This window comes from Schistocerca cancellata, chromosome 10 (assembly GCF_023864275.1).
Source record: "Schistocerca cancellata isolate TAMUIC-IGC-003103 chromosome 10, iqSchCanc2.1, whole genome shotgun sequence".
NCBI lineage: Eukaryota > Metazoa > Arthropoda > Insecta > Orthoptera > Acrididae > Schistocerca > Schistocerca cancellata.
Genome location: NC_064635.1, coordinates 155,644,664 through 155,788,842, shown reverse-complemented (window position 1 = coordinate 155,788,842; position 144,179 = coordinate 155,644,664).

Sequence of the window (144,179 nt, the reverse complement as noted above, 5' to 3'; positions counted from 1 at the left end):
AGAGTAACTTTTCGGGGAGTGTGTTTTTTGGTTCTTCCCAGGGGGCTCAGTGTGAGACTCCGATGCTCCACAGCAGGTTTACTGTTACCCTTCGACCATCACATTGATGATGAAACATAGAAATTGCATCCGGTTTCAATACAAAATTCGCAATGCAGATTTATATTGACGAGAGTAACGTTTTCAGGGAGGCTGTTTTTTGGCTCTTACCTGGGGCCTCAGTGTGAGACTCCGATGCACCACAGCAGGTTTACTGTTTCCCTTTGACCATGACATTGACGACGAAACACAGATATTGCATCCGGATCAATACAAAATTCACATTGCCGATTTCTGTCCACAGGAGTACCATTTCGAAGAGTAAGCAGTTTGGCTCGTCCCTGGGGGCCCAGTGTTAGACTCTGATGCACCACAGAAGATTTACTGTTACCCATCGACCATCACTTTGACGATGAAACACAGAAATTGCATCCGGTTTCAATACAAAATTCGCAATGCTCATTTATATTGAAGAAAGTAACGTACGGGTAATCTGTTTTTTGGCTCTTCCCTGGGGGCTCAGTGTGAGAATCCGATGAACCACAGCAGGTTTACTGTTACCATTCGACCATCACATTGACGATGAAACACAGAAATTGCATCCGGTTTCAATACCAAATTCGCAATGCAGATTTATATTGACGAGAGTAACGTTTCAGGGACGCTGTTTTTTGGCTCTTACCTGGGGGCTCAGTGTGAGATCCGATGCACCACAGCAGGTTTTGCTGTTACCCTTCGACCATGACATTGACGATGAAACACAGAAATTTCATCCGGATCAATACAAAATTCACAATGCCGATTTCTGTCCACAGGAGTACCGTTTCGAAGAGTATGTAGTTTGTCTCTTCCCTGGGGGCCCAGTGTTAGACTCCGATACACCACAGCAGGTGTACTGTTACCCTCCGACCATCACATTGACGATGAAACACAGATATTGCATCCGGTTTCAATACAAAATTCGCAATGCCGATTTTTGTCCACAGGAGTACCGTTTCGAAGAGTATGTAGTTTAGCTCTTCCCTGGGGGCCCAGCGTTACACTCCGACGCACCACAGCAGGTTTACTGTTACCCTTCGACCATCACATTCTCGCTGAAACACGGGAATTGCATCCAGTTTCAATACAAAATTCGCAATGCCGATTTATATTGACTAGAGTAACATTTCGCGGAGTCTCTTTTTTGGCTCTTCCCTGGGGGCTCAGTGTGAGACTCCGATGCACCACAGCAGGTTTACTATTACCCTTCTACCATCACATTGATGATAAAACACAGAAATTGCATCCGATTTCAATACGAAATCCGGAATGCCGATTTATATTGACGAGAGTAACGTTTAAGGGTGCCTGTTTTTTGGCTCGTCCCTGGGGGCTCAGTGTGAGACTCCGATGCACCACAGCAGACTTACTGTTACCCTTCGGCCATCACATTGACGATGAAACACAGAAATAGCATCCGGTTCCATTACAAAATTCGCAATGCCGATATATATTGACAAGAGTAACGTTTCGGTGATACTGTTCTTTGGCTCTTCCCTAGGGGCTCAGTGTGAGACTCCGATGCACCACAGCAGGTTTACTGTTACCCTTCGACCATCACATTGACGATGAAACATAGAAATTGCATCCGGATTCAATACTAAATTCGCAATGCCGATTTATATTGGCGAGAGTAACACTTTGGGGAGTCTGGTATTTGGCTCTTCCCTGGGGGCTCAGTGTGAGACTCCGATGCACCACAGCAGGTTTAATGTTACCCTTCTACCATCACATTGACGATGAAACACAGAAATTGCATCTGGATCAATACAAAATTCACAATGCCGATTTCTGTAGACAGGAGTACCGTTTCGAAGAGTAAGTAGTTTGGCTCTTCCCTGGGGGCCCAGTGTTAGACTCCGATGCACCACAGCTGGTTTACTGTTACCCATCGACCATGACATTGACGATGAAACACAGAAATAGCATCCGGTTTCGATACAAAATTCGCAATGCCTATTTTTATTGACGAGAGTAACGTTTCGGGGAGACTGTTTTTTGGCTCCTTCCTGGGGGCTCAGTGTGAGACTCCGATGCACCACAGCAGGTATACTGTTACCCTTTGACAATCACATTGACGATGAAAAACAGAAACTGCATCCGGTTTCAATACAAAATTCGCAATGCAGATTTATATTGACGAGAGTAACGTTTCAGGGAGGCTGTTTTTTGGGTCTTCCCAGGGGGCTCAGTGTGAGACTCCGATGCACCACAGCAGTTTTACTGTTACCCTTCGACCATCACATTGACGATGAAACACAGAAATTGCATCCGGATCAATACAACATTCACAATGCCGATTTCTGTCCACAGGAGTACCGTTTCGAAGAGTAAGTAGTTTGGCTCTTCCCTGGGGGCCCAGTGTTAGACTCCGATGCACCACAGAAGGTTTACTGTTACCCTACGACCATCACATTGACGATGAAACACAGAAATTGCATCCGGATCAATACAAAATTCACAATGCCGATTTCTGTCCACAGGAGTACCGTTTCGAAGAGTAAGTAGTTTGGCTCTTCCCTGGGGACCCAGTGTTAGACTCCGATGCACCACAGCAGGTTTACTGTTACCCTTCGACCATCACATTGACGATGAAACACAGAAACTGAATCCGGTTTCAATACAAAATTCGCAATGCCGATTTATATTGACGAGAGTAACACTTTGGGGAGTCTGTTGTTTGGCTCTTCCCTGGGGGCTCAGTGTGAGACTCCGATGCACCACAGCAGGTTTAATGTTACCCTTCTACCATCACATTGACGATGAAACACAGATATTGCATCCGGATCAATACAAAATTCACAATGCCGATTTCTGTAGACAGGAGTACCGTTTCGAAGAGTAAGTAGTTTGGCTTTTCCCTGGGGGCCCAGTGTTAGACTCCGATGCACCACAGCTGGTTTACTGTTTCCCATCGACCATGACATTGACGATGAAACACCGAAATTGCATCCGGTTTCAATACAAAATTCGCAATGCCTATTTATATTGACGAGAGTAACGTTTCGGGGAGACTGTTTTTTGGCTCCTTCCTGGGGGCTCAGTGTGAGACTCCGATGCACCACAGCAGGTATACTGTTACCCTTCGACCATCACATTGACGATGAAACATAGAAATGGCATCCGGTTTCAATACTAAATTCGCAATGCCGATTTATATTGACGAGAGTAACTCTTCGGGGAGTCTATAGTTTTGCTCTTCCCTGGGGTCTCAGTGTGAGACTCCGATGCACCACAGCAGGTTTAATGTTACCCTTCTACCATCACATTGACGATGAAACACAGAAATTGCATCCGGATCACTACAAAATTCACAATGCCGATTTCTGTCCACAGGAGTACCGTTTCGAAGAGTAAGTAGTTTGGCTCTTCCTCGGGGCCCAGTGTTAGACTCCGATGCACCACAGCTGGTTTACTGTTACCCTTCGACTATGACATTGACGATGAAACACAGAAATTGCATCCGGATCAACACAAAATTCACAATGCCGATTTCAGTCCACAGGAGTACCGTTTCGAAGAGTAAGTAGTTTGGCTCATCGCTGGGGGCCCAGTGTTACTCTGATGCACCACAGCATGTTTACTGTTACCCTTCGACCATCACATTGACGATGAAACACAGAAATTGCATCCGGTTTCAATACCAAATTCGCAATGCAGATTTATATTGACGAGAGTAACGTTTCAGGGAGGCTGTTTTTAGGCTCTTACCTGGGGGCTCAGTGTGAGATCCGATGCACCACAGCAGGTTTACTGTTACCCTTCGTCCATGACATTGACGATGAAACACAGAAATATCATCCGGATCAATACAAAATTCACAATGTCGATTTCTGTCCACAGGAGTACCGTTTCGAAGAGTATGTAGTTTGTCTCTTCCCTGGGGGCCCAGTGTTAGACTCCGATACACCACAGCAGGTGTACTGTTACCCTCCGACCATCACATTGACGATGAAACACAGATATTGCATCCGGTTCCAATACAAAATTCGCAATGCCGATTTCTGTCCACAGGGGTACCGTTTCGAAGAGTATGTAGATTAGCTATTCCCTGGGGGCCCAGCGTTAGACTCCGATGCACCACAGCAGGTTTACTGTTACCCTTCTACCATCACATTGACGCTGAAACACGGGAATTGCATCCGGTTTCAATACAAAATTCGCAATGCCGATTTTTATTGACGAGAGTAACATTTCGCGGAGTTTCTTTTTTGGCTCTTCCCTGGGGGCTCAGTGTGAGACTCGGATGCACCACAGCAGGTTTACTATTACCCTTCTACCATCACATTGACGATGAAACACAGAAATTGCATCCGATTTCAATACGAAATCCGCAAAACCGATTTATATTGACGAGAGTATCGTTTCGTGGTACCTGTTCTTTGGCTGTTCCCTGGGGGCTCAGTGTGAGACTCTGATGCACCACAGCAGACTTACTGTTACCCTTCGGCCATCACATTGACGATGAAACACAGAAGTTGCATCCGGTTCCATTACAAAATTCGCAATGCCGATATATATTGACATGAGTAACGTTTCGATGATACTGTTTTTTGGCTCTTCCCTAGGGGCTCAGTGTGAGACTCCGATGCACCACAGCAGGTTTACTGTTACCCTTCGACCATCACATTGACGATGAAACATAGAAATTGCATCCGGTATCAGTACTAAATTCGCAATGCCGATTTATATTGACGAGAGTAACTCTTCGGGGAGTCTGTTGTTTGGCTCTTCCCTGGGGGCTCAGTGTGAGACTCCGATGCACCACAGCAGGTTTAATGTTACCCTTCTACCATCACATTGACGATGAAACACAGAAATTGCATCCGGATCAATACAAAATTCACAATGCCGATTTCTGTAGACAGGAGTACCGTTTCGAACAGTAAGTAGTTTGGCTCTTCCCTGGGGGCCCAGCGTTAGACTCCGATGCACCACAGTAGGTATACTTTACCCATCGACCATCACATTGACGATGAAACACAGAAATTGCATCAGGTTTCTATACAAAATTCGCAATGCCTATTTATATTGACGAGAGTAACGTTTCGGGGAGTCCGTTTTTTGGCTCTTTCCTGGGGGCCCAGTGTTAGACTCCGATGCACCATAGCAGGTTTACTGTTACCCTTCGACCATCAAATTGACGGTGAAAAGCAGAAACTGAATCCGGTTTCAATACAAAATTCGCAATGCCGATTTATATTGACGAGAGTAACACTTTGGGGAGTCTGTTGTTTGGCTCTTCCCTGGGGGCTCAGTGTGAGACTCCGATGCACCACAGCAGGTTTAATGTTACCCTTCTACCATCACATTGACGATGAAACACAGAAATTGCATCCGGATCAATACAAAATTCACGATGCCGATTTCTGTAGACAGGAGTACCGTTTCGAAGAGTAAGTGGTTTGGCTCTTCCCTGGGGGCCCAGTGTTAGACTCCGATGCACCACAGCTGGTTTACTGTTACCCATCGACCATGACATTGACGATGAAACACCGAAATTGCATCCGGTTTCAATACAAAATTCGCAATGCCTATTTATATTGACGAGAGTAACGTTTCGGGGAGACTGTTTTTTGGCTCCTTCCTGGGGGCTCAGTGTGAGACTCCGATGCACCACAGCAGGTATACTGTTACCCTTCGACCATCACATTGACGATGAAACATAGAAATGGCATCCGGTTTCAATACTAAATTCGCAATGCCGATTTATATTGACGAGAGTAACTCTTCGGGGAGTCTATAGTTTTGCTCTTCCCTGGGGTCTCAGTGTGAGACTCCGATGCACCACAGCAGGTTTAATGTTACCCTTCTACCATCACATTGACGAAGAAAAAACACAGAAATTGCATCCGGATCACTACAAAATTCACAATGCCGATTTCTGTCCACAGGAGTACCGTTTCGAAGAGTAAGTAGTTTGGCTCTTCCTCGGGGCCCAGTGTTAGACTCCGATGCACCACAGCTGGTTTACTGTTACCCTTCGACTATGACATTGACGATGAAACACAGAAATTGCATCCGGATCAACACAAAATTCACAATGCCGATTTCAGTCCACAGGAGTACCGTTTCGACGAGTAAGTAGTTTGGCTCATCGCTGGGGGCCCAGTGTTACTCTGATGCACCACAGCATGTTTACTGTTACCCTTCGACCATCACATTGACGATGAAACACAGAAATTGCATCCGGTTTCAATACCAAATTCGCAATGCAGATTTATATTGACGAGAGTAACGTTTCAGGGAGGCTGTTTTTAGGCTCTTACCTGGGGGCTCAGTGTGAGATCCGATGCACCACAGCAGGTTTACTGTTACCCTTCGTCCATGACATTGACGATGAAACACAGAAATATCATCCGGATCAATACAAAATTCACAATGTCGATTTCTGTCCACAGGAGTACCGTTTCGAAGAGTATGTAGTTTGTCTCTTCCCTGGGGGCCCAGTGTTAGACTCCGATACACCACAGCAGGTGTACTGTTACCCTCCGACCATCACATTGACGATGAAACACAGATATTGCATCCGGTTCCAATACAAAATTCGCAATGCCGATTTCTGTCCACAGGGGTACCGTTTCGAAGAGTATGTAGATTAGCTATTCCCTGGGGGCCCAGCGTTAGACTCCGATGCACCACAGCAGGTTTACTGTTACCCTTCTACCATCACATTGACGCTGAAACACGGGAATTGCATCCGGTTTCAATACAAAATTCGCAATGCCGATTTTTATTGACGAGAGTAACATTTCGCGGAGTTTCTTTTTTGGCTCTTCCCTGGGGGCTCAGTGTGAGACTCGGATGCACCACAGCAGGTTTACTATTACCCTTCTACCATCACATTGACGATGAAACACAGAAATTGCATCCGATTTCAATACGAAATCCGCAAAACCGATTTATATTGACGAGAGTATCGTTTCGTGGTACCTGTTCTTTGGCTCTTCCCTGGGGGCTCAGTGTGAGACTCTGATGCACCACAGCAGACTTACTGTTACCCTTCGGCCATCACATTGACGATGAAACACAGAAGTTGCATCCGGTTCCATTACAAAATTCGCAATGCCGATATATATTGACATGAGTAACGTTTCGATGATACTGTTTTTTGGCTCTTCCCTAGGGGCTCAGTGTGAGACTCCGATGCACCACAGCAGGTTTACTGTTACCCTTCGACCATCACATTGACGATGAAACATAGAAATTGCATCCGGTATCAGTACTAAATTCGCAATGCCGATTTATATTGACGAGAGTAACTCTTCGGGGAGTCTGTTGTTTGGCTCTTCCCTGGGGGCTCAGTGTGAGACTCCGATGCACCACAGCAGGTTTAATGTTACCCTTCTACCATCACATTGACGATGAAACACAGAAATTGCATCCGGATCAATACAAAATTCACAATGCCGATTTCTGTAGACAGGAGTACCGTTTCGAACAGTAAGTAGTTTGGCTCTTCCCTGGGGGCCCAGCGTTAGACTCCGATGCACCACAGTAGGTATACTTTACCCATCGACCATCACATTGACGATGAAACACAGAAATTGCATCAGGTTTCTATACAAAATTCGCAATGCCTATTTATATTGACGAGAGTAACGTTTCGGGGAGTCCGTTTTTTGGCTCTTTCCTGGGGGCCCAGTGTTAGACTCCGATGCACCATAGCAGGTTTACTGTTACCCTTCGACCATCAAATTGACGGTGAAAAGCAGAAACTGAATCCGGTTTCAATACAAAATTCGCAATGCCGATTTATATTGACGAGAGTAACACTTTGGGGAGTCTGTTGTTTGGCTCTTCCCTGGGGGCTCAGTGTGAGACTCCGATGCACCACAGCAGGTTTAATGTTACCCTTCTACCATCACATTGACGATGAAACACAGAAATTGCATCCGGATCAATACAAAATTCACGATGCCGATTTCTGTAGACAGGAGTACCGTTTCGAAGAGTAAGTGGTTTGGCTCTTCCCTGGGGGCCCAGTGTTAGACTCCGATGCACCACAGCTGGTTTACTGTTACCCATCGACCATGACATTGACGATGAAACACAGAAATTGCATCCGGTTTCAATACAAAATTCGCAATGCCTATTTATATTGACGAGAGTAACGTTTCGGGGAGACTGTTTCTAGGCTCCTTCCTGGGGGCTCAGTGTGAGACTCCGATGCACCACAGCAGGTATACTGTTACCCTTCGACCATCACATTGACGATGAAACATAGAAATGGCATCCGGTTTCAGTACTAAATTCGCAATGCCGATTTATATTGACGAGAGTAACTCTTCGGGGAGTCTGTTGTTTGGCTCTTCCCTGGGGGCTCAGTGTGAGACTCCGATGCACCACAGCTGGTTTACTTTTACCCATCGACCATGACATTGACGATGAAACACAGAAATTGCATCCGGTTTCAATACAAAATTCGCAATGCCTAATTATATTGACGAGAGTAACGTTTCGGGGAGCCTGCTTTTGGCTCTTCCCTGGGGGCTCAGTGTGAGACTCCGATGCACCACAGCAGGTTTACTGTTACCCTTCGACCATCACATTGACGATGAAAAACAGAGACTGCGTCCGGTTTCAATACAAAATTCGCAATGCAAATTTATATTGACGAGAGTAAAGCTTCGGGGAGCCTGCTTTTGGCTCTTCCCTGGGGGCTCAGTGTGAGACTCCGATGCACCACAGCAGGTTTACTGTTACCCTTCGACCATCGCATTGACGATGAAACACAGAAATTGCATCCGGATGGATACAAAATTCACAATGCCGATTTCTGTCCACAGGAGTACCGTTTCGAAGAGTAAGTAGTTTGGCTCTTCCTCGGGGCCCAGTGTTAGACTCCGATGCACCACAGCTGGTTTACTGTTACCCTTCGACCATGACGTTGACGATGAAACACAGAAATTGCATCCGGATCAACACAAAATTCACAATGCCGATTTCAGTCCACAGGAGTACCGTTTCGAAGAGTAAGTAGTTTGGCTCATCGCTGGGGGCCCAGTGTTACTCTGATGCACCACAGCAGGTTTACTGTTACCCTTCGACCATCACATTGACGATGAAACACAGAAATTGCATTCGGTTTCAATACCAAATTCGCAATGCAGATTTATATTGACGAGAGTAACGTTTCAGGGAGGCTGTTTTTTGGCTCTTACCTGGGGGCTCAGTGTGAGATCCGATGCACCACAGCAGGTTTACTGTTACCCTTCGACCATGACATTGACGATGAAACACAGAAATTTCATCCGGATCAATACAAAATTCGCAATGCCGTTTTATATTGACGAGAGTAACGTTTCGGGGAGCCTGCTTTTGGCTCTTCCCTGGGGGCTCAGTGTGAGACTCCGATGCACCACAGCGGGTTTACTGTTACCCTTCGACCATCACATTGACGATGAAAAACAGAGACTGCGTCCGGTTTCAATACAAAATTCGCAATGCAGATTTATATTGACGAGAGTAAAGTTTCGGGGAGCCTGCTTTTGGCTCTTCCCTGGGGGCTCAGTGTGAGACTCCGATGCACCACAGCAGGTTTACTGTTACCCTTCGACCATCACATTGACGATGAAAGACAGAAATTGCATCCGGATGGATACAAAATTCACAATGCCGATTTCTGTCCACAGGAGTACCGTTTCGAAGAGTAACTAGTTTGGCTCTTCCCTGGGGGCCCAGTGTTAGTTCCGATACACAACAGCAGGTGTCCTGTTACCCTCCGACCATCACATTGACGATGAAACACAGAAATTGCATGCGGTATCAATACAAAATTCGCAATGCCGATTTCTGTCCACAAAAGTACCGTTTCGAAGAGTATGTAGTTTAGCTCTTCCCTGGGGGCCCAGCGTTAGACTCCGATGCACCACAGCAGGTTTACTGTTACCCTTCGACCATCACATTGACGATGAAACACAGGAATTTCATCCGGTTTCAAAACAAATTTCGCAATGCCGATTTATGTTGACGAGAGTAACATTTCGGGGAGTCTCTTATTTGGCTCTTCCCTGGGGGCTCAGTGTGAGACTCCGATGCACCACAGCAGGTTTACTATTACCGTCCAACCGTCACATTGACGATGAAACACAGAAATTGCATCCGATTACAATACGAAATCCGCAATGCCGATTTATATTGACGAGAATATGGTTCTGGGGAGCCTGTTCTTCGGCTCTTCCCTGGGGGCTCAGTGTGAGACTCCGATGCACCAAAGCAGGTTTACTGTTACCCTTCGCCCATCACATTGACGATGAAACACAGAAATTGCATCCGGTTCCATTACAAAATTCGCAATGCCGATATATATTGACGAGAGTAACGTTTCGGTGATACTGTTATTTTGCTCTTCCCTAGGGGCTCAGTGTGATACTCGGAAGCACCACAGAAGCTTTACTGTTACCCTTCTACCATCACATTGACGATGAAACACAGAAATTGCATCCGGATCAATACAAAATTCGCAATGCAGATTTATATTGACGAGAGTAACGTTTCAGGGAGGCTGTTTTTTGGGTCTTCCCAGGGGGCTCAGTGTGAGACTCCGATGCACCACACCAGGTTTACTGTTACCCTTCGACCATCACATTGACGATGAAACACAGAAATTGCATCCGGATCAATACAAAATTCACAATGCCGATTTATGTCCACAGGAGTACCGTTTCGAAGAGTAAGTAGTTTGGCTCTTCCCTGGGGGCCCAGTGTTAGACTCTGATGCACCACAGCAGGTTAACTGTTACCCTTCGACCATCACATTGACAATGAAAAACAGAAACTGCGTCCGGTTTCAATACAAAATTCGCAATGCAGATTTATATTGACGAGAGTAACGTTTCGGGGAGCCTGCTTTTGGCTCTTCCCTGGGGGCTCAGTGTGAGACTCCGATGCACCACCGCAGGTTTACTGTTACACTTTGACCATCACATTGACGATGAAACACAGAAATTTCATTCGGATCAATACAAAATTCGCAATGCCGTCTTATATTGACGAGAGTAACGTTTCGGGGAGCCTGCTTTTGGCTCTTCCCTGGGGGCTCAGTGTGAGACTCCGATGCACCACAGCAGGTTTACTGTTACCCTTCGACCATCACATTGACGATGAAAAACAGAGACTGCGTCCGGTTTCAATACAAAACTCGCAATGCAGATTTATATTGACGAGAGTAAAGTTTCGGGGAGCCTGCTTTTGGCTCTTCCCTGGGGGCTCAGTGTGAGACTCCGATTCACCACAGCAGGTTTACTGTTACCCTTCGACCATCACATTGACGATGAAACACAGAAATTGCATCCGGATGGATACAAAATTCACAATGCCGATTTCTGTCCACAGGAGTACCGTTTCGAAGAGTAACTAGTTTGGCTCTTCCCTGGGGGCCCAGTGTTAGTCTCCGATACACCACAGCAGGTGTCCTGTTACCCTCCGACCATCACATTGACGATGAAACACAGAAATTGCATGCGGTATCAATACAAAATTCGCAATGCCGATTTCTGTCCACAGGAGTACCGTTTCGAAGAGTATGTAGTTTAGCTCTTCCCTGGGGGCCCAGCGTTAGACTCCGATGCACCACAGCAGGTTTACTGTTACCCTTCGACCATCACATTGACGATGAAACACGGGCATTGCATCCGGTTTCAAAACAAAATTCGCAATGCCGATTTATGTTGACGAGAGTAACATTTCGGGGAGTCTCTTATTTGGCTCTTCCCTGGGGGCTCAGTGTGAGACTCCGATGCACCACAGCAGGTTTACTATTACCGTCCAACCGTCACATTGACGATGAAACACAGAAATTGCATCCGATTAAATTACGAAATCCGCAATGCTTATTTATATTGACGAGAATATAGTTCTGGGGAGCCTGTTTTTTGGCTCTTCCCTGGGGGCTCAGTGTGAGACTCCGATGCACCACAGCAGGTTTAATGTTACCCTTCGCCCATCACATTGACGATGAAACACAGAAATTGCATCCGGATGAAAACAAAATTCACAATGCCGATTTCTGTCCACAGGAGTACCGTTTCGAAGAGTAAGTAGTTTGGCTCTTCCCTGGGGCCCAGTGTTAGACTCCGATGCACCACAGCTGGTTTACTGTTATCCTTCGACCATGACATTGACGATGAAACACAGAAATTGCATCCGGAAAATACTAAATTCACAATTCCGATTTCTGTCCACAGTAGTACCGTTTCGAAGAGTAAATAGTTTGGCTCTTCCCTGGGGGCCCAGTGTAAGACTCCGATGCACCACAGCAGGTTTACTGTTACCCTTCGACCATCAAATTGACGATGAAACACAGAAATTGCAACCGGTTTCAATACAAAATTCGCAATGCTGATTTCTGTCCACAGTAGTACCGTTTCGAAGAGTATGTAGTTTGGCTCTTCCCTGGGGGCCCAGTGTTACTCTCCGATGCACCACAGAAGGTTTACTGTTACCCTTCGACCATCAAATTGACGATGAAACACAGCAATTGCATCCGGTTTCAATAAAAAATTCGCAATGCAGATTAACATTGACGAAAGTAACGTTCGAGGATTCTGTTTTTTGGCTCTTCCGTGGGGGCTCAGTGTGAGACTCCGATGCACCACAGCAGGTTTACTGTTACCCTTCGACCATCACATTGACGATGAAACACAGAAATTGCATCCGCTTTCAATACCAAATACGCAATGCCGATTTATATTGAAGAGAGTAACGTTTAGGGGAGTCTGTTTTTTGGCTCTTTCCTGGGGGCTCAGTGTGAGACTCCGTTGCACCACAGCAGGTTTACTGTTACCTTTCGACCTTCACATTGACGATGAAAAACAGAAACTGCGTCCGGTTTCAATACAAAATTCGCATTGCACATTTATATTGATGAGAGTAACGTTTCAGGGAGCCTGTTTTTTGGCTCTTCCCTGTGGGCTCAGTGTGAGACTCCGATGCACAACAGCAGGTTTACTGTTACCCTTCGACCATCACATTGACGATGCAACACAGAAATTGCATCCGGATCAATACAAAATTCACAATGCCGATTTCTGTCCACAGGAGTACCGTTTCGAAGAGTAAGTAGATTGGCTCTTCCCTCGGGGCCCAGAGTTAGACTACGATGCACCACAGCCGGTTTACTGTTACCCTTCGACCATCACATTGACGATGAAACACAGAAATTGCATCAGGTTTCAATACTAAATTCGCAATGCCGATTTATATTGACGAGAGTAACGTTTCGAGGAGTCTGTTTTTTGGCTCTTTCCTGGGGGCTCAGTGTGAGACTCCGATGCACCACAGCAGGTTTACTGTTACCCTTCGACCATCAAATTGACGATGAAACACAGAAACTGCATCCGGTTTCAATAAAAAAGTCGCAATGCAGATTTATATTGACGAGTGTAACGTTTCAACGAGTCTGCTTTTTGGCTCTTTAGTGGGGGCTCAGTGTGAGACTCCGATGCACCAAAGAAGGTTTACTGTTACCCTTCGTCCATGACATTGACGATGAAACACAGAAATTTCATCGGGATCAATACAAAACTCACAATGCCTATTTCCGTCCACAGGAGTACCGTTTCGAAGAGTAAGTAGTTTGGCTCTTCCCTGGGGGCCCAGTGTTAGACTCTGATGCACCACAGCAGGTTTACTGTTACCCTTCGACCATCACATTGACGATGAAACACAAAAATTCCGTCAGGTTTCAATACAAAATTCGCAATGCCGATTTATATTGACGAAGGTAACGTTTCGGGGCGTCTGTAATTTGGCTCTTCCCTGGGGGCTCAGTATGAGACTCCGATGCACCACGGCAGGTTTACTCGTACCCTTTGACCATGACATTGACGATGAAACACAGATATTTCATCCGGATCAATACAAAATTCGCAATGCCGTTTTATATTGACGAGAGTAACGTTTCGGGGAGCCTGCTTTTGGCTCTTCCCTGGGGGCTCAGTGTGAGACTCCGATGCACCACAGCAGGTTTACTGTTACCCTTCGACCATCACATTGACGATGAAACACAAAAATTGCATCCGGATTCAATACAAAATTCGCAATGCCGATTAATATTGACGAGAGTAACGTTTCGGGGAGTCTGTTTTTTGGGTCTTCCCAGGGGGCTCAGTGTGAGACTCCGATGCACCACAGCAGGTTCACTGTTACCCTTCGACCATCACATTGACGATGGAACACAGAAATTGCATCCGGTTTCAATACAAAATTCGCAATGCCGATTTATATTGACGAAGGTAACGTTTCGGGGAGTCTGTAATTTAGCTCTTCCCTGGGGGCTCAGTGTGAGACTCCGATGCACCACAGCAGGTCTACTGTTACCCTTCGACCTTGAAATTGACGATGAAATGCAGAAATTGCATCTGGTTTCAATACAAAATTCGCAATGTCGATTTCTGTCCACAGGAGTACCGTTTAGAAGAGTATGTAGTTTAGCTCTTCCCTGGGGGCCCAGCGTTAGACTCCGATGCACCACAGCAGGTTTACTGTCACCCTTCGACCATCACATTGACGATGAAACACGGGAATTGCATCCGGTTTCAATACAAAATTCCCAATCCCGATTTATATTGACGAGAGTAACATTTCGGGGAGTCTGTTTTTTGGCTCTTCCCTGGGGGCTCAGTGTGAGACTCCGATGCACCACAGCAGGTTTACTATTACCCTTCGACCATCACATTGACGATGAAACACAAAAATTGCATCCGGTTTCAATACAAAATTCGCAATGCCGATTTATATTGACGAGAGTAACGTTTCGGGGAGTCTGTTTTTTGGCTCTTCCCTGGGGGCTCAGTGTGAGACTCCGATGCACCACAGCAGGTTTACTGTTACCCTTCGACCATCAAATTGACGATGAAACACAGAAATTGCATCCGGTTTCAATACAAAATTCGCAATGCCGATTTCTGTCCACAGGAGTACCGTTTCGAAGAGTAAGTAGTTTGGCTCTTCCCTGGGAGCCCAGTGTTAGACTCCGATGCACCACAGCAGGTTTACCGGTACCCTTCGACCATGACATTGACGATGAAACACAGAAATGTCATCCGGATCAATACAAAATTCACAATGCCGATTTCTGTCCACAGGAGTACCGTTTCGAAGAGTAAGTAGTTTGGCTCTTCCCTGGGGGCCCAGTGGTAGACTCCGATGCACCGCAGCAGTTTTACTGTTTCCCTTCGACCATCACATTGACGATGAAACCCAGAAATTGCATCCGGTTTCAATAAAAAATTCGCAATGCAGATTTACATTGACGAAAGTAACGTTCGAGGAATCTGTTTTTTGGCTCTTCCCTGGGGGCTCAGTGTGTGACTCCGATGCACCACAGCAGGTTTACTGTTACCTTTCGACCATCACATTGACGGTGAAACACAGAAATTGCATCCGGTTTCAATACATAATTCGAAATGCCGATTTCTATTGACGAGAGTAACGTTTGGGGGGTTCTGTTTTTTGGCTCTTTCCTGGGGGCTCAGTGTGAGACTCCGTTGCGCCACAGCAGGTTTCCTGTTATCCTTCGACCATCACATTGACGATGAAAAACAGAAACTGCGTCCGGTTTCAATAAAAACTTCGCAATGCAGATTTATATTGACGAGAGTAACGTTTCAGGGAGCCTGTTTTTTATCTCTTCCCTGGGGGCTCAGTGTGAGACTCCAATGCACCGCAGCAGGTTTACTGTTACCCTTCGACCTTGACATTGACGATGAAATGCAGAAATTGCATCCGGATCAATACAAAATTCACAATGCCGATTACTGTCCACAGGACTACCGTTACGAAGAGTAAGTAGTTTGGCTCTTCCCTGGGGGCCCAGTGTTAGACTCCGATGCACCACAGTAAGTTTACTGTTAGCTTTCGACCATCACATTGACGATGAAACTCAGAAAATGCATACGGTTTCAATACAAAATCCGCAATGCCGATTTATATTGACGAGAGTAACGTTTCGGGGAGCCTGTTCTTTGGCTGTTCCCTGGGGGCTCAGTGTGAGACTCCGATGCACCACAGCAGGTTTACTGTTACCCTGCGGCCATCACATTGACGATGAAACACAGAAATTGCATCCGGTTCCTATACAAATTTCGCAATGCCGATTAATATTGACGAGAGTAACGTTTCGGGGGGTCTGTTTTTTGGCTCTTCCGTGGGGGCTCAGTGTGAGACTCCGTTGCACCACAGCAGGTTTACTGTTGACCTTCGACCATCACATTGACGATGTAAAACAGAAACTGCGTCCGGTTTCAATACAAAATTCGCAATGCAGATTTATATTGACGAGAGTAACGTTTCAGGGAGCCTGTCTTTTGGCTCTTCCCTGGGGGCTCAGTGTGAGACTCCGATGCACCACAGCAGGTTTACTGTTACTCTTCGACCATCACATTGACGATGAAACACAGAAATTGCATCCGGATCAATACAAAATTCACAATGCCGATTTCTGTCCACAGGAGTACCGTTTCGAAGAGTAAGTAGTGTGGCTCTTCCCTGAGGGCCCAGTGTTACACTCCAATGCTCCACAGCAGGTTTACTGTTACTTTTCGACCATCAAATTGACGATGAAACACAGAAACTGCATCCGGTTTCAATAAAAAATTCGCAATGCAGATTTATATTGACGAGAGAAACGTTTCAACGAGTCTGCTTTTTGGCTCTTGACTGGGGGCTCAGTGTGAGACTCCGATGCACCACAGCAGGTTTACTGTTACCCTTCGACCATCTAATTGACGATGAAACACAGAAATTGCATCCGGTTTCAATACAAAATTCGCAATGCCGATTTCTGTCCACAAGTGTACCGTTTCGAAGAGTAAGTAGTTTGGCCATTCCCTGGGGACCCAGTGTTAGACTCCGATGCACCACAGCAGGTTTACAGTTACCCTTCGGCGATCACATTGACGATGAAAGACAGTAATTGCATCCGGTTCCAATACAAAATTCGCAATGCCGATATATATTGTCGAGAGTAACGTGTCGGGGAGCCTGTTTTTTGGCTCTTCCCTGGGGGCTCAGTGTGAGACTCCGATGCACCACAGCAGGTTTACTGTTACCCTTCGGCGATCACATTGACGATGAAAGACAGAAATTGCATCCGGTTCCAATACAAAATCCGCAATGCCGATATATATTGACGAGTGTAACGTTTCGGTGAGACTGTATTTTGCTCTTCCCTGTGGGCTCAGTGTGAGACTCCGATGCACTACAGCAGGTTTACTGTTACCCTTCGACCGTCACATTGACGATGAAACATAGAAATTACATCCGGTTTCAATACTAAATTCGCAATGCCGATTTATATTGACGAGAGTAACTTTTCGCGGAGCCTGTTGTTTGGCTCTTCCCTGGGGGCTCAGTACGAAACTCCGATTCACCACAGCAGGTTAACTGTTAACCTTCGACCATCACATTGGCGATTAAACACAGAAATTGCAATCCGGATCAATACAAAATTCACAATGCCGATTTCTGTCCACAGAGGAGCGGTTTCGAAGAGTAAGTAGTTTGGCTCTTCCCTGGGGGCCCAGAGTTAGACTCCGATGCACCACAGCAGGTTTACTGTTACCCTTCGACCATGACTTTGACGATGAAACACAGAAATAGCATTCGCATCAATACAAAATTCACAATGCGGATTTCTGTCCACAGGAGTACCGTTTCGAAGAGTAAGTAGTTTGGCTCTTCGCTGGGGGCCCAGTGTTAGACTCCGATGCACCGCAGCAGGTTTACTGTTACCCTTCGACTATCACATTGACGATGAAACACAGAAATTGCATCCGGTTTCAATACAAAATTCTCAATGCCGATTTATATTGACGAGGGTAACGTTTCGGGGAGTCTGTTATTTGGCTCTTCCCTGGGGCCTCGGCGTGAGACTCCAATGCACCACAGCAGGTTTACTGTAACCCTTCGACAATGACATTGACGACGAAAGACAGATATTGCATCCAGATCAATACAAAATTCACAATGCCGATTTCTGTCCACAGGAGTACCGTTTCGAAGAGTAACTAGTTTGGCTCTTCCCTGGGGGCCCAGTATTAGACTCCGATGCACCACAGAAGGTTTACTGATACCCTTTGACCATCACTTTGACGATGAAACACAGAAATTGCATCCGGTTTCAATACAAAATTTGCAATGCCGATTTATATTGACGAAAGTAACGTTCGGGGAATCTGTTTTTATGGCTCTTCCCTGGGGGCTCAGTGTGAGACTCCGATGCACCACACCAGGTTTACTGTTACCCTTCGACCATCACATTGAAGATGAAACAAAGAAATTGCATCCGGTTTCAATACCAAATTCGCAATGCCGATTTATATTGACGAGAGTAACTTTTCATGGAGTCTGTTCTTTGGCTCTTCCCTGGGAGCTCAGTGTGAGACTCTGATTCACCACAGCAGGTTTACTGTTACCTATCGACCATCAAATTGACGATGAAACACAGAAATTACGTCCGGTTTCAATACAAAATTCTCAATGCCGATTTCTGTCCATTGCAGTACCGTTCGAAGAGTATTTAGTTTGGCTCATCCCTGGGGGCCCAGTGTTAGACTCCGATGCACCACAGAAGGTTTACTGTTACCCTTCGACCATCACATTGACGATGAAACACAGAAATTGCATCCGGTTTCAATACCAAATTTGCAATGCCGATTTATATTGACGAGAGTATTGTTTCGGGGAGTCTGTTTTTTGGCTTATTCCTGGGGGCTCAGAGTGAGACTCCGATGCACCACAGCAGGTTTACTGTTACCATTCGACCATCACATTGACGATGAAAAACAGAAAGTGCATCCGGTTTCAATACGAAATTCGCAATGCAGATTTATATTGACGAGAGTAACGTTTCAGGGAGTCTGTTTTTTGGCTCTTCCCTGGGGGCTCAGTGTTAGACTCTATAGCAAATTCGACTCTCCGCAAATAATGGAATGCTATTGATTATGAAATGTCGTTAAAGAAATATTAAATTTTATCTTTTGCTTTTAACTTAATTTACTGTCGTGCGAACTTTGTTGTAGAACCACTCTCTTAATTTATTGTGGTAAAACAAAATGTCTTAAGGATTACGTACATTTAAAGAAAAATATTACGTGCACTCATATTAACCGGATAGTAATATTTTGTTGAGAACTGAGTCCTTTAAATCATTCGGCCTTGGCATACACTTTCCAGATGCAGTGGGTTTTTTTTTTGTTAAATATTTTTTAATGAAGTTTATCCCGGCACTAGCCATAGAACACAAGATTATCTCTATCAGCAGAAAATGTTTTAATTACAGCCAAGCCGACATTTATCACTGATCAAACCTATTTCACCACTCATTTGATTTATAGATGACGTGGGCAAGCCAATTTACATAATAATTCACACTTTTGATAAATACTGATATATTTCGCACAAACAACAAGTCAACTCACATTAATTCGTAACTCTTCATCAAATGGCGGCTAAGTCCAGACAGAGACAAGAGAAGTCTATAAATTCGTTAAAAGCTTCTCCACAGCGTCCTACCTCGATAACGTCTAAACTCTGCTGAACAACCACGATGGATACACAACTCGCCCAGATCGGCGCACATGTCACAAATAAACTGTGAAAATGCCAGAGAACGTTACAGTGCCCACAATACGGGTTAACGAATCAGGCGCGTCTAATGGGCGCGAGCATAGCTGCACATCGCGTCTGCTAGAGCGGCCAACTGACTTCCTCCCTCTTTCCTCACTCAAGCTACTCTGTTCTCCACGCGACAGAGAGTCTCCACACGCAAAGATAAACAGCGGCGCGACTATTAACATTTCTTTGTAAATTGATTTCTGGCAAATTTTTATATCGCTGATACCGCAAATACTGACACGTTTTACATTCACATGAATAATACAGAAAAATTCCTATCCTAAATACAGAGAAATATTACAATAAAAATATAATGAAAATAACAAACATATTTTATACCACATTCAGTAATATCTTTGGTTGAATAATTACGATGTACATACGACTTGCCCAGATCGGCGTATATGTTACAAATAAATTGTGAGAATGCCAGGGAACGTTACATTGCCCCCTGGCAGCATTTGGCAAAGAAGTTTTACACTTTGACACAATGGTGCCAGTAACGTTCTTTACACTTCTGTATGTTTTATGGAATGGCTCTTTCATTTAGTCCCAGGGTTATATAAGTTCATGGCTCCCCCATTTGGGCGTAGGCAATCAGGAAACCTGGGCAAAACTGTGCCGGAGCCCAGCCATCCCAGTTGGTTTATAGTCAGTATTGTCCTTTTACCAGTTATTCATTTGAATTAAATTTGCAGTTTGTCACAAACGGGGTTACACAATTACACAATATCACAGTCACATACACATGTTCAATGTTTATCAAAATGAAGTCATTAACATGTTATTCAGTTTATGTGAACATTTCACAAAATCAATAATGTATTTGGTGAGCGGTGCGGAGTGATTGTTGGGCGGCGCTCGGCGCGGCGCGCTGACTCCGTGTAGGCCACTGCCCCCATCGTTGACAGCTACGGCGCGGAGGGGCGTGGCTGTCTGGTCTGCTACGGGCTGCTGTGGCCGCTGCATAGCTGATGTAGCCGGATGCGCGTTGGATATCAGCTCGCCCGTGCGACGTCCTCTCGCGGTGCTCCAGGAAACATGCAACAAGTTCACAAACAGTATACTATCCTTATTTCCTGCTGTGGGAAAGAACGCACACAGTTAGTGGTAGTTATTACTCAGTAGGCCTTCACTAGTCTGGTTTGCACAATGTTTCGTTGTCACAGTAACACTTTTATGGGCACACAATATTCTTCACCATGTCATGACTTGTCATTAGTCACACACAAGTTTTCACCTTAGGACAAAATCAAAATGTATTTTTGTAGTCAATGCGCTTTCCTAGCGTCCCTTGACACACAAGAGTTAAAATTTGACACTAAGTTCATCCACCGTCCGTTATCGGTTCACTGTTCGTGTTGTGCTAGTTCCTTATCCACTTGCACACACGGCAATGATACAGTTATTACTTATACACCACTACTCCGTGACGTATTGCTGCAGGTTTAACAGTCACTGTCTGTCTCTGCCGCACAATACTGCACTTTTGTTAAAGTTCCTTTATTTCTATTTACAATGTCCGCTGCTCAATTTTGTTTGTAACAGCACATTCGTAACTCTTTACCAGGGTGTGAGATTTGCGTACATGGTAACAAATATTCAAAATTCGTATTAGTTTGCCCAAAGTCATCTATATTCGTGTTCGATTAGATTATATTTGTGCATTCCAGCCGGATTCAGGCATATTGTTCAATAACTCCTTTGTTCACATGTCACACTTTACTATCAACGTCCTACGTAACTACAGTGTAGTCTCTGTAGGCAAAAATTTACTTGGACTGTATCTAGCTAGCTCTTTCTTACTGACTGAATCTGCACATGCTTCAATTGAAGCTTTTTTTTTTTTGTGAGTAACTTCACATTACATAACTTTACAACAAGGTTGCCTCCCGTGGTGCCCTCGGGTCACTACTGGGTGCAATATTTTTTATAATACTGGTGAGATAATAAAGTTCTCAGGGCCTTATATTACTGATATTGTTCTGGGTTCGGATCTGTCAATCTGACAGCTACACATACATACATACATACACATAATAGAAAGGAATGTGCCATGAAATATTGGAAATTATGTAGTACACTAACTAATCCTTATTTAAATGTTCTTCTTGACTGATTTTTGTCACAGCTTAACATTACAAATAATTGCACTAATCAGATTATCAGATTTAGATTTAGAGCATGATTTAGATAACACAAATTAAAAGAGTACATAACACAAATATCCATACACATGAGAAAGTCAATCATATCCTTATAACTAAACACTTCTACATTAGTACACTTTATTAATGTTCATTATTTACAAAAGAACGGTGTCCGCATAGGACTATTAGTCTTTTACTGTAGGAATGCTTTTACATCCTTACGCGGATACAGTCCCCGTACTCTCCCTGAGTGGGGATCTGCTAAGAGATAGCTACACTCATGTGGCACACTTACTACTCTAAAAGGTCCATTATACACCAATTGCCACTTGCTATTCTGTTTCAAGGATGCCGAGGACTTAGGATGATTGCGTAAGAGTACCAAGTCCCCAACACTAAATTTTAGGTTATTCGTCACATGTCGATTATATTTTTCTTTCCTTTTCTGGGCGCACCTGGTAAGGTTGTACCCTGCTTTTCTTATCTTCTCTTCCTTAGGCTCAGGAATGACTGGGACCTTAGGTAAAGGTGCCAGCCACTCGTTCAGAACTCTATTATTATTCATTAATATCTCATTTGGTGGATACCCCGTAGAAGCATGCGGGGTTGCGTTGTGAATTTCTACAAACTTATGTATCAGATCTGGCCACCTTGTGTGTTTATATGCAATGTATAACCTGAAAAATTTATTTAACTCTCCAAATATTCTCTCTACTAAACTTGCTTGTGGGTGAAAGCGGGAAATTAGTATATGCTTTATATCTTGTTCATGTAAATAGTTTTTCCAGGTATGGCCTGTAAAATAGGAAGCATTATCCGATATTATGGCTTCAGGCTTACCTACTTGTGTAAAATATTCGTTGGCTACCCATTTCACTATTCTACGAGCAGTGGCTGATTTAAGGCAGTATATTTTTAAATATTTTGAGAAAAGGTCATATACCGCTAAAATGTACTTCAATCCACCCCTGGCTCTGGGGTAGGGTCCTGCTATGTCTATAGACACTAACTGAAGTGGTCGATGAGGCACAATAGGATGCAGTTCAAACCTTGTGGACTTATTTTGAAACTTAGCTTTTTGGCACAGAGGACAAGTCCTGATAATGGTGCGAGTCTGCTGGCTTATCCCCTTAAAATAACAGAATTTGGATAAAATCCTTATTGTTTTGCCTATCCCAGCGTGACCCCATGCTAAATGCGTGTGCCACACTACAGCTGGGATAGCCTGTTGTGGTATACACACGACTCCATAGTCATTTGACACACCTGTTTTGTGATACAGAATATTATCTACTATTTTGAAATTCTGAACACTTTTAAGATTTGTTCCTTCTTTAATTTTACCTATGATATCTCCCCAGATCGGATCAGTTTCCTGCAATATAGACATATTCTTACACATGTGTAAAAAATCCCTCCTATGTACCTTATCTTGTACTAAGAGAATTCGATATTCCTCCGATTGTTCTAAAATATTTGTCATTGAGGATTGCCCTAGTGGAAGCCTCGACAAAGCGTCTGCCACAACATTATCTTGTCCTTTTAGGTACATGATTTTAATTTTATATTCCTGTAATGCTAACCTCCATCTTAGCAAGCGGGTATGGTATAATTTGCAAGTCATTAAATAGCTCAGAGCCTGGTGGTCACTGAATACTTTGACTTCTTTACCATAGATGTAATAGTTAAATTTCTTTACCGCCCAAACCACTGCAAGAGCCTCTAATTCGGTAGCAGAATATGCTCTCTCGCAGCTGTTTAGTGTGCGGCTGGCAAACCCGATTACATTGATTGTTGTGGGGTCGTTGCTCCTGTCCCACTGAAATAAACAAGCACCCAGACCGTATGAACACGAATCTGTCGCTATACAAAAACCTTTTGTCATGTCTGGGTGTCGCAATATGTTTGCATTCACCAAGGCGTTTTTGATCGCGTCAAATGCGCGTTGACATTCTTCTGTCCACACCCAGTGCGCATTTTTACGCAACAGGCTCAATAACGATTCGTTATTCATTAATTGGTTTGGGACAAACCGTCTAAAAAAAGATACTAGACCTATAAATGCTTTGAGCTGTTTCTTAGTTCTCGGACTAGGAAACCCACGAATTGCATCAAGTTTTTTACTGTCAGGTTTGATGCCTTGTGGGGTTATTATGTGACCTAGAAATTTAATCTGATTACGTCCAAATTTGGATTTATCAAGATTCGCTGTTACCCCCGCTTGCTTAAACCTTTCTAAGACTTTACTCAGTAGTTCTACGTGCTCCTCCCAGGTGGCAGTGGCAATCACCAGATCGTCTACATACACTGTTACCCTTTGCAGCAAATCCGGACCCAAAACCGCGTCGAGGGCTGTTATGAAAACTCCTGCACTTACATTTAGGCCGAAAGGTAGTACCCTAAATTGGTAGCTTCTTCCCCCAAATATAAATGCAGTATACTTCCTCGACTCGGGTGTAAGCAGGATTTGCCAGAAAGAACTTCTCATATCAATAGATGTCAAATATTGCACTCCATGAAATTTTTGAATTTGCTCATCAAGGTTTTCCGGATGAGTCCTGACAGGTACAATAATTTCATTTATGTCTCTTGCATCTAGTACTAACCGTACCTGTCCGTCAGCTTTTGTTACCGCCACCAATGGACTACTATAAGGGGACAAAGACGGTTCTATTATTCCCCACTCGATTAGTTTTCTTATTTCTTTAACTACTATTTCTTTCTTGGACCAAGGAATGGAGTATGAGGCTCGACAGTAAGTTTTGTGAGGCTTTACCTCGATCTTGTATTGATATCCCTTAACAACTCCTGGTCGTTCAGAAAATACATCTGCATAATTAGATAATAACTGTACTAATTCCTGCTGTTGCATTGAATTTAAATTTTCGGACTGTGACACTTTGTTCACTAATACGTCCATATTCGCTTTTAATTGATCACCTTGTACGTCAGGATAATAGAGATTCTGTCCTGGACAATGATTGTCTAATTGTAGTATCGACTGATTCCTACATTTGATATTAATAGCGTTACAATTAGGTACAGGTACCTCTTCTGATCTGAGCATCGACAATTCTATTCTCCTACCAGCATTCATCAAACTTAATTTTCCCCGAGAAAGGTCGATTATTGCGTCCCTTTCTCTCAAAAAATCTACCCCCAAAATGCAGGCTACCTTTAAACCCTTTACTACCAGGAATGAGCTCGCTATGGCTTCTTCCCCTATATACATCTCTACCCGCACTTGGAGTTTAATTATTTGTCGCTGTGCACTTATGGCTCCAGTGACTCTACAATTATTCACGGGAAAAGTCAGCATACGCCTTTCCTTCCCCAGTACCTTGAATAAGTCCATACTCATGACACTAACAGTAGCACCTGTATCTACGACCGCTTGCACATCAATATTGTTAATTTTAATTTCTATTATCACCTGTACTTTGTCTTTGTGTTCCTTTATGCACGTGGATGGTTCAGTTATTAATTCATCTCCCATCTGTACCCCGTCATTATACCTAAGGATATAGATTTTGTTCGGTGTTTTGTTTTGTGTCGGGCTGCTCTCACTCCAAACCTCAGCCGACGATGGAGAGCGTATCTCGGCTGCATCTAGTTTGTTGAATTATTGCTAGTGGATGGGCGTGGCTGCTCTGTGTCACTGACCTCCACTATGTGCACGTTGTGTTGCGTCGGCCGCCACGGCTGCGCAATTGGCGCATTTTGTGGTGGCGGTCGGTTATCACTGTTTTGCCGGTCCGGACTGGGCCTCTGGTTCTGTGGCCAAGTTCGGTTTGCATCATTATAAGTATTAGTGTTGTACGGCCCCCTGGCATTTTTCCATCTATGATTGCTTGGTGGGCCTGTTTCATACCGGTCATCGAACCTCCTCTTCCGGTCATTATTCACCGGCTGACTATTGCCGTTCCGGTCTCTACCTCTATTTCCGTTTTGTGCATACTCTTGTCTCCTATTATTACCTCCGCCGTTTCCATTACTGGTTGGAGGCGTGTTATTTCTACCATTTCTATAACCGTTTCCGTTACTTCTAGCCTGTTCAGAGGCTGCCTTAACGTCCTCCTGAATCAGGTCAATTGAGTCCAGAACAGACAAGAAATGTTCCATATCATTTTCGGGCACGTGTATAAGCTTTTCCTTTACATGTATCGGCAAGTGTGATTTCAAAAGTCTGATCAAATCCCGAGATGAAATCTGTTCGTCCCAGTAACGGGTCTTATTAATGTACTTCTCAAAATATTTTCGCAAATTGCCTAGTCGTGGAGAATACGGCTCTGGATTATATACTTCCTTCCGTAATCTCTCCTGAATACATGTTGACCAATATTTGGCCAAGAATGCCTTTTCGAATTGCTCATATGTATCACAACTGTCAGCTGCTTCGGTTGCCCATAATGCAGCATCTCCTTGTATGTAAGACATAACAAACTGTATTTTCTGGGTATGACTCCAAACGCCAGGCAAAATGTTTCTAAATCCCTTGATAAACACTACAGGGTGAACAGATTTCTTCTCCGTTGTAAAGATCTGAAACTGTCGATTCCTAATCAGACTTTCTTCAATTACTACTTTAGAATGACATTTATTTGTTCCGCTTACATTGGTTGCCTGTTCTGTCTCGCAGTCGCAATTTTTTACTGCAGTATTTATATGCCTATCATTGTTGGACTTGGCTGGCGTGACATACGCCTGCGCATCGTCTTGCCGCAGGCTTAGCTCCATTTCGGCAAGACGGCGGTCCACACTCCGCTGCCACAGCGGAATGTCCTTTTGCACTATCTTTTTAAGATTTTGCACATCCGTAGTTGAGTCCACCTCTCTGGCCTCAATTGCGGCGTGCACTTTCTCATCTAATTCCTTTGTGAAGTTACGTTCTACTTTGTGCACATGTTCGATCACTTTGTTCTCAATTACGTGAGTTGTGTTAAGTTCTAGTTGTTCGACCCTATTAGTCAAGACACTGACTTCCTCTGCGATATTGGCATTAGCCACCTGAATACTATCTAGTCTTTCGCTTAATTCTTGCATCGTTTGGGGCATGGTTTCATATTTTTGTTTCAAGCTAACAATGTCACCTTGCATAACTTCTAAAGTTTGCATCAACTGCAAGTCCCTCTCTCGCAGGCGTCGGTCACGCTCTGCTTGTTTAGCATCACGTTCTTTACCGCGTTCTGCTTGCATACAGGCGAATTCAGCTACCAATCTCTGGTCCCGTTCTGCTTGCATTTGTACAAATTCAGCTTGGAAATTGAGCATGCGCTCGAACATAACTCTTAATGATTGCACTTCTGACATCACACCACACTCTGGTCCGTGTCCAGTGCTTGCGGTGGGCACAGTATTTTCACTATCAACTGAATTACTGGGTGGCAGTGGCAACATTTCTTGCCCTTCTGCCCCCAGATTCTCACATTGTACTTCCTGAACTACGTCACTAATATTACTTTGTGTCCCACTTTCCAACTCGGTATCACTACTGACTGACTGTTGCTCTTTATCCATGTTGATATCTTTCTGACTACGCAATTTAACCATAGTAAGCAAAGGAAATAAAATCTGAACTAAATATCCTAACACTCAGGTTTCACTGACATAATCACACAAGAAATGGACATTAACTAATACACACTTACTATATACTACAATGACTAACTACTTAAGTGTCCTGTTATTTTAAAACAAAATACTAACAACAAGCACACCACTAATGATCCGAGAACACTGCACTGAGGCTACTTTACTACCCACAGGACAACTACACTGTAGCTTTACCCTTTGGTGATCTATCTTGGGTGCAGCTGCCCCCTGATATTGTGGAAGGTTATTAATTTTTTCAAAATAATGAGCTCTCTTCTTCAACTTGCTCCGGATACATAGTGTTCTCATGCAAAAAATCATACACAGGTATTACTACACGCAATACATACAATACATGAAAAAATTATTAAATGTTCTCCAACAAAGTTCGACTATATTAATTCCCTAGTTATCTTACGGGTATTTAGTGGCCACTGCATATTCGAGCCCCACGCTGGGCGCCATATGTAGCAAATTCGACTCTCCGCAAATAATGGAATGCTATTGATTATGAAATGTCGTTAAAGAAATATTAAATTTTATCTTTTGCTTTTAACTTAATTTACTGTCGTGCGAACTTTGTTGTAGAACCACTCTCTTAATTTATTGTGGTAAAACAAAATGTCTTAAGGATTACGTACATTTAAAGAAAAATATTACGTGCACTCATATTAACCGGATAGTAATATTTTGTTGAGAACTGAGTCCTTTAAATCATTCGGCCTTGGCATACACTTTCCAGATGCAGTGGGTTTTTTTTTGTTAAATATTTTTTACTGAAGTTTATCCCGGCACTAGCCATAGAACACAAGATTATCTCTATCAGCAGAAAATGTTTTAATTACAGCCAAGCCGACATTTATCACTGATCAAACCTATTTCACCACTCATTTGATTTATAGATGACGTGGGCAAGCCAATTTACATAATAATTCACACTTTTGATAAATACTGATATATTTCGCACAAACAACAAGTCAACTCACATTAATTCGTAACTCTTCATCAAATGGCGGCTAAGTCCAGACAGAGACAAGAGAAGTCTATAAATTCGTTAAAAGCTTCTCCACAGCGTCCTACCTCGATAACGTCTAAACTCTGCTGAACAACCACGATGGATACACAACTCGCCCAGATCGGCGCACATGTCACAAATAAACTGTGAAAATGCCAGAGAACGTTACAGTGCCCACAATACGGGTTAACGAATCAGGCGCGTCTAATGGGCGCGAGCATAGCTGCACATCGCGTCTGCTAGAGCGGCCAACTGACTTCCTCCCTCTTTCCTCACTCAAGCTACTCTGTTCTCCACGCGACAGAGAGTCTCCACACGCAAAGATAGACAGCGGCGCGACTATTAACATTTCTTTGTAAATTGATTTCTGGCAAATTTTTATATCGCTGATACCGCAAATACTGACACGTTTTACATTCACATGAATAATACAGAAAAATTCCTATCCTAAATACAGAGAAATATTACAATAAAAATATAATGAAAATAACAAACATATTTTATACCACATTCAGTAATATCTTTGGTTGAATAATTACGATGTACATACGACTTGCCCAGATCGGCGTATATGTTACAAATAAATTGTGAGAATGCCAGGGAACGTTACAACTCCGATGCACCACAGAAGGTTTACTGTTACTCTTCGACCATCACATTGACGATGAAACACAGAAATTGCATTCGGTTTCAATACAAAATTCGCAATGCCGATTTATATTGACGAATGTAACATTCCTGGGAGACTGTTTTTTGGCTCTTCCCTGGGGGCTCACTGTGAGACTCCGATGCACCACAGCAGGTTTACTGTTACCATTCTACCATCACATTGAGGATGAAACACAGAAATTGCATCCGGTTTCAATACAAAATTCGCAATGCCGATTTATATTGACAAGAGTAACGTTTCGGGGAGTCTGTTCTTTGGCTCTTCCCTGGGGGCTCAGTGTGAGACTCCGACGCACCACAGCAGGTTTACTGTTACCCTTCGACCATCACATTGACGATGGTCCACAAATATTGCATCCGGTTTCATTACAAAATTCGCAATGCCGATTTATATTGACGAAGGTAACGTTTCAGGGTGTCTGTAAATTGGCTCTTCCCTGGTGGCTCAGTGTTAGACTCCGATGCACCACAGCAGGTTTACTGTTACCCCTCGCCCATCACATTGACGATGAAACACAGAAATTGCATCCGGTTTCAATACAAAACACGCAATGCCGACTTATATTGACGAGAGTAACGTTTCGAGGAATCTGTTTTTTGGCTCTTCCCTGGGGGCTCAGTGTGAGACTCCGATGCACCACAGCAGGTTTACTGTTACCCTTCGACCATCACATTGACGATGAAACACAGAAATGGCTTCCGGCTTCAATACAAAATTCGCAATGCCTATTTATATTGACGAGAGTAACGTTTCAGGGAGTCTGTTCTTTGGGTCTTCCCTGGGGGCTCAGTGTGAGACTCCGGTGCACCGCAGCACGTTTACTGTTATCCTTCGACCATCACATTGACGATGAAACACAGAAATTGCATCCGGTTTCAATACAAAATTCGCAATGCGATTTATATTGACGAGAATAACGTTTCAGGGAGTCTGTCTTTTTGCTCTTCCCTGGGGGCTTAGTGTGAGACTCCGAAGCACCACAGTAGGTTTACTGTTACCCTTCGACCATGAGATTGACGATGAAACACAGCAATTGCATCCGGATCAATACAAAATTCACAATGCCGATATCTGTCCACAGGAGTACCGTTTCGAAGAGTAAGTAGTTTGGCTCTTCCCTGGGACCCAGTGTTAGACTCCGATGCACCACAACAGGTTTACTGTTACCCGTCGACCATCAAATTGACGATGAAACACAGAAATTGCATCCGGTTTCAATACAAAATTTGCAATGCTGATTTCTGTCCACAGGAGTACCGTTTCGAAGAGTATGTACTTTGGCTCTTCCCTGGGGGCCCTGTGTTAGACTCCGATGCACCACAGAAGGTTTACTGTTAGCTTTCGACCATCATATTGACGATGAAACGCAGAAAATGCATACGGTTTCAATACAAAATCCGCAATGCCGCTTTACATTGACGAGAGTAACGTTTCGGGGAGCCTGTTTTTTGGCTCTTCCCTGAGGGCTCAGTGTGAGACTCCGATGCACCACAGTAGGTTTACTGTTACCCTTCGGCCATCACATTGACAATGGAACACATAAATTGCATCCGGTTCCAATACAAAATTCGCAATGTCATTATATGATGACGAGTGTAACGTTTCGGTGAGACTGTTTTTTGCTCTTCCCTGGGGGCTCAGTGTGAGACTCCGATGCACCACAGCAGGTTTACTGTTACCCTTCGACCGTCACATTGACGATGAAACATAGAAATTACATCCGGTTTCAATACTAAATTCGCAATGCCGATTTATATTGACGAGGGTAACGTTTCGGGAATCTGTTATTTGGCTCCTCCCTGGGGCCTCAGTGTGAGACTCCGATGCACCACAGCAGGTTTACTGTTACCCTTCGACAATGACATTGACGACGAAACACAGATATTGCATGCGGATCAATAAAAAATTCACAATGCCGATTTCTGTCCACAGAATTACCGTTTCGAAGAGTGAGTAGTTTGGCTCATCCCTGGGGGCCCAGTGTTAGACTACGATGCACCACAGGAGGTTTACTGATACCCTTCGACCATCACTTTGACGATGAAACACAGAAATTTCATCCGGTTTCAATGCAAAATTTGCAATGCCGATTTATATTGACGAAAGTATCGTTCGGGGAATCTGTTTTTTTGGCTCTTCCGTGGGGGCTCAGTGTGAGACTCCGATGCACCACAGCTGGTTTACTGTTACCCTTCGACCATCACATTGAAGATGAAACACAGAAATTGCATCCGGTTTCAATACCAAATTCGCAATGCCGATTTATATTGACGAGAGTAACGTTTCGGGGAGTCTGATTTTTGGCTCTTTCCTGGGGGCTCAGTGTGACACTCCGATGCACCACAGCAGGTTTACTGTTACCCTTCGACCATCACATTGACGATGAAAAACAGAAACTGCATCCGGTTTCAATACAAAATTCGCATTGGAGATTTATATTGACGAGGGTAACGTTTCAGGGAGTCTGTTTTTTGGCTCATCCCTGGGGGCTCAGTGTGAGACTCCGATGCACCACAGCAGGTTTACTGTTACCCTTCGACCATCACATAGACGATGAAACACAGAAATTGCATCCGGATCAATACAAAATTCACAATGCCGATTTCTGTCCACAAGAGTACCATTTGGAAGAGTATTTAGTTTGGCTCCTCCCTGGGGGCCCAGTGTTAGACTCCGATGCACCACAGAAGGTTTACTGTTACTCTTAGACCATCACATTGACGATGAAACACAGAAATTGCATCCGGTTTCAATACCAAATTATCAATGCCGATTTATATTGACGAGAGTAACGTTTCGGGAAGTCTGTTTTTTGGCTTATTCCTGGGGCCTCAGTGTGAGACTCCGATGCACCACAGCAGGTTTACTGTTACCCTTCGATCATCACATTGTCGATGATAAACAGAAACTGCATCCAGATTCAAGACAAAATTCGCAATGCAGATTTATATTGACGAGAGTAACGTTTCAGGGAGTCTGTTCTTTGGCTCTTCCCTGGGGGCTCAGTGTGAGACTCTGATTCACCACAGCAGGTTTACTGTTACCTATCGACCAGCAAATTGACGATGAAACACAGAAATTGCGTCCGGTTTCAATACAAAATTCTCAATGCCGATTTCTGTCCACAGAAGTACCGTTTCGAAGAGTATTTAGTTTGGCTCTTCCCTGGGGGCCCAGTGTTAGACTCCGATGCACCACAGAAGGTTTACTGTTACTCTTCGACCATCACATTGACGATGAAACACGGAAATTGCATACGGTTTCAATACAAAATTCGCAATGCCGATTTATATTGACGAATGTAACGTTTCTGGGAGACTGTTTTTTGGCTCTTCCCTGGGGGCTCAGTGTGAGATTCCGATGCACCACAGCAGGTTTACTATTACCAATCTACCATCACATTGAGGATGAAACACAGAAATTGCATCCGGTTTCAATACAAAATTCGCAATGCCGATTTCTATTGACGAGAGTAACGTTTCGGGGAGTCTGTTCTTTGGCTCTTCCCTGGGGGCTCAGTGTGAGACTCCGATGCACCACACCAGGTTTACTGATACCCTTCGACCATCACATTGACGATGAAACACAGAAATATCTTCCGCTTTCAATACAAAATTCGGATGCCGATTTATATTGACGAAGGTAACGTTTCAGGGAGTCTGTAAATTGGCTCTTCCCTGGGGGCTCAGTGTGAGACTCTGATTCACCACAGCAGGTTTACTGTTACCTATCGACCATCAAATTGACGATGAATCACAGAAATTGCGTCCGATTTCAATACAAAATTCTCAATGCCGATTTCTGTCCACAGCAGTACCGTTCGAAGAGTATTTAGTTTGGCTCATCCCTGGGGGCCCAGTGTTAGAATCCGATGCACCACAGAAGGTTTACTGTTACTCTTCGACCATCACATTGACGATGAAACACAGAAATTGCATACGGTTTCAATACAAAATTCGCAATGGCGATTTATATTGACGAATGTAACATTCCTGGGAGACTGTTTTTTGGCTCTTCTCTGGGGGCTCAGTGTGAGACTCCGATGCCCCACAGCAGGTTTACTGTTACCTTTCTACCATCACATTGAGGATGAAACACAGAAATTGCATCCGGTTTCAATACAAAATTCGCAATGCCGATTTATATTGACGAGAGTAACGTTTCGGGGAGTCTGTTCTTTGGCTCTTCCCTGGGGGCTCAGTGTGAGACTCCGATGCACCACAGCAGGTTTACTGTTACCCTTCGACCATCACATTGACGATGGTACACAAAAATTGCATCCGGTTTCAATACAAAATTCGCAATGCCGATTTATATTGAGGAAGGTAACGTTTCAGGGAGTCTGTAAATTGACTTTTCCCTGGGGGCTCAGTGTTAGACTCCGATGCACCACAGCAGGTTTACTGTTACCCCTCGCCCATCACATTGACGATGTAACACAGAAATTGCATCCGGTTTAAATAACAAATTCGCAATGCCGATTTATATTGACGAAGGTAACATTTCGGGGAGTCTGTAATTTGGCTCTTCCCTGGGGGCTCAGTGTGAGACTCCGATGCACCACAGCAGGCTTACTGTTACCCTTCGACCATCACATTGACGATGAAACACAGAAATGGCTTCCGGCTTCAATACAAAATTCGCAATGCCGACTTATATTGACGAGAGTAACGTTTCAGGGAGTCTGTTTTTTGGATCTTCCCTGGGGGCTCAGTGTGAGACTCCGATGCACCACAGCACGTTTACTGTTACCCTTCGACCATCAAATTGACGATGAAACACAGCAATTGCATCCGGATCAATTCAAAATCAATGCCGATTTCTGTCCACAGGAGTACCGTTTCGAAGAGTAAGTAGTTTGGCTCTTCCCTGGGGGCCAGTGTTAGACTCCGAAGCACCACAGCAGGTATACTGTTACACTTCGACCATCAAATTGACGATGAAACACAGAAATTGCATCCGGTTTCAATACAAAATTCGCAATGCCGATTTCTGTCCACAGGAGTACCGTTTCGAAGAATATGTACTTTGGCTCTTCCCTGGGGGCCCTGTGTTAGACTCCGATGCACCACAGAAGGTTTACTGTTAGCTTTCGACCATCACATTGACGATGAAACGCAGAAAATGCATACGGTTTCAATACAAAATCCGCAATGCCGATTTACATTGACGAGAGTAACGTTTCGGGGAGCCTGTTTTTTGGCTCTTCCCTGAGGGCTCAGTGTGAGACTCCGTTGCACCACAGTTGGTTTACTGTTACCCTTCAGCCATCACATTGACTATGAAACACATAAATTGCATCCGGTTCCAATACAAAATTCGCAATGTCATAATATATTGACGAGTGTAACGTTTCGGTGAGACTGTTTTTTGCTCTTCCCTGGGGGCTCAGTGTGAGACACCGATGCACCACAGCAGGTTTACTGTTACCCTTCGACCGTCACATTGACGATGAAACATAGAAATTACATCCGGTTTCAATACTAAATTCGCAATGCCGATTTATATTGACGAGAGTAACGTTTCAGGGAGTCTGTTTTTTGGGTCTTCCCTGGGGGCTCAGTGTTGGACTCCGATGCACCACAGCACGTTTACTGTTACCCTTCGACCATCAAATTGACGATGAAACACAGAAATTGCATCCGGTTTCAATACGAAATTCGCAATGCCGATTTATATTGACGAGAGTAACGTTTCGGGAAGTCTGTTTTTTGGCTTATTCCTGGGGGCTCAGTGTGAGACTCCGATGCACCACAACAGGTTTACCGTTACCCTTCGACCATCACATTGACGATGAAACACAGAAATGGCTTCCGGCTTCAATACAAAATTCGCAATGCCTATTTATATTGACGAGAGTAACGTTTCAGGGAGTCTGTTTTTTGGGTCTTCCCTGGGGGCTCAGTGTGAGACTCCGATGCACCACAGCACGTTTACTGTTACCCTTCGACCATGAAATTGACGATGAAACACAGAAATTGCATCCGGTTTCAATACGAAATTCGCAATGCCGATTTATATTAACGAGAGTAACGTTTCGGGAAGTCTGTTTTTTGGCTTATTCCTGGGGGCTCAGTGTGAGACTCCGTTGCACCACAGTAGGTTTACTGTTACCCTTCGGCCATCACATTGACAATGGAACACATAAATTGCATCCGGTTCCAATACAAAATTCGCAATGTCATTATATGATGACGAGTGTAACGTTTCGGTGAGACTGTTTTTTGCTCTTCCCTGGGGGCTCAGTGTGAGACTCCGATGCACCACAGCAGGTTTACTGTTACCCTTCGACCGTCACATTGACGATGAAACATAGAAATTACATCCGGTTTCAATACTAAATTCGCAATGCCGATTTATATTGACGAGGGTAACGTTTCGGGGAATCTGTTATTTGGCTCTTCCCTGGGGCCTCAGTGTGAGACTCCGATGCACCACAGCAGGTTTACTGTTACCCTTCGACAATGACATTGACGACGAAACACAGATATTGCATGCGGATCAATAAAAAATTCACAATGCCGATTTCTGTCCACAGAATTACCGTTTCGAAGAGTAAGTAGTTTGGCTCATCCCTGGGGGCCCAGTGTTAGACTACGATGCACCACAGGAGGTTTACTGATACCCTTCGACCATCACTTTGACGATGAAACACAGAAATTTTATCCGGTTTCAATGCAAAATTTGCAATGCCGATTTATATTGACGAAAGTATCGTTCGGGGAATCTGTTCTTTGGCTCTTCCGTGGGGGCTCAGTGTGAGACTCCGATGCACCACAGCAAGTTTACTGTTACCCTTCGACCATCATATTGACGATGAAAAACAGAAACTGCATCCGGTTTCAATACAAAATTCGCATTGGAGATTTATATTGACGAGGGTAACGTTTCAGGGAGTCTGTTTTTTGGCTCTTCCCTGGGGGCTCAGTGTGAGACTCCGATGCACCACAGCAGGTTTACTGTTACCCTTCGACCATAACATTGACGATGAAACACAGAAATTGCATCCGGATCAATACAAAATTCACAATGCCGATTTCTGTCTATAGGAGTACCGTTTACAAGAGTAAGTAGTTTGGCTCTTCGGTGAGGGCCCAGTGATAGACTCCGATTCACCACAGCAGGTTTAATGTTACCATTCGACCATCAACATGACGATGAAATACAGAAATTGCATCCGGTTTCAATACAAAATTCGCAATGCCATTTTATATTGACGAGAGTAACGTTTCGGGGGTTCTGTAATTTGGTTCTTCCCTGGGGGCTCAGTGTGAGACTCTGATTCACCACAGCAGGTTTACTGTTACCTATCGACCATCAAATTGACGATGAAACACAGAAATTGCATCCGGTTTCAATACCAAATTTTGCAATGCCGATTTATATTGACGAGAGTAACGTTTCGGGAAGTCTGTTTTTTGGCTTATTCCTGGGGCCTCAGTGTGAGACTCCGATGCACCACAGCAGGTTTACTGTTACCCTTCGATCATCACATTGTCGATGAAAAACAGAAACTGCATCGAGATTCAAGACAAAATTCGCAATGCAGATTTATATTGACGAGAGTAACGTTTCAGGGAGTCTGTTCTTTGGCTCTTCCCTGGGGGCTCAGTGTGAGACTCTGATTCACCACAGCATTTTTACTGTTACCTATCGACCATCAAATTGACTATGAAACACAGAAATTGCGTCCGGTTTCAATACAAAATTCTCAATGCCGATTTCTGTCCACAGCAGTACCGTTTCGAAGAGTATTTAGTTTGGCTCTTCCCTGGGGGCCCAGTGTTAGACTCCGATGCACCACAGAAGGTTTACTGTTACTCTTCGACCATCACATTGTCGATGAAACACGGAAATTGCATACGGTTTCAATACAAAATTCGCAATGCCGATTTAAATTGACGAATGTAACGTTTCTGGGAGACTGTTTTTTGGCTCTTCCCTGGGGGCTCAGTGTGAGATTCCGATGCACCACAGCAGGTTTACTATTACCATTCTACCATCACATTGAGGATGAAACACAGAAATTGCATCCGGTTTCAATACAAAATTCGCAATGCCGATTTATATTGAGGAAGGTAACGTTTCAGGGAGTCTGTAAATTGACTCTTCCCTGGGGGCTCAGTGTTAGACTCCGATGCACCACTGCAGGTTTACTGTTACCCTTCGACCATCAAAATGACGATGAAACACAGAAATTGCATCCGGTTTCAATACAAAACTCGCAATGCCGACTTATATAGACGAGAGTAACGTTCGAGGAATCTGTTTTTTGGCTCTTCCCTGGGGGCTCAGTGTGAGACTCCGATGCACCACAGCACGTTTACTGTTACCCTTCGACCGTCACATTGACGATGAAACATAGAAATTACATCCGGTTTCAATACTAAATTCGCAATGCCGATTTATATTGACGAGAGTAACGTTTCAGGGAGTCTGTTTTTTGGGTCTTCCCTGGGGGCTCAGTGTGAGACTCCGATGCACCACAGCACGTTTACTGTTACCCTTCGACCATCAAATTGACGATGAAACACAGAAATTGCATCCGGTTTCAATACGAAATTCGCAATGCCGATTTATATTGACGAGAGTAACGTTTCGGGAAGTCTGTTTTTTGGCTTATTCCTGGGGGCTCAGTGTGAGACTCCGATGCACCACAGCAGGTTTACTGTTACCCTTCGACCATCACATTGACGATGAAACACAGAAATGGCTTCCGGCTTCAATACAAAATTCGCAATGCCTATTTATATTGACGAGAGTAACGTTTCAGGGAGTCTGTTTTTTGGGTCTTCCCTGGGGGCTCAGTGTGAGACTCCGATGCACCACAAAACGTTTACTGTTACCCTTCGACCATCAAATTGACGATGAAACACAGCAATTGCATCCGGATCAATACAAAATTCACAATGCCGATTTCTGTTTACAGGAGTACCGTTTCGAAGAGTAAGTAGTTTGGCTCTTCCCTGCGGGCCCAGTGTTAGACTCCAATGCACCACAGCAGGTTTACTGTTACCCTTCGACCATCAAATTGACGATGAAACACAGAAATTGCATCCGGTTTCAATACGAAATTCGCAATGCCGATTTCTGTCCACAGGAGTACCGTTTCGAAGAATATGTACTTTGGCCCTTCCCTGGGGGCCCTGTGTTAGACTCCGATGCACCACAGAAGGTTTACTGTTAGCTTTCGACCATCACATTGACGATGAAACGCAGAAAATGCATACGGTTTCAATACAAAATCCGCAATGCCGATTTACATTGACGAGAGTAACGTTTCGGGGAGCCTGTTTTTTGGCTCTTCCCTGAGGGCTCAGTGTGAGACTCCGATGCACCACAGTAGGTTTACTGTTACCCTTCGGCCATCACATTGACAATGGAACACATAAATTGCATCCGGTTCCAATACAAAATTCGCAATGTCATTATATGATGACGAGTGTAACGTTTCGGTGAGACTGTTTTTTGCTCTTCCGTGGGGGCTCAGTGTGAGACTCCGATGCACCACAGCAGGTTTACTGTTACTCTTCGACCGTCACATTGACGATGAAACATAGAAATTACATCCGGTTTCAATACTAAATTCGCAATGCCGATTTATATTGACGAGGGTAACGTTTCGGGGATTCTGTTATTTGGCTCTTCCCTGGGGCCTCAGTGTGAGACTCCGATGCACCACAGCAGGTTTATTGTTACCCTTCGACAATGACATTGACGACGAAACACAGATATTGCATGCGGATCAATAAAAAATTCACAATGCCGATTTCTGTCCACAGAATTACCGTTTCGAAGAGTAAGTAGTTTGGCTCATCCCTGGGGGCCCAGTGTTAGACTACGATGCACCACAGGAGGTTTACTGATACCCTTCGACCATCACTTTGACGATGAAACACAGAAATTTCATCCGGTTTCAATGCAAAATTTGCAATGCCGATTTATATTGACGAAAGTATCGTTCGGGGAATCTGTTCTTTGGCTCTTCCGTGGGGGCTCAGTGTGAGACTCCGATGCACCACAGCAGGTTTACTGATACCCTTCGACCATCACATTGAAGATGAAACACAGAAATTGCATCCGGTTTCAATACCAAATTTGCAATGCCGATTTATATTGACGAGAGTAACGTTTCGGGGAGTCTGTTTTTTGGCTCTTTCCTGGGGGCTCAGTGTGACACTCCGATGCACCACAGCAGGTTTACTGTTACCCTTCGACCATCACATTGACGATGAAAAACAGAAACTGCATCCGGTTTCAATACAAAATTCGCATTGGAGATTTATATTGACGAGGGTAACGTTTCAGGGAGTCTGTTTTTTGGCTCTTCCCTGGGGGCTCAGTGTGAGACTCCGATGCACCACAGCAGGTTTACTGTTACCCTTCAACCATCACATTGACGATGAAACACAGAAATTGCATCCGGATCAATACAAAATTCACAATGCCGATTTCTGTCTATAGGAGTACCGTTTCGAAGAGTAAGTAGTTTGGCTCTTCGGTGAGGGCCCAGTGTTAGACTCCGATTCACCACAGCAGGTTTAATGTTACCCTTCGACCATCAAATTGACGATGAAACACAGAAATTGCATCCGTTTTCAATACAAAATTCGCAATGCCGATTTATATTGACGAGAGTAACGTTTCGGGGGTCTGTAATTTGGCTCTTCCCTGGGGGCTCAGTGTGAGACTCTGATTCACCACAGCAGGTTTACTGTTACCTATCGACCATCAAATTGACGATGAAACACAGAAATTGCGTCCGGTTTCAATACAAAATTCTCAATGCCGATTTCTGTCCACAGCAGTACCGTTTCGAAGAGTATTTAGTTTGGCTCCTCCCTTGGGCCCAGTGTTAGACTCCGATGCACCACAGAAGGTTTACTGTTACTCTTAGACCATCACATTGACGATGAAACACAGAAATTGCATCCGGTCTCAATACCAAATTTTGCAATGCCGATTTATATTGACGAGAGTAACGTTTCGGGAAGTCTGTTTTTTGGCTTATTCCTGGGGCCTCAGTGTGAGACTCCGATGCACCACAGCAGGTTTACTGTTACCCTTCGATCATCACATTGTCGATGAAAAACAGAAACTGCATCCAGATTCGAGACAAAATTCGGAATGCAGATTTATATTGACGAGAGTAACGTTTCAGGGAGTCTGTTCTTTGGCTCTTCCCTGGGGGCTCAGTGTGAGACTCTGATTTACCACAGCAGGTTTACTGTTACCTATCGACCATCAAATTGACGATGAAACACAGAAATTGCATACGGTTTCAATACAAAATTCTCAATGCCGATTTCTGTCCACAGCAGTACCGTTTCGAAGAGTATTTAGTTTGGCTCTTCCCTGGGGGCTCAGTGTTAGACTCCGATGCACCACAGAAGGTTTACTGTTCTTCTTCGACCATCACATTGACGATGAAACACGGAAATTGCATACGGTTTCAATACAAAATTCGCAATGCCGATTTATATTGACGAATGTAACGTTTCTGGGAGACTGTTTTTTGGCTCTTCCCTGGGGGCTCAGTGTGAGATTCCGATGCACCACAGCAGGTTTACTATTACCATTCTACCATCACATTGAGGATGATACACAGAAATTGCATCCGGTTTCAATACAAAATTCGCAATGCCGATTTCTATTGACGAGAGTAACGTTTCGGGGAGTCTGTTCTTTGGCTCTTTCCTGGGGGCTCAGTGTGAGACTCCGATGCACCACACCAGGTTTACTGTTACCCTTCGACCATCACATTGACGATGAAACACAGAAATATCTTCCGGTTTCAATACAAAATTCGGATGCCGATTTATATTGACGAAGGTAACGTTTCAGGGAGTCTGTAAATTGGCTCGTCCCTGGGGGCTCAGTGTGAGACTCTGATTCACCACAGCAGGTTTACTGTTACCTATCGACCATCAAATTGACGATGAATCACAGATATTGCGTCCGGTTTCAATACAAAATTCTCAATGCCGATTTCTGTCCACAGCAGTACCGTTCGAAGAGTATTTAGTTTGGCTCATCCCTGGAGGCCCAGTGTTAGAATGCGATGCACCACAGAAGGTTTATTGTTACTCTTCGACCATCACATTGACGATGAAACACAGAAATTGCATCCGGTTTCAATACAAAATTCGCAATGCCGATTTATATTCACGAGAGTAACGTTCCGGGGAATCTGTTTTTTGGCTCTTCCCTGGGGGCTCAGTGTGAGACTCCGATGCACCACAGCAGGTTTACTGTTAGCTTTCGACCATCACATTGACGATGAAACTCAGAAAATGAATACGGTTTCAATACAAAATCCGCAATGCCGATTTATATTGACGAGAGTAACGTTTCGGGGAGCCTGTTTTTTGGCTCTTCCCTGAGATCTCAGTGTGATACTCCGATGCACCACAGTAGGTTTACTGTTACCTTTCGGCCATCACATTGACAATGAAACACATAAATTGCATCCGGTTCCAATACAAAATTCGCAATGTCATTATATATTGACGAGTGTAACGTTTCGGTGAGACTGTTTTTTGCTCTTCCCTGGGGGCTCAGTGTGAGACTCCGATGCACCACAGCAGGTTTACTGTTACCCTTCGACCGTCACATTGACGATGAAACATAGAAATTACATCCGGTTTCAATACTAAATTCGCAATGCCGATTTATATTGACGAGAGTAACGTTTCAGGGAGTCTGTTTTTTGGGTCTTCCCCGGGGGCTCAGTGTGAGACTCCGATGCACCACAGCACGTTTAGTGTTACCCTTCGACCATCAAATTGACGATGAAACACAGTAATTGCATCCGGATCAATACAAAATTCACAATGCCGATTTCTGTCCACAGGAGTACCGTTTCGAAGAGTAAGTAGTTTGGCTCTTCCCTGGGGGCCCAGTGTTAGACTCCAATGCACCACAGCAGGTTTACTGTTACCCTTCGACCATCAAATTGACGATGAAACACAGAAATTGCATCCGGTTTCAATACGAAATTCGCAATGCCGATTTCTGTCCACAGGAGTACCGTTTCGAAGAATATGTACTTTGGCTCTTCCCTGGGGGCCCTGTGTTAGGCTCCGATGCACCACAGAAGGTATACTGTTAGCTTTCGACCATCACATTGACGATGAAACGCAGAAAATGCATACGGTTTCAATACAAAATCCGCAATGCCGATTTACATTGACGAGAGTAACGTTTCGGGGAGCCTGTTTTTTGGCTCTTCCCTGAGGGCTCAGTGTGAGACTCCGATGCACCACAGTAGGTTTACTGTTACCCTTCGGCCATCACATTGACAATGGAACACATAAATTGCATCCGGTTCCAATACAAAATTCGCAATGTCATTATATGATGACGAGTTTAACGTTTCGGTGAGACTGTTTCTTTTTCTCTTCCCTGGGGGCTCAGTGTGAGACTCCGATGCACCACAGCAGGTTTACTGTTACCCTTCGACCGTCACATTGACGATGAAACATAGAAATTACATCCGGTTTCAATACTAAATTCGCAATGCCGATTTATATTGACGAGGGTAACGTTTCGGGGAATCTGTTATTTGGCTCTTCCCTGGGGCCTCAGTGTGAGACTCCGATGCACCACAGCAGGTTTACTGTTACCCTTCGACAATGACATTGACGACGAAACACAGATATTGCATGCGGATCAATAAAAAATTCACAATGCCGATTTCTGTCCACAGAATTACCGTTTCGAAGAGTAAGTAGTTTGGCTCATCCCTGGGTGCCCAGTGTTAGTCTACGATGCACCACAGGAGGTTTACTGATACCCTTCGACCATCACTTTGACGATGAAACACAGAAATTTCATCCGGTTTCAATGCAAAATTTGCAATGCCGATTTATATTGACGAAAGTATCGTTCGGGGAATCTGTTCTTTGGCTCTTCCGTGGGGGCTCAGTGTGAGTCTCCGATGCACCACAGCAGGTTTACTGTTACCCTTCGACCATCACATTGAAGATGAAACACAGAAATTGCATCCGGTTTCAATACCAAATTCGCAATGCCGATTTATATTGACGAGAGTAACGTTTCGGGGAGTCTGTTTTTTGGCTCTTTCCTGGGGGCTCAGTGTGACACTCCGATGCACCACAGCAGGTTTACTGTTACCCTTCGACCATCACATTGACAATGAAAAACAGAAACTGCATCCGGTTTCAATACAAAATACGCATTGGAGATTTATATTGACTCAGTGTGACACTCCGATGCACCACAGCAGGTTTACTGTTACCCTTCGACCATCACATTGACGATGAAACACAGAAATTGCATCCGGATCAATACAAAATTCACAATGCCGATTTCTGTCTATAGGAGTACCGTTTCGAAGAGTAAGTAGTTTGGCTCTTCGGTGAGGGCCCAGTGATAGACTCCGATTCACCACAGAAGGTTTAATGTTACCCTTCGACCATCAAATTGACGATGAAACACAGAAATTGCATCCGTTTTCAATACAAAATTCGCAATGCCGATTTATATTGACGAGAGTAACGTTTCGGGGGGTCTGTAATTTGGCTCTTCCCTGATGGCTCAGTGTGAGACTCTGATTCACCACAGCAGGTTTACTGTTACCTATCGACCATCAAATTGACTATGATACACAGAAATTGCGTCCGGTTTCAATACAAAATTCGCAATGCCGATTTCTGTCGACAGGAGTACCGTTTCGAAGAGTATTTAGTTTGGCTCCTCCCTGGGGGCCCAGTGTTAGACTCCGATGCACCACAGAAGGTTTACTGTTACTCTTAGACCATCACATTGACGATGAAACACAGAAATTGCATCCGGTTTCAATACCAAATTTTGCAATGCCGATTTATATTGACGAGAGTAACGTTTAGGGAAGTCTGTTTTTTGGCTTCTTCCTGGGGCCTCAGTGTGAGACTCCGATGCACCACAGCAGGTTTACTGTTACCCTTCGACCATCACATTGACGATGAAACACAGAAATATCTTCCGGTTTCAATACAAAATTCGGATGCCGATTTTTATTGACGAAGGTAACGTTTCAGGGAGTCTGTAAATTGGCTCTTCCCTGGGGGCTCAGTGTGAGACTCTGAGTCACCACAGCAGGTTTACTGTTACCTATCGACCATCAAATTGACGATGAATCACAGAAATTGCGTCCGGTTTCAATACAAAATTCTCAATGCCGATTTCTGTCCACAGCAGTACCGTTCGAAGAGTATTTAGTTTGGCTCATCCCTGGAGGCCCAGTGTTAGAATCCGATGCACCACAGAAGGTTTATTGTTACTCTTCGACCATCACATTGACGATGAAACACAGAAATTGCATCCGGTTTCAATACAAAATTCGCAATGCCGATTTATATTCACGAGAGAAACGTTCCGGGGAATCTGTTTTTTGGCTCTTCCCTGGGGGCTCAGTGTGAGACTCCGATGCACCACAGCAGGTTTACTGTTACCTTTCTACCATCACATTGAGGATGAAACACAGAAATTCCATCCGGTTTCAATACAAAATTCGCAATGCCGATTTATATTGACGAGAGTAACGTTTCGGGGAGTCTGTTCTTTGGCTCTTCCCTGGGGGCTCAGTGTGAGACTCCGATGCACCACAGCAGGTTTACTGTTACCCTTCGACCATCACATTGACGATGGTCCACAAAAATTGCATCCGGTTTCAATACAAAATTCGCAATGCCGATTTATATTGAGGAAGGTAACGTTTCAGGGAGTCTGTAAATTGACTCTTCCCTGGGGGCTCAGTGTTAGACTCCGATGCACCACAGCAGGTTTACTGTTACCCCTCGCCCATCACATTGACGATGTAACACAGATATTGCATCCGGTTTCAATAACAAATTCGCAATGCCGATTTATATTGACAAAGGTAACATTTCGGGGAGACTGTAATTTGGCTCTTCCTGGGGGCTCAGTGTGAGACTCCGATGCACCACAGCACGTTTACTGTTACCCTTCGACCATCAAAATGACGATGAAACACAGAAATTGCATCCGGTTTCAATACAAAACTCGCAATGCCGACTTATATTGACGAGAGTAACGTTCGAGGAATCTGTTTTTTGGCTCTTCCCTGGGGGCTCAGTGTAAGAATCCGATGCACCACAGCAGGTTTACTGTTACCCTTCGACCATCACATTGACGATGAAACACAGAAATGGCTTCCGGCTTCAATACAAAATTCGCAATGCCGACTTATATTGACGAGAGTAACGTTTCAGGGAGTCTGTTTTTTGGGTCTTCCCTGGGGGCTCAGTGTGAGACTCCGATGCACCACAGCACGTTTATTGTTACCCTTCGACCATCAAATTGACGATGAAACACAGCAATTGCATCCGGATCAATACAAAATTCACAATGCCGATTTCTGTCCACAGGAGTACCGTTTCGAAGAGTAAGTAGTTTGGCTCTTCCCTGGGGGCCCAGTGTTAGACTCCGAAGCACCACAGCAGGTATACTGTTACCCTTCGACCATCAAATTGACGATGAAACACAGAAATTGCATCCGGTTTCAATACAAAATTCGCAATGCCGATTTCTGTCCACAGGAGTACCATTTCGAAGAATATGTACTTTGGCTCTTCCCTGGGGGCCCTGTGTTAGACTCCGATGCACCACAGAAGGTTTACTGTTAGCTTTCGACCATCACATTGACGATGAAACTCAGAAAATGAATACGGTTTCAATACAAAATCCGCAATGCCGATTTATATTGACGAGAGTAACGTTTCGGGGAGCCTGTTTCTTGGCTCTTCCCTGAGGGCTCAGTGTGATACTCCGATGCACCACAGTAGGTTTACTGTTACCTTTCGGCCATCACATTGACAATGAAACACATAAATTGCATCCGGTTCCAATACAAAATTCGCAATGTCATTATATATTGACGAGTGTAACGTTTCGGTGAGACTGTTTTTTGCTCTTCCCTGGGGGCTCAGTGTGAGACTCCGATGCACCACAGCAGGTTTACTGTTACCCTTCGACCGTCACATTGACGATGAAACATAGAAATTACATCCGGTTTCAATACTAAATTCGCAATGCCGATTTATATTGACGAGAGTAACGTTTCAGGGAGTCTGTTTTTTGGGTCTTCCCTGGGGGCTCAGTGTGAGACTCCGATGCACCACAACACGTTTAGTGTTACCCTTCGACCATCAAATTGACGATGAAACACAGCAATTGCATCCGGATCAATACAAAATTCACAATGCCGATTTCTGTCCACAGGAGTACCGTTTCGAAGAGTAAGTAGTTTGGCTCTTCCCTGGGGGCCCAGTGTTAGACTCCAATGCACCACAGCAGGTTTACTGTTACCCTTCGACCATCAAATTGACGATGAAACACAGAAATTGCATCCGGTTTCAATACGAAATTCGCAATGCCGATTTCTGTCCACAGGAGTACCGTTTCGAAGAATATGTACTTTGGCTCTTCCCTGGGGGCCATGTGTTAGACTCCGATGCACCACAGAAGGTATACTGTTAGCTTTCGACCATCACATTGACGATGAAACGCAGAAAATGCATACGGTTTCAATACAAAATCCGCAATGCCGATTTACATTGACGAGAGTAACGTTTCGGGGAGCCTGTTTTTTGGCTCCTCCCTGAGGGCTCAGTGTGAGACTCCGATGCACCACAGTAGGTTTACTGTTACCCTTCGGCCATCACATTGACAATGGAACACATAAATTGCATCCGGTTCCAATACAAAATTCGCAATGTCATTATATGATGACGAGTTTAACGTTTCGGTGAGACTGTTTCTTTTTCTCTTCCCTGGGGGCTCAGTGTGAGACTCCGATGCACCACAGCAGGTTTACTGTTACCCTTCGACCGTCACATTGACGATGAAACATAGAAATTACATCCGGTTTCAATACTAAATTCGCAATGCCGATTTATATTGACGAGGGTAACGTTTCGGGGAATCTGTTATTTGGCTCTTCCCTGGGGCCTCAGTGTGAGACTCCGATGCACCACAGCAGGTTTACTGTTACCCTTCGACAATGACATTGACGTCGAAACACAGATATTGCATGCGGATCAATAAAAAATTCACAATGCCGATTTCTGTCCACAGAATTACCGTTTCGAAGAGTAAGTAGTTTGGCTCATCCCTGGGGGCCCAGTGTTAGTCTACGATGCACCACAGGAGGTTTACTGATACCCTTCGACCATCACTTTGACGATGAAACACAGAAATTTCATCCGGTTTCAATGCAAAATTTGCAATGCCGATTTATATTGACGAAAGTATCGTTCGGGGAATCTGTTCTTTGGCTCTTCCGTGGGGGCTCAGTGTGAGTCTCCGATGCACCACAGCAGGTTTACTGTTACCCTTCGACCATCACATTGAAGATGAAACACAGAAATTGCATCCGGTTTCAATCCCAAATTCGCAATGCCGATTTATATTGACGAGAGTAACGTTTCGGGGAGTCTGTTTTTTGGCTCTTTCCTGGGGGCTCAGTGTGACACTCCGATGCACCACAGCTGGTTTACTGTTACCCTTCGACCATCACATTGACGATGAAAAACAGAAACTGCATCCGGTTTCAATACAAAATACGCATTGGAGATTTATATTGATGAGGGTAACGTTTCAGGGAGTCTGTTTTTTGGCTCTTCCCTGGGGGCTCAGTGTGAGACTCCGATGCACCACAGCAGGTTTACTGTTACCCTTCGACCATCACATTGACGATGAAACACAGAAATTGCATCCGGATCAATACAAAATTCACAATGCCGATTTCTGTCTATAGGAGTACCGTTTCGAAGAGTAAGTGGTTTGGCTCTTCGGTGAGGGCCCAGTGATAGACTCCGATTCACCACAGAAGGTTTAATGTTACCCTTCGACCATCAAATTGACGATGAAACACAGAAATTGCATCCGTTTTCAATACAAAATTCGCAATGCCGATTTATATTGACGAGAGTAACGTTTCGGGGGGTCTGTAATTTGGCTCTTCCCTGTTGGCTCAGTGTGAGACTCTGATTCACCACAGCAGGTTTACTGTTACCTATCGACCATCAAATTGACTATGAAACACAGAAATTGCGTCCGGTTTCAATACAAAATTCGCAATGCCGATTTCTGTCCACAGGAGTACCGTTTCGAAGAGTATTTAGTTTGGCTCCTCCCTGGGGGCCCAGTGTTAGACTCCGATGCACCACAGAAGGTTTACTGTTACTCTTAGACCATCACATTGACGATGAAACACAGATATTGCATCCGGTTTCAATACCAAATTTTGCAATGCCGATTTATATTGACGAGAGTAACGTTTCGGGAAGTCTGTTTTTTGGCTTCTTCCTGGGGCCTCAGTGTGAGACTCCGATGCACCACAGCAGGTTTACTGTTACCCTTCGACCATCACATTGACGATGAAACACAGAAATATCTTCCGGTTTCAATACAAAATTCGGATGCCGATTTTTATTGACGAAGGTAACGTTTCAGGGAGTCTGTAAATTGGCTCTTCCCTGGGGGCTCAGTGTGAGACTCTGATTCACCACAGCAGGTTTCCTGTTACCTATCGACCATCAAATTGACGATGAATCACAGAAATTGCGTCCGGTTTCAATACAAAATTCTCAATGCCGATTTCTGTCCACAGCAGTACCGTTCGAAGAGTATTTAGTTTGGCTCATCCCTGGGGGCCCAGTTTTAGAATCCGATGCACCACAGAAGGTTTACTGTTACTCTTCGACCATCACATTGACGATGAAACACAGAAATTGCATACGGTTTCAATACAAAATTCGCAATGCCGATCTATATTGACGAGGGTAACGTTTCGGGAAGTTTGTTTTTTGGCTTATTCCTGGGGGCTCAGTGTGAGACTCCGATGCACCACAGCAGGTTTACTGTTACCCTTCGACCATCACATTGACGATGAAACACAGATATGGCTTCCGGCTACAATACAAAATTCGCAATTACTATTTATATTGACGAGAGTAACGTTTCAGGGAGTCTGTTTTTTGGGTCTTCCCTGGGGGCTCAGTGTGAGACTCCGATGCACCACAGCACGTTTACTGTTACCCTTCGACCATCAAATTGACGATGAAACGCAGCAATTGCATCCGGATCAATACAAAATTCACAATGCCGATTTCTGTCCACAGGAGTACCGTTTCGAAGAGTAAGTAGTTTGGCTCTTCCCTGGGGGCCCAGTGTTAGACTCCAATGCACCACAGCAGGTTTACTGTTACCCTTCGACCATCAAATTGACGATGAAACACAGAAATTGCATCCGGTTTCAATACGAAATTCGCAATGCCGATTTCTGTCCACAGGAGTACCGTTTCGAAGAATATGTACTTTGGCTCTTCCCTGGGGGCCCTGTGTTAGACTCCGATGCACCACAGAAGGTTTACTGTTAGCTTTCGACCATCACATTGACGATGAAACGCAGAAAATGCATACGGTTTCAATACAAAATCCGCAATGCCGATTTACATTGACGAGAGTAACGTTTCGTGGAGCCTGTTTTTTGGCTCTTCCCTGGGGGCTCAGTGTGAGACTCCGATGCACCACAGCAGGTTTACTGTTACCCTTCGACCGTCACATTGACGATGAAACATAGAAATTACATCCGGTTTCAGTACTAAATTCGCAATGCCGATTTATATTGACGAGGGTAACGTTTCGGGGAATCTGTTATTTGGCTCTTCCCTGGGGCCTCAGCGTGAGACTCCGATGCACCACAGCAGGTTTACTGTTACCCTTCGACAATGACATTGACGACGAAACACAGATATTGCATGCGGATCAATAAAAAATTCACAATGCCGATTTCTGTCCACAGAATTACCGTTTCGAAGAGTAAGTAGTTTGGCTCATCCCTGGGGGCCCAGTGTTAGACTACGATGCACCACAGGAGGTTTACTGATACCCTTCGACCATCACTTTGACGATGAAACACAGAAATTTCATCCGGTTTCAATGCAAAATTTGCAATGCCGATTTATATTGACGAAAGTATCGTTTGGGGAATCTGTTCTTTGGCTCTTCGGTGGGGGCTTAGTGTGAGACTCCGATGCACCACAGCAGGTTTACTGTTACCCTTCGACCATCACATTGACGATGAAAAACAGAAACTGCATCCGGTTTCAATACAAAATTCGCATTGGAGATTTATATTGACGAGGGTAACGTTTCAGGGAGTCTGTTTTTTGGCTCTTCCCTGGGGGCTCAGTGTGAGACTCCGATGCACCACAGCAGGTTTACTGTTACCCTTCGACCATCACATTGACGATGAAACACAGAAATTGCATCCGTTTTCAATACTAAATTCGCAATGCCGATTTATATTGACGCTGAGTAACGTTTCGGGGGGTCTGTAATTTGGCTCTTCCCTGGGGGCTCAGTGTGAGACTCTGATTCACCACAGCAGGTTTACTGTTACCTATCGACCATCAAATTGACTATGAAACACAGAAATTGCGTCCGGTTTCAATACAAAATTCGCAATCCCGATATCTGTCCACAGGAGTACCGTTTCGAAGAGTATTTAGTTTGGCTCATCCCTGGGGGCCCAGTGTTAGACTCCGATGCACCACAGAAGGTTTACTGTTACTCTTCGACCATCACATTGACGATGAAACACGGAAATTGCATACGGTTTCAATACAAAATTCGTAATGCCGATTTATATTGACGAATGTAACGTTTCTGGGAGTCTGTTTTTTGGCTCTTCCCTGGGGGCTCAGTGTGAGTTCCGATGCACCACAGCAGGTTTACTATTACCATTCTACCATCACATTGAGGATGAAACACAGAAATTGCATCCGGTTTCAATACAAAATTCGCAATGCCGATTTCTATTGACGAGAGTAACGTTTCGGGGAGACTGTTCTTTGGCTCTTCCCTGGGGGCTCAGTGTGAGACTCCGATGCACCACACCAGGTTTACTGTTACCCTTCGACCATCACATTGACGATGAAACACAGAAATATCTTCCGGTTTCAATACAAAATTCGGATGCCGATTTATATTCACGAAGGTAACGTTTCAGGGAGCCTGTAAATTGGCTCTTCGCTGGGGGCTCAGTGTGAGACTCTGATTCACCACAGCAGGTTTACTGTTACCTATCGACCATCAAATTGGCGATGAATCACAGAAATTGCGTCCGGTTTCAATACAAAATTCTCAATGCCGATTTCTGTCCACAGCAGTACCGTTCGAAGAGTATTTAGTTTGGCTCATCCCTGGGGGCCCAGTGTTAGAATCCGATGCACCACAGAAGGTTTACTGTTATTCTTCGACCATCACATTGACGATGAAACACAGAAATTGCATACGGTTTCAATACAAAATTCGCAATGCCGATTTATATTGACGAATGTAACATTCCTGGGAGACTGCTTTTTGGCTCTTCCCTGGGGGCTCAGTGTGAGACTCTGATGCACCACAGCAGGTTTACTGTTACCTTTCTACCATCACATTGCGGATGAAACACAGAAATTCCATCCGGTTTCAATACAAAATTCGGAATGCCGATTTATATTGACGAGAGTAACGTTTCGGGGAGTCTGTTCTTTGGCTCTTCCCTGGGGGCTCAGTGTGAGACTCCGATGCACCACAGCAGGTTTACTGTTACCCTTCGACCATCACATTGACGATGGTCCACAAAAATTGCATCCGGTTTCAATACAAAATTCGCAATGCCGATTTATATTGAGGAAGGTAACGTTTCAGGGAGTCCTTAAATTGACTCTTCCCTGGGGGCTCAGTGTTAGACTCCGATGCACCACAGCAGGTTTACTGTTACCCCTCGCCCATCACATTGACGATGTAACACAGAAATTGCATCCGGTTTCAAAAACAAATTCGCAATGCCGATTTATATTGACGAAGGTAATATTTCGGGGAGTCTGTAATTTGGCTCTTCCCTGGGGGCTCAGTGTGAGACTCCGTTGCACCACAGCAGGTTTACTGTTACCCTTCGACCATCACATTGACGATGAAACACAGAAATGGCTTCCGGCTTCAATACAAAATTCGCAATGCCGACTTATATTGACGAGAGTAACGTTTCAGGGAGTCTGTTTTTTGGGTCTTCCCTGGGGGCTCAGTGTGAGACTCCGATGCACCACAGCACGTTTACTGTTACCCTTCAACCATCAAATTGACGATGAAACACAGCAATTGCATCCGGATCAATACAAAATTCACAATGCCGATTTCTGTCCACAGGAGTACCGTTTCGAAGAGTAAGTAGTTTGGCTCTTCCCTGGGGGCCCAGTGTTAGACTCCGAAGCACCACAGCAGGTATACTGTTACCCTTCGACCATCAAAATGACGATGAAACACAGAAATTGCATCCGGTTTCAATACAAAATTCGCAATGCCGATTTCTGTCCACAGGAGTACCGTTTCGAAGAATATGTACTTTGGCTCTCCCCTGGGGGCCCTGTGTTAGACTCCGATGCACCACAGAAGGTTTACTGTTAGCTTTCGACCATCACATTGACGATGAAACTCAGAAAATGCATACGGTTTCAATGCAAAATCCGCAATGCCGATTTATATTGACGAGAGTAACGTTTCGGGGAGCCTGTTTTTTGGCTCTTCCCTGAGGGCTCAGTGTGATACTCCGATGCACCACAGTAGGTTTACTGTTACACTTCGGCCATCACATTGACAATGAAACACATAAATTGCATCCGGTTCCAATACAAAATTCGCAATGTCATTATATATTGACGAGTGTAACGTTTTGGTGAGACTGTTTTTTGCTCTTCCCTGGGGGCTCAGTGTGAGACTCCGATGCACCACAGCAGGTTTACTGTTACCCTTCGACCGTCACATTGACGATGAAACATAGAAATTACATCCCGTTTCAATACTAAATTCGCAATGCCGATTTATATTGACGAGAGTAACGTTTCGGGGAGTCTGTTCTTTGGTTCTTCCCAGGGGGTTCAATGTGAGACTCCGATGCACCACAGCAGGTTTACTGTTACCCTTCGACCATCACATTGACGATGAAACACAGAAATTGCACCGGGTTTCAATACAAAATTCGCAATGCCGATTTATATTGACGAGGGTAACGTTTCGGGGAATCTGTTATTTGGCTCTTCCCTGGGGCCTCAGTGTGAGACTCTGATGAACCACAGCAGGTTTACTGTTACCCTTCGACAATGACATTGACGACGAAACACAGATATTGCATGCGGATCAATACAAAACTCACAATGCCGATTTCTGTCCACAGGAGTACCGTTTCGAAGAGTAAGTAGTTTGGCTCATCCCTGGGGGCCCAGTGTTAGACTCCGATGCACCACAGGAGAATTACTGATACCCTTCGACCATCACTTTGATGATGAAACACAGAAATTTCATCCGGTTTCAATGCAAAATTTGCAATGCCGATTTATATTGACGAAAGTAACGTTCGGGGAATCTGTTTTTTGGCTCTTCCGTGGGGGCTCAGTGTGAGACTCCGATGCACCACAGCAGGTTTACTGTTACCCTTCGACCATCACATTGAAGATGAAACACAGAAATTGCATCCGGTTTCAATACCAAATTCGCAATGCCGATTTGACGAGAGTAACGTTTCGGGGAGTCTGTTTTTTGGCTCTTTCCTGGGGGCTCAGTGTGACACTCCGATGCACCACAGCAGGTTTACTGTTACCCTTCGACCATCACATTGACGATGGAAAACAGAAACTGCATCCGGTTTCAATACCAAATTTGCAAAGCCTATTTATATTGACGAGAGTAACGTTTCGGGAAGTCTGTTTTTTGGCTTATTCCTGGGGGCTCAGTGTGAGACTCCGATGCACCACAGCAGGTTTACTGTTACCCTTCGATCATCACATTGTCGATGAAAAACAGAAACTGCATCCGGTGTCAATACAAAATTCGCAATGCAGATTTATATTGACGAGAGTAACGTTTCAGGAAGTCTGTTCTTTGGCTCTTCCCTGGGGGCTCAGTGTGAGACTCTGATTCACCACAGCAGGCTTACTGTTACCTATCGACCATCAAATTGACGATGAAACACAGAAAGTGCGTCCGGTTTCAATACAAAATTCTCAATGCCGTTTTCTGTCCACAGCAGTACCGTTTCGAAGAGTATTTAGTTTGGCTCTTCCCTGGGGGCCCAGTGTTAGACTCCGATGCACCACAGATGGTTTACTGTTACTCTTCGACTATCACATTGACGATGAAACACAGAAATTGCATACGGTTTCAATACAAAATTCGCAATGCCGATTTATATTGACGAATGTTACGTTTCTGGGAGACTGTTTTTTGGCTCCTCCCTGGTGGCTCAGTGTGAGACTCCGATGCACCACAGCAGGTTTACTATTACCATTCTCCCATCACATTGAGGATGAAACACTGAAATTGCATCCGGTTTCAATACAAAATTCGCAATGCCGATTTCTATTGACGAGAGTAACGTTTCGGGGAGTCTGTTCTTTGGCTCTTCCCTGGGGGCTCAGTGTGAGACTCCGATGCACCACACCAGGTTTACAGTTACCCTTCGACCATCACATTGTCGATGGTCCACAAAAATTGCATCCGGTTTCAATACAAAATTCGCAATGCCGATTTATATTGACGAAGGTAACGGTTCAGGGAGTCTGTAAATTGGCTCTTGCCTGGGGGCTCAGTGTTAGACTCCGATGCACCACAGCAGTTTTACTGTTACCCCTCGACCATCACATTGACGATGTAACACAGAAATTGCATCCGGTTTCAATAAAAATTTCGCAATGCCGATTTATATTGACGAAGGTAACATTTCGGGGAGTCTGTAATTTGGCTCTTCCCTGGGGGCTCAGTGTGAGACTCCGATGCACCACAGCAGGTTTACTGTTACCCTTCGACCATCAAATTGACGATGAAACACAGAAATTGCATCCGGTTTCAATTCAAAACTCGCAATGCCGACTTATATTGACGAGAGTAACGTTTCGAGGAATCTGTTTTTTGGCTCTTGCCTGGGTCTCAGTGTGAGACTCCGATGCACCACAGCTGGTTTACTGTTACCCTTCGACCATCACATTGACGATGAAACACAGAAATGGCTTCCGGCTTCAATACAAAATTCGCAATGCCTATTTACATTGACGAGAGTAACGTTTCAGGGAGTCTTTTTTTGGGTCTTCGCTGGGGGCTCAGTGTGAGACTCCGATGCACCACAGCACGTTTACTGTTATCCTTCGACCATCACATTGACGAAGTAACACAGAAATTGCATCCGGTTTCAATACAAAATTCGCAATGCCGATTTATATTGACGAGAATAACGTTTCAGGGAGTCTCTCATTTTGCTCTTCCCTGGGGGCTTAGTGTGAGACTCCGAAGCACCACAGTAGGTTTACTGTTACCCTTTGACCATGAGATTGACGATCAAACACAGCAATTGCATCCGGATCAATACAAAATTCACAATGCCGATTTCTGTCCACACTAGTACCGTTTCGAAGAGTAAGTGGTTTGGCTTTTCCCAGGGGGCCCAGTGTTAGACTCGGATGCACCACAGCAGGTTTACTGTTACCCTTCGACCGTCGCATTGACGATGAAACATAGACATTACATCCGGATTCAATACTAAATTCGCAATGCCGATTTCTGTCCACACTAGTACCGTTTCGAAGAGTAAGTGGTTTGGCTTTTCCCAGGGGGCCCTGTGTTAGACTCCGATGCACCACAGAAGGTATACTGTTAGCATTCGACCATCACATTGACGACGAAACTCAGAAAATGCATACGGTTTCAATACAAAATCCGCAATGCCGATTTATATTGACGAGAGTAACGTTTCGGGGAGCCTGTTATTTGGCTCTTCCCTGAGGGCTCAGTGTGAGACTCCGATGCACCACAGTAGGTTTACTGTTACCCTTCGGCCATCACATTGACAATGAAACACATAAATTGCATCCGGTTCCAATGCAAAATTCGCAATGTCATTTTATATTGACGAGTGTAACGTTTCGGTGAGACTGTTTCTTGCTCTTCCCTGGGGGCTCAGTGTGAGACTCCGATGCGCCACAGAAGGTTTACTGTTACCCTTCGACCGTCGCATTGACGATGAAACATAGACATTACATCCGGATTCAATACTAAATTCGCAATGCCGATTTATATTGACGAGAGTAACGTTTCGGGGAGTCTGTTCTTTGGTTCTTCCCAGGGGGCTCAATGTTAGACTCCGATGCACCACAGCAGGTTTACTGTTACCCTTCGACCATCACATTGACGATGAAACACAGAAATTGCATCCGGTTTCAATACAAAATTCGCAATGCCGATTTATATTGACGAGGGTAACGTTTCGGGGAATCTGTTATTTGGCTCTTCCCTGGGGCCTCAGTGTGAGACTTCGATGCACCACAGCAGGTTTACTGTTACCCTTCGACAATGACATTGACGACGAAACACAGATATTGCATGCGGATCAATACAAAGTTCACAATGCCGATTTCTGTCCACAGGAGTACCGTTTCGAAGAGTAAGTACTTTGGCTCATCCCTGGGGGCCCAGTGTTAGACTCCGATGCACCACAGGAGGTTTACTGATACCCTTCGACCACCACTTTGACGATGAAACACAGAAATTTCATCCGGTTTCAATGCAAAATTTGCAATGCTGATTTATATTGACGAAAGTAACGTTCGGGGAATCTGTTTTTTGGCTCTTCCGTGGGGGCTCAGTGTGAGACTCCGATGCACCACAGCAGGTTTACTGTTACCCCTCGACCATCACATTGAAAATGAAACACAGAAATTGCATCCGGTTTCAATACCAAATTCGCAATGCCGATTTATATTGACGAGAGTAACGTTTCGGGGAGTCTGTTTTTTGGCTCTTTTCTGGGGACTCAGTGTGACCCTCCGATGCACCACAGCAGGTTTACTGTTACCCTTCGACCATCACATTGACGATGTAACACAGAAATTGCATCCGGTTTCAATAAAAAATTCGCAATGCCGATTTATATTGACGAAGGTAACATTTCGGGGAGTCTGTAATTTGGCTCTTCCCTGGGGGCTCAGTGTGAGACTCCGATGCACCACAGCAGGTTTACTGTTACCCTTCGACCATCAAATTGACGATGAAACACAGAAATTGCATCCGGTTTCAATACAAAACTCGCATTGCCGACTTATATTGACGAGAGTAACGTTTCGAGGAATCTGTTTTCTGGCTCTTGCCTGGGTCTCAGTGTGAGACTCCGATGCACCACAGCTGGTTTACTGTTACCCTTCGACCATCACATTGACGATGAAACACAGAAATGGCTTCCGGCTTCAATACAAAATTCGCAATGCCTATTTATATTGACGAGAGTAACGTTTCAGGGAGTCTTTTTTTGGGTCTTCGCTGGGGGCTCAGTGTGAGACTCCGATGCACCACAGCACGTTTACTGTTATCCTTCGACCATCACATTGACGAAGAAACACAGAAATTGCATCCGGTTTCAATACAAAATTCGCAATGCCGATTTATATTGACGAGAATAACGTTTCAGGGAGTCTCTCTTTTTGCTCTTCCCTGGGGGCTTAGTGTGAGACTCCGAAGCACCACAGTAGGTTTACTGTTACCCTTTGACCATGAGATTGACGATCAAACACAGCAATTGCATCCGGATCAATACAAAATTCACAATGCCGATTTCTGTCCACAGGAGTACCGTTTCGAAGAGTAAGTGGTTTGGCTTTTCCCTGGGGGGGCAGTGTTAGACTCCGATGCACCACAGCAGGTTTACTGTTACCCTTCGACCATCAAATTGACGATGAAACACAGAAATTGCATCCCGTTTCAATACAAAATTCGCAATGCCGATTTCTGTCCACAGGAGTTCCGTTTCGAAGAGTATGTACTTTGGCTCTTCCCTGGGGGCCCTGTGTTAGACTCCGATGCACCACAGAAGGTTTACTGTTAGCATTCGACCATCACATTGACGATGAAACTCAGAAAATGCATACGGTTTCAATACAAAATCCGCAATGCCGATTTATATTGACGAGAGTAACGTTTCGGGGAGCCTGTTTTTTGGCTCTTCCTCGAGGGCTCAGTGTGAGACTGCGATGCACCACAGTATGTTTACTGTTACCCTTCGGCCATCACATTGACAATGAAACACATGAATTGCATCCGGTTCCAATACAAAATTCGCAATGTCATTATATATTGACGAGTGTAACGTTTCGGTGAGGCTGTTTCTTGCTCATCCCTGGGGGCTCTGGGTGAGACTCCGATGCACCACAGAAGGTTTACTGTTACCCTTCGACCGTCACATTGACGATGAAACATAGAAATTACATCCGGTTTCAATACAAAATTCGCAATGCCGATTTATATTGACGAGGGTAACGTTTCGGGGAATCTGTTATTTGGCTCTTCCCTGGGGCCTAGGTGTGAGCCTCCGATGCACCACAGCAGGTTTACTGTTACCCTTCGACAATGACATTGACGACGACACACAGATATTGCATGCGGATCAATACAAAGTTCACAGTGCAGATTTCTGTCCACAGGAGTACCGTTTCGAAGAGTAAGTACTTTGGCTCATCCCTGGGGGCCCAGTGTTAGATTCCGATGCACCACGGGAGGTTTACTGATACCCTTCGACCATCACTTTGACGATGAAACACAGATATTTCATCCGGTTTCAATGCAAAATTTGCAATGCCGATTTATATTCACGAAAGTAACGTTCGGGGAATCTGTTTTTGGCTCTTCCGTGGGGGCTCAGTCTGAGACTCCGATGCACCACAGCAGGTTCACTGTTAGCCCTCGACCATCACATTGAAAATGAAACCCAGAAATTGCATCCGGTTTCAATGCAAAATTTGCAATGCCGATTTATATTGACGAAAGTAACGTTCGGGGAATCTGTTTTTTGGCTCTTCCCTGGGGCCTCAGTGTGAGACTCCGATACACCACAGCAGGTTTACTATTACCATTCTACCATCACATTGAGGATGAAACACAGAAATTGCATCCGGTTTCAATACAAAATTCGCAATGCCGATTTCTATTGACGAGAGTAACGTTTCGTGGTGCCTGTTTTTTGGCTCTTCCCTGAGGGCTCAGTGTGAGACTCCGATGCACCACAGCAGGTTTACTGTTACCCTTCGGCCATCACATTGACAATGAAACTCATAAATTGCATCCGGTTCCAATACAAAATTCGCAATGTCATTTTATATTGACGAGTGTAACGTTTCGGTGAGACTGTTTCTTGCTCTTCCCTGGGGGCTCAGTGTGAGACTCCGATGCGCCACAGAAGGTTTACTGTTACCCTTCGACCGTCACATTGACGATGAAACATAGACATTACTTCCGGATTCAATACTAAATTCGCAATGCCGATTTATATTGACGAGAGTAACGTTTCGGGGAGTCTGTTCTTTGGTTCTTCCCAGGGGGCTCAATGTGAGACTCCGATGCACCACAGCAGGTTTACTGTTACCCTTCGACCATCACATTGACGATGAAACACAGAAATTGCATCCGGTTTCAATACAAAATTCGCAATGCCGATTTATATTGACGAGGGTAACGTTTCGGGGAATCTGTTATTTGGCTCTTCCCTGGGGCCTCAGTGTGAGACTCCGATGCACCACAGCAGGTTTACTGTTACCCTTCGACAATGACATTGACGACGAAACACAGATATTGCATGCGGATCAATACAAAGTTCACAATGCCGATTTCTGTCCACAGGAGTACCGTTTGGAAGAGTAAGTACTTTGGCTCATCCCTGGGGGCCCAGTGTTAGACTCCGATGCACCACAGGAGGTTTACTGATACCCTTCGACCATCACTTTGACGATGAAACACAGAAATTTCATCCGGTTTCAATGCAAAATTTGCAATGCCGATTTATATTGACGAAAGTAACGTTCGGGGAATCTGTTTTTTGGCTCTTCCGTGGGGGCTCAGTGTGAGACTCCGATGCACCACAGCAGGTTTACTGTTACCCCTCGACCATCACATTGAAAATGAAACACAGAAATTGCATCCGGTTTCAATACCAAATTCGCAATGCCGATTTATATTGACGAGAGTAACGTTTCGGGGAGTCTGTTTTTTGGCTCTTTTCTGGGGGCTCAGTGTGACCCTCCGATGCACCACAGCAGGTTTACTGTTACCCTTCGACCATCACATTGACGATGTAACACAGAAATTGCATCCGGTTTCAATAAAAAATTCGCAATGCCGATTTATATTGACGAAGGTAACATTTCGGGGAGTCTGTAATTTGGCTCTTCCCTGGGGGCTCAGTGTGAGACTCCGATGCACCACAGCAGGTTTACTGTTACCCTTCGACCATCAAATTGACGATGAAACACAGAAATTGCATCCGGTTTCAATACAAAACTCGCAATGCCGACTTATATTGACGAGAGTAACGTTTCGAGGAATCTGTTTTTTGGCTCTTGCCTGGGTCTCAGTGTGAGACTCCGATGCACCACAGCTGGTTTACTGTTACCCTTCGACCATCACATTGACGATGAAACACAGAAATGGCTTCCGGCTTCAATACAAAATTCGCAATGCCTATTTATATTGACGAGAGTAACGTTTCAGGGAGTCTTTTTTTGGGTCTTCGCTGGGGGCTCAGTGTGAGACTCCGATGCACCACAGCACGTTTACTGTTATCCTTCGACCATCACATTGACGAAGAAACACAGAAATTGCATCCGGTTTCAATACAAAATTCGCAATGCCGATTTATATTGACGAGAATAACGTTTCAGGGAGTCTCTCTTTTTGCTTTTCCCTGGGGGCTTAGTGTGAGACTCCGAAGCACCACAGTAGGTTTACTGTTACCCTTTGACCATGAGATTGACGATCAAACACAGCAATTGCATCCGGATCAATACAAAATTCACAATGCCGATTTCTGTCCACAGGAGTACCGTTTCGAAGAGTAAGTGGTTTGGCTTTTCCCTGGGGGGGCAGTGTTAGACTCCGATGCACCACAGCAGGTTTACTGTTACCCTTCGACCATCAAATTGACGATGAAACACAGAAATTGCATCCCGTTTCAATACAAATTTCGCAATGCCGATTTCTGTCCACAGGAGTTCCGTTTCGAAGAGTGTGTACTTTGGCTCTTCCCTGGGGGCCCTGTGTTAGACTCCGATGCACCACAGAAGGTTTACTGTTAGCATTCGACCATCACATTGACGACGAAACTCAGAAAATGCATACGGTTTCAATACAAAATCCGCAATGCCGATTTATATTGACGAGAGTAACGTTTCGGGGAGCCTGTTTTTTGGGTCTTCCTCGAGGGCTCAGTGTGAGACTGCGATGCACCACAGTATATTTACTGTTACCCTTCGGCCATCACATTGACAATGAAACACATAAATTGCATCCGGTTCCAATACAAAATTCGCAATGTCATTATATATTGACGAGTGTAACGTTTCGGTGAGACTGTTTCTTGCTCTTCCCTGGGGGCTCAGGGTGAGACTCCGATGCACCACAGAAGGTTTACTGTTACCCTTCGACCGTCACATTGACGATGAAACATAGAAATTACATCCGGTTTCAATACAAAATTCGCAATGCCGATTTATATTGACGAGGGTAACGTTCGGGGAATCTGTTATTTGGCTCTTCCCTGGGGCCTAGGTGTGAGACTCCGATGCACCACAGCAGGTTTACTGTTACCCTTCGACAATGACATTGACGACGACACACAGATATTGCATGCGGATCAATACAAAGTTCACAGTGCCGATTTCTGTCCACAGGAGTACCGTTTCGAAGAGTAAGTACTTTGGCTCATCCCTGGGGGCCCAGTGTTAGATTCCGATGCACCACAGGAGGTTTACTGATACCCTTCGGCCATCACTTTGACGATGAAACACAGATATTTCATCCGGTTTCAATGCAAAATTTGCAATGCCGATTTATATTCACGAAAGTAACGTTCGGGGAATCTGTTTTTTGGCTCTTCCGTGGGGGCTCAGTGTGAGACTCCGATGCACCACAGCAGGTTTACTGTTACCCCTCGACCATCACATTGAAAATGAAACACAGAAATTGCATCCGGTTTCAATGCAAAATTTGCAATGCCGATTTATATTGACGAGGGTAACGTTTCGGGGAATCTGTTATTTGGCTCTTCCCTGGGGCCTAGGTGTGAGACTCCGATGCACCACAGCAGGTTTACTGTTACCCTTCGACAATGACATTGACGACGACACACAGATATTGCATGCGGATCAATTCAAAGTTCACAGTGCCGATTTCTGTCCACAGGAGTACCGTTTCGAAGAGTAAGTACTTTGGCTCATCCCTGGGGGCCCAGTGTTAGATTCCGATGCACCACAGGAGGTTTACTGATACCCTTCGGCCATCACTTTGACGATGAAACACAGATATTTCATCCGGTTTCAATGCAAAATTTGCAATGCCGATTTATATTCACGAAAGTAACGTTCGGGGAATCTGTTTTTTGGCTCTTCCGTGGGGGCTCAGTGTGAGACTCCGATGCACCACAGCAGGTTTACTGTTACCCCTCGACCATCACATTGAAAATGAAACACAGAAATTGCATCCGGTTTCAATGCAAAATTTGCAATGCCGATTTATATTGACGAAAGTAACGTTCGGGGAATCTGTTTTTTGGCTCTTCCCTGGGGCCTCAGTGTGAGACTCCGATACACCACAGCAGGTTTACTATTACCATTCTACCATCACATTGAGGATGAAACACAGAAATTGCATCCGGTTACAATACAAAATTCGTAATGCCGATTTCTATTGACGAGAGTAACGTTTCAGGGAGTCTGTTATTTGGGTCTTCCCTGGGTGCTCAGTGTGAGACTCCGATGCACCACAGCACGTTTACAGTTACCCTTCGACCACCACATTGACGATGAAATACAGAAATTGCTTCCGGTTTCAATACAAAATTCGCAATGCCGATTTATATTGACGAGAATAACGTTTCAGGGAGTCTGTCTTTTTGCTCTTCCCTGGGGGCTTAGTGTGAGACTCCGAAGCACCACAGTAGGTTCACTGTTACCCTTCGACCTTGAGATTGACGATGAAACACAGCAATTGCTTCCGGATCAATACAAAATTCACAATGCCGATTTCTGTCCACAGGAGTTCCGTTTCGAAGAGTATGTACTTTGGCTCTTCCCTGGGGGCCCTGTGTTAGACTCCGATGCACCACAGAAGGTTTACTGTTAGCATTCGACCATCACATTGACGATGAAACTCAGAAAATGCATACGGTTTCAATACAAATTCCGCAATGCCGATTTATATTGACGAGAGTAACGTTTCGGGGAGCCTGTTTTTTGGCTCTTCCCTGAGGGCTCAGTGTGAGACTCCGATGCACCACAGCAGGTTTACTGTTACCCCTCGACCATCACATTGAAAATGAAACACAGAAATTGCATCCGGTTTCAATACCAAATTCGCAATGCCGATTTATATTGACGAGAGTAACGTTTCGGGGAGTCTGTTTTTTGGCTCTTTTCTGGGGGCTCAGTGTGACCCTCCGATGCACCACAGCAGGTTTACTGTTACCCTTCGACCATCACATTGACGATGTAACACAGAAATTGCATCCGGTTTCAATAAAAAATTCGCAATGCCGATTTATATTGACGAAGGTAACATTTCGGGGAGTCTGTAATTTGGCTCTTCCCTGGGGGCTCAGTGTGAGACTCCGATGCACCACAGCAGGTTTACTGTTACCCTTCGACCATCAAATTGACGATGAAACACAGAAATTGCATCCGGTTTCAATACAAAACTCGCAATGCCGATTTATATTGACGAGAGTAACGTTTCAGGGAGTCTTTCTTTGGGTCTTCGCTGGGGGCTCAGTGTGAGACTCCGATGCACCACAGCACGTTTACTGTTATCCTTCGACCATCACATTGACGAAGAAACACAGAAATTGCATCCGGTTTCAATACAAAATTCGCAATGCCGATTTATATTGACGAGAATAACGTTTCAGGGAGTCTCTCTTTTTGCTCTTCCCTGGGGGCTTAGTGTGAGACTCCGAAGCACCACAGTAGGTTTACTGTTACCCTTTGACCATGAGATTGACGATCAAACACAGCAATTGCATCCGGATCAATACAAAATTCACAATGCCGATTTCTGTCCACAGGAGTACCGTTTCGAAGAGTGTGTACTTTGGCTCTTCCCTGGGGGCCCTGTGTTAGACTCCGATGCACCACAGAAGGTTTACTGTTAGCATTCGACCATCACATTGACGATGAAACTCAGAAAATGCATACGGTTTCAATACAAAATCCGCAATGCCGATTTATATTGACGAGAGTAACGTTTCGGGGAGCCTGTTTTTTGGCTCTTCCTCGAGGGCTCAGTGTGAGACTGCGATGCACCACAGTATATTTACTGTTACCCTTCGGCCATCACATTGACAATGAAACACATAAATTGCATCCGGTTCCAATACAAAATTCGCAATGTCATTATATATTGACGAGTGTAACGTTTCGGTGAGACTGTTTCTTGCTCTTCCCTGGGGGCTCAGGGTGAGACTCCGATGCACCACAGAAGGTTTACTGTTACCCTTCGACCGTCACATTGACGATGAAACATAGAAATTACATCCGGTTTCAATACAAAATTCGCAATGCCGATTTATATTGACGAGGGTAACGTTTCGGGGAATCTGTTATTTGGCTCTTCCCTGGGGCCTAGGTGTGAGACTCCGATGCACCACAGCAGGTTTACTGTTACCCTTCGACAATGACATTGACGACGACACACAGATATTGCATGCGGATCAATACAAAGTTCACAGTGCCGATTTCTGTCCACAGGAGTACCGTTTCGAAGAGTAAGTACTTTGGCTCATCCCTGGGGGCCCAGTGTTAGATTCCGATGCACCACAGGAGGTTTACTGATACCCTTCGGCCATCACTTTGACGATGAAACACAGATATTTCATCCGGTTTCAATGCAAAATTTGCAATGCCGATTTATATTCACGAAAGTAACGTTCGGGGAATCTGTTTTTTGGCTCTTCCGTGGGGGCTCAGTGTGAGACTCCGATGCACCACAGCAGGTTTACTGTTACCCCTCGACCATCACATTGAAAATGAAACACAGAAATTGCATCCGGTTTCAATGCAAAATTTGCAATGCCGATTTATATTGACGAAAGTAACGTTCGGGGAATCTGTTTTTTGGCTCTTCCCTGGGGCCTCAGTGTGAGACTCCGATACACCACAGCAGGTTTACTATTACCATTCTACCATCACATTGAGGATGAAACACAGAAATTGCATCCGGTTTCAATACAAAATTCGCAATGCCGATTTCTATTGACGAGAGTAACGTTTCAGGGAGTCTGTTATTTGGGTCTTCCCTGGGTGCTCAGTGTGAGACTCCGATGCACCACAGCACGTTTACTGTTACCCTTCGACCACCACATTGACGATGAAATACAGAAATTGCTTCCGGTTTCAATACAAAATTCGCAATGCCGATTTATATTGACGAGAATAACGTTTCAGGGAGTCTGTCTTTTTGCTCTTCCCTGGGGGCTTAGTGTGAGACTCCGAAGCACCACAGTAGGTTTACTGTTACCCTTCGACCATGAGATTGACGATGAAACACAGCAATTGCTTCCGGATCAATACAAAATTCACAATGCCGATTTCTGTCCACAGGAGTTCCGTTTCGAAGAGTATGTACTTTGGCTCTTCCCTGGGGGCCCTGTGTTAGACTCCGATGCACCACAGAAGGTTTACTGTTAGCATTCGACCATCACATTGACGATGAAACTCAGAAAATGCATACGGTTTCAATACAAAATCCGCAATGCCGATTTATATTGACGAGAGTAACGTTTCGGGGAGCCTGTTTTTTGGCTCTTCCCTGAGGGCTCAGTGTGAGACTCCGATGCACCACAGCAGGTTTACTGTTACCCCTCGACCATCACATTGAAAATGAAACACAGAAATTGCATCCGGTTTCAATACCAAATTCGCAATGCCGATTTATATTGACGAGAGTAACGTTTCGGGGAGTCTGTGTTTTGGCTCTTTTCTGGGGGCTCAGTGTGACCCTCCGATGCACCACAGCAGGTTTACTGTTACCCTTCGACCATCACATTGACGATGTAACACAGAAATTGCATCCGGTTTCAATAAAAAATTCGCAATGCCGATTTATATTGACGAAGGTAACATTTCGGGGAGTCTGTAATTTGGCTCTTCCCTGGGGGCTCAGTGTGAGACTCCGATGCACCACAGCAGGTTTACTGTTACCCTTCGACCATCAAATTGACGATGAAACACAGAAATTGCATCCGGTTTCAATACAAAACTCGCAATGCCGACTTATATTGACGAGAGTAACGTTTCGAGGAATCTGTTTTTTGGCTCTTGCCTGGGTCTCAGTGTGAGACTCCGATGCACCACAGCTGGTTTACTGTTACCCTTCGACCATCACATTGACGATGAAACACAGAAATGGCTTCCGGCTTCAATACAAAATTCGCAATGCCTATTTATATTGACGAGAGTAACGTTTCAGGGAGTCTTTTTTTGGGTCTTCGCTGGGGGCTCAGTGTGAGACTCCGATGCACCACAGCACGTTTACTGTTATCCTTCGACCATCACATTGACGAAGAAACACAGAAATTGCATCCGGTTTCAATACAAAATTCGCAATGCCGATTTATATTGACGAGAATAACGTTTCAGGGAGTCTCTCTTTTTGCTCTTCCCTGGGGGCTTAGTGTGAGACTCCGAAGCACCACAGTAGGTTTACTGTTACCCTTTGACCATGAGATTGACGATCAAACACAGCAATTGCATCCGGATCAATACAAAATTCACAATGCCGATTTCTGTCCACAGGAGTACCGTTTCGAAGAGTAAGTGGTTTGGCTTTTCCCTGGGGGGGCAGTGTTAGACTCCGATGCACCACAGCAGGTTTACTGTTACCCTTCGACCATCAAATTGACGATGAAACACAGAAATTGCATCCCGTTTCAATACAAATTTCGCAATGCCGATTTCTGTCCACAGGAGTTCCGTTTCGAAGAGTGTGTACTTTGGCTCTTCCCTGGGGGCCCTGTGTTAGACTCCGATGCACCACAGAAGGTTTACTGTTAGCATTCGACCATCACAATGACGATGAAACTCAGAAAATGCATACGGATTCAATACAAAATCCGCAATGCCGATTTATATTGACGAGAGTAACGTTTCGGGGAGCCTGTTTTTTGGCTCTTCCTCGAGGGCTCAGTGTGAGACTGCGATGCACCACAGTATATTTACTGTTACCATTCGGCCATCACATTGACAATGAAACACATAAATTGCATCCGGTTCCAATACAAAATTCGCAATGTCATTATATATTGACGAGTGTAACGTTTCGGTGAGACTGTTTCTTGCTCTTCCCTGGGGCCTAGGTGTGAGACTCCGATGCACCACAGCAGGTTTACTGTTACCCTTCGACAATGACATTGACGACGACACACAGATATTGCATGCGGATCAATACAAAGTTCACAGTGCCGATTTCTGTCCACAGGAGTACCGTTTCGAAGAGTAAGTACTTTGGCTCATCCCTGGGGGCCCAGTGTTAGATTCCGATGCACCACAGGAGGTTTACTGATACCCTTCGGCCATCACTTTGACGATGAAACACAGATATTTCATCCGGTTTCAATGCAAAATTTGCAATGCCGATTTATATTCACGAAAGTAACGTTCGGGGAATCTGTTTTTTGGCTCTTCCGTGGGGGCTCAGTGTGAGACTCAGATGCACCACAGCAGGTTTACTGTTACCCCTCGACCATCACATTGAAAATGAAACACAGAAATTGCATCCGGTTTCAATGCAAAATTTGCAATGCCGATTTATATTGACGAAAGTAACGTTCGGGGAATCTGTTTTTTGGCTCTTCCCTGGGGCCTCAGTGTGAGACTCCGATACACCACAGCAGGTTTACTATTACCATTCTACCATCACATTGAGGATGAAACACAGAAATTGCATCCGGTTTCAATACAAAATTCGCAATGCCGATTTCTATTGACGATAGTAACGTTTCAGGGAGTCTGTTATTTGGGTCTTCCCTGGGTGCTCAGTGTGAGACTCCGATGCACCACAGCACGTTTACTGTTACCCTTCGACCACCACATTGACGATGAAATACAGAAATTGCTTCCGGTTTCAATACAAAATTCGCAATGCCGATTTATATTGACGAGAATAACGTTTCAGGGAGTCTGTCTTTTTGCTCTTCCCTGGGGGCTTAGTGTGAGACTCCGAAGCACCACAGTAGGTTTACTGTTACCCTTCGACCATGAGATTGACGATGAAACACAGCAATTGCTTCCGGATCAATACAAAATTCACAATGCCGATTTCTGTCCACAGGAGTTCCGTTTCGAAGAGTATGTACTTTGGCTCTTCCCTGGGGGCCCTGTGTTAGACTCCGATGCACCACAGAAGGTTTACTGTTAGCATTCGACCATCACATTGACGATGAAACTCAGAAAATGCATACGGTTTCAATACAAAATCCGCAATGCCGATTTATATTGACGAGAGTAACGTTTCGGGGAGCCTGTTTTTTGGCTCTTCCCTGAGGGCTCAGTGTGAGACTCCGATGCACCACAGCAGGTTTACTGTTACCCTTCGGCCATCACATTGACAATGAAACACATAAATTGCATCCGGTTCCAATACAAAATTCGCAATGTCATTTTATATTGACGAGTGTAACGTTTCGGTGAGACTGTTTCTTGCTCTTCCCTGGGGGCTCAGTGTGAGACTCCGATGCGCCACAGAAGGTTTACTGTTACCCTTCGACCGTCACATTGACGATGAAACATAGACATTACATCCGGATTCAATACTAAATTCGCAATGCCGATTTATATTGACGAGAGTAACGTTTCGGGGAGTCTGTTCTTTGGTTCTTCCCAGGGGGCTCAATGTGAGACTCCGATGCACCACAGCAGGTTTACTGTTACCCTTCGACCATCACATTGACGATGAAACACAGAAATTGCATCCGGTTTCAATACAAAATTCGCAATGCCGATTTATATTGACGAGGGTAACGTTTCGGGGAATCTGTTATTTGGCTCTTCCCTGGGGCCTCAGTGTGAGACTCCGATGCACCACAGCAGGTTTACTGTTACCCTTCGACAATGACATTGACGACGAAACACGGATATTGCATGCGGATCAATACAAAGTTCACAATGCCGATTTCTGTCCACAGGAGTACCGTTTCGAAGAGTAAGTACTTTGGCTCATCCCTGGGGGCCCAGTGTTAGACTCCGATGCACCACAGGAGGTTTACTGTTACCCCTCGACCATCACATTGAAAATGAAACACAGAAATTGCATCCGGTTTCAATACCATATTCGCAATGCCGATTTATATTGACGAGAGTAACGTTTCGGGGAGTCTGTTTTTTGGCTCTTTTCTGGGGGCTCAGGTGGACCCTCCGATGCACCACAGCAGGTTTACTGTTACCCTTCGACCATCACATTGACGATAAAAAACAGAAACTGCATCCGGTTTCAATACACAATTCGCAATGCAGATTTATATTGACGAGAGTAACGTTTCAGGGAGCCTGTTTTTTGGCTCTTCCCTGGGGGCTCAGTGTGAGACTCCGATGCACCACAGCAGGTTTACTGTTACCCTTCGACCATCACATTGACGATGAAACACAGAAATTGCATCCGGATCAATACAAAATTCACAATGCCGATTTCTGTCCATAGGAGTACCGTTTCGAAGAGTAAGTAGTTTGGCTCTTCCGTGAGGGCCCAGTGTTAGACTCCGATTCACCACAGCAGGTTTAATGTTACCCTTCGACCATCAAATTGACGATGAAACACAGAAATTGCATCCGGTTTCAATACAAAATTCGCAATGCCGATTTATATTGACGAGAGTAACGTTTCGGGGAGTCTGTTTTTTGGCTTATTCCTGGGGGCTCAGTGTGAGACTCCGATGCACCACAGCAGGTTAACTGTTACCTATCGACCATCAAATTGACGATGAAACACAGAAATTGCGTCCGGTTTCAATACCAAATTCTCAATGCCGATTTCTGTCCACAGCAGTACCGTTTCGAGGAGTATTTATTTTGGCTCTTCCCTGGGGCCCAGTGTTAGACTCCGATGCACCACAGAAGGTTTACTGTTACTCTTCGACCATCACATTGACGATGAAACACAGAAATTGCATACGGTTACAATACAAAATTCGCAATGCCGATTTATATTGACGAATGTAACGTTTCTGGGAGACTGTTTTTTGGCTCTTCCCTGGGGGCTCAGTGTGAGACTCCGATACACCACAGCAGGTTTGCTGTTACCCTTCGACCATCAAATTGACGATGAGACACAGAAATAGCATCCGGTATCAATAAAAAACTCGCATTCCCGATATCTGTCCACAGGAGTACCGTTTCGAAGAGAATGTAGTTTAGCTCTTTCCTGGGGGCCCAGTGTTAGACTCTATGCACCACAGAAGGTTTATGTTACCCTTCGACCATCGCATTGACGATGAAACTTAGAAATTGCATACGGTTTCCATACAAAATTCGCAATGCCGATATATATTGACGAGAGTAACGTTTCGGTGAGAATGTTTCTTTGGCTCTTCCCTGGGGGCTCAGTGTGAGACTCCGATGCACCACAGCAGGTTTACTGTTACCGTTCGACCATCACTTCGACGATGAAACACAAAAATTGCATCCGGTTTCAATACAAAATTAGCAATGCCTATTTACATTGACGAGAGTAACTTTTTGGGGAATCTGTTTTTTGGCTCTTCCCTAAGGGCTCAGTGTGAGACTCCGATGCACCACAGAAGGTTTACTGTTACCCTACGACCATCACATTGACGATGAAACACAGAAATTGCATCCAGTTTCAATACAAAGTTCGCAATGCCGATCTCTGTCCACAGGCGTACCGTTTCGAAGAGTAAGTACTTTGGCTCATCCCTGGGGGCCCAGTGTTAGACTCCGATGCACCACAGGAGGTTTACTGATACCCTTCGACCATCACTTTGACGATGAAACACAGATATTTCATCCGGTTTCAATGCAAAATTTTCAATGCCGATTTATATTGACGAAAGTAACGTTCGGGGAATCTGTTTTTTGGCTCTTCCGTGGGGGCTCAGTGTGAGACTCCGATGCACCACAGCAGGTTTACTGTTACCCCTCGACCATCACATTGAAAATGAAACACAGAAATTGCATCCGGTTTCAATACCAAATTCGCAATGCCGATTTATATTGACGAGAGTAACGTTTCGGGGAGTCTGTTTTTTGGCTCTTTTCTGGGGGCTCAGGTGGACCCTCCGATGCACCACAGCAGGTTTACTGTTACCCTTCGACCATCACATTGACGATGAAAAACAGAAACTGCATCCGGTTTCAATACACAATTCGCAATGCAGATTTATATTGACGAGAGTAACGTTTCAGGGAGCCTGTTTTTTGGCTCTTCCCTGGGGGCTCAGTGTGAGACTCCGATGCACCACAGCAGGTTTACTGTTACCCTTCGACCATCACATTGACGATGAAACACAGAAATTGCATCCGGATCAATACAAAATTCACAATGCCGATATCTGTCCATAGGAGTACCGTTTCGAAGAGTAAGTAGTTTGGCTCTTCCGTGAGGGCCCAGTGTTAGACTCCGATTCACCACAGCAGGTTTAATGTTACCCTTCGACCATCAAATTGACGATGAAACACAGAAATTGCATCCGGTTTCAATACAAAATTCGCAATGCCGATTTATATTGACGAGAGTAACGTTTCGGGGAGTCTGTTTTTTGGCTTATTCCTGGGGGCTCAGTGTGAGACTCCGATGCACCACAGCAGGTTAACTGTTACCTATCGACCATCAAATTGACGATGAAACACAGAAATTGCGTCCGGTTTCAATACCAAATTCTCAATGCCGATTTCTGTCCACAGCAGTACCGTTTCGAGGAGTATTTATTTTGGCTCTTCCCTGGGGCCCAGTGTTAGACTCCGATGCACCACAGAAGGTTTACTGTTACTCTTCGACCATCACATTGACGATGAAACACAGAAATTGCATACGGTTACAATACAAAATTCGCAATGCCGATTTATATTGACGAATGTAACGTTTCTGGGAGACTGTTTTTTGGCTCTTCCCTGGGGGCTCAGTGTGAGACTCCGATACACCACAGCAGGTTTGCTGTTACCCTTCGACCATCAAATTGACGATGAGACACAGAAATAGCATCCGGTATCAATAAAAAACTCGCATTCCCGATATCTGTCCACAGGAGTACCGTTTCGAAGAGAATGTAGTTTAGCTCTTTCCTGGGGGCCCAGTGTTAGACTCTATGCACCACAGAAGGTTTATGTTACCCTTCGACCATCGCATTGACGATGAAACTTAGAAATTGCATACGGTTTCCATACAAAATTCGCAATGCCGATATATATTGACGAGAGTAACGTTTCGGTGAGAATGTTTCTTTGGCTCTTCCCTGGGGGCTCAGTGTGAGACTCCGATGCACCACAGCAGGTTTACTGTTACCGTTCGACCATCACTTCGACGATGAAACACAAAAATTGCATCCGGTTTCAATACAAAATTAGCAATGCCTATTTACATTGACGAGAGTAACTTTTTGGGGAATCTGTTTTTTGGCTCTTCCCTAAGGGCTCAGTGTGAGACTCCGATGCACCACAGAAGGTTTACTGTTACCCTACGACCATCACATTGACGATGAAACACAGAAATTGCATCCAGTTTCAATACAAAGTTCGCAATGCCGATCTCTGTCCACAGGCGTACCGTTTCGAAGAGTATGTAGTTTGGCTCTTCCCTGGGGATCCAGTGTTAGATTCCGATGCACCACAGCTGGTTTACTTTTGCCCTTCGACCATCACATTGACGATGAAACACAGAAATTGCATCCGTTTTCAATACAAATTTCGAAATGCCGATTTATATTGACGAGGGTAACGTTTCGGGGGGTCTGATATTTGGCTCTTCCCTGGGGGCTCAGTGTGAGACTCAAATGCAACAACAGCAGGTTTACTGTTACCCTTCGACCATCACATTGACGATGAAACAAAGAAATTGCTTCCGGGTTCAATAAAAAATTCGCAATGCCTATTTACATTGACGAGAGTAACTTTTTGGGGAATCTGTTTTTTGGCTCTTCCCTAAGGGCTCAGTGTGAGACTCCCATGCACCACAGAAGGTTTACTCTTACCCTTCAAACATCAAATTGACGATGAAACTCAGAAATTGCATCCGGTTTCAATACAAAATTCGCAATGCCGATTTATATTGACGAGAGTAACGTTTCAAGGAGTCTTTTTTTGGGTCTTCCCTGGGGGTTCAGTGGGAGACTCCGATGCACCACAGAAGGTTTACTGTTACCCTTAAAACATTAAATTGACGATGATACACAGAAATTACATCCGGTTTCAATACAAAATTCGCAATGCCGATTTATATTGACGAGGGTAACTTTTCGAGGAGTCTGTTATTTGGCTCCTCCCTGGGGGCTCAGTAAGAGACTCCGATGCACCACATCGGGTTTACTGTTACCCTTCGATCATCACATTGTCGATGAAACACAGAAACTGCATCCTGTTTCCATACAAAATTCGCAATGCCGATTTTTGTTCACAGGAGTACAGTTTCGAAGAGTATGTAGTTTGTCTCTTCCCTGGGGGCCCAGTGTGAGACTCCGATGCACCACAGCAAGTTTACTGTTACCCTACGAGCATCACATTGACGATGAAACACAGATATTGCATCCGGTTCCAATACAAATTTCGCAATGCCGATTTATATTGACGAGAATAACGTTTCAGGGAGTCTGTCTTTTTGCTCTTCCCTGGGGGCTCAGTGTGAGACTCCGAAGCACCACAGTAGGTTTACTGTTACCCTTCGACCATGAGATTGACGATGAAACACAGCAATTGCTTCCGGATCAATACAAAATTCACAATGCCGATTTCTGTCCACAGGAGTACCGTTTCGAAGAGTAAGTAGTTTGGCTCTCCCCTGGGGGCCAAGTGTTAGACTCCGATGCACCACAGCAGGTTTACTGTTACCCTTCGACCATCACATTGACGATGAAACACAGAAATTGCAACCGGTTGCAATACAAAATTCGCAATGCCGATTTATATTGACGAGAGTAACGTTTCGGGGTGCCTGTTTTTTGGCTCTTCCCTCGGTGCTCAGTGTGAGACTCCGCTGCACCACAGCAGGTTTACTGTTACCCTTCGACCATCAAATTGACGATGAGACACAGAAATAGCATAGGGTTTCAATACAATATTCGCAATGCCTTTATATATTGACGAGAGTAACGTTTCGGTGAGAATGTTTCTTTGGCTCTTCCCTGGGGGCTCAGTGTGAGACTCCGATGCACCACAGCAGGTTTACTGTTACCGTTCGACCATCAATTTTACGATGAAACGCAGCAATTCCATTAGGTTTCAATACAAAATTCGCAATGCCCATTTCTGTCCACATGGTACCGTTTTGAAGAGTATGTAGCTTGGCTCTTCCCTGGGGTCCCAGTGTTAGACTCCGATGCACCACAGAAGGTTTACGGTTACCCTTCGACCATCACATTGTCGATGAACCTCAGAAACTGCATCCAGTTTCAATACAAATTTCGCATTGCCGATTTCTGTTCACAGGAGTACAGTTTCGAAGAGTATGTAGTTTGTCTCTTCCCTGGGGGCCCAGTGTGAGACTCCGATGCTCCACAGCAGGTTTACTGTTACCCTACGAGCATCACATTGACGATGAAACACAGATATTGCATCCGGTTTCAATACATATTTCGAAATGCCGATTTATATTGTCGAGAGTAACGTTTCGGGGAGTCTGTTATTTGGCTCTTCCCTGAGGGCTCAGTGTGAGATTCCGATGCACCACAGCAGGTTTACTGTTACCCTACGAGCATCACATGGACGATGAAACACAGAAATTGCATCCGGTTTCAATACAAAATTTGCAATGCCGATTTGTATTGACGAGAGTAAAGTTTCGGCGAGTCTGTTTTTTGCTATTCCCTGGGGGCTCACTGTGAGACTCCGATGCAACACAGCTGGTTTACTGTTACCCTTCGTCCATCACATTCACGATGAAACACAGAAATTGCATCCGGTTTCAATACAAAATTCGCAATGGCGACTTATATTGACGAGAGTAACTTTTCGGGGAGCCTGTTATATGACTCTTCCCTGGGGGCTCAGTGTGAGACCTTGATGCACCACAGCAGGTTTACCGTTACCCTTCGACCATCATATTGACGACGAAACACAGATATTTCATCCGGTTTCAATACAAAATTCGCAATGCCGATTCATATTGACGAGAGTAACGTTTCGGGGAGTCTGTTCTTTGGCTCTTACCTGGGGGCTCAGTGTGAGACTCCGATGCACCACAGCAGGCTTACTGTTATCCGTCGACCATAACATTGGCGATGAAACACAGAAATTGCATCCGTTTTCAATACAAAATTTGCATTGCCGACTTATAATGACGCGAGTACCGTTTCCGGGTGTCTGTTTTTTGGCTCTTCTCTGGAGGCTCAGTGTGAGACTCCGATGCAACACAGCAGGTTTACTGTTACCCTTCGTCCATCACATTCACGATGAAACACAGAAATTGCATCCGGATCAATACAAAATTCGCAATGCCGATTTCTGTCCACAGGAGGACCGTTTCGAAGAGTATGTAGTTTGGCTTTTCCTTGGGGGCATAATGTTAGACTCTATGCACCACATAAGGTTTACTGTTACCCTTCGACCATCACATTGACGATGAAACTCAGAAATTGCATACGGTTTCAATACAAAATTCGCAATGGCGATTTATATTGACGAGAGTAACCTTTCGGCGAGTCTGTTTTTTGGTTTTTCCCTCGGGGCTCAGTGTGAGACTCCGATGCACCACAGCAGGTTTACTGTTACCCTTCGACCATCAAATTGACGATGAAACACAGAAATTGCATCCGGTTTCAATACAAATTTCGCAATGCCGATTTATATTGACGAGAGTGACGTTTCGGGGAGGTTGTTCTTTGGCCCTTCCATGGGGGCTCAGTGTGAGACTCCGAAGCACCAAAGCAGGTTTACTGTTACACTTCAACCATCACGTTGACGATGAAACACAGAAATTGCATCCGGTTTCAATTAAAAATTCGCAATGCCGGTTTATATTGACGAAGGTAACGTTTCGGGGAGTCTGTTCTTTGGCTCTTCCCTCGGGGCTCAGTGTGAGACTCCGATGCACCACGGCAGGTTTGCTGTCACCCTTCGACCATGACATTGACGATGAGACACAGAAATTGCTTCCGGTTTCAATACAAAATTCGCAATGCCGATTTATATTGACGAGAGTAAAGTTTCAGTGTGTCTGTTCTTTGGGTCATCCCAGGGGGCTCAGTTTGAGACTCCGATGCACCACGAAAAGTTTACTGTTACCCTTCGAACACCACATTGATATCGAAACACACGAATTACATCCGGTTTCAGTACAAAACTCGCAATGCCGATTTATATTGACGAGGGTAACTTTTCGGGGAGTCTGTTATTTGGCTCTTCCCTGGGGGCTCAGTGTGAGACTCCGATGCACCACAGAAGGTTTGCTGTTACCCTTCGACCATGACATTGACGATGAAACACAGAAATTGCATCCGGATCAATACTAAATTCACAATGCCGATTTCTGTCCACAGGAGTACCGTTTCGAAGAGAATGTACTTTGGCTCTTCCCTGGGGGCCCAGTGTTAGACTCCGATGCACCACAGCAGATTTACTGTTACCCTTCGACCATGACATTGACGATGAAACACAGAAATTGCATCCGGATCAATACAAAATTCGCAATCCCGATTTCTGTCCACAGGAGTACCGTTTCGAAGAGTATGTAGTTTGGCTCTTCCTTGGGGGCCCAATGTTAGACTCTATGCACCACATAAGGTTTACTGTTACCCTTCGACCATCACATTGACGATGAAACTCAGAAATTGCATACGGTTTCAATACAAAATTCGCAATGCCAATTTATGTTGACGAGAGTGACGTTTCGGGGAGTCTGTTTCTGGCTCTTCCCTAAGGGCTTAGTGTGAGACTCTGATGCACCATAGCAGGTTTACTGTTAACCTTCGACCATCAAATTTACGATGAAACACAGCAATTCCATCCGGTTTCAATACATAATTCCCAATGCCGATTTGTGTCACCATAGTACCGTTTTGAAGAGTATGTAGCTTGGCTCTTCCCCTGGGGGCCCAGTGTTAGACCTCGATGCACCACAGAATTATTACTGTTACCCTTCGACCATCACATTGACGATGAAACACAGAAATTGCATCCTGTTTCAATACAAAATTCGCAATGCCGATTTCTGTCCACAGGAGTACCGTTTCAAAGATTATGTAGTTTGGTTCTTCCCTGGGGGCCCAGTTTTAGACTCCGATGCACCACAGCAGGTTTACTGTTACCCTTCGACCATGACATTGACGATGAAACACAGAAATTGCATCCGGTTTCAATACAAAATTCGCAATGCCGATTTATATTGACGAAGGTAACTTTTCGGGGAGTCTGTAAATTGGCTCTTCCTTGGGGGCTCAGTGTGAGACTCCGATGCACCACAGCAGGTTTACTGTTACGCATCGACCGTCACCTTGACGACGAAACACAGAAATTGCGTCCAGTTTCAATACAAAATTCGCAATGCCGATTTATATTGACGAGAGTAACTTTTCAGGGAGTCTGTTTTTTGGGTCTTCCCTGGGGCTCAGTGTGAGACTCCGAGGCACCACAGCAGGTTTACTGTTACCCTTCGACCATCACATTGACGATGAAACACAGAAATTGCATCCGGTTTCAATACAAAATTCGCAGTGCCGATTTATATTGACGAAGGTAACGTTTCGGGGAGTCTGTAATTTGGCTCTTCCCTGGGGGCTCAGTGTGAGACTCCGATGCACCACAGCAGGTTTACCGTTACCCTTCGACCATCACATTGACGATGAAACACAAAAATTGCATCCGGTTTCAATACAAAATTCGCAATACCGATTTATATTGACGAGAGTAACGTTTCAGAGAGTCTGTTTTTTGGCTCTTCCCTGGGGGCTCTGTGTGAGTCTCCGATGCACCACAGCAGGTTTACTGTTACATTTCGACCATCAAATTGACGATGAGACACAGAAATTGCATCTGGTTTCAATACAAAATTCGCAATCCCGATTTCTGTCCTCAGGAGTACCGTTTCGAAGATTATGTCGTTTGCCTCTTCCCTGGGGACCCAGTGTTAGACTCTAAGCACCTCAGAAGGTTTACTGTTACCCTTCGACCATCACACTGACGATAAAACTCAGAAATTGCATACGGTTTCAACACACATTTCGCAATGCCGATTTATATTGATGAGAGTAACGTTTCGGGGAGTCTGTTCTTTGGCTCTTACCTGGGGGCTCAGTGTGAGCCTCCGATGCACCACAGCAGGTTTACTGTTACCCTTCGACCATCACATTGACGATGAAACACAGAAATTGCATCCGGTTTCAATACAAAATTCGCAATGCCGATATATATTGACGTGAATAACGTTTCGGTGAGAATGTTTTTTGGCTCTTCTATGGGGGCTCAGTGTGAGACTCCGATGCACCACAGCAGGTTTACTGTTACCTTTCGACCATCACATTGACGATGAAACACAGGAATTACATCCGGATTCAATACAAAATTCGCAATGCCAATTTATATTGACGAGGGTAACTTTTCGGGGAGTCTGTTATTTGGATCTTCCCTGGGGACTCAGTAAGAGACTCCGATGCACCACATCAAGTTTACTGTTACCCTTTGACCATAACATTGACGATGAAACACAGAAATTGCATCCGGATCAATACAAAATTCACAATGCCGATTTCTGTCCACAGGAGTACCGTTTCGAAGAGTAAGTAGTTTATATCTTCCCAGGGGGCCCAGTGTTAGACTCCGATGCACCACAGCAGATTTACTGTTATCCTTCGACCATCACATTGACGATGAAACACAGAAATTGCATCCGGTTTCAATACAAAATTCGCAATGCCGGTTTATATTGACGAAGGTAACGTTTCGGGGAGTCTGTAAATTGGCTCTTCCCTGGGGGCTCAGTGTGAGACTCCGATGCACCACAGGAGGCTTACTGTTACCCGTCGACCATCACATTGACGATGAAACACAGAAATTGCATCCGGTTTCAGTATAAAATTTGCATTGCCGATTTATATTGACGAGAGTACCGTTTCAGGGAGTCTGTTTTTTGGCTCTTCGCTCGGGGCTCAGTGTGAGACTCCGATGCACGACGGCAGGTTTGCGGTTACCCTTCGACCATGACATTGACGATGAAACACAGAAATTGCATCCGCTTTCAATACAAAATTCGCAATGCCGATTTATATTGACGAGAGTAAAGTTTCAGGGAGTCTGTTCTTTGGGTCATCCCAGGGGGCTCAGTGTGAGACTCCGATGCACCACAGCAAGTTTCCTGTTACCCTTTGACCATGACATTGACGATGAAACACAGAAATTGCATCTGGATCAATACAAAATTCACAATGCCGATTTCTGTCCACAGGAGTACCGATTCGAAGAGTGAGTAGTTTGGCTCTTCCCTGGGGGCCCAGTGTTAGACTCCGATGCACCACATCAGGTTTACTGTTACCCTTTGACCATGACATTGACGATGAAACACAGAAATTGCATCTGGATCAATACAAAATTCACAATGCCGATTTCTGTCCACAGGAGTACCGTTTCGAAGAGTGAGTAGTTTGGCTCTTCCCTGGGGGCCCTGTGTTAGACTCCGATGCACCACAGCTGATTTACTGTTACCCTTCGACCATCACATTGACGATGAAACACAGATATTGCATCCGGTTTCAATACAAAATTCGCAATGCCAATTTGTACTGACGAGAGTAACGTTTCGGGGAGTCTGTTTCTGGCTCTTCCCTAAGGGCTTAGTGTGAGACTCTGACGCACCATAGCAGGTTTACTGTTAACCTTCGACCATCAAATTTACGATAAAACACAGCAATTCCATCCGGTTTCAATACAAAATTCGCAATGCCGATTTCTGTCCACATAGTACCGTTTTGAAGAGTATGTAGCTTGGCTCTTCCCCTGGGGGCCAGTGTTAGACTCCGATGCACCACAGAATTTTTACTGTTACCCTTCGACCATCACATTGACGATGAAACACAGAAATTGCATCCAGTTTCAATACAAAATTCGCAATGCCGATTTCTGTCCACAGGAGTACCGTTTCAAAGATTATGTAGTTTGGTTCTTCCCTGGGGGCCCAGTTTTAGACTCCGATGCACCACAGCAGGTTTACTGTTACCCTTCGACCATCACATTGACGATGAAACACAGAAATTGCATCCGGTTTCAATACAAAATTCGCAATGCCGATTTGTATTGACGAAGGTATCTTTTCAGGGAGTCTGTAAATTGGCTCTTCCTTGGGGGCTCAGTGTGAGACTCCGATGCACCACAGCAGGTTTACTGTTACGCTTCAACCGTCACCTTGACGACGAAACACAGAAATTGCGTCCAGTTTCATTACAAAAATTCGCAATGCCGATTTATATTGACGAGAGTAACTTTTCAGGGAATTTGGTTTTTGGGTCTTCCCTGGGGATCAGTGAGAGACTCCGAGGCACCACAGCAGGTTTACTGTTACCCTTCGACCATCACATTGACGATGAAACACAGAAATTGCATTCGGTTTCAATACAAAATTCGCAGTGCCGATTTATATTGACGAAGGTAACGTTTCGGGGAGTCTATAATTTGGCTCTTCCCTGGGGGCTCAGTGTGAGACTCCGATGCACCACAGCAGGTTTACCGTTACCCTTCGACCATCACATTGACGATGAAACACAGGAATTGCATCCGGTTTCATTACAAAATTCGCAATGCCGATTTATATTGACGAGAGTAACGTTTCAGAGAGTCTGTTTTTTGGCTCTTCCCTGGGGGCTCAGTGTGAGACTCCGATGCACCACAGCAGGTTTACTGTTACCCTTCGACCATGAGATTGACGATGAAACACAGAAATTGCATCCGGATCAATACAAAATTCACAATGCCGATTTCTGTCCACAGGAGTACCGTTTCGAAGAGTAAGTAGTTTGGCTCTTCCCTGGGGGCCCACTGTTTTATACTCCGATGCACCACAGCAGGTTTACTGTTACCCTTCGACCATCACATTGACGATGAAACACAGAAATTGCAACCGGTTTCAATACAAAATTCGCAATGCCGATTTATATTGACGAGAGTAACGTTTCGGGGAGTCTGTTTTTTGACTCTTACCTCGGGGCTCAGTGTGAGTCTCCGATGCACCACAGCAGGTTTACTGTTACCCTTCGACCATCAAATTGACGATGAGACACAGAAATTGCATCCGGTTTGAACACAAAATTCGCAATCCCGATTTCTGACCACAGGGGTACCGTTTCGAAGATTATGTCGTTTGCCTCTTCCTTGGGGGCCCAGTGTTAGACTCCAAGCACCACAGAAGGTTTACTGTTACCCTTCGACCACCACATTGCCGATATAACTCAGAAATTGCATACGGTTTCAACACAAATTTCGCAATGCCGATTTATATTGATGAGAGTAACGGTTTGGGGAGTCTCTTCTTTGGCTCTTACCTGGGGGCTCAGTGTGAGATTCCGATGCACCACAGCAGGTTTACTGTTACCCTTCGACCATCATATTGACGATGAAACACAGAAATTGCATCCGGTTTCAATACAAAATTCGCAATGCCGATATATATTGACGAGAGTATCGTTTCGGTGGGAATGTTTTTTGGCTCATCTATGGGGGCTCAGTGTGAGACTCCGATGCACCACAGCAGGTTTACTGTTATCCTTCGACCATCACATTGACGATGAAACACAGGAATTACATCTGGTTTCAATACAAAATTCGCAATGCCAATTTATGTTGACGAGGGTAACTTTTCGGGGAGTCTGTTATTTGGCTCTTCCCTGGGGGCTCAGTAAGAGACTCCGATGAACCACATCAAGTTTACTGTTACCCTTTCACCATGACATTGACGATGAAACACAGAAATTGCATCCGGATCAATACAAAATTCACAATGCCGATTTCGGTCCACAGGAGTACCGTTTCGAAGAGTAAGTAGTTTGGATCTTCCCAGGGGGCCCAGTGTTAGACTCCGATGCACTACAGCAGATTTACTGTTATCCTTCGACCATCACATTGACGATTAAACACAGAAATTGCATCCGGTTTCAATACAAAATTCGCAATGCCAATTTATATTGACGAGAGTAACGTTTCGGGGAATCTGATTTTGGCTCTTCCCTAAGGGCTCAGTGTGAGACTCCGATGCACCACAGCAGGTTTACTGTTACGCTTTGACTGTCACCATGATGACGAAACACAGAAATTGCGTCCGAAATCAATACAAAATTCGCAATGCCGATTTATATTGACGAGAGTAACATTTCAGGGAGTCTGTTTTTTGGGTCTTCCCTGGGGCTCAGTGTGAGACTTCGAGGCACCACAGCAGGTTTACTGTTACCCTTCGACCATCATGTTGACGATGAAACATGGAAATTGCATCCGGTTTCAATACAAAATTCGCAATGCCGATATATATTGACGAGAGTAACGTTTCGGTGAGAATGTTCTTTGGCTCTTCCATGGGGGCTCAGTGTGAGACTCCGATGCACCACAGCAGGTTCACTGTTACCCTCCGACCATCACATTGACGATGAAACACAGGAATTACATCCGGTTTCAATACAAAATTCGCAATGGTAATTTACAATGACGAGGGTAACTTTTCGGGGAGTCTGTTATTTGGTACTTCCCTGGGGGCTCAGTAAAAGACTCAGATGCACAACATCAAGTTTACTGTTACCCTTTGACCATGACATGGACGGTGAAACACAGAAATTGCATCCGGATCAATACAAAAATCACAATGCCGATTTCTGTCCACAGGAGTTCCGTTTCGAAGAGTAAGTAGTTTGGATCTTCCCAGGGGGCCCAGTGTTAGACTCCGATGCACCACAGCAAATTTACTGTTACCCTTCGACCATCACATTGACGATGAAACACAGAAATTGCATCCGGTTTCAATACAAAATTTGCAATCTCGATTTCTCTCCACATAATACCGTTTTGAAGAGTATGTAGCTTGGCTCTTCCCCTGGGGGCCCAGTGTTAGACTCCGATGCACCACAGAAGGTTGACTGTTACCCTACGACCATCACATTGACGATGAAACACAGAAATTGCATCCGGTTTCAATACAAAATTAGCAATGCCGATTTAAATTGACGGGAGTAACGTTTCAGAGGGTCTGTTCTTTGGCTCTTACCTGGGGGCACAGTGTGAGACTCCGATGTACCACAGCAAGTTTACTGTTACCCAAAGACCATGAGATTGACGATGAAACACAGTAATTGCATCCGGATCAATACAAAATTCTCAATGCCGATTTCTATCCACAGGAGTACCGTTTCGAAGAGTAAGTAGTTTGGCTCTTCCCTGGGGGCCCAGTGTTACACTCCGATGCACCACAGCAGGTGTACTGTTACCCTTCGACCATCACATTGACGATGAAACACAGAATTGCAACCGGTTTCAATACAAAACTCGCAATGCCGATTTATATTGACGAGAGTAACGTTTCGGGGAGTCTGTTTTTTGGCTCTTACCTCGGGGCTCAGTGTGAGACTCCGATGCACCACATCAAGTTTACTGTTACCCTTTGACCATGACATTGACCATGAAACACAGAAATTGCATCTGGATCAATACAAAATTCACAATGCCGATTTCTGTCCACAGGAGTACCGTTTCGAGGAGAAAGTACTTTGGATTTTCCCTGGGGGCCCAGTGTTAGACTCCGATGCACCACAGCAGATTTACTGTTACCCTTCGACCATCACATTGACGATGAAACACAGAAATTGCATCCGGTTTCAATACAAAATTCGCAATGCCAATTTATATTGACGAGAGTAACGTTTCGGGGAATCTGTCTTTGGCTCTTCCCTAAGGGCTCAGTGTGAGACTCCGATGCACTACAGCAGTTTTACTGTTAACCTTCGACCATCAAATTTATGATGAAACACAGCAATTCCTTCCGGTTTCAATACAAAATTTGCAATCTCGATTTCTCTCCACATAGTACCGTTTTGAAGAGTATATAGCTTGGCTCTTCCCCTCGGGGCACAGTGTTAGACTCCGATGCACCACAGAAGGTTTACTGTTACCCTACGACCATCACATTGACGATGAAACACAGAAATTGCATCCGGTGTGAATACAAAATTCGCAATGCCGATATCTGTCCACAGGAGTACCGTATCGAAGAGTATGTAGTTTGTCTCTTCCCTGGGGGCCCAGTGTTAGACTCCGATGCACCACAGCAGGTGTACTGTTACCCTTCGACCATCACATTGACGATGAAACACAGAATTGCAACCGGTTTCAATACAAAATTCGCAATGCCGATTTATATTGACGAGAGTAACGTTTCGGGGAGTCTGTTTTTTGGCTCTTACCTCGGGGCTCACTGTGAGACTCCGATGCACCACATCAAGTTTATTGTTACCCTTTGACCATGACATTGGCGATGAAACACAGAAATTGCATCCGGATCAATACAAAATTCACAATGCCGATTTCTGTAAACAGGAGTACCGTTTCGAAGAGTATGTACTTTGGCTCTTCCCTGGGGGCCCAGTTTTAGTCTCTATGCACCACAGAAGGTTTACTTTTACCCTTCGACCATCACATTGACGATGAAATTCAGAAATTGCATACGGTTTCAATACAAAATTCGCAATGACGATATATATTGACGAGAGTAACGTTTTGGGGAGTCTGTTCTTTGGCTCTTACCTGGGGGCTCAGTGTGGGACACCGATGCACCACAGCAGGTTTACTGTTACCCTTCGACCATCACATTGACGATGAAACACAGAAATTGCATCCGGTTTCAATACAAAATTCGCAATGCCGATATATATTGACGAGAGTAACGTTTCGGTGAGAATGTTTTTTGGCTCTTCCCTGGATGCTCAGTGTGAGACTCCGATGCACCACGGCAGGTTTACTGTTACCCTTCGACCATCACATTGACGATGAAACACAGAAATTGCATCTGGTTTCAATGCAAAATTCGCAATGCCGATTTATATTGACGAGAGTAACGTTTCAGGGAGTCTGTTTTTTGGGTCTTCCCTGGGGGCTCAGTGTGAGACTCCGATGCACCACAGCAGGTTTACTGTTAACCTTCGACCATCAAATTTACGATGAAACACAGCAATTGCATCCAGTTTCAATACAAAATTCGCAATGCCGATTTCTGTCCATAGGAGTACCGTTTCGAAGAGTATGTAGTTTGTCTCTTCCCTGGGATCCCAGTGTGAGATTCCGATGCACCACAGCGTTTTTACTGTTACTCTACGAGCATCACATTGACGATGAAACACAGAATTGCATCCGGTTACAATACAAAATTCGCAATGCCGATATATGTTGACGAGAGTAACGTTTCGGTGAGAATGTTTTTTGGCTCTTCCCTGGCGGCTCAGTGTGAGACTCCGATGCTCCACAGCAGGGTTACTGTTACCCTTGGACTATGACATTGACGATGAAACACAGAAATTGCATCCGGTTTCAATACAAAATCGCAATGCCGACTTATATTGACGAGAGTAACGTTTCGGGGAGCCTGTTTTTTGCCTCTTTATTGGGGGCTCAGTGTGAGACTCCGATGCACCACAGCAGGTTTAATGTTACCCTTCGACAATCACATTGACTATGAAACACAGAAATTGCATCCGGCTTCAATACAAAATTCGCAATGCCGATTTCCGTCCACTGGTGTACCGTTTCGAAGAGTATGTAGTTTGTCTCCTTCCTGGGGTCCAGTGTGAGTCTCCGATGCACCACAGCAGGTTTACTGTTACCCTACGACCATCACATTGACGATGAAACTTAGAAATTGTAACCGGTTTCAATACAAAATCCGCAATGCCGATTTATATTGACGAGAGTAACGATTCGGGGAGTCTCTTATTTGGCTCATCCCTGGGTGCTCAGTGTGAGATTCCGATGCACCACAGCAGGTTTACTGTTACCCTTCGACCATCACATTGACGATGAAACACAGATATTGCATCCGGTTTCAATTCAAAATTTGCAATGCCGATTTATATTGACGAGAGTAACGTTTCGGGGAGTCTGTTTTTTGGCTCTTCCCAGGGGGCTAAGAGTGAGACTCCGATGCACCACAGCAGGTTTATTGTTACCCTTCGTCCAACTCGTTGACGATGAAACACGGAAATTGCATCCGGTTTCAATACAAAATTCTCAATCCCGATCTCTGTCCACAGGAGTACCGTTTCGAAGAGTATGTAGTTTGGCTCTTCCCTCGGGGCCCAGTGTTAGTCTCTATGCACCACAGAAGGTTTACTTTTACCCTTCGACCATCACATTGACGATGAAACTCAGAAATTGCATACGGTTTCAATACAAAATTCGCAATGACGATATATATTGACGAGAGTAACGTTTCGGGGAGTCTGTTCTTTGGCTCATACCTGGGGGCTCAGTGTGAGACTCCGATGCACCACAGCAGGTTTACTGTTACCCTTCGACCATCACATTGACGATGAAACACAGAAATTGCATCCGGTTTCAATACAAAATTCGCAATGCCGATATATATTGACGAGAGTAACGTTTCGGTGAGAATGTTTTTTGGCTCTTCCCTGGGGGCTCAGTGTGAGACTCCGATGCACCACGGCGGTTTACTGTTACTCTTAGACCATCACATTGACGATGAAACACAGAAATTGCATCTGGTTTCAATACTAAATTCGCAATGCCGATTTATATTGACGAGAGTATCGTTTCAGGGAGTCTGTTTTTTGGGTCTTCCCTGGGGGCTCAGTGTGAGACTCCGATGCACCACAGCAGGTTTACTGTTAACCTTCGACCATCAAATTTACGATGAAGCACAGCTATTCCATCCGGTTTCAATACAAAATTCGCAATGCCGATATCTGTCCACATAGTACCGTTTTGAAAAGTGTGTAGCTTGGCTCTTCCCCTGGGTGCCCAGTGTTAGACTCCGATGCACCACAGAAGGTTTACTGTTACCCTTCGACCATCACATTGACGATGAAACACAGAAATTGCATCCAGTTTCAATACAAAATTCGCAATACCGATTTCTGTCCACAGGAGTACCGTTTCGAAGAGTATGTATTTTGTCTCTTCCCTGGGATCCCAGTGTGAGACTCCGATGCACCACAGCATTTTTACTGTTACTCTACCAGCATCACATTGACGATGAAACACAGAAATTGCATCCGGTTACAATACAAAATTCGCAATGCCGATATATGTTGACGAGAGTAACGTTTCGGTGAGAATGTTTTTTGGCTCTTCCCTGGCGGCTCAGTGTGAGACTCCGATGCACCACAGCAGGTTTACTGTTACCCTTCGACCATCACATTGACGATGAAATACAGAAATTGCATCCGGTTTCAATACAAAATTCGCAATGCTGATTTATATTGACGACAGTAACGTTTCAGGGAGCCTCTTTTTTGGGTCTTCCCCGGGGGGCTCAGTGTAAGACTCTACATCTACATCTACATCTATACTCCGCGAGCCACCTTACGGTGTGTGGCGGAGGGTACTTATTGTACCACTATCTGATCCCCCCTTCCCTGTTCCATTCACGAATTGTGCGTGGGAAGAACGACTGCTTGTAAGTCTCCGTATTTGCTCTAATTTCTCGGATCTTTTCGTTGTGATCATTACGCGAGATATATGTGGGCGGTAGTAATATGTTGCCCATCTCTTCCCGGAATGTGCTCTCTCGTAATTTCGATAATAAACCTCTCCGTATTGCGTAACGCCTTTCTTGAAGTGTCCGCCACTGGAGCTTGTTCAGCATCTCCGTAACGCTCTCGCGCTGACTAAATGTCCCCATGACGAATCGCGCTGCTTTTCGCTGGATCATGTCTATCTCTTCTATTAATCCAACCTGGTAAGGGTCCCATACTGATGAGCAATACTCAAGAATCGGACGAACAAGCGTTTTGTAAGCTACTTCTTTCGTCGATGAGTCACATTTTCTTAGAATTCTTCCTATGAATCTCAACCTGGCGCCTGCTTTTCCCACTATTTGTTTTATGTGATCATTCCACTTCAGATCGCTCCGGATAGTAACTCCTAAGTATTTTACGGTCGTTACCGCTTCCAATGATTTACCACCTATGGCATAATCGTACTGGAATGGATTTCTGCCCCTATGTATGCGCATTATATTACATTTATCTACGTTTAGGGAAAGCTGCCAGCTGTCGCACCATGCATTAATCCTCTGCAGGTCTTCCTGGAGTACGTACGGGTCTTCTGATGTTGCTACTTTCTTGTAGACAACCGTGTCATCTGCAAATAGCCTCACGGAGCTACCGATGTTGTCAACTAAGTCATTTATGTATATTGTAAACAATAAAGGTCCTATCACGCTTCCTTGCGGTACTCCCGAAATTACCTCTACATCTGCAGATTTTGAACCGTTAAGAATGACATGTTGTGTTCTTTCTTCTAGGAAATCCTGAATCCAATCACAAACCTGGTCCGATATTCCGTAAGCTCGTATTTTTTTCATTAAACGTAAGTGCGGAACCGTATCAAATGCCTTCCTGAAGTCCAGGAATACGGCATCAATCTGCTCGCCAGTGTCTACGGCACTATGAATTTCTTGGGCAAATAGGGCGAGCTGAGTTTCACATGATCTCTGTTTGCGGAATCCATGTTGATTATGATGAAGGAGATTTGTATTATCTAAGAACGTCATAATACGAGAACACAAAACATGTTCCATTATTCTACAACAGATTGACGTAAGCGAAATAGGCCTATAATTATTCGCATCTGATTTATGACCCTTCTTGAAAATGGGAACGACCTGCTTTCTTCCAGTCGCTAGGTACTTTACGTTCTTCCAGCGATCTACGATAAATTGCTGATAGAAAGGGGGCAAGTTCTTTAGCATAATCACTGTAGAATCTTAAGGGTATCTCGTCTGGTCCGGATGCTTTTCCGCTACTAAGTGATAGCAGTTGTTTTTCAATTCCGATATCGTTTATTTCAATATTTTCCATTTTGGCGTCCGTGCGACGGCTGAAGTCAGGGACCGTGTTACGATTTTCCGCAGTGAAACAGTTTCGGAACACTGAATTCAGTATTTCTGCCTTTCTCCGGTCGTCCTCTGTTTCGGTGCCATCGTGGTCAACGAGTGACTGAATAGGGGATTTAGATCCGCTTACCGATGCACCACAGCAGGTTTATTGTTATCCTACGACCATCACATTGACGATGAAACTTAGAAATTGCATCCGGCTTCAATACAAAATTCGCAATGCCGATTTCCGTCGACAGGTGTACCGTTTCGAAGAGTATGTAGTTTGTCTCTTTCCTGGGGTCCAGTGTGAGTCTCCGATGCACCACAGCAGGTTTTCTGTTACCCTACGACCATCACATTGACGATGAAACTTAGAAATTGTAACCGGTTTCAATACAAAATACGCAATGCCGATTTATATTGACGAGAGTATCGATTCCGGGATTCTGTTATTTAGCTCTTCCCTGGGGGCTGAGTGTGAGACTCCGATGCACCACAGCAGGTTTACTGTTACCCTTCGACCATCACATTGACGATGAAACACAGATATTGCATCCGGTTTCAATTCAAAATTTGCAATGCTTATTTATATTGACGAGAGTAACGTTTCGGGGAGTCTGTTTTTTGGCTCTTCCCAGGGGGCTAAGTGTGAGACTCCGATGCACCACAGCAGGTTTATTGTTACCCTTCGTCCATCACATTGACGATGAAACACGGAAATTGCATCCGGTTTCAATACAAAATTCGCAATCCCGATCTCTGTCCACAGGAGTACCGTTTCGAAGAGTATGTAGTTTGGCTCTTCCCTCGGGGCCCAGTGTTAGTCTCTATGCACCACAGAAGGTTTACTTTTACCCTTCGACCATCACATTGACGATGAAACTCAGAAATTGCATACGGTTTCAATACAAAATTCGCAATGACGATATATACTGACGAGAGTAACGTTTCAGGTAGTCTGTTCTTTGGCTCTTACCTGGGGGCTCAGTGTGAGACTCCGATGCACCACGGCAGGTTTACTGTTACCCTTAGACCATCACATTGACGATGAAACACAGAAATTGCATCTGGTTTCAATACAAAATTCGCAGTGCCGATTTATATTGACGAGAGTAACGTTTCACGGAGTCTGTTTTTTGGGTCTTCCCTGGGGGCTCAGTGTGAGACTCCGATGCACCACAGCAGGTTTACTGTTAACCTTCGACCATCAAATTTACGATGAAACACAGCAATTCCATCCGGTTTCAATACAAAATTCGCAATGCCGATTTCTGTCCACATAGTACCGTTTTGAAAAGTGTGTAGCTTGGCTCTTCCCCTGGGGCCCAGTGTTAAACTCCGATGCACCACAGAAGGATTACTGTTACCCTTCGACCATCACATTGACGATGAAACACAGAAATTGCATCCAGTTTCAATACAAAATTCGCAATGCCGATTTCTGCTCACAGGAGTACCGTTTCGAAGAGTATGTAGTTTGTCTCTTCCCTGGGATCCCAGTGTGAGACTCCGACGCACCACAACATTTTTACTGTTACTCTACGAGCATCACATTGACGATGAAACACAGAAATTGCATCCGGTTACAATACAAAATTCGCAATGCCGATATATGTTGACGGGAGTAACGTTTCGGTGAGAATGTTTTTTGGCTCTTCCCTGGCGGCTCACTGTTAGACTCCGATGCACCACAGCAGGTATACTGTTACCCTTCGACCATCACATTGACGATGAAACACAGAAATTGCATCCGGTTTCAATACAAAATTCGCAATGCTGATTTATATAGACGAGAGTAACGTTTCAGGTAGCCTCTTTTTTGGGTCTTCCCTGGGGGCTCAGTGTGAGCCTCCGATGCACCATAGCAGGTTTATTGTTATCCTTCGACCATCACATTGACGATGAAACAAAGAAATTGCATCCGGTTTCAATACCAAATTCGCAGTGCCGATTTCCGTCCACACATGTACGGTTTCGAAGAGTATGTAGTTTGTCTCTTACCTGGGGGCCCAGTGTGAGACTTCGATGCGCCACAGCAGGTTTACTGTTACCCTACGAGCATCACATTGACGATGAAACACAGAAATTCCATACGGTTCAATACAAAATTCGCAATGCCGATTTATATTGACGAGAGTAACGTTTCGGGGAGTCTGTTATTAGGCTCTTCCCTGGGGGATCAGTGTGAGACTCCGATGAACCCAGCAGGTTTACTGTTACCCTTCGATATTCACATTGACGATGAAACACAGAAATTGCATCCGGTTCCAATACAAATTTCGCAGTGCCGATTTCCGTCCACAGGTGTACCGTTTCGAAGAGTATGTAGTTTGTCTCTTCCCTGGGGGCCCAGTGTGAGACTCCGATCCACCACAGCAGGTTTACAGTTACCCTACGAGCATGACGTTGACGATGAAACACAGAAATTGCATTCGGTTTCAATACAAAATTCGCAATGCCGATTTATATTGACGAGAGTAACGTTACGGGGAGGTTGTTATTTGGCTCTTCCATGGGGACTCAGTGTGAGATTCCGATGCACCACAGCAGGTTTACTGTTACCCTTCAACCATCAAGTTGACGATGAAACACAGAAATTGCATCCGGTTTCAATACAAAACTCGCAATGCCGATTTATATTGACGAAGGTTACGTTTCGGGGAGTCTGTAAATTGGCTCTTCCCTGGGGGCTCAGTGTGAGACTCCGATGCACCACAGCTGGTTTACTGTTAACCTTCGACCATCAAATATACGATGAAACACAGCAATTCCATCCGGTTTCAATACTAAATTCGCAATGCCGATTTCTGTACACATAGTACCGTTTTGAAGAGTATGTAGCTTGGCTCTTCCCCTGGGGTCCCAATGTTAGACTCCGATGCACCACAGAAGGTTTACTGTTACCCTTCGACCATCACATTGACGATGAAACACAGAAGTTGCATACGGTTTCAATACAAAATTCGCAATGGCGATTTCTGTCCACAGGAGTACCGTTACAAAGAGTAGGTAGTTTGGCTCTTCCCTGGGGGCCCAGTGTTAGACTCCGATGCACCACAGCAGGTTTACTGTTACCCTTCGTCCATCACATTCACGATGAAACACAGAAGTTGCATCCGGTTTCAATTCAAAATTCGCAATCACGACTTATTTTGACGAGAGTAACTTTTCGGGGAGTCTGTTATTTGGCTGTTCCCTGGGGGCTCAGTGTGATACTCCGATGCACCACAGAAAGTTTGCTGTTACCCTTCGACCATCACAATGACGTTGAAACGCAGAAATTGCATCCGGTTTCAATACAAAATTCGCAATGCCGATTTATATTGACGAGAGTAACGTATCGGGAAGTCTGTTCTTTGGCTCCTCCCTCGGGGCTCAGTGTGAGACTCCGATGCACCACGGCAGGTTTGCTCTTACCCTTCGACCATGACATTGACGATGAAACACAGAAATTGCTTCCGGTTTCAATACAAAATTCGCAATGCCGATTTCTGTGCACAGAAGTACCGTTTCGAATAGTATGTACTTTGGCTCTTCCCTGGGGCCCAGTATTAGACTCCGATGCACCACAGCAGGTTTACTGTTACCCTTCGACCATCATATTGACGATGAAACGGAGAAATTGCATCCTGCTTCAATACAGAATTCGCAATGCCGATTTATATTGACGAGAGTAACGTTTCGGGGAGACTGTTTTTTGGCTCTTCCCTGGGGGCTAAGTCTGAGACTCCGATGCACCACAGCAGGTTTACTGTTACCCTTCGACCATCACATTGACGATGAAACACAGAAATTGCATCCGTTTTCAATGCAAAATTCGCAAAACCGATTTATATCGACAAGAGTAACATTTCGGAAAGTCTGTTATTGGGTCTTCCCTGGGGGCTCAGTGTGAGACTCCGATGCACCACAGAAGGTTTGCTGTTACCCTTCGACCATGACATTGACGATGAAACACAGAAATTGCATCCGGATCAATACAAAATTCACAATGCCAATTTCTGTCCACAGGAGTACCGTTTCGAAGAGAATGTACTTTGGCTCTTCCCTGGGGGCCCAGTGTTAGACTCCGATGCACCACAGCAGATTTACTGTTACCCTTCGACCATGACATTGACGATGAAACACAGAAATTGCTTCCGGTTTCAATTCAAAATTCGCAATGCCGGTTTATATTGACGGGTGTAACGTTTCGGGGAGTCTGTTTCTTGGCTCTTCCCTGGGGGCTCAGTGTTAGCCTCCGATGCACCACGGCAGGTTTATTGTTACCCTTCGACCAAGACATTGACGATGAAACACAGATATTGCATCCGGTTTCAATACAAAATTCGCAATGCAGATTTCTGTCCACAGGAGTACCGATTCGAAGAGTATGTAGTTTGCCTCTTCCCTGTGGACCCAGTGTTAGAATCCGATGCACCACAGCAGGGTTACTGTTACCCTTCGACCATCACATTGACGATGAAGCACATAAATTGCATCCGGTTTCAATACAAAATTCGCAATGCCGATTTATATTGACGAGAGTATCGTTTCGGGGATTCTGTTTTTTGGCTCTTCCCTGGGGACCAGTGTGAGACTCCGATGCACCACAGCAGGTTTACTGTTACCCTTCGACCATCAAATTGACGATGAAACACAGATATTGCATCCGGTTTCAATACAAAATTCGCAATGCCGATTTCCGTCCACAGGTGTACGGTTTCGAAGAGTATTTAGTTTGTCTTTTTCCTGGGGCCCGACTGTGAATCTCCGATGCACGACAGCAGGTTTACTGTTACCCTACGACCATCACATTGACGATGAAACTTAGAAATTGCATCCGGTTTCAATGCAAAATCCGCAATGCCGATTTAGACTGACGAGAGTAACGATTCGGGGAGTCTGTTTATTGGCTCTTACCTGGGGGCTCAGTGTGAGACTCCGATGCACCACAGCAGGTTTACTGTTACCCTTTGACATTCACATTGACGATGAAACACAGAAATTGCATCCGGTTTCAATACAAAATTCGCAATGCCCATTTCCGTACACAGGTGTACGGTTTCGAAGAGTATGTAGTTTGTCTTTTTCCTGGGGGCCGAGTGTGAGTCTCCAATGCACCACAGCAGGTTTACTGTTACCCTTCGACCATCACATTGACGATAAAACACAGAAATTGCATCCGATTTCAATACAAAATTCACAATGCCGGTTTATATTGACGAGAGTAACGTTTCGGGGAGCCTGTTTTTTGGCTCTTCCCTGGGGGCTCAGTGTTAGACTCCGATGCACCACGGCAGGTTTACTGTTACCCTTCGACCAAGACATTGACGATGAAACACAGATACTGCATCCGGTTTCAATACAAAATTCGCATTGCCGATTTTAGTCCACGGGAGTACAGTTTCGAGGAGTATGTACTATGGGTCTTATCTGGGGGCTGAGTGTTAGACTCAGATGTACCACAGCAGGTTAATTGTTACCCTTCGACCATCACATTGACGATGAAACACAGAAATTGCATCCGGTTTCAATACGTAATTCGCAATGCCAATTTATATGCACGAGAGTAACGTTTCGGGGAGTCTGTTTTTTGGCTCTTCCCAGGGGTCTAAGTGTGACCCTCCGATGCACCACAGCAGGTTTATTGTTACCCTTCGTCCATCACATTGACGATGAAACACGGAAATTGCATCCGGTTTCAATACAAAATTCGCAATCCCGAATTCTGTCCACAGGAGTACCGTTTCGAAGAGTATGTAGTTTGTCTCTTCCCTCGGGGAGTGTTAGACTCTATGCACCACAGAAAGTTTACTTTTACTCTTCGACCATCACTTTGACGATGAAACTCAGAAATTGCATAGGGTTTCAATACAATATTCGCAATGACGATATATATTGACGAGAGTAACGTTTCGGGGAGTCTGTTCTTTGGCTCTTACCTGGGGGCTCAGTGTGAGTATCCGATGCACCACAGCAGGTTTACTGTTACCCTTAGACCATGACATTGACGATGAAACACAGAAATTGCATCCGGTTTCAATACAAAATTCGCAATGCCTATATATATTGACGAGAGTAACGTTTCGGTGAGAATGTTTTTTGGCTCTTCCCTGGGGGCTCAGTGTGAGACTCCGATGCACCACGGCAGGTTTACTGTTACCCTTCGACCATCACATTGACGATGAAACACAGAAATTGCATCCGGTTTCAATACAAAATTCGCAATGCTGATTTATATTGACGAGAGTAACGTTTCAGGTAGCCTCTTTTTTGGGTCCTCCCTGGGGGCTCAGTGTGAGCCTCCGATGCACCACAGCAGGTTTATTGTCATCCTTCGACCATCACATTGACGATGAAACAAAGAAATTGCATCCGGTTTCAATACCAAATTCGCAGTGCCGATTTCCGTCCACACATGTACCGTTTCGAAGAGTATGTAGTTTGTCTCTTACCTGGGGGCCCAGTGTGAGACTTCGATGCGCCACAGCAGGTTTACTGTTACCCTACGAGCATCACATTGACGATGAAACACAGAAATTCCATACGGTTCAATACAAAATTCGCAATGCCGATTTATATTGACGAGAGTAACGTTTCGGGGAGTCTGTTATTAGGCTCTTCCCTGGGGGATCAGTGTGAGACTCCGATGAACCCAGCAGGTTTACTGTTACCCTTCGATATTCACATTGACGATGAAACACAGAAATTGCATCCGGTTCCAAAACAAATTTCGCAGTGCCGATTTCCGTCCACAGGTGTACCGTTTCGAAGAGTATGTAGTTTGTCTCTTCCCTGGGGGCCCAGTGTGAGACTCCGATCCACCACAGCAGGTTTACAGTTACCCTACGAGCATGACGTTGACGATGAAACACAGATATTGCATTCGGTTTCAATACAAAATTCGCAATGCAGATTTATATTGACGAGAGTAACGTTACGGGGAGGTTGTTATTTGGCTCTTCCATGGGGACTCAGTGTGAGATTCCGATGCACCACAGCAGGTTTACTGTTACCCTTCAACCATCAAGTTGACGATGAAACACAGAAATTGCATCCGGTTTCAATACAAAACTCGCAATGCCGATTTATATTGACGAAGGTTACGTTTCGGGGAGTCTGTAAATTGGCTCTTCCCTGGGGGCTCAGTGTGAGACTCCGATGCACCACAGCTGGTTTACTGTTAACCTTCGACCATCAAATATACGATGAAACACAGCAATTCCATCCGGTTTCAATACTAAATTCGCAATGCCGATTTCTGTCCACAGGAGTACCGTTACAAAGAGTAGGTAGTTTGGCTCTTCCCTGGGGGCCCAGTGTTAGACTCCGATGCACCACAGCAGGTTTACTGTTACCCTTCGACCATCATATTGACGATGAAACGGAGATATTGCATCCTGCTTCAATACAGAATTCGCAATGCCGATTTATATTGACGAGAGTAACGTTTCGGGGAGACTGTTTTTTGGCTCTTCCCTGGGGGCTAAGTCTGAGACTCCGATGCACCACAGCAGGTTTACTGTTACCCTTCGACCATCACATTGACGATGAAACACAGAAATTGCATCCGTTTTCAATGCAAAATTCGCAAAACCGATTTATATCGACAAGAGTAACATTTCGGAAAGTCTGTTATTGGGTCTTCCCTGGGGGCTCAGTGTGAGACTCCGATGCACCACAGAAGGTTTGCTGTTACCCTTCGACCATGACATTGACGATGAAACACAGAAATTGCATCCGGACCAATACAAAATTCACAATGCCGATTTCTGTCCACAGGAGTACCGTTTCGAAGAGAATGTACTTTGGCTCTTCCCTGGGGGCCCAGTGTTAGACTCCGATGCACCACAGCAGATTTACTGTTACCCTTCGACCATGACATTGACGATGAAACACAGAAATTGCTTCCGGTTTCAATTCAAAATTCGCAATGCCGGTTTATATTGACGGGTGTAACGTTTCGGGGAGTCTGTTTTTTGGCTCTTCCCTGGGGACCAGTGTGAGACTCCGATGCACCACAGCAGGTTTACTGTTACCCTTCGACCATCAAATTGACGATGAAACACAGAAATTGCATCCGGTTTCAATACAAAATTCGCAATGCCGATTTCCGTCCACAGGTGTACCGTTTCGAAGAGTTTGTAGTTTGTCTCTTCCCTGGGGGCCCAGTGTGAGACTCCAAGGCTCCACAGCAGGGTTACTGTTATCCTTCGACCATCACATTGACGATGAAACACAGAAATTGCATCCGGCTTTAATACAAAATTCGCAATGCCGATTTATATTGACGAGAGTAACGTTTCGGGGAGTTTGTTGTTTGGCTCTTACCTGGGGGCTCAGTGTGAGACTCCAATGCACCACAGCAGGTTCACTGTTACCCTTCGACATTCACATTGACGATGAAACACAGAAATTGCATCCGGTTTCAATACAAAATTCGCAATGCCGATTTCCGTCCACAGGTGTACGGTTTCGAAGAGTATTTAGTTTGTCTTTTTCCTGGGGCCCGACTGTGAATCTCCGATGCACGACAGCAGGTTTACTGTTACCCTACGACCATCACATTGACGACGAAACTTAGAAATTGCATCCGGTTTCTATGCAAAATCCGCAATGCCGATTTAGACTGACGAGAGTAACGATTCGGGGAGTCAGTTATTTGGCTCTACCCTGGGGGCTCAGTGTGAGATTCCGATGCACCACAGCAGGTTTACTGTTACCCTTCGACCATCACATTGACGATAAAACACAGAAATTGCATCCGATTTCAATACAAAATTCACAATGCCGATTTATATTGACGAGAGTAACGTTTCGGGGAGTCTGTTTATTGGCTCTTACCTGGGGGCTCAGTGTGAGACTCCGATGCACCACAGCAGGTTTACTGTTACCCTTTGACATTCTCATTGACGATGAAACACAGAAATTGCATCCGGTTTCAATACATAATTCGCAATGCCGATTTCCGTCCACAGGTGTACGGTTTCGAAGAGTATGTAGTTTGTCTTTTTCCTGGGGGCCGAGTGTGAGTCTCCAATGCACCACAGCAGGTTTACTGTTACCCTTCGACCATCACATTGACGATAAAACACAGAAATTGCATCCGATTTCAATACAAAATTCACAATGCCGATTTATATTGACGAGAGTAACGTTTCGGGGAGTCTGTTTTTTGGCTCTTCCCTGGGGGCTCAGTGTTAGACTCCGATGCACCACGGCAGGTTTACTGTTACCCTTCGACCAAGACATTGACGATGAAACACAGATACTGCATCCGGTTTCAATACAAAATTCGCATTGCCGATTTTAGTCCACGGGAGTACAGTTTCGAGGAGTATGTACTATGGGTCTTATCTGGGGGCTGAGTGTTAGACTCAGATGTACCACAGCAGGTTTATTGTTACCCTTCGACCATCACATTGACGATGAAACAGAGAAATTGCATCCGGTTTCAATACGTAATTCGCAATGCCAATTTATATGCACGAGAGTAACGTTTCGGGGAGTCTGTTTTTGACTCTTCCCTGGGGGATCAGTGTGAGACTCCGATGCACAACAGCAGGTTTACTGTTACCCTTCGACCATCACATTGACGTTGAAACACAGAAATTGCATCCGGTTTCAATACAAGATTCGCAATGCCGATTTCCGTCCATAGGTGTACCGTTTCGATGAGTATGTAGTTTGTCTCTTTCCTGGGGTCCAGTGTGAGTCTCCGATGCACCACAGCAGGTTTACTGTTACCCTACGACCATCACATTAACGATGAAACTTAGAAATTGTAACCGGTTTCAATACAAAATCTGCAATGCCGATTTATATTGACGAGAGTAACGATTCGGGGAGTCTGTTATTTGGCTCTTCCCTGGGGGCTCAGTGTCAGTCGCCGATGCACCACAGCAGGTTTACTGTTACCCTTCGACCATCACATTGACGATGAAACACAGATATTGCATCCGGTTTCAATACAAAATTTGCAATGCCGATTTATATTGACGAGAGTAACGTTTCGGGGAGTCTGTTTTTTGGCTCTTCCCAGGGGTCTAAGTGTGACCCTCCGATGCACCACAGCAGGTTTATTGTTACCCTTCGTCCATCACATTGACGATGAAACACGGAAATTGCATCCGGTTTCAATACAAAATTCGCAATCCCGAATTCTGTCCACAGGAGTACCGTTTCGAAGAGTATGTAGTTTGTCTCTTCCCTCGGGGAGTGTTAGACTCTATGCACCACAGAAAGTTTACTTTTACTCTTCGACCATCACATTGACGATGAAACTCAGAAATTGCATACGGTTTCAATACAATATTCGCAATGACGATATATATTGACGAGAGTAACGTTTCGGGGAGTCTGTTCTTTGGCTCTTACCTGGGGGCTCAGTGTGAGTATCCGATGCACCACAGCAGGTTTACTGTTACCCTTAGATCATGACATTGACGATGAAACACAGAAATTGCATCCGGTTTCAATACAAACTTCGCAATGCCTATATATATTGACGAGAGTAACGTTTCGGTGAGAATGTTTTTTCTCTCTTCCCTGGGGGCTCAGTGTGAGACTCCGATGCACCACGGCAGGTTTACTGTTACCCTTCGACCATCACATTGACAATGAAACACAGAAATTGCATCTGGTTTCAATACAAAATTCGCAATGCCGATTTATATTGACGAGAGTAACGTTCCAGGGAGTCTGTTTTTTGGGTCTTCCCTGGGGGCTCAGTGTGAGACTCCGATGCACCACAGCAGGTATACTGTTAACCTTCGACCATCAAATTTACGATGAAACACAGCAATTCCATCCGGTTTCAATACAAAATCCGCAATGCCGATTTCTGTCCACATATTACCGTTTTGAAAAGTGTGTAGCTTTGCTCTTCCCCTGGGGGCCCAGTGTTAGATTCCGATGCACCACAGAAGGTTTACTGTTACCCTTCGACCATCACATTGACGATGAAACACAGAAATTGCATCCAGTTTCAATACAAAATTCGCAATGCCGATTTCTGTCAACATAGTACCGTTTCGAAAAGTGTGTAGCTTGGCTCTTCCCTGAGGCCTAAGTGTGAGACTCCGATGCACCACAGTAGGTTTACTGTTACCCTTCGACCATCACATTGACGATGAAACACAGAAATTGCATCCGGTTTCAATACCAAATTCGCAGTGCCGATTTCCGTGCACAGGTGTACCATTTCCAAGAGTATGTAGTATGTCTCTTCCCTGGGATCACAGTGTGAGACTCCGATGCACCACAGCATTTTTACTGTTACTCTACGAGCATCACATTGACGATGAAACACAGAAATTGCATCCGGTTTCAATACAAAATTCGCAATGCCGATTTATATTGACGAGAGTAACCTATCGGGGAGTCAGTCTTTTGGCTCTTCTCTCGGGGCTCAGAGTGAGACTCAGATGCACCACGGCAGGTTTGCTGTTACTTTTCGACCATGACATTGCCGATGAAACACAGAAATTGCTTCCGGTTTCAATACAAAATTCGCAATGTCGATTTCTGTCCACAGGAGTACCGTTTCGAGTAGTATGTTACTCTTCCCTGGGGGCCCAGTGTTAGACTCCGATGCACCACAGCGGTTTACTATTACCCTTCGACCATCACATTGACGATGAAACACAGAAATTGCATCCGGTTTCAATACAAAATTCGCAGTGCCGATTTATATTCACGAGAGTAACGTTTCGGGGAGTCTGTTTTTTGGCTCTTCCCTGGGGGCTCAGTGTGACACTCCGATGCACCACAGCAAGTTTACTGTTACCCTTCGACCATCACATTAACGATGAAACACAGAAATAGCATCCGTTTTCAATGCAAAATTTGCAAAACCGATTTATATTGACAAGAGTAACATTTCGGAGAGTCTGTTATTGGCTCTTCCCTGGGGGCTCATTGTGAGACTCCGATGCACCACAGCAGGTTTACTGTTAACATTCGACCATGACATTGACGATGATACACAGAAATTGCATTCGGATCAATACAAAATTCACAATGCCGATTTCTGTCCACAGGAGTACCCTTTCGAAGAGTATGTACTTTGGCTCTTCCCTGGGGGCCCAGTGTTAGACTCCGATGCACCACAGCAGATTTACTGTTACCCTAAGACCATTACATTGACGATGAAACACAGAAATTGCATCCGGTTTCAATACAAAATTCCCAATGCCGATTTATATTGACGAGTGTAACGTTTCGGGGAGTCTGTTTTTTGGCTCTTCCCAGGGGGCTCAGTGTTGGATTCCGATGCACCACGGCAGGTATACTGTTACCCTTCGACCAAGACATTGACGATGAAACACAGATAATGCATCCGGTTTCAATACAAAATTCGCAATGCCGATTTCACTCCACAGGAGTACCGTTTCGAAGACTATGTACTATGGCACTTACCTCGGGGCCGAGTGTTAGACTCCGATGCACCACAGCAGGTCTATGTTACCCTTCGACCATGACATTGACGATGAAACGCAGAAATTGCACCCGGTTTCAATACAAAATTCGCAATGCCGATTTCTGTCCACAGGAGTACCGATTCGAAAAGAATGTAGTTTGGATGTTCCCTGGGGGCCCACTGTTAGACTCCGATGCACCACTGAAGGTTTACTGTTACCCTTCAACCATCACATTAACGATGCAACACAGAAAAAGCATCCAGTTTCAATACAAAATTCGCAATGCCGATTTCTGTCCACGGAAGTACCGTTTCGAGGAGTATGTAGTTTGTCTCTTTCCTGGGGGCCCAGTGTGAGACTCCGATGCTCCACAGCAGGGTTACTGTTACCCTTCGACCATCACATTGACGATGAAACACAGAAATTGCCTCCGGTTTCAATACAAAATTCGCAATGCCGATTGATATTGACGAGACTAACGTTTCGGGGAGCCTGTTTTTTGGCTCTTCCCTGGGGGATCAGTGTGAGACTCCGATGCACCACAGCAGGTTTACTGTTACCCTTGACATTCACATTGACGATGAAACACAGAAATTGCATCCGGTTTCAATACAAAATACGCAGTGCCGATTTCCGTCCACATGTGTACCGTTTCGAAGAGTATGTAGTTTGTCTCTTCCCTGGGGGCTCAGTGTGAGACTCCGATGCACCACAGCAGGTTTACTGTTACCCTACGCGCATCACATTGACGATGAAACACAGAAATTGCATTCGGTTTCAATACAAAATTCGCAATGCCGATTTATATTGACGAGAGTAACGTTACGGGGAGGTTGTTATTTGGCTCTTCCCTGGGGGCTCAGTGTGAGACTCTGATGCACCACAGCAGGTTTACTGTTAACCTTCGACCATCAAATTTACGATGAAACACAGCAATTCCATTCGGTTTCAATACAAAATTCGCAATGCCGATTTCTGTTCACATAGTACCGTTTTGAAGATTATGTAGCTTGGCTCATCCCCTGGGGGCCCAGTGTTAGACTCCGATGCACCACAGCAGGTTTACTGTTACCCTTCGTCCATCACATTCACGATGGAACACAGAAGTTGCATCCGGTTTCAATTCAAAATTCGCAATGACGACTTATATTGACGAGAGTAACGTTTCAGGGAGCCACTTTTTGGGTCTACCCTGGGGCTCAGTGTGAGACTCCGATGCACCACAGCAGGTTTATTGTTATCCTTCGACCATCACATTGACGATGAAACACAGAAATTGCATCCGGTTTCTTTACCAATTTCGCAGTGCCGATTTCCGTCCACACATGTACCGTTTTGAGGAGTATGTGGTTTGTCTCTTATCTGGGGGCCCAGTGTGAGACTCCGATGCACCAGAGCAGGTTTACTGTTACCCTTCATCCATCACGTTGACGATGAAACACAGAAATTGCATCCGGTTTCAATACAAAATTCGCAATGCTGATTTATATTGACGAAGGTAACGTTTCGGGGAGTCTGAAAATTGGCTCTTCCCTGGGGGGTTCAGTGTGAGACTCCGATGCACCACAGCAAGTTTACTGTTACCCTTCGACCATCACATTAACGATGAAACACAGAAATAGCATCCGTTTTCAATGCAAAATTTGCAAAACCGATTTATATTGACAAGAGTAACATATCGGAGAGTCTGTTATTGGCTCTTCCCTGGGGGCTCATTGTGAGACTCCGATGCACCACAGCAGGTTTACTGTTATCATTCGACCATGACATTGACGATGATACACAGAAATTGCATTCGGATGAATACAAAATTCACAATGCCGATTTCTGTCCACAGGAGTACCCTTTCGAAGAGTATGTACTTTGGCTCATCCCTGGGGGCCCAGTGTTAGACTCCGATGCACCACAGCAGATTTACTGTTACCCTAAGACCATTACATTGACGATGAAACACAGAAATTGCATCCGGTTTCAATACAAAATTCCCAATGCCGATTTATATTGACGAGTGTAACGTTTCGGGGAGTCTGTTTTTTGGCTCTTCCCAGGGGGCTCAGTGTTGGATTCCGATGCACCACGGCAGGTATACTGTTACCCTTCGCCCAAGACATTGACGATGAAACACAGATAATGCATCCGGTTTCAATACAAAATTCGCAATGCCGATTTCACTCCACAGGAGTACCGTTTCGAAGACTATGTACTATGGCACTTACCTCGGGGCCGAGTGTTAGACTCCGATGCACCACAGCAGGTCTATGTTACCCTTCGACCATGACATTGACGATGAAACGCAGAAATTGCACCCGGTTTCAATACAAAATTCGCAATTTCGATTTCTGTCCACAGGAGTACCGATTCGAAAAGTATGTAGTTTGGCTGTTCCCTGGGGGCCCACTGTTAGACTCCGATGCACCACTGAAGGTTTACTGTTACCCTTCAACCATCACATTAACGATGCAACACAGAAAAAGCATCGAGTTTCAATACAAAATTCGCAATGCCGATTTCTGTCCACGGAAGTACCGTTTCGAAGAGTATGTAGTTTGTCTCTTTCCTGGGGGCCCAGTGTGAGACTCCGATGCTCCAAAGCAGGGTTGCTGTTACCCTTCGACCATCACATTGACGATGAAACACAGAAATTGCCTCCGGTTTCAATACAAAATTCGCAATGCCGATTTATATTGACGAGAGTAACGTTTCGGGGAGTCTGTTTTTTGGCTCTTCCCTGCGGGATCAGTGTGAGACTCCGATGCACCACAGCAGGTTTACTGTTACCCTTCGACATTCACATTGACGATGAATCACAGAATTTGCATCCGGTTTCAATACAAAATAAGCAGTGCCGATTTCCGTCCACAGGTGTACCGTTTCGAAGAGTATGTAGTTTGTCTCTTCCCTGGGGGCTCAGTGTGAGACTCCGATGCACCACAGCAGGTTTACTGTTACCCTACGCGCATCACATTGACGATGAAACACAGAAATTGCATTCGGTTTCAATACAAAATTCGCAATGCCGATTTATATTGACGAGAGCAACGTTACGGGGAGGTTGTTATTTGGCTCTTCCCTGGGGGCTCAGTGTGAGACTCTGATGCACCACAGCAGGTTTACTGTTAACCTTCGACCATCAAATTTACGATGAAACACAGCAATTCCATTCGGTTTCAATACAAAATTCGCAATGCCGATTTCTGTACACATAGTACCGTTTTGAAGAATATGTAGCTTGGCTCTTCCCCTGGGGGCCCAGTGTTAGACTCCGATGCACCACAGAAGGCTTACTGTTACCCTTCGACCATCACATTGACGATGAAACACAGAAATTGCATCCGGTTTCGATACAAAATTCGCAATGCCGATTTCTGTCCACAGGAGTACCGTTTCGAAGAGTATGTAGTTTGGCTCTTCCCTGGGGGCCCAGTGTTAGACTCCGATGCACCACAGCAGCTTTACTGTTACCCTTCGTCCATCACATTCACGATGGAACACAGAAGTTGCATCCGGTGTCAATTCAAAATTCGCAATGACGACTTATATTGACGAGAGTAACCTTTCTCGGAGTCTGTTATTTCGCTCTTCCCTGGGGGCTCAATGTGAGACTCCGATGCAACACAGCAGGTTTACTGTTACCCTTCGTCCATCACATTCACGATGAAACACAGAAATTGCATCCGGTTTCAATACAAAATTCGCAATGACGACTTATATTGACGAGAGTAACCTTTCGGGGAGTCTGTTATTTGTCTCTTCCCTGGGGGCTCAGTGTGAGACTCCGATGCACCACAGCAGGTTTACTGTTACCCTTCGACCATCACATTGACGATGAAACACAGAAATTGCATCCGGTTTCAATACAAAATTCGCAATGCCGATTTATATTGACGAGAGTAACGTATCGAGGAATCAATTTTTTGGCTCTTCCCTCGGGGCTCAGTGTAAGACTCCGATGCACCACGGCAGGTTTGCTGTTACCCTATGACAATGACATTCACGATAAAACACAGAAATTGCTTCCGGTTTCAATACAAAATTCGCAATGCCGATTTCTGTCCACAGGAGTACCGTTTCGAATAGTATGAACTTTGGCTCTTCCCTGGGGGCCCAGTATTAGACTCCGATGCACCACAGCAGGTTTACTGTTACCCTTCGACCATCATATTGACGATGAAACAGAGAAATTGCATCCTGCTTCAATACAAAATTCGCAATGCCGATTTATAATGACGAGAGTAACGTTTCGGGGAGTCTGTTTTTTGGCTCTTCCCTGGGGGCTTAGTGTTAGACTCCGATGTACTACAGCAGGTTTACTGTTACCCTTCGACCATGACATTGACGATGAAACACAGAAATTGCATCCGGTTTCAATACAAAATTCGCAATGCCGATTTCTGTCCACAGGAGTACCGATTCGAGGAGTATGTAGTTTGCCTCTTCCCTGTGGGCCCAGTGTTGGACTCCGATGCACCACAGCAGGGTTACTGTTACCGTTAGACCATCACATTGACGATGAAACACATAAATTGCATCCCGTTTCAATACAAAATTCGCAATGCCGATTTATAATGACGAGAGTAACGTTTCGTGGAGTCTGTTTTTTGGCTCTTCCCAGGGGGCTAAGTGTGAGACTCCGATGCACCACAGCAGGTTTATTGATACCCTTCAACTATCACATTGACGATGAAACACAGAGATTGCATCCGGTATCAATACAAAATACGCAATACCGATTTCCGTCCACAGGAGTACCGTTTGGAAGAGAATGTTTTTTGTCTCTTCCCTGGGGGCCCAGTGTTAGACTCCGACGCGCCACAGCAGGTTTACTGTTACCCTTCGTCCATCACATTCACGAAGAAACACAGAAGTTGCATCCGGTTTCAATTCAAAATTCGCAATGACGACTTATATTGACGAGAGTAACGTATCGGGGAGTCTGTTTTTTGGCTCCTCCCTCGGGGTTCAGTGTGAGATTCCGATACACCACGGCAGGTTTGCTGTTACCCTTCGACCATGACATTGGCGATGAAACACAGAAATTGCTTCCGGTTTCAATACAAAATTCGCAATGCCGATTTCTGTCCACAGGAGTACCGTTTCGAATAGTATGAACTTTGGCTCTTCCTTGGGGGCCCAGTATTAGACTCCGATGCACCACAGCTGGTTTACTGTTACCCTACGACCATAATATTGACGATGAAACAGAGAAATTGCATCCTGCTTCAATACAAAATTCGCAATGCCGATTTATAATGACGAGAGTAACGTTTCGGGGAGTCTGTTTTTTGGCTCTTCCCTGGGGGCTCAGTGGTAGACTCCGATGCAACACAGCAGGTTTACTGTTACCCTTCGACCATGACATTGACGATGAAACACAGAAATTGCATCCGGATCAATACAAAATTCACAATGCCGATTTCTGTCCACAGGAGTACCGTTTCGAAGAGTATGTACTTTGGCTCTTCCCTGGGAGCCCAGTGTTAGACTCCGATGCACCACAGCAGATGTACTGTTACTCTACGACCATCACATTGACGATGAAACACAGAAATTGCATCCGGTTTCAATTCAAAATTCGCAATGCCGGTTTATATTGACGGGTGTAACGTTTCGGGGAGTCTGTTTCTTGGCTTTTCCCTGGGGGCTCAGTGTGAGACTCCGATGCACAACAGCAGGTTTTCTGTTACCCTTCGACATTCACATTGACGATGAAACACAGAAATTGCATCCGGTTTCAATACAAAATTCGCAGTGCCGATTTCCGTCCACAGGTGTACCGTTTCGAAGAGTATGTAGTTTGTCTCTTCCCTGGGGGCCCAGTGTGAGTCTCCGATGCACCACAGCAGGTTTACTGTTACCCTACGAGCATCACATGGACGATGAAACACAGAAATTGCATTCGGTTTCAATACAAAATTCGCAATGCCGATTTATATTGACGAGAGTAACGTTACGGGGAGGTTGTTATTTGGCTCTTCCCTGGCGGCTCGGTGTGAGACTCTGATGCACCACATCAGGTTTACTGTTAACCTTCGACCATCAACTTTACGATGAAACACAGCAATTCCATTCGGTTTCAATACAAAATTCGCAATGCCGATTTCTGTACACATAGTACCGTTTTGAAGAATATGTAGCTTGGCTCTTCCCCTGGGGGCCCAGTGTTAGACTCCAATGCACCACAGAAGGCTTACTGTTACCCTTCGACCATCACATTGACGATGAAACACAGAAGTTGCATCCGGTTTCAATACAAAACTCGCAATGCCGATTTCTGTCCACAGGAGTACCGTTTCGAAGAGTATGTAGTTTGGCTCTTCCCTGGGGGCCCAGTGTTAGACTCCGATGCACCACAGCAGGTTTACTGTTACCCTTCCACCATCACATTGACGATGAAACACAGAAATTGCATCCGGTTTCAATACAAAATTTGCAATGCGGATTTATATTGACGAGAGTAACCTTTCTCGGAGTCTGTTTTTTCGCTCTTCCCTGGGGGCTCAATGTGAAATTCCGATGCAACACAGCAGGTATACTGTTACCCTTCGTCCATCACATTCACGATGAAACACAGAAATTGTATCCGGTTTCAATACAAAATTCGCAATGCCGATTTATATTGACGAGTGTAACGTATCGAGGAATCAGTTTTTTGGCTCTTCCCTCGGGGCTCAGTGAAAGACTCCGATGCACCACGGCAGGTTTGCTGTTACCCTACGACCATGACATTGACGATGAAACACAGAAATTGTTTCCGGTTTCAATACAAAATTCGCAATGCCGATTTCTGTCCACAGGAGTACCGTTTCGAGTAGTATGTACTTTGGCTCTTCCCTGGGGGCCCGGTGTTAGACTCCGATGCACCACAGCAGGTTTACTATTACCCTTCTACCATCACATTGACGATGAAACACAGAAATTGCATCCGGTTTCAATACAAAATTCGCAATGCCGATTTGTATTCACGAGAGTAACGTTTCGGGGTTCTGTCTTTTGGCTCTTCCCTGGGGGCTCAGTGTGACACTCCGATGCACCACAGCAAGTTTACTGTTACCCTTCGACCATCACATTAACGATGAAACACAGAAATTGCATCCGTTTTCAATGCAAAATTCCCAAAACCGATTTATATTGACAAGAGTAACATTTCGGAGAGTCTGTTATTGGCTCTTCCCTGGGGGCTCAGTGTTGGACTCCAATGCACCAAGGCAGGTTTACTGTTACCCTTCTACCAAGACATTGACGATGAAACACAGATAATGCATCCGGTTTCAATACAAAATTCGCAATGCCGATTTCAGTCCACAGGAGTACCGTTTCGAAGAGTATGTACTATGGCACTTACCTCGGGGCCGAGTGTTAGACTCCGATGCACCACAGCCGGTCTATGTTACCCTTCGACCATGACATTGACGATGAAACACAGAAATTGCACCCGGTTTCAATACAAAATTCGCAATGCCGATTTCTGTCCACAGGAGTACCGTTTCGTAGAGTATGTAGTTTGGCTCTTCCCTGGGGGCCCAGTGTTAGACTCCGATGCACCACAGCAGGTTTACTGTTACCTTTCGTCCATCACATTCACGAAGAAACACAGAAGTTGCATCCGGATTCAATTCAAAATTCGCAATGACGACTTATATTGACGAGAGTAACTTTTCGGGGAGTCTGTTATTTGGCTCTTCCCTGGGGGCTCAGTGTGAGACTCCGATGCACCACAGGAGGTTTACTGTTACCCTTCGACCATCACATTGACGTTGAAACACAGAAATTGCATCCGGTTTCAATACAAAATTCGCAATGCCGATTTATATTGACGAGAGTAACGTATCGGGGAGTCTGTTTTTTGGCTCCTCCCTCGGGGGTCAGTGTGAGACTCCGATACACCACGGCAGGTTTGCTGTTACCCTTCGACGATGACATTGGCGATGAAACACAGAAATTGCATCCGGTTTCAATACAAAATTCGCAATGCCGATTTCTGTCCACAGGAGTACCGTTTCGAATAGTATTTACTTTGGCTCTTCCCTGGGGGCCCAGTATTAGACTCCGATGCACCACAGCAGGTTTACTGTTACCCTTCGACCATCATATTGACGATGAAACAGAGAAATTGCATCCTGCTTCAACACAAATTCGCAATGCCGATTTATAATGACAAGAGTAACGTTTTGGCGAGTCTGTTTTCTGGCTCTTCCCTGGGGGCTCAGTGTTAGACTCCGATGCACCACAGCAGGTTTACTGTTACCCTTCGACCATGACATTGACGATGAAACACAGAAATTGCATCCGGATCAATACAAAATTCACAATGCCGATTTCTGTCCACAGGAGTACCGTTTCGAAGAGTATGCACTTTGGCTCTTCCCTGGGGGCCCAGTGTTAGACTCCGATGCACCACAGCAGATTTACTGTTACTCTACGACCATCACATTTACGATGAAACAAAGAAATTGCATCCGGTTTCAATTCAAAATTCGCAATGCCGGTTTATACTGACGAGTGTAACGTTTCGGGGAGTCTGTTTCTTGGCTCTTCCCTGGGGGCTCAGTGTTAGACTCCGATGCACCACTTCAGGTTTACTGTTACCCTTAGACCAATACATTGGCGATGAAACCCAGATATTGCATCCGGTTTCAATACAAAATTCGCAATGCCGATTTCTGTCCACAGTAGTACCGATTCGAAGAGAATGTAGTTTGCTTCTTCCCTGTGGGCCCAGTGTCAGACTCCGATGCACCACAGCAGGGTTACTGTTACCCTTCGACCATCACATTGACGATGAAACACATAAATTGCATCCCGTTTCAATACAAAATTCGCAATGCCGATTTATATTGACGATCGTATCGTTTCGGGGATTCCGTTTTTTGGCTCTTCCCTGGGGACCCAGTGTTAGACTCCGACGCGCCACAGCTGGTTTATTGTTCCCTTCGACCATCACATTGACGATGAATCACAGAAATTGCATCCGGTTTCAATACAAAATTCGCAATGCCGATTTCTGTCCACAGGAGTACCGTTTCGATGAGTATGTACTTTGGCTCTTCAATGGGGGCCCAGTGTTACACTTCGATGCACCACAGCAGGTTTACTGTTACTCTTCGACCATCACATTGACGATCAATCACAGACATTGCATCCGGTTTCAATACAAAATTCGCAATGCCGATTTATATTGACGAGAGTAACCTTTCGGGGAGTCTGTTATTTGGCTCTTCCCTGGGGGCTCAGTATGAGACTCAGATGCACCACAGCAGGTTTACTGTTACCCTTCGACCATCACATTGACGATGAAACACAGAAATTGCATCCGGTTACAATACAATATTTGCAATGCCGATTTATATTGACGAGAGTAACGTTTCGGGGAGTCTGTTTTTTGGGTCTTCCCAGGGGGCTAAGTGTGAGACTCCGATGCACCACAGCAGGTTTATTGATACCCTTCAACTATCACATTGGCGATGAAACACAGAAATTGCATCCGTTTTCAATACAAAATACGCAATACCGATTTCCGTCCACAGGAGTACCGTTTGGAAGAGAATGTTTTTTGTCTCTTCCCTGGGGGCCCAGTGTTAGACTCCGACGCGCCACAGCAGGTTTACTGTTACCCATCGACCATCATATTGACGATGAATCACAGAAATTGGATCCGGTTTCAATACAAAATTCGCAATGCTAATTTCTGTCCACAGGAGTACCGTACCGAAGAGCATGTACTTCGGCTCTTCCCTGGGGACCCAGTGTTAGACTCCGACGCGCCACAGCAGGTTTACTGTTCCCTTCGACCATCACATTGACGATGAATCACAGAAATTGCATCCGGTTTCAATACAAAATTCGCAATGCCGATTTCTGTCCACAGGAGTACCGTTTCGATGAGTATGTACTTTGGCTCTTCAATGGGGGCCCAGTGTTACACTTCGATGCACCACAGCAGGTTTACTGTTACTCTTCGACCATCACATAGACGATGAATCACAGACATTGCATCCGGTTTCAATACAATATTCGCAATGCCGATTTATATTGACGAGAGTAGCGTTTCGGCGAGTATGTTATTTGCCTCTCCCCTGGGTTCTCATTGTGAGATACCGATGCACCACAGCAGGTTTACTGTTACCCTTCGACCATCACATTGACGATGAAACACAGAAATTGCATCCGATTTCAATACAAAATATCGCAATGCTGATTTATATTGACGAGAGTAACGTTTCGGGGAGTCTGTTATTTGGCTCTTCCCTGGGGGCTCAGTATAAGACTCCGATGCACCACAGCAGCTTTACTGTTACCCTTAGACCATCACATTGACGATGAAACACAGAAATTGCATCCGGTTACAATACAAAATTCGCAACGCCGATTTCTATCCACAGGAGTACCGTTTCGAGGAGAATGTAGTTTGGCTCTTCCCTGGGGGCCCAGTGTTAGACTCCGATGCACCACAGCAGGCTTACTGTTACCCTTAGACCATCACATTGACGACGAAACACAGAAATTGCATCCGGTTTCAATACAACATTCGCAATGCCGATTTCTGTCTACAGGAGTACCGTTTCGAAGAGTATGTAGTTTGGCTCTTCCCTGGCTGCTTAGTGTTAGACTCCGATACACCACAGCAGGTTTACTGTTACCCTTCGACCATCACATTGACGATGAAACACTGAAATTGCATCCGGTTTCAATACAAAATTTGCAATGCCGATTTATATTGACGAGAGTAACGTTTCGGGGAGTCTGTTTCTTGGCTCTTCCCTTGGGGGATCAGTGTGAGACTCCGATGCACCACAGCAGGTTTACTGTTACCCTTCGACCATCACATTGACGATGAAACACAGAAATTGCATCCGGTTTTAATACAAATTTCGCAATTCCGATTTATATTGACGAGAGTAACGTTTCGGGGAGTCTGTTATTTGGCTCTTCCCTGGGGGCTCAGTGAGAGACTCAGATGCACCACAGCAGGTTTACTGTTACCCGTCGACCATCACATTGACGATGAAACACAGAAATTGCATCCGATTTCAATACAAAATTCACAATGCCGATTTATATTGACGAGAGTAACGTTTCGCGGAGTCTGTTAGTTGGCACTTCCCTAGGGGCTCAGTGTGAGACTCCGATGCACCACAGCAGGTTTGCTGTTACACTTCGACCATCACATTGACGATGAAACACAGAAATTGCATCCGGTTTCAATACAAAATTTGCAATGCCGATTTATATTGGCGAGAGTAACGTTTCGGGGAGTCTGTTTTTTGGCTCTTCCCAGAGGGCTAAGTGTGAGACTCCGATGCACCACAGCAGGTTTATTGATACCCTTCAACTATCACATTGACTATGAAAAACAGAAATTGCATCCGGTTTCAATACAAAATACGCAATACCGATTTCCGTCCACAGGAGTACCGTTTGGAAGAGAATGTTTTTTGTCTCTTCCCTGGAGGCCCAGTGTTAGACTCCGATGCACCACAGCAGGTTTACTGTACCCTTCGACCATCTCATTGACGATGAAACACAGAAATTGCATCCGATTTCAATACAAAAGTCGCAATGCTCATTTATATTGACGAGAGTAACGTTTCGGGGAGTCTGTTATTTGGCTCTTCCCTGGGGGCTCAGTATGAGACTCCGATGCACCACAGCAGCTTTACTGTTACCCTTAGACCATCACATTGACGATGAAACACAGAAATTGCATCCGGTTACAATACAAAATTCGCAACGCCGATTTCTATCCACAGGAGTACCGTTTCGAGGAGAATGTAGTTTGGCTCTTCCCTGGGGGCCCAGTGTTAGACTCCGACGTGCCACAGCAGGTTTACTGTTCCCTTCGACCATCACATTGACGATGAATCACAGAAATTGCATCCGGTTTCAATACAAAATTCGCAATGCCGATTTCTGTCCACAGGAGTACCGTTTCGAAGAGTATGTACTTTGGCTCTTCAATGGGGGCCCAGTGTTACACTCCGATGCACCACAGCAGGTTTACTGTTACTCTTCGACCATCACATTGACGATGAATCACAGACATTGCATCCGGTTTCAATACAAAATTCGCAATGCCGATTTATATTGACGAGAGTAACCTTTCGGGGAGTCTGTTATTTGGCTCTTCCCTGGGGGCTCAGTATGAGACTCAGATGCACCACAGCAGGTTTACTGTTACCCTTCGACCATCACATTGACGATGAAACACAGAAATTGCATCCGATTTCAATACAAAATTCGCAATGCTGATTTATATTGACGAGAGTAACGTTTCGGGGAGTCTGTTACTTGGCTCTTCCCTTGGGGGATCAGTGTGAGACTCCGATGCACCACAGCAGGTTTACTGTTACCCTTCGACCATCACATTGACGATGAAACACAGAAATTGCATCCGGTTTCAATACAAATTTCGCAATTCCGATTTATATTGACGAGAGTAACGTTTTGGGGAGTCTGTTATTTGGCTCTTCCCTGGGGGCTCAGTGTGAGACTCAGATGCACCACAGCAGGTTTACTGTTACCCTTCGACCATCACATTGACGATGAAACACTGAAATTGCATCCGGTTACAATACAATATTTGCAATGCCGATTTATATTGACGAGAGTAACGTTTCGGGGAGTCTGTTTTTTGGGTCTTCCCAGGGGGCTAAGTGTGAGACTCCGATGCACCACAGCAGGTTTATTGATACCCTTCAACTATCACATTGGCGATGAAACACAGAAATTGCATCCGTTTTCAATACAAAATACGCAATACCGATTTCCGTCCACAGGAGTACCGTTTGGAAGAGAATGTTTTTTGTCTCTTCCCTGGGGGCCCAGTGTTAGACTCCGACGCGCCACAGCAGGTTTACTGTTACCCATCGACCATCATATTGACGATGAATCACAGAAATTGGATCCGGTTTCAATACAAAATTCGCAATGCTAATTTCTGTCCACAGGAGTACCGTACCGAAGAGCATGTACTTCGGCTCTTCCCTGGGGACCCAGTGTTAGACTCCGACGCGCCACAGCAGGTTTACTGTTCCCTTCGACCATCACATTGACGATGAATCACAGAAATTGCATCCGGTTTCAATACAAAATTCGCAATGCCGATTTCTGTCCACAGGAGTACCGTTTCGATGAGTATGTACTTTGGCTCTTCAATGGGGGCCCAGTGTTACACTTCGATGCACCACAGCAGGTTTACTGTTACTCTTCGACCATCACATAGACGATGAATCACAGACATTGCATCCGGTTTCAATACAATATTCGCAATGCCGATTTATATTGACGAGAGTAGCGTTTCGGCGAGTATGTTATTTGCCTCTCCCCTGGGTTCTCATTGTGAGATACCGATGCACCACAGCAGGTTTACTGTTACCCTTCGACCATCACATTGACGATGAAACACAGAAATTGCATCCGATTTCAATACAAAATATCGCAATGCTGATTTATATTGACGAGAGTAACGTTTCGGGGAGTCTGTTATTTGGCTCTTCCCTGGGGGCTCAGTATAAGACTCCGATGCACCACAGCAGCTTTACTGTTACCCTTAGACCATCACATTGACGATGAAACACAGAAATTGCATCCGGTTACAATACAAAATTCGCAACGCCGATTTCTATCCACAGGAGTACCGTTTCGAGGAGAATGTAGTTTGGCTCTTCCCTGGGGGCCCAGTGTTAGACTCCGATGCACCACAGCAGGCTTACTGTTACCCTTAGACCATCACATTGACGATGAAACACAGAAATTGCATCCGGTTTCAATACAACATTCGCAATGCCGATTTCTGTCTACAGGAGTACCGTTTCGAAGAGTATGTAGTTTGGCTCTTCCCTGGCTGCTTAGTGTTAGACTCCGATACACCACAGCAGGTTTACTGTTACCCTTCGACCATCACATTGACGATGAAACACTGAAATTGCATCCGGTTTCAATACAAAATTTGCAATGCCGATTTATATTGACGAGAGTAACGTTTCGGGGAGTCTGTTTCTTGGCTCTTCCCTTGGGGGATCAGTGTGAGACTCCGATGCACCACAGCAGGTTTACTGTTACCCTTCGACCATCACATTGACGATGAAACACAGAAATTGCATCCGGTTTTAATACAAATTTCGCAATTCCGATTTATATTGACGAGAGTAACGTTTCGGGGAGTCTGTTATTTGGCTCTTCCCTGGGGGCTCAGTGAGAGACTCAGATGCACCACAGCAGGTTTACTGTTACCCGTCGACCATCACATTGACGATGAAACACAGAAATTGCATCCGATTTCAATACAAAATTCACAATGCCGATTTATATTGACGAGAGTAACGTTTCGCGGAGTCTGTTAGTTGGCACTTCCCTAGGGGCTCAGTGTGAGACTCCGATGCACCACAGCAGGTTTGCTGTTACCCTTCGACCATCACATTGACGATGAAACACAGAAATTGCATCCGGTTTCAATACAAAATTTGCAATGCCGATTTATATTGGCGAGAGTAACGTTTCGGGGAGTCTGTTTTTTGGCTCTTCCCAGTGGGCTAAGTGTGAGACTCCGATGCACCACAGCAGGTTTATTGATACCCTCCAACTATCACATTGACTATGAAAAACAGAAATTGCATCCGGTTTCAATACAAAATACGCAATACCGATTTCCGTCCACAGGAGTACCGTTTGGAAGAGAATGTTTTTTGTCTCTTCCCTGGAGGCCCAGTGTTAGACTCCGATGCACCACAGCAGGTTTACTGTACCCTTCGACCATCTCATTGACGATGAAACACAGAAATTGCGTCCGATTTCAATACAAAAGTCGCAATGCTCATTTATATTGACGAGAGTAACGTTTCGGGGAGTCTGTTATTTGGCTCTTCCCTGGGGGCTCAGTATGAGACTCCGATGCACCACAGCAGCTTTACTGTTACCCTTAGACCATCACATTGACGATGAAACACAGAAATTGCATCCGGTTACAATACAAAATTCGCAACGCCGATTTCTATCCACAGGAGTACCGTTTCGAGGAGAATGTAGTTTCGCTCTTCCCTGGGGGCCCAGTGTTAGACTCCGACGTGCCACAGCAGGTTTACTGTTCCCTTCGACCATCACATTGACGATGAATCACAGAAATTGCATCCGGTTTCAATACAAAATTCGCAATGCCGATTTCTGTCCACAGGAGTACCGTTTCGAAGAGTATGTACTTTGGCTCTTCAATGGGGGCCCAGTGTTACACTCCGATGCACCACAGCAGGTTTACTGTTACTCTTCGACCATCACATTGACGATGAATCACAGACATTGCATCCGGTTTCAATACAAAATTCGCAATGCCGATTTATATTGACGAGAGTAACCTTTCGGGGAGTCTGTTATTTGGCTCTTCCCTGGGGGCTCAGTATGAGACTCAGATGCACCACAGCAGGTTTACTGTTACCCTTCGACCATCACATTGACGATGAAACACAGAAATTGCATCCGATTTCAATACAAAATTCGCAATGCTGATTTATATTGACGAGAGTAACGTTTCGGGGAGTCTGTTACTTGGCTCTTCCCTTGGGGGATCAGTGTGAGACTCCGATGCACCACAGCAGGTTTACTGTTACCCTTCGACCATCACATTGACGATGAAACACAGAAATTGCATCCGGTTTCAATACAAATTTCGCAATTCCGATTTATATTGACGAGAGTAACGTTTTGGGGAGTCTGTTATTTGGCTCTTCCCTGGGGGCTCAGTGTGAGACTCAGATGCACCACAGCAGGTTTACTGTTACCCTTCGACCATCACATTGACGATGAAACACTGAAATTGCATCCGGTTTCAATACAAAATTCGCAATGCCGATTTATATTCACGAGAGTAACGTTTCGGGGAGTCTGTTTTTTGGCTCTTCCCTGGGGGAACAGTATGAGACTCCGATGCACCACAGCAGGTTTACTGTTACCCTTCGACATTCACATTGACGATGAAACACAGAAATTGCATCCGGTTTCAATACAAAACTCGCAATGCCGATTTCTGTCCACAGGAGTACCGTTTCGAAGAGTATGTAGTTTGGCTCTTCCCTGGGGGCCCAGTGTTAGACTCCGATGCACCACAGCAGGTTTACTGTTACCCTTCGTCCATCACATTCACGATGAAACACAGAAGTTGCATCCGGTTTCAATTCAAAATTCGCAATGACGACTTATATTGACGAGAGTAACGTTTTGGGGAGTCTGTTATTTGGCTCTTCCCTGGGGGCTCAGTGTGAGACTCAGATTCACCACAGCAGGTTTACTGTTACCCTTCCACCATCACATTGACGATGAAACACAGAAATAGCATCCGGTTACAATACAAAATTTGCAATGCCGATTTATATTGACGAGAGTAACCTTTCTCGGATTCTGTTTTTTCGCTCTTCCCTGGGGGCTCAATGTGAGACTCCGATGCAACACAGCAGGTTTACTGTTACCCTTCGTCCATCACATTCACGATGAAACACAGAAATTGTATCCGGTTTCAATGCAAAGTTCGCAATGACGACTTATATTGACGAGAGTAACTTTTCGGGGAGTCTGTTATTTGTCTCTTCCCTGGGGGCTCAGTGTGAGACTCCGATGCACCACAGCAGGTTTACTGTTACCCTTCGACCAGCACATTGACGATGAAACACAGAAATTGCATCCGATTTCAATACAAAATTCGCAATGCCGATTTATATTGACGAGAGTAACGTATCGAGGAATCAGTTTTTGGCTCTTCCCTCGGGGCTCAGTGTAAGACACCGATGCACCACGGAAGGTTTGCTGTTACCCTACGACCATGACAATGACGATGAAACACAGATATTGTTTCCGGTTTCAATACAAAATTCGCAATGCCGATTTCTGTCCACAGGAGTACCGTTTCGAGTAGTATGTACTATGGCTCTTCCCTGGGGGCCCGGTGTTAGACTCCGATGCACCACAGCAGGTTTACTATTACCCTTCGACCATCACATTGACGATGAAACACAGAAATTGCATCCGGTTTCAATACAAAATTCGCAATGCCGATTTATATTCACGAGAGTAACGTTTCGGGGAGTCTGTTTTTTGGCTCTTCCCTGGGGGCTCAGTGTGACACTCCGATGCACCACAGCAAGTTTACTGTTACCCTTCGACCATCACATTAACGATGAAACACAGAAATTGCATCCGTTTTCAATGCAAAATTCGCAAAACCGATTTATATTGACAAGAGTAACATTTCAGAGAGTCTGTTATTGGCTCTTCCCTGGGGGCTCATTGTGGCACTCCGATGCACCACAGCAGGTTTACTGTTACCCTTCGAGCATGACATTGACGATGAAACACAGAAATTGCATTCGGATCAATACAAAATTCACAATGCCGATTTCTGTCCACAGGAGTACCCTTTCGAAGAGTATGTACTTTAGCTATTCCCTGGGGGCCCAGTGTTAGACTCCGATGCACCACAGCAGATTTACTATTACCCTTCGACCATCACATTGACGATGAAATACAGAAATTGCATCCGGTTTCAATACAAAATTCGCAATGCCGATTTATATTCACGAGAGTAACGTTTCGGGGAGTCTGTTTTTGCTCTTCCCTGGGGGCTCAGTGTGACACTCCGATGCACCACAGCAAGTTTACTGTTACCCATCGACCATCACATTAACGATGAAACACAGAAATTGCATCCGTTTTTAATGCAAAATTCGCAAAACCGATTTATATTGACAAGAGTAACATTTCGGAGAGTCTGTTATTGGCTCTTCCCTGGGGGCTCAGTGTTGGGCTCCGATGCACCAAGGCAGGTTTACTGTTACCCTTCGACCAAGACATTGACGATGAAACACAGATAATGCATCCGCTTTCAATACAAAATTCGCAATGCCGATTTCAGTCCACAGGAGTACCGTTTCGAAGAGTATGTACTATGGCACTTACCTCGGGGTCGAGTGTTAGACTCCGATGCACCACAGCAGGTCTATGTTACCCTTCGACCATCACATTGACGATGAAACACAGAAATTGCACCCGGTTTCAATACAAAATTCGCAATGCCGATTTCTGTCCACAGGAGGACCGATTCGAAGAGTATGTAGCTTGGCTCTTCCCCTGGGGTCCCAGTGTTAGACTCCGATGCACCACAGAAGGATTACTGTTACCCTTCACCATCACATTGACGATGGAACACAGAAATAGCATCCGGTTTCAATACAAAATTCGCAATGCCGATTTCTGTCCACAGGAGTACCGTTTCGTACAGTATGTAGTTTGGCTCTTCCCTGGGGGCCCAGTGTTAGACTCCGATGCACCACAGCAGGTTTACTGTTACCCTTCGTCCATCACATTCACGAAGAAACACTGAAGTTGCATCCGGTTTCAATTCAAAATTCGCAATGACGACTTATATTGACGAGAGTAACTTTTCTGGGAGTCTGTTATTTGGCTCTTACCTGGGGGCTCAGTGTGAGACTCCGATGCACCACAGAAGGTTTACTGTTACCCTTCGACCATCACATTGACGTTGAAACACAGAAATTGCATCCGGTTTCAATACAAAATTCGCAATTCCGATTTATATTGACGAGAGTAACGTATCGGGGAGTCTGTTTTTTGGCTCCTCCCTCGGGGGTCAGTGTGAGACTCCGATACACCACGGCAGGTTTGCTGTTACCCTTCGACGATGACATTGACGATGAAACACAGAAATTGCTTCCGGTTTCAATACAAAATTCGCAATGCCGATTTCTGTCCACAGGATTACCGTTTCGAATAGTATGTACTTTGGCTCTTCCCTCGGGGCCCAGTATTAGACTCCGATGCACCACAGCAGGTTTACTGTTACCCTTCGACCATCATATTGACGATGAAACAGAGAAATTGCATCCTGCTTCAATACAAATTCGCAATGCCGATTTATAATGACAAGAGTAACGTTTTGGGGAGTCTGTTTTCTGGCTCTTCCCTGGGGGCTCAGTGTTAGACTCCGATGCACCACAGCAGGTTTACTGTTACCCTTCGACCATGACATTGACGATGAAACACAGAAATTGCATCCGGATCAATACAAAATTCACAATGCCGATTTCTGTCCACAGGAGTACCGATTCGAAGAGAATGCCGATTTATATTGACGATGGTATCGTTTCGGGGATTCTGTTTTTTGGCCTTTCCCTGGGGACCAGTGAGAGACTCCGATGCACCACAGCAGGTTTACTGTTACCCTTCGACCATCACATTGACGATGAAACACAGATATTGCATCCGGTTTCAATACAAAAATCGCAATGCCGATTTCCGTCCACAGGTGTACCGTTTCGAAGAGTTTGTAGTTTGTCTCTTCCCTGGGGGCCCAGTGTGAGACTCCAATGATCCACAGCAGGGTTACTGTTACCCTTCGACCATCACATTGACGATGAAACACAGAAATTGCATCCGGTTTTAATACAAAATTCGCAATGCCGATTTATATTGACGAGAGTAACGTTTCGGGGAGTCTGTTTTTTGGCTCTTACCTGGGGGCTCAGTGTGAGACTCCGATGCACCACAGCATGTTTACTGTTACCCTTCGACATTCACATTGACGATGAAGCACAGGATATTGCATCCGGTTTCAATACAAAATTCGCAATGCCGATTTATGTTGACGTGAGTAACGTTTCGTGGAGTCTGTTTTTCGGCTGTTCCCAAGGGCTCGGTGTGAGAGTCCGATGCACCACAGCAGGTTTACTGTCACCCTTCGACCATCACATTGACGATGAAACACAGAAATTGCATCCGGATTCAATAAAAAATTCGCAATGCCGATTTATATTGACGAGAGTAACGTTTCTGGAAGTCTGTTTTTTGGCTCTTCCCTGGGGGCTCAGTGTTAGACTCCCATGCACCACGGCAGGTTTACTGTTACCCTTCGACCAAGACATTGACGATGAAACACAGAAATTGCATCCGGTTTCAATACAAAATTCGCAATGCCGATTTCCGTCCACAGCTGTACGGTTTCGAAGAGTATGTAGTTTGTCTTTTTCCTGGGGGCCGAGTGTGAGTCTCCGATGCACCACAGCAGGTTTACTGTTTCCCTACGACCATCACATTGACGATGAAACTTATCAATTGCATCCGGTTTCAATACAAAATCCGCAATGCCGATTTATATTGACGAGAGTAACGATTCGGGGAGTCTGTTATTTGGCTCTTCCCTGGGGGCTCAGTGTGAGATTCCGATGGACCACAGCAGGTTTACTGTTACCCTTCGACCATCACGTTGACGATAAAACACAGAAATTGCATCCGATTTCAATACAAAATTCACAATGCCGATTTATATTGACGAGAGTAACGTTTCGCGGATTCTGTTAGTTGGCACTTCCCTGGGGGCTCAGTGTGAGACTCCGATGCACCACAGCAGGTTTGCTGTTACCCTTCGACCATCACATTGACGATGAAACACAGAAATTGCATCCGGTTTCAATACAAAATTTGTAATGCCGATTTATATTGACGAGAGAAACGTTTCGGGGAGTCTGTTTTTTGGCTCTTCCCAGGGGGCTAAGTGTGAGACTCCGATGCACAACAGCAGGTTTATTGATACCCTTCAACTATCACATTGACGATGAAACACAGAAATTGCATCCGGTTTCAATACAAAATACGCAATACCGATTTCCGTCCACAGGAGTACCGTTTGGAAGAGAATGTTTTTTGTCTCTTCCCTGGGGGCCCAGTGTTAGACTCCGACGCGTCACAGCAGGTTTACTGTTACCCATCGACCATGACATTGACGATGAAACACAGAAATTGCATCCGGTTTCAATACAAGATACGCAATACCGATTTCCGTCCACAGGAGTACCGTTTCGAAGAGTATGTAGTTTGGCTCTTCAATGGGGGCCCAGTGTTACACTTCGATGCACCACAGCAGGTTTACAGTTACTCTTCGACCATCACATTGACGATGAATCACAGACATTGCATCCGGTTTCAATACAAAATTCGCAATGCCGATTTATATTGACGAGAGTAACCTTTCGGGGAGTCTGTTATTTGGCTCTTCCCTGGGGGCTCAGTATGAGACTCAGATGCACCACAGCAGGTTTACTGTTACCCTTCGACCATCACATTGACGATGAAACACAGAAATTGCATCCGGTTACAATACAAAATTCGCAATGCCGATTTCCGTCCACAGGTGTACCGTTTCGAAGAGTATGTAGATTGTATCTTCCCTGGGGGCCCAGTGTGAGACTCCGATGCACCACAGCAGGTTTACTGTCACCCTACGACCATCACATTGACGATGAAACACAGAAATTGCATCCGGTTTCAATACAAAATTCGCAATGCTGATTTATATTGACGACAGTAACTTTTCAGGGAGTCTGTTATTTGGCTCTTCCTTGGGGGCTCAGTATGAGACTCCGATGCACCACAGCAGCTTTACTGTTACCCTTAGCCCATCACATTGACGATGAAACACAGAAATTGCATCCGGTAACAATACAAAATTCGCAACGCCGATTTCTGTCCACAGGAGTACCGTTTCGAGGAGAATGTAGTTTGGCTCTTCCCTGGGGGCCCAGTGTTAGACTCTGATGCACCACAGCAGGCTTACTGTTACCCTTAGACCATCACATTGACGATGAAACACAGAAATTGCATCCGGTTTCAATACAAAATTCGCAATGCCGATTTCTGTCTACAGGAGTACCGTTTCGAAGAGTATGTACTTTGGCTCTTCCCTGGGGGCCCAGTGTTAGACTCCGATGCACCACAGCAGATTTACTGTTACTCTACGACCATCACACTGACGATGAAATAAAAAATTGCACGCGGTTTCAATTCAAAATTCGCAATGCCGGTTTATATTGACGAGTGTAACGTTTCGGGGAGTCTGTTCCTTGGCTCTTCTCTGGGGGCTCAGTGTTAGACTCCGATGCACCACGGCAGGTTTACTGTTACCCTTAGACCAATACATTGACGATGAAACACAGATATTGCATCCGGTTTCAATACAAATTTCGCAATGCCGATTTCTGTCCACAGGAGTACCGATCCGAAGAGAATGTAGTTTGCCTCTTCCCTGTGGTCCCAGTGTTAGACTCCGATGCACCACAGCAGGGTTACTGTTACCCTTCGACCGTCACATTGACGATGAAACACATAAATTGCATCCCGTTTCAATACAAAATTCGCAATGCCGATTTATATTGACGATGGTATCGTTTCGGGGATTCTGTTTTTTGGCCTTTCCCTGGGGACCTGTGAGAGACTCCGATGCACCACAGCAGGTTTACTGTTACCCTTCGACCATCACATTCACGATGAAACACAGATATTGCATCCGGTTTCAATACAAAATTCGCAATGCCGATTTCCGTCCACAAGTGTACCGTTTCGAAGAGTTTGTAGTTTGTCTCTTCCCTGGGGGCCCAGTGTGAGACTCCAATGCTCCACAGCAGGGTTACTGTTACCCTTCGACCATCACATTGACGATAAAACACAGAAATCTCATCCGGTTTCAATACAAATTTCGCAATTCCGATTTATATTGACGAGAGTAACGTTTCGGGGAGTCTGTTATTTGGCTCTTCCCTGGGGGATCAGTGAGAGACTCAGATGCACCACAGCAGGTTTACTGTTACCCGTCGACCATCACATTGACGATGAAACACAGAAATTGCATCCGATTTAAATACAAAATTCTCAATGCCGATTTATATTGACGAGAGTAACGTTTCGCGGAGTCTGTTAGTTGGCACTTCCCTGGGGGCTCAGTGTGAGACTCCGATGCACCACAGCGGGTTTGCTGTTACCCTTCGACCATCACATTGACGATGAAACACTGAAATTGCATCCGGTTTCAATACAAAATTCGCAATGCCGATTTCAGTCCACAGGAGTACCGTTTCGAAGAGTATGTACTATGGCACTTACCCCGGGGCCGAGTGTTAGACTCCGATGCACCACAGCAGGTCTATGTTACCCTTCGACCATGACATTGACGATGATACACAGATATTGCACCCGGTTTCAATACAAAATTCGCAATGCCGATTTCTGTCCACAGGAGTACCGATTCGAAGAGTATGTAGCTTGGCTCTTCCCCTGGGGGCCCAGTGTTAGACTCCGATGCACCACCGAAGGATTACTGTTACCCTTCACCATCACATTGACGATGGAACACAGAAATAGCATCCGGTTTCAATACAAAATTCGCAATGCCGATTTCTGTCCACAGGAGTACCGTTTCATAGAGTATGTAGTTTGGCTCTTCCCTGGGGGCCCAGTGTTAGACTCCGATGCACCACAGCAGGTTTACTGTTACCCTTCGTCCATCGCATTCACGAAGAAACACAGAAGTTGCATCCGGTTTCAATTCAAAATTCGCAATGACGACTTATATTGACGAGAATAACTTTTCGGGGAGTCTGTTATTTGGCTCGTCCCTGGGGGCTCAGTGTGAGACTCCGATGCACCACAGAAGGTTTACTGTTACCCTTCGACCATCACATTGACGTTGAAACACAGAAATTGCATCCGGTTTCAATACAAAATTCGCAATGCCGATTTATATTGACGAGAGTAACGTATCGGGGAGTCTGTTTTTTGGCTCCTCCCTCGGGGGTCAGTGTGAGACTCCGATACACCACGGCAGGTTTGCTGTTACCCTTCGACGATGACATTGACGATGAAACACAGAAATTGCTTCCGGTTTCAATACAAAATTCGCAATGCCGATTTCTGTCCACAGTATTACCGTTTCGAATAGTATGTACTTTGGCTCTTCCCTCGGGGCCCAGTATTAGACTCCGATGCACCACAGCAGGTTTACTGTTACCCTTCGACCATCATATTGACGATGAAACAGAGAAATTGCATCCTGCTTCAATACAAATTCGCAATGCCGATTTATAATGACAAGAGTAACGTTTTGGGGAGTCTGTTTTCTGGCTCTTCCCTGGGGGCTCAGTGTTAGACTCCGATGCACCACAGCAGGTTTACTGTTACCCTTCGACCATGACATTGACGATGAAACACAGAAATTGCATCCGGATCAATACAAAATTCACAATGCCGATTTCTGTCCACAGGAGTACCGTTTTGAAGAGTATGTACTTTGGCTCATCCCTATGGGCCCAGTGTTAGACTCCGATGCACCACAGCAGATTTACTGTTACTCTACGACCATCACACTGACGATGAAATAAAAAATTGCACCCGGTTTCAATTCAAAATTCGCAATGCCGGTTTATATTGACGAGTGTAACGTTTCGGGGAGTCTGTTTCTTGGCTGTTCTCTGGGGGCTCAGTGTTAGACTCCGATGCACCACGGCAGGTTTACTGTTACCCTTAGACCAATACATTGACGATGAAACACAGATATTGCATCCGGTTTCAATACAAAATTCGCAATGCCGATTTCTGTCCACAGGAGTACCGATCCGAAGAGAATGTAGTTTGCCTCTTCCCTGTGGTCCCAGTGTTAGACTCCGATGCACCACAGCAGGGTTACTGTTACCCTTCGACCGTCACATTGACGATGAAACACATAAATTGCATCCCGTTTCAATACAAAATCCGCAATGCCGATTTATATTGACGAGAGTAACGATTCGGGGAGTCTGTTATTTGGCTCTTCCCTAGGGGGCTCAGTGTGAGATTCCGATGGACCACAGCAGGTTTACTGTTACCCTTCGACCAAGACATTGACGATGAAACACAGAAATTGCATCCGGTTTCAATACAAAATACGCAATACCGATTTCCGTCCACAGGAGTACCGTTTGGAAGAGAATGTTTTTTGTCTCTTCCCTGGGGGCCCAGTGTTAGACTCCGACGCGCCACAGCAGGTTTACTGTTACCCATCGACCATCATATTGACGATGAATCACAGAAATTGGATCCGGTTTCAATACAAAATTCGCAATGCCGATTTCCGTCCACAGGTGTACCGTTTCGAAGAGTATGTAGTTTGGCTCTTCAATGGGGGCCCAGTGTTACACTTCGATGCACCACAGCAGGTTTACTGTTACTCTTCGACCATCACATTGACGATGAATCACAGACATTGCATCCGGTTTCAATACAAAATTCGCAATGCCGATTTATATTGACGAGAGTAACCTTTCGGGGAGTCTGCTATTTGGCTCTTCCCTGGGGGCTCAGTATGAGACTCAGATGCACCACAGCAGGTTTACTGTTACCCTTCGACCATCACATTGACGATGAAACACAGAAATTGCATCCGGTTACAATACAAAATTCGCAATGCCGATTTCCGTCCACAGGTGTACCGTTTCAAAGAGTATGTAGTTTGTATCTTCCCTGGGGGCCCAGTGTGAGACTCCGATGCACCACAGCAGGTTTACTGTCACCCTACGACCATCACATTGACGATGAAACACAGAAATTGCATCCGGTTTCAATACAAAATTCGCAATGCCGATTTATATTGACGAGAGTAGCGTTTCGGCGAGTATGTTATTTGGCTCTCCCCTGGGTTCTCATTGTGAGATACCGATGCACCACAGCAGGTTTACTGTTACCCTTCGACCATCACATTGACGATGAAACACAGAAATTGCATCCGATTTCAATACAAAATTCGCAATGCTGATTTATATTGTCGAGAGTAACGTTTCAGGGAGTCTGTTATTTGGCTCTTCCCTGGGGGCTCAGTATGAGACTCCGATGCACCACAGCAGCTTTACTGTTACTCTTAGACCATCACATTGACGATGAAACACAGAAATTGCATCCGGTCACAATACAAAATTCGCAACGCCGATTTCTATCCACAGGAGTACCGTTTCGAGGAGAATGTAGTTTGGCTCTTCCCTGTGGGCCCAGTGTTAGACTCCGATGCACCACAGCAGGCTTACTGTTACCCTTAGACCATCACATTGACGATGAAACACAGAAATTGCATCCGGTTTCAATACAAAATTCGCAATGCCAATTTCTGTCTACAGGAGTACCGTTTCGAAGAGTATGTAGTTTGGCTCTTCCCTGGCTGCTTAGTGTTAGACTCCGATACACCACAGCAGGTTTACTGTTACCCTTCGACCATCACATTGACGATGAAACCCTGAAATTGCATCCGGTTTCAATACAAAATTTGCAATGCCGATTTATATTGACGAGAGTAACGTTTCGGGGAGTCTGTTTCTTGGTTCTTCCCTTGGTGGATCAGTGTGAGACTCCGATGCACCACAGCAGGTTTACTGTTACCCTTCGACCATCTCATTGACGATGAAACACAGAAATTGCATCCGGTTTCAATACAAATTTTGCAATTCCGATTTATATTGACGAGAGTAACGTTTCGGGGAGTCTGTTATTTGGCTCTTCCCTGGGGGCTCAGTGAGAGACACAGATGCACCACAGCAGGTTTACTGTTACCCGTCGACCATCACATTGACGATGAAACACAGAAATTGCATCCGATTTAAATACAAAATTCACAATGCAGATTTATATTGACGAGAGTAACGTTTCGCGGAGTCTGTTAGTTGGCACTTCCCTGGGGGCTCAGTGTGAGACTCCGATGCACCACAGCAGGTTTGCTGTTACCCTTCGACCATCACATTGACGATGAAACACAGAAATTGCATCCGGTTTCAATACAAGATTTGCAATGCCGATTTATATTGACGAGAGTAACGTTTCAGGGAGTCTGTTATTTGGCTCTTCCCTGGGGGCTCAGTATGAGACTCCGATGCACCACAGCGGCTTTACTGTTACCCTTAGACCATCACATTGACGATGAAACACAGAAATTGCATCCGGTTACAATACAAAATTCGCAACGCCGATTTCTATCCACAGGAGTACCGTTTCGAGGAGAATGTAGTTTGGCTCTTCCCTGTGGGCCCAGTGTTACACTCCGATGCACCACAGCAGGTTTACTGTTACTCCTCGACCATCACATTGACGATGAATCACAGACATTGCATCCGGTTTCAACACACATTTCGCAATGCCGATTTATATTGATGAGAGTAACCTTTCGGGGAGTCTGTTATTTGGCTCTTCCCTGGGGGCTCAGTATGAGACCCAGATGCACCACAGCAAGTTTACTGTTACCCTTCGACCATCACATTGACGATGAAACACAGAAACTGCATCCGGTTACAATACAAAATTCGCAATGCCGACTTCCGTCCACAGGTGCACCGTTTCGAAGAGTATGTAGTTTGTATCTTCCCTGGGGGCCCAGTATGAGACTCCGATGCACCATAGCAGGTTTACTGTCACCCTACGACCATCACATTGACGATGAAACACAGAAATTGCATTCGGTTTCAATACAAAATTCGCAATGCCGATTTATATTGACGAGAGTAGCGTTTCGGCGAGTATGTTATTTGGCTCTCCCCTGGGTTCTCATTGTGAGATGCCGATGCACTACAGCAGGTTTACTGTTACCCATCGACTATCACATTGACGATGAAACACAGAAATTGCATCCGATTTCAATACAAAAGTCGCAATGCTGATTTATATTGACGAGAGTAACGTTTCGGGGAGTCTGTTATTTGGCTCTTCCCTTGGGGGATCAGTGTAGCACTCCGATGCACCACAGCAGGTTTACTGCTACCCTTCGACCATCACATTGACGATGAAACACAGATATTGCATCCGGTTTCAATACAAATTTCGCAATTCCGATTTATATTGACGAGAGTAACGTTTTGGGGAGTCTGTTATTTGGCTCTTCCCTGGGGGCTCAGTGTGAGACTCAGATGCACCACAGCAGGTTTTCTGTTACCCTTCGACCATCACATTGACGATGAAACACAGAAATTGCATCCGGTTTCAATACAAAATTCGCAATGCCGATTTCCGTCCACAGGTATACGGTTTCGAAGCGTATGTAGATTGTCTCTTCCCTGGGGGCATAGTGTAAGACTCTGATGCACCACAGCAGGTTTACTGTTACCCTTCGACCATCACATTCACGATGAAACACAGAAATTGCATCCGGTTTCAATACAAAATTTGCGATGCCGATTTATATTGACGAGAGTAACGTTTCGGGGAGTCTGTCTTTTGGCTCTTCCCAGAGGGCTAAGTGTGCGACTACGATGCACCACAGCAGGTTTATTGTTACCCTTCGACCATCACATTAACGATGAAACACAGAAATTGCATCCGGTTTGAATACAAAATTCGCAATGCCGATTTCCGTCCACCGGAGTACCGTTTCGAAGAGAATGTGGTTTGTCTCTTCCCTGAGGCCAAGTGTTAGACTCCGATGCACCACAGCAGGTTTACTGTTACCCTTCGACCATCACATTGACGATGAATCACAGAAATTGCAACCGGTTTCAATACAAAATTCGCAATACCGATTAGTATTGACGAGAGTAACGTTTCAGGGAGTCTTTACTTTGGCTCTTCCCTGGGTGCACAGTGTGAGACTCCGATGCACCACAGCAGGTTTACTGTTACCCTTCGACCATCACATTGACGATGAAACACAGAAATATCATCCGGTTTCAATACAAAATTCGCAATGCCGATCTGTTGTGACGAGAGTACCGTTTCGGGGAGTCTGTTTTTCTGCCCTTCCCTGGGGGCTCAGTGTGAGACTCCGATGCACCACAGCAGGTGAACTGTTACCCTTCGACCATCACATTGACGATGAAACACAGAAATTGCATCCGGTTTCAATACAAAATTCGCTATGCCGATTTCCGTCCACAGGAGCACCGTTTCGAAGAGAATGTGGTTTTTTTTGTCTTCCCTGGGGGCCCAGTGTTAGACTCTGATGCACCACAGCAGGTTTACTGTTGCCCTTCGACCATCACATTGACGATGAAACACAGAAATTGCATCCGGTTTCAATACAAAATTCGCATAGCCGATTTCCGTCCACAGGAGCACCGTTTCGAAGAGAATGTGGTTTGTCTCTTCCCTGGGGGCCCAGTGTTAGACTCCGATGCACCACAGCAGGTTTACTGTTACCCTTCGACCATCACATTGACGATGCAACACAGAAATTGCATCCAGTTTCAATACAAAATTTGCAAAGCCAACTTATATTGACGAGAGTAACGTTTCGGCGAGTCTGTTTTTGGCTCTTCCCTGGGGGCTCAATGTGAGACTCCGATGCACCACAGCAGGTTTACTGTTACCCTTCGACCATCAAATTGACGATGAAACACAGAAATAGCATCCGGTATCAATACAAAATTCGCAATGCCGATTTCTGTCCACAGGAGTACCGTTTCGAAGAGTATGTAGTTTGGCTCCACCCCGGGGGCCCAGTTTTAGACTCCGATACACCACAGAAGGTTTACTGTTACCCTTCGACCATCACATTGACGATGCAACACAGAAATTGCATCCACTTTCAATACAAAATTCGCAATGCCGATTTGTGTCCACAGGAGTACCGTTTCGAAGAGTATGTAATTTGGCTCTTCCCTGGGGGCCCAGTGTTGGAATCCGATGCACCACAGCAGGGTTACTGTTACACTACGACCATCACATTGACGATGAAACACAGGAATTGCATCCGGTATCAATACGAAATTCGCAATACCGATTAGTATTGACGAGAGTAACGTTTCAGGGAGTCTTTACTTTGGCTCTTCCCTGGGTGCTCAGTGTGAGACTCCGACGCACCACAGCAGGTTTACTGTTACCCTTCGACCATCACATTGACGATGAAACACGGAAATTGCATCCTTGGGGGCTCAGTGTGAGACTCCGATGCACCACAGCAGGTTTACTGTTACGCTTCGACCGTCACCTTGACGACGAAACACAGAAATTGCGTCCAGTTTCAATACATAATTCGCAATGCCGATTTATGTTGACGAGAGTAACTTTTCAGGGAGTCTGGTATTTGGGTCTTCCCTGGGGCTCAGTGTGAGACTCCGAGGCACCACAGCAGGTTTACTGTTACCCTTCGACCATCACATTGACGATAAAACACAGATATTGCATCCGGTTTCAATACAAAATTCTCAATGCCGATTTCTGTCCACAGGAGTACCGTTTCGAAGGGTATGTACTTTGGCTATTCCCTGGGGGCCCAGTGTTAGACTCCGATGCACCACAGCAGGTTTACTCTTACCCTTCGACCATCACATTAACGATGAAACACAGATATTTCATTCTGTTTCAATACAAAATTCTCAATGCCAATTTATATTGACGAGAGTAACGTTTCAGGGAGTCTGTTTTTTGGCACTTCCCTGGGGCTCAGTGTGAGACTCCGATGGACCACAGCAGGTTTACTGTTACCCTTTGACCATCACATTGACTATGAAACACCGAAATTGCATCCGTTTTCAATGCAAAATTCGCAAAACGGATTTATATTGACGAGAGTATCATTTCGGGGAGTCTGTTATTGGCTCTTCCCTGGGGGCACAGTGTTAGACTCCGATGCACCACAGCAGGCTTACTGTTACCCTTAGACCATCACATTGACGATGGTACACAGAAATTGCATCCGGTTTCAATACAAAATTCGCAATGCCGATTTCTGTCCACAGGAGTACCGTTTCAAAGGGTTTGTAGTTTTGTTCTTCCCTGGGGGCCCAGTGTTAGGCTCCGATGCACCACAGCAGGTTTACTGTAACCCTTCGGCCATCAAATTGACGATGAAACACAGGAATTGCATCCGGTTTCAATACAAAATTCGCAATGCCGATTTCTGTCCACAGGAGTACCGTTTCAAAGGGTATGTAGTTTGGTTCTTCCCTGGGGGCCCAGTGTTAAACTCCGATGCACCACAGCAGGTTTACTGTTACCCTTCTACCATCACATTGACGATGAAACACAGAAATTGCATCCGATTTCAATACAAAATTCGCAATGCCGATTTATATTGTCGAGAATAACGCTCCGGGGAGTCTGTTATTTGGCTCCTCCCTGGGGGGTCAGTGTGAACTCCGATGCACCACAGCAGGCTTACTGTTACCCTTCGACCATCACATTGACGATGAAACGCAGAAATTGCATCCGGTTTTAAATACAAATTTCGCAATGGCGATTTCTGTCCACAGGAGTACCGTTTCAAAGAGTATGTAGTCTGGCTCTTCCCTGGGGGCCCAGTGTTAGACTCCGATGCACCACAGCAGGTTTACTGTTACCCTTAGACCATCACATTGACGATGAAACACAGAAATTGCATTTGGTTTCAGTACAAAATTCGCAATGCCAATCTATATTGACGAGAGTAACGTTTCGGGGGAGTCTGTTTTTTGGTTCTTCCCTGGGAGCTCAGTATGAGACTCCGATGCACCACAGGAGATTTACTGTTATCCTTCGACCATCATATTGACGATGAAACACAGAAATTGCACCCGTTTTTAATACAAAATTCGCAATGCCAATTAATATTGACGAGAGTAACGCTACGGGGAGTCTGTCTTTGGCTCTTCCCTGGGAGCTCAGTGTGAGACTCCGATGCACCACAGCAGGTTTACTGTTACCCTTCGACAATCAAATTGACGATGAAACACAGAAATTGCATCCGGTTTCAATACAAAATTCGCTATGCCGATTTCCGTCCACAGGAGCACCGTTTCGAAGAGAATGTGATTTGTCTCTTCCCTGGGGGCCCAGTGTTAGACTCCGATGCACCACAGCAAGTTTACTGTTACCCTTCGACCATCACATTGATGATGCAACACAGAAATTGCATCCAGTTACAATACAAAATTCGCAAAGCCAAATTATATTGACGAGAGTAACGTTTCGGCGAGTCTGTTTTTGGCTCTTCCCTGGGGGCACAGTGTGAGACTCCGATGCACCACAGCAGGTTTACTGTTACCCTTCGACCATCAAATTGACGATGAAACACAGAAATTGTATCCGGTTTCAATAAAAAATTCGCAATGCCGATTTCTGTCCACAGGAGTACCGTTTGAAGAGTATGTTGTTTGGCTCTACCCCGGGGGCCCAGTTTTAGACTCCGATACACAACAGAAGGTTTACTGTTACCCTTCAACCATCACATTGACGATGCAACACAGAAATTGCATCCAGTTTCAATACAAAATTCGCAATGCCGATTTCTGTCCACAGGAGTACCGTTACGAAGAGTATGTAGTTTGGCTCTTCCCTGGGGGCCCAGTGTTAGAATCCGATCCACCATAGCAGGGTTACTGTTACCCTTCGACCATCACATTGACGATGAAACACAGGAATTGCATCCGGTTTCAATACAAAATTCGCAATGCCATTTATATTGACGAGAGTAACGTTTCGGGGAGTCTGTTATGTGGCTACTCCCTGGGGGCTTAGTGTGAGACTCCGATGCACAACAGAAGGTTTACTGTTACCCTTCAACCATCACATTGACGATGCAACACAGAAATTGCATCCAGTTTCAATACAAAATTCGCAATGCCGATTTCTGTCCACAGGAGTACCGTTATGAAGAGTATGTAGTTTGGCTCTTCCCAGGGGGCCCAGTGTTAGAATCCGATCCACCACAGCAGGGTTACTGTTACCCTTCGACTATCAAATTGACGATGAAACACAGAAATTGCATCCGGTTTCAATACAAAATTCGCAATGCCGATTTCTGTCCACAGGAGTACCGTTTGAAGAGTATGTTGTTTGGCTCTTCCCTGGGGGCCCAGTGTTAGACGCCGATACACCACAGCAGGTTTACTGTTGCCCTTCGACCATCACATTGACGATGACACACAGAAATTGCATCCGGTTTCAATACAAAATTTGCAATGCCCATATATATTGACGAGAGTAACATTTCGGGGAGTCTGAATTTTGGCTCTTCCCTGAGGGATCAGAGTGAGACTCCGATGCACCACAGCAGGTTTACTGTTACCCTTCGCCCATCACATTGACGATGAAACACAGAAATTGATTCCGGTTTCAATACAAAATTCGCTATGCCGATTTTCGTCCACAGGAGCACCGTTTCGAAGAGAATGTGGTTCGTCTCCTCCCTGGGGTCCCAGTGTTATACTCCGATGCACAACAGCAGGTTTACTGTTACCCTTCGACCATCACATTACCGATGAAACACAGAGATTGCATCCGGTTTCAATACAAAATTCTCAATGCCGATTTCTGACCACAGGAGTACTGTTTCGAAGGGTATGTAATTTGGCTCTTCCCTGGGGGCCCAGTGTTTGACTCCGATGCACCACAGCAGGGTTACTGTTACACTACGACCATCACATTGACGATGAAACACAGCAATTGCATCCGGTATCAATACAAAATTCGCAATACCGATTAGTATTCACGAGAGTAACGTTTCAGTGAGTCTTTACTTTGGCTCTTCCCTGGGTGCTAAGTGTGAGACTCCGATGCACTACAGCAGGTTTACTGTTACCCTTCGACCATCACATTGACGATGAAACACAGAAATTGCATCCGGTTTCAATACAAAGTTCTCAATGCCGATATCTGTCCACAGGAGTACCGTTTCGAAGGGTATGTACTTTGGCTCTTCCCTGGGGGCCCAGTGTGAGATTCCGATGCACCACAGTAGGTTTACTGTTACCCTACGACCATCACATTGACGATGAAACACAGAAATTGCATCTGGTTTCAATACAAAATTTGCGATGCCGATTTATATTGACGAGAGTAACGTTTCGGGGAGTCTGTTTTTTGGCTCTTCCCAGGGGGCTAAGTGTGCGACTACGATGCACCACAGCAGGTTTATTGTTACCCTTCGACCATCACATTAACGATGAAACACAGAAATTGCATCCGGTTTGAATACAAAATTCGCAATGCCGATTTCCGTCCACAGGAGTACCGTTTCGTAGAGAATGTGGTTTGTCTCTTCCCTGGGGGCCCAATGTTAGACTCCGATCCACCACAGCAGGTTTACTGTTACCCTACGACCATCACATTCACGATGAATCACAGAAATTGCAACCGGTTTCAATACGAAATTCGCAATACCGATTAGTATTGACGAGAGTAACGTTTCAGGGTGTCTTTACTTTGGCTCTTCCCTGGGTGCTCAGTGTGAGACTCCGATGCACCACAGAAGGTTTACTCTTACCCTTCGATCATCACATTGACGATGTAACACAGAAATATCATCCGGTTTTAATACAAAATTCGCAATGCCGAACTGTTCTGACGAGAGTAACGTTTCGGGGAGTCTGTTTTTCTGCTCTTCCCTGGGGGCTCAGTGTGAGACTCCGATGCACCACAGCAGGTGTACTGTTAACCTTCGACCATCACATTGACGATGAAACACAGAAATTGCATCCGGTTTTAATACAAAATTCGCAATGCCGATTTCCGTCCACAGAGCACCGTTTCGAAGAGAATGTGGTTTGTCTCTTCCCTGGGGGGCCCAGTGTTAGACTCAGATGCACCACAGCAGGTTTATTGTAACCCTTCGACCATCACATTGACGATGCAACACAGAAATTGCATCCAGTTTCAATACAAAATTCGCAAACCCAATTTATATTGACGAGAGTAACGTTTCGGTGGGTCTGTTTTTGGCTCTTCCCTGGGGGCTCAGTGTGAGACTCCGATGCACCACAGCAGGTTTACTGTTACCCTTCGACCATCAAATTGACGATGAAACACAAAAATTGCATCCGGTTTCATTACAAAAATCGCAATGCCGATTTCTGTCCACAGGAGTACCGTTTCGAAGAGTATGTAGCTTGGCTCTTCCCCGGGGGCCCAGTTTTAGACTCCGATACAACACAGAAGGTTTACTGTTACCCTTCAACCATCACATTGACGATGCAACACAGAAATTGCATCCAGTTTCAATACAAAATACGCAATGACGATTTCTGTCCACAGGAGTACCGTTTCGAAGAGTATGTAGTTTGGCTCTTTCCTGGGGGCCCAGTGTTAGAATCCGATCCACCACAGCAGGGTTACTGTTACCCTTCGACCATGACATTGACGATGAAACACAGGAATTGCATCCGGTTTCAATACAAAATTCGCAATGCCATTTATATTGACGAGAGTAACGTTTCGGGGAGTCTGTTATTTGGCTATTCCCTGGGGGCTCAGTGTGAGACTCCGATGCACCACGGCTGGTTTACTGTTACCCTTCGACCATCAGATTGACGATGAAACACAGAAATTGCATCCGGTTTCAATACAAAATTCGCAATGCCGATTCCGTCCACAGGTGTACCGTTTCGAAGAGTATGTAGTTTGTCTCTTCCCTGTGGGCCCAGTGTGAGACTCCGATGCGCCACAGCAGGTTTACTGCTACCCTACGACCATCACATTGACGAAGAAACACAGAAATTGCATCCGGTTTCAATACAAAATTCGCAATGCCGATTTCTGTCTACAGAAGAACCGTTTCGAAGAGTATGTAGTTTGGCTCTTCCCTGGGGGCCTAGTGTTAGCCTCCGATACAACACAGCGGGTTTACTGTTGCTCTTCGACCATCACATTGACGATGAAACACAGAAATTGCATCCGGTTTCAATACAAAATTTGCAATGCCCATTTATATTGACGAGAGTAACGTTTCGGGGAGTCTGATATATGGCTCTTCCCTGGGGGATCAGTGTGAGACTCCGATGCACCACAGCAGGTTCACTGTTACCCTTCGACCATCACAATGACGATGAAACACAGAAATTGCATCCGGTTTCAATACAAAATTCGCTATGCCGATTTTCGTCCACAGGAGCACCGTTTCGAAGAGATTGTGGTTTGTCTCTTCCCTGGGGTCCCAGTGTTATACTCCGATGCACCACAGCAGGTTTACTGTTACCCTTCGACCATCACATTGACGATGAAACACAGAAATTGCTTCCAGTTTCAATACAAAATTCGCAATGCCGATTTGTATTGACGAAGGTATCTTTTCGGGGAGTCTGTAAATTGGATCTTCCTTGGGGGCTCAGTGTGAGACTCCGATTCACCACAGCAGGTTTACTGTTACGCTTCGACCGTCACCATGACGACGAAACACAGAAATTGCGTCCAGTTTCAATACAAAATTCGCAATGCCGATTTATGTCCACAGGAGTACCGTTTCGAAGAGTATGTAGTTTGGCTCTTCCCCGGGGGCCCAGTTTTAGACTCCGATACAACACAGAAGGTTTACTGTTACCCTTCAACCATCATACTGACGATGCAACACAGAAATTGCATCCAGTTTCAATACAAAATTCGCAATGACGATTTCTGTCCACAGGAGTACCGTTTCGAAGAGTATGTAGTTTGGCTCTTTCCTGGGGGCCCAGTGTTAGAATCCGATCCACCACAGCAGGGTTACTGTTACCCTTCGACCATGACATTGACGATGAAACACAGGAATTGCATCCGGTTTCAATACAAAATTCGCAATGCCATTTATATTGACGAGAGTAACGTTTCGGGGAGTCTGTTATTTGGCTATTCCCTGGGGGCTCAGTGTGAGACTCCGATGCACCACAGCAGGTTTACTGTTACCCTTCGACCATCAGATTGTCGATGAAACAGAGAAATTGCATCCGGTTTCAATACAAAATTCGCAGTGCCGATTTCCGTCCACAGGTGTACCGTTTCGCAGAGTATGTAGTTTGTCTCTTCCCTGGGGGCCCAGTGTGAGACTCCGATGCGCCACAGCAGGTTTACTGCTACCCTACGACCATCACATTGACGATGAAACACAGAAATTGCATCCAGTTTCAATACAAAATTCGCAATGCCGATTTCTGTCTACAGAAGAACCGTTTCGAAGAGTATGTAGTTTGGCTCTTCCCTGGGGGCCCAGTGTTAGACTCCGATACAACACAGCAGGTTTACTGTTGCCCTTCGACGATCACATTGACGATGAAACACAGAAATTGCATCCGGTTTCAATACAAAATTTGCAATGCCCATTTATATTGACGAGAGTAACGTTTCGGGGAGTCTGATTTATGGCTCTTCCCTGGGGGATCAGTGTGAGACTCCGATGCACCACAGCAGGTTTACTGTTACCCTTCAACCATCACAATGACGATGAAACACAGAAATTGCATCCGGTTTCAATACAAAATTCGCAATGCCGATTTTCGTCCACAGGAGCACCGTTTCGAAGAGAATGTGGTTTGTCTCTTCCCTGGGGTCCCAGTGTTATACTCCAATGCACCACAGCAGGTTTACTGTTTCCCTTCGACCATCACATTGACGATGAAACACAGAAATTGCATCCGGCTTCAATACAAAATTCGCAATGCCGATTTGTATTGACGAAGGTATCTTTTCGGGGAGTCTGTAAGTTGGCTCTTCCTTGGGGGCTCAGTGTGAGACAACGATGGACCACAGCAGGTTTACTGTTACCCTTTGACCATCACATTGACTATGAAACACAGAAATTGCATCCGTTTTCGATGCAAAATTCGCAAAACGGATTTATATTGACGAGAGTATCATTTCGGGGAGTCTGTAATTGGCTCTTCCCTGGGGGCACATTGTTAGACTCCGATGCACCACAGCAGGCTTACTGTTACCCTTAGACCATCACATTGACGATGGTAGACAGAAATTGCATCCGGTTTCAATACAAAATTAGCAATGCCGATTTCTTTCTACAGGAGTACCGTTTCGAAGAGTATGTAGTTTGGCTCTTCTCTGGGGGCCCAGTGTTGGAATCCGGTGCACCACAGCAGGTTTACTGTAACCCTTCGGCCATCACATTGACGATGAAACACAGGAATTGCATCCGGTTTCAATAAAAAATTCGCAATGCCGATTTCTGTCATCAGGAGTACCGTTTCAAAGGGTATGTAGTTTGGTTCTTCCCTGGGGGCCCAGTGTTAGACTCCGATGCACCACAGCAGGTTTACTGTTACCCTTCGACCATCACATTGACGATGAAACACAGAAATTGCATCCGATTTCAATACAAAATTCGCAATGCCGATTTATATTGTCGAGAATAACGCTCCGGTGGGTCTGTTATTTGGCTCCTCCCTGGGGGGTCACTGTGAACTCCGATGCACCACAGCAGGCTTACTGTTACCCTTCGACCATCACATTGACGATAAAACGCAGAAATTGCATCCGGTTTTAAATACAAAAATCGCAATGGCGATTTCTGTCCACAGGAGTACCGTTTCAAAGAGTATGTAGCCTGGCTCTTCCCTGGGGGCCCAGTGTTAGACTCCGATGCACCACAGCAGGTTTACTGTTACCCTTAGACCATCACATTGACGATGAAACACAGATATTGCATTTGGTTTCAGTACAAAATTCGCAATGCCAATTTATATTGACGAAAGTAACGTTTCGGGGGAGTCTGTTTTTTGGTTCTTCCCTGGGGGCTCAGTATGAGACTCCGATGCACCACAGGAGATTTACTGTTATCCTTCGACCATGATATTGACGATGAAACACAGAAATTGCATCCATTTTCAATACAAAATTCGCAATGACGACTTATATTGACGAGAGTAACTTTTCGGGGAGTCTCTTCTTTGGCTCTTCACTAGTGGCTCAGTGTGAGACTCCGATGCAACACGGCAGGTTTACTTTACCCTTCGACCATCACATTGACGATGAAACACAGATATTGCATCCGGTTTCAATACAAAATTCGAAAAGCCGATTTATTCTCACGAGAGTAACGTTTCCTGGAGTCTGTTTTTCTGCTCTTCCCTGGGAGCTAAGTGTGAGACTCCGATGCACCACAGCAGGTTTACTGTTACCCTTCGTTCATCACATTGACGATGAAACACAGAAATTGCATCCGGTTTCAATACAAAATTCGCAATGCCAATTAATATTGACGAGAGTAACGTTTCGGGGAGTCTGTCTTTTGGCTCTTCCCAGGGAGCTAAGTGTGCGACTACGATGCACCACAGCAGGTTTATTGTTACCCTTCGACCATCACATTAACGATGAAACACAGAAATTGCATCCGGTTTGAATACAAAATTCGCAATGCCGATTTCCGTCCACCGGAGTACCGTTTCGAAGAGAATGTGGTTTGTATCCTCCCTGGGGCCAAGTGTTAGACTCCGATGCACCACAGCAGGTTTACTGTTACCCTTCGATCATCACATTGACGATGAATCACAGAAATAGCAACCGGTTTCAATACAAAATTCGCAATACCGATTAGTATTGACGAGAGTAACGTTTCAGGGAGTCTTTACTTTGGCTCTTCCCTGGGTGCACAGTGTGAGACTCCGATGCACCACAGCAGGTTTACTGTTACCCTTCGACCATCATATTGACGATGAAACACAGAAATATCATCCGGTTTCAATACAAAATTCGCAATGCCGATCTCTTCTGACGAGAGTAACGTTTCGGGGAGTCTGTTTTTTGGCTCTTCTCAGGGGGCTAAGTGTGAGACTCCGATGCACCACAGCATTTTTATTGATACCCTTCAACTATCACATTGACGATGAAACACAGAAATTGCGTCCGGTTTCAATACAAAATACGCAATACCGATTTTCGTCCACAGGAGTACCGTTTGGAAGAGAATGTATTTTGTCCTCTTATCTGGGGGCCCAGTGTTAGACTCCGACGCGCCACAGCAGGTTTACTGTTACCCATCGACCATCATATTGACGATGAATCACAGAAATTGGATCCGGTTTCAATACAAAATTCGCAATGCCGATTTCTGTCCACAGGAGTACCGTTTCGAAGAGTATGTATTTTGGCTCTTCAATAGGGGCCCAGTGTTACACTCCGATGCACCACAGCAGGTTTACTGTTACTCTTCGACCATCACATTGACGATGAATCACAGAAACTGCATCCGGTTTCAATACAAAATTTGCAATGCCCATATATATTGACGAGAGTAACGTTTCGGGGAGTCTGAATTTTGGCTCTTCCCTGAGGGATCAGAGTGAGACTCCGATGCACCACAGCAGGTTTACTGTTACCCTTCGCCCATCACATTGACGATGAAACACAGAAATTGCATCCGGTTTCAATACAAAATTCGCTATGCCGATTTTCGTCCACAGGAGCACCGTTTCGAAGAGAATGTGGTTCGTCTCTTCCCTGGGGACCCAGTGTCATACTCCGATGCACAACAGCAGGTTTACTGTTACCCTTCGACCATCACATTACCGATGAAACACAGAAATTGCATCCGGTTTCAATACAAAATTCTCAATGCCGATTTCTGTCCACAGGAGTACCGTTTCGAAGGGTATGTAATTTGGCTCTTCCCTGGGGGCCCAGTGTTTGACTCCGATGCACCACAGCAGGTTTACTGTTACCCTTCGACCATCAAATTGACGATGAAACACAGAAATTGCATCCTGTTTCAATACAAATTTCGCAATGCCGATTTATATTGACAAGAGTAACGTTTCGGGGAGTCTGTTTTTTGGCTCTTCCCTGGGGCTCAGTGTGAGACTCCGATGGACCACAGCAGGTTTACTGTTACCCTTTGACCATCACATTGACTATGAAACACAGAAATTGCATCCGTTTTCAATGCAAAATTCGCAAAACGGATTTATATTGACGAGAGTAACATTTCGGGGAGTCTGTTATTGGCTCTTACCTGGGGGCTCAGTGTGAGACTCCGATGCACCACAGCTGCTTTACTGTTACCCTTCGACCATCACATTGATGATGAAACACAGAATTTGCATCCAGTTTCAATACAAAGTTCGCAATGCCCATTTATATTGACGAGAGTAATGTTTCAGGGAGTCTGTTACTTGGCTCTTCCCTGGGGGCACAGTGTTAGACTCCGATGCACCACAGCAGGCTTACTGTTACCCTTAGACCATCACATTGACGATGAAACACAGAAATTGCATCCGGTTTCAGTACAAAATTCGCAATGCCGATTTATATTGACGAAAGTAAAGTTTCGGGGGAGTCTGTTCTTTGGTTCTTCCCTGGAGGCTCAGTATGAGACTCCGATTCACCACAGCAGGTTTACTGTAACCCTTCGACCATGATATTGACGATGAAACACAGAAATTGCATCCGGTTTCAATACAAAATTCGCAATGACGACTTATATTGACGAGAGTAACTTTTCGGGGAGTCTCTTTTTTGGCTCTTCCCTAGGGGCTCAGTGTGACACTCCGATGCAACACGGCAGGTTTACTGTTACCCTTCGACCATCACATTGACGATTAAACAAAGAAACTGCTTCCGGTTTCAATACAAAATTCGAAAAGCCGATTTATTCTGATGAGAGTAACGTTTCCTGGAGTCTGTATTTATGCTCTTCCCTGGGGGCTCAGTGTGAGATTCCGATGAACCACCGAAGGTTTACTGTTACCCTTCGACCATCACATTGACGATGAAACACAGAAATTGCATCCGGCTTCAATACAAAATTCGCAATGCCAATTAATTTTGACGAGAATAACGTTTCGGGGGTCTGTTTTTTGGCTCTTCCCTGGGGCTCAGTGTGAGACTCCGATGGACCACAGCAGGTTTACTGTTACCCTTAGACCATCACATTGACGGTGAAACACAGAAATTGCATCCGGTTTCAATAAAAAATTCGCAACGCCGATTTCTGTCGACAGGAATACTGTTTCCAAGAGAATGTAGTTTGGCTCTTCCCTGGGGGCACAGTGTTAGACTCCGATGCACCACAGCAGGTTTACTGTTACCCTTAGACCATCACATTGCTGATGAAACACAGAAATTGCATCCGGTTTCAATACAAAATTCGCAATGCCGATTTCTTTATACAGGAGTACCGTTTTGAAGAGTATGTAGTTTGGCTCTTCCCTGGGGGCACAGTGTTAGACTCCGATACACCACAGCAGGTTTACTGTTGCCCTTCGGCCATCACATTGACGATGAAACACATGAATTGCATCCGGTTTCAATACAAAATTCGCAATGCCGATTTCTGTCCACAGGAGTACCGTTTCGAAAGGTATGTAGTTTGGCTCTTCCCTGGGGGCGCAGTGTTAGACTCCGATGCACCACAGCAGGTTTACTTTTACCCTTCGACCATCATATTGACGATGAAACACAGAAATTGCATCCGGTTTCAATAGAAAATTCGCAATTCCGTTTTGTGTCCACAGGAGTACGGTTTCGAAGAGTATGTAGTTTGGCTCTTCCCTGGGGGCCCAGTGTTGGACTCCGATGCACCACAGCAGGTTTACTGTAACCCTTCGACCATCACATTGACGATGAAACACAGAAATTGCATCCGGTTTCAATACAAAATTCGAAAAGACGAATTATATTGACAAGAGTAACTTTGCGGGGAGTCTCTTGTTTGGCTCTTCCCTAGGTGCTCAGTGTGAGACTCCGATGCAACACGGCAGGTTTACTGTTACCCTTCGACCATCACATTGACGATGAAACACAGAAATTGCATCCGGTTTCAATACAAAATTCGCAATGCCGATTTATTCTGACGAGACTAACGTTTCCTGGAGTCTGTTTTTCTGCTCTTCCTTGGGGGCTCA